Genomic DNA, 136151 nt, shown 5'->3' on the forward strand with positions numbered 1-136151 from the left:
TCTCAGTGAAAGCTGATGAGCGTCAACAGGATGGCACCTCCGGGCATTCCTGCTGTGCCTGAGAAAAGTGGGAGCCTGACCTGCAGTTGGGATGTTTAGCAAATTTGTCAGATCTTAAAGGCAACCTTGGAAGTGCTTTGTCCTCCAGCTAGGAGTGTCATGGTCCTTTCTTCCCATGAATGTGCAGCTTTTGAGGCGAGGAAGGTGATTTTGAGGTTAGGAAAGCTGTTGCTGTGCTTGCACAGGGTGATCTGGTGGGGATTTTGAGCTGAGAGAACAGCCACAACCTCTCCTAGATGGGAACAGTCGCTGGTCCCCTTGTGAGCAGCGTCCTTCCCATCGGTGCTGCTCCTCTGCCTGTTCTGCCATTACTCTTTATTTTTGGACGTGGAGTTGAGCTTGCTGGGCCACAATAGATACAGGTGTGTTGGCTTTCCTCTCCCAGGCACTTCTCCTTTGGGTGCCAGCACGTCGGCTTCCCCGCTCGCCTCATCTCAACCCTGCAATTTGCAGGGGATGCATTTTAAAGGCTTATGGAGGGTGCGCAGGGGGAAGGCGGCGCCGCCATGGGTTAGGACATCCTGTCAAAAACCAGCCATGGGGACCAGCAACTGCTTGTGTATCTCAGGGAAAAAAAGGTTTGTCCAGGGCGGATGAACGGTTTCTTCAACCGAGCTGCTCTTCGCCCTTAAGGTTTCTGATAAAACAGATCTGTTGTCCCATGCAAATATATTTACTTGCTTTAACAGAAAAGGAAGCATCCTCCTGCCAAGTCACAGGTTCCGAAGCACTTTGGCATCTCCAGAAAACAAACAACCCTGACTTTGCTTTTTATTTTCCAGGCCAAAGCACAGTTTGCAGCATGGCATGCAAATCAATGCTGCTGGTTGGGTCTGGGCCGTGTTTGGGCTGAACAGGTTCGATTTTGAAGCTGTGGATAGTTCTGCAGAAGAGGTAGAGGTAAAACAGCACCCGAGAATTTTGGTGTAGATTGAAGTTGGATACGGATTACACCTTGCAAAATGAACTAGTGGATAAAGACTTAATGAAAAAAATAATCAGAAACCCCTCATTTTTTGCCTAGCACTTGACAAACCTTCAGCCACGAGGGTCCTTCCTTCCCACAACCCCTCCCCAGCTTTAGTTTTCCTCCCCTGCAAGAGCCAGCTAGGGTTGCACTCAAATAACTTGATTTACAGGTGCATTATTTTATTGTCTTTTCTACAAATGACGTAGCAAGTGGCATTTGAGCAGCCTAAGGGGATTCGGCTCTCGGCTTCTGAGCAGAGCAGCAAGCGGCGCTGGGCGCTTCGCGGTTTATAGCCGTGCGTCAGCTTTCCGTAGGGAAATATTCGAGCTCATGTATATGGGGGCTTTGATGGAAGGGGGTTCTGCCTCAAGTCTTCATCAGTTGCCTTGAAAAGTGTTCTTTTCCCTGTAGGATTGCTGTAAAAAAATAATAATTCAAAAAAATCAATCAAACAAACACCAAATCCAAAAGCTCCGAACAAGCAATCAGAAATAAAGAAAAGCAGCGATCTGGCTTGGCTTCTCTATAGTATTTTTATAAGTGATTTCATGGGTGGTTTTGGGTTTATGCCAAACTTCATATTTTAAATGGGTCTGATATTTCAGGGAGCCCCAAGAACAGAAAACTAGAAAAATGTGAGTCAGAGGGGAGTTCTTGGAATCAACCTCCCGCTCAGCTTAACAGGTGAGTTACCTTGGGCTTCAGCCCAAACCAGACACCTAGAAACAAAAGACACAATTAACAACTTCTGGTTTTCATTCTCGTTTTTAGAAGGGTTTAACAGATTGTTTATTCTCTATTTTCAAGGTTTTTTGGAGGTGCAATTCTTTCTTTTCATTCTTTGCATTTAGGACAGCATGAACCCTTCGTACAGCTTCAGCAAGGAAACTTGTACAGTTTTAGTGAGTTGAATTACTCTCCATAAAATATTCTAGATTTCAACCTTATGTGCCTTGGTTTTTAAGCCATTCTCTAGGCTTCTTTTGACATCTACGGTATATTCTGTGAATAGCTTTGAAAAACGGGATATCTGTATATCCGTATTCTTCTTCTGGTCAAGTCAATGGATGTTTCAAATAGGGAAAGAAACACAAATGTACATGCAGTAGCATGCACAGAGGTGGCAGCTCGTTCCAGAGGGTCCAAATCCTCACGATCACTTATTTCCTTCTGCAACAATCTGGCTTTAAAATATTATCACCTGCTTATATGATCAGAGAGCTTGGATCTACGTGCGTTGTAATGAGACTATGAAGTGCCATCACCGAATTTTTGAATGTTATTACACCATTTGATTTTTTTTTTAATGAAGAAGAGTGCTTTTCACTGATATGAATTTCCACAAATTGGATATACTTTAAAATATTTGCTCAGCTGTTTTTTACAAGTTTCTCTCTGAAGAGCGTTGGTATTCCAAGACAGGCCCACTGTTCTTATATTTTGCCAGAAGACATAGACTCTTACATATAAATCGGTCATCCTGAATCTTCCAAGGATAGCATAGATTATCCTGCACAAAAAAAAAAGAGTGATATGATTGCAACACAGTGAACAAGAATTCTCTGTAATATTGCAAGAGGTCGGAAGTAATCAGACTTTATTGAAACAAGCAACCAGGAAGAGTGATAACGTGTTTACTGTGCGTAAGCAAAAATTATGATCAACCCTATAATAAATTTACAAACCTCATAGGGGATTTAATCTAAGTCTTTTGAAATCTGTGGCTCAACGTCTCTTGGTAAGGAATAAAGGCAATAGTTTGGCATCAGAACATAAATCCTGGACTGTGAGATCCTAACTCCTGGACTGCAAATCTGTTGTCCATTTTGTAGAGGTATTTTATAAATTAAGCTGTAAATACTCTGCTTAAAGTGTTTTTATTCTCTTGTACCAAGGGAGATGACGCTTGCAGTGCCAGCTCCAGAAACACCCACCTACATTTGCCAGATTCGGTCCTGCATTCCTGCACTTTTTCTGGCCTCGGGGTTTCCTCCATCGTTTGCTCTTTCACAGGGTTTGGATCAGACCGAATCGGAGCTGCCTCCAGGTCTCCCATGGCACTTCTTTCTCCTCCTTAAAAACCAGAAAATATGCGGGCAATGGAGGGAACACCTTCTCTAATGCCTATTTAAACAGACAAGCATGTCTTAACCAACCCCGATTAGGTTCATTATTCCCCAGTCTCACTGCTGTGAAAAATATACATTTCCATTCACCGCTGTCCTCACTGAAGGTTTTTGCCCTTAAATTTATCTCTGGGGACTCAGTGTGTTATAGAATAATATGTGTGTGTATTTTTTTAAAATCACTTGTTAGCAGGGATTTTTGGGGCAAGTTTTTGTCAGCTGGGTGGATTCAGCCCCAAGGAGCCGCCTGGCACGGAGCCACTGGTCCCTGCCCTTTACACTTCAGGATGTCCGAGCACTCATGGAGCTGTTAATCTTCTATACACAAAACCTTAACCCTGCTTTCAGCAGGACTTCGGAATTGCCATTTCCTTCATTTGCTTTTTGTTTAAACATGTATATACATATATATAAGGCAACTTCTCTAGGACTTCGCAGCCAGTACAGTTGCGCTTTCAGGCCGCACTGGTTGCAAACTGGTTGTGTGTGTCTAGAGATGGGAATCTTCAGTGGGTCAGACTCCAGCTCTTGGAAATCACAGGTAAAACCATTGCAAAACAACAACCACAACCCAAAAGGTGTTGCCTGGCCAACTTACCCATCTCCTTTTGAAGCTTTATTTTGATCAGGACAAGAACAGTGACAGTGATGAAAATCAGTATAATGAGAGCTGGTAACACAACTGGGAGCAGATGTGATTCACTCGATGAGCTGGAAAGATAAACCACCAGAATTAGATTAGATTTTATTCTGATATAGAGTGGTTGAAGTACCTTGATGCAGTCTGTCCTTTTTACATCAAAGAGCATAAAGGAGTTATAAACTTGGACTGAATCAAAGGAGAACAGTCAACAAAGTAAAGATGAAATCATTTGATCTGGAGTTTGGCTTATGAGGAAGTAAATTCTACATGTATAAATTCTACATGTATTATCCCCTACAAAATGAAAACAAGCTATTTTCATGATATACATTTACAAGGGAGGTTCAGACCCTTTCTTTACAACTTCTCATAGAATCATGTCATAGACATCCTCCAAAAGCATGAGGGTCTATGTAGTCTCCTTGTAAAGAGCGAGCTTTGCCAGAAACTATGCAAAATCTGGTCCTTTCTACAAGAACTTGGTTTATGATTGGGAACGTGCTCTCCCCTCCTCTTTCTGGCTGGATGGTGAGGAGATACACCCAGGGACGATGGAAAAGATGGTGCTTCTTTCACCAGTGAAACCACTTGCACTAGGGTGAGCTGTAGGACTTGATGTACATAAGTACCGTGGAATAATTACTGGCCAAAATAGCTCATAGCCTTTTGATTAACCTTGTCCAAAGGTAGCTTGTTATGCAACACAGAGCACCCAAACACTTTCTGAGTTACTGGCCACCTATAAGGACTTGGATAGTGCATGCAGTGAGGTGTGTACAGCTACTGATTCACCAGCATTATTGCTCAAGCCTGATGTTTCCTAATGTCTTGTCTCCATCCCAAGCAAAGGAAAACAGACAGGAGCACACCTATCAGCTCTGGCATCTGATCTCCAGCAGACACCAGCACCAGAAGATTTAGAGATAGGTTCAAAGACATGCCGCAGATGGACAGGGGATAGCCTTGCCTTCTGCTTTTCTAATTACTAATGTCTCCAGTTGGTGTCTTCAGCTTGCAGCCTGTGCACAACCTACACAGTGCCCGGGCAATGGGGCAGATGGGCCATAAACCACCGACTTGGTGCCAATGAGAAGTGCAGCCATGAACTTACCTCTCATAGTTTTCGCCTGGTGAGGTTACAAAGGTGCCAAGGGGGCTAGGGGACAATGGGGTGCTCATGGTCCTGGTTACAAAGGTGTTGGGGGGGTCATTGGACAGCAGGATGCTGATGCTCTCGGTTACAAAGGTGCCAGGGTGGTCAGTGGGCAGCAGAATGCTGGTGCTCTCGGTTACAAAGGTGTCAGGGTCATCATCAGGCAGCAGGATGCTGATGCTCTCGGTGCTGGTACCTGTCACGTACATCAGGCCCGTGATGCTGTTCTCGGTGACAGTGCCCACTGTGTACGTCAGGCCCGTGATGCTCCTCTGCGTGAGCGTCCCGTAGGCGGCTGGAATTGATAAAGTGGGTTTCACCGGAGTAGATGTTTCTGGGTCTTGCAAAGAGCAGGTTTCTACAGAGGAAATTATGTTGAGGCTTAAATATCTACCTTTTTTGCAGAGACAAGGTGTTAGATTTACCAAAGATTTATGCATTTTACCTTGCATCTCAGCATGAAAAAACATGCAGCACAATATGACCAAACCCAAGCATTTCTATTTTCCTTTGAGTCTTATTAGTACGTCCAAGCTGCTTTTTATGAAAACCCATTAAGACTTGGCAAACATTCATACCTTAACCCCACTATTTCTGTCTTTGCCAGCTGACCAGCCACATGGATCTGTGTATTTACACACTGCAGTTCCTAAACTGTAAGATAACCTCCAGCTTTTCTTCAGACCAAAGCACATGTCTCTGCCCACCACTTACTAGGATCAGGATGTCGTATGCGAGGGGTTTGCCTCATAAAGAATCAATAATATAAAGCAAACAAACTAAATTTCTTCTGAAAGCTTAGCTTACACCCCCGCATCTGAAAACCTTTACCATCGTCTCAGTTACTTGCCAATAACTATAAGGCGAAAAGTATAGCTGATGTTTCTCATAATGTTTTAATACTTATGCATAGTACAAAGGAGAATCTATTCCCCCAATGGCCATGAAGGAGAAAAGAGTGACTTAAAAGGGATTTACTGTGTTCCAAGCCACCTCACCACCTACCCTTCTGGATGAGCAGCTTGACAGAGGACGTGTGCTCTGTGTGCCCATTTTTGGCCCCGCACCAGTACCATCCTGCATCCTCCTCTCTCAGGTGGCTCATCACCACCGTGTAAGTCCCATTTTCCTGGGCGCTGCTGGTTATTTGTATTCGCCCTTTGTAGGACTCGTGCACAAACCCGTCTGCATCCACGAGCAGGGCACAGGAAGCCTCCTTCCACCTGCACAAATACTTCTTCTTGTAGTTCCCCTGGGGATCATAGTGGCACTTTAAGGACAGCGAGCCTCCCACTATGCCGCTCAGAAGTTTGGGTCTCTTGGGAAGGGTGGAGGCTGCAGGTTGGAGAGGACTGTGTTAGTATTTTGTGCTCCTCATCCAGGGCTGCAAGAGACCCATGTGGTCCCCAGTGTCCTGTCCTACCTGTGGTTACCTGCAGAGCCACCGCCTGCAGGCTGTCCCCACCGCTCAGCCTTCCCGTCCCGCACATGTACAACCCCGAGTCTTCCTTTCTTAAGTCATTTATCAAGATTTTGAAAGCTCCAGAGCTCTCCTGAGGGGTGATAAAGATTCTTCCTTGGTAACTCTTTCCCACGTAGCCATCGGTGTTGGCTATGAGAGCACAGCCATTTCTCCCCAGTTTGCACCAGAACCTCTTCTCACCACCTCGAGTGTCCCTGGGTGGGCACAGGACTGTGACAGATCCGTGGAGCTTCCCCCAGACAAGCTCAGTCGGCCCCAAAGCAGCAGCATCTGTAGGGAGAGAGCACAGCACGCACCATTCCTTTTACATTTATGGACAGCTGATTTGGCCAAATCTGGGTACTTTTATACCCCATCATTGTAAATATATGGTTAATAGCACAGACTAGGAAAGTCTGATATGCTTGTTGTGTGATGATGCCCGCTGTCCCCCACCAGCATCCTACCTGCCAGCACCGTCAGGTTCAGGCTGACAAACAGGTCCCTGTTGGTGGTGCCGATGCCACATCGGTAGGTCCCCGTGTCATTCTTCTCCAGCTCTGTCATGGTCACGGTGAAGGTACCGTTCTGGGGGATGTCCTCAAGGGACACTCGCCCCACGTGTTGCTTCGAGATGTAGCCGGTTGTAGAAATGACAGTGTGGCAAACTCCACTTCCTGCTATTTTGCACCAATATTTTCGGTCGTGTTTGTTGGCTGGTGTGATGGAGTAGAAACACTGATGGGTGACTGATCCTCCAACCTTGCCTGTCAAAAACCTGAAGCCGTACAAGGTGCTTGAGACCGGTTCTTTGGGGAAAGAAAGAAAGAAACAGAAGCTGTTGGTTACTCAGAGACAGGCAGCTCTTCTCCTGGTAAAAAACCAGGATCCTTTGGGTCAGGGGGATTATTGTTGTGCCTTTTCCAGCTCTCTGCAGAATTCTACTGGGCAGGGGAGGTTTCACCTGTTCCCATTTTGCAGGTGGAGGTGTCTGATGTGCAAGTAAGGATTTAGCCAGGGGTTCCCTGTGTCCCCACTTCCAGCTTTCCCTGTTCTCATCAGCGTAAGAAGCTGGAGAGGTGTTTTTTTGGCGACTCACCTTGCAGCAAAGCTGCTAAGAGGAAGAGAATCACCATGTCCAGCCTTCACAAATGTTCACTTGGCAAACTTCGAAGATCTCACGTTGGATACGGGATTTTACTGATGTCTGTGTTAGCAAAAAGAAGAGAGAGATTGTGGCTGGGACCTGCCAAGGTGAACCACCCCGACTGCTCCAATGGCCCCAGCCTGTGACATGGCCTGGCCCAAAGATGAGGGAATTTAGATAAAGGAAAACAAAAGTGCTAAAAGTGCTCTGCAGCTCTCACACCTCTGCGTTACATCCTCTGCTGTGGGGGTGGGATGGTTACTAAAGGTGTTGCTGGTGATGACAGGCCCCTGGCAGCCAAAAGCTGGGGGTCAGTGTGGCTGGAGAGGCACTTGTCACCACCATGAGATGTGGCACTTGGACCTGCGGCATCAAACCATGTCTTTATTTTTCTTCTTTTGTTTTCAGCTTCAGAACCACTAGGAAACACTGCAGATCCCAGGAATGCCAACATCCTTTAACGTCTCCTGTGGCGCCCCGCTTATCTTCCTTTCTTATTTTTCCCCCTTGCAATTTATCTTTGTGCAGATGGTTGTTATCCTTTCTCAGCTCTGAACAGAATTAGTGTTTGGGTGTCTGTGTTTCAGAGAGGAATTGCTTCCTTGTCTGAGTTAAAGATTAACCGTTGATTGCTGCAGTGTTTTATCCTATGGATTCTCTACTAAAATTCTTTGTTGGAGATTTGCCTAGCCCCCCACTGCTTCTCACACCCCATGTTGGGGATGATGTGTATCCCCCCAGCTATGAACTCCCTGCTTGCAAACTCAGTTCTCCCCCCTTCGCTGCTGCTCCACTGATGGGAAGCACAAGCTGGGGCTGCAGAAATGTTCTCTTCCCTTTGCAGCGCAGGCTGAAGCGCTGCGGTGATGCAGCTGGCACAGCATCCCCTTGGGGCAGGTTCCCCTCCATTTATTTCCCCTTGTACGAGGCAGCTCTGCTGTATAGACGTGCGTGCCTGTGCACAGCTGGCTGACCACATCTGCCAGCACAAAACAGCTTCGTGTGTCCCCAGCAAACAGCAAGGAAGACATTCAGGTCACCTCAGCTCTGTGTAGCTTGACATAAGGCGATGGCTCCACCAGAGCCTTCGGAGTTTCCTCATTGCAGCTGGACAGAAAATCTCTCTGTTAGGGGCTGGCCAGTTAAAAAATGTTGAGTTTTATTTAATACCATAACGCCCACCAATCTGGAGGACTTGAAGGAAGCTGACAAGAATACCCTGAAAGAGCTGGAAGTCCTTATTTACATCCAGAAATCGGGAAAAATACTATCCCTATGCTCATTCAATCTTTTCTGATGTAGCCCACTACAGCTGAGCCAGGGCACTCCCTCTTTTCCTCATTTTTGGGTTAGGGACATGGGGCAAAGTCCTGACACTCTGAAAACAGGGAAGCAGCTGCCAGTTTTGCCAACTGGAAGCCAAAACTTCATCCTGTGCTGATGTGATCCTGATGTTCAAGTCAGCAGCTGAACGAGACATTTTTCCTAAGCGGATGTATTCTGGGCTGGTAGTAACATGCTAAATTGTCCCCAGCATCAGCTCGTGAACAACAGAAATGCCATGAACTTGCCTCATTAGGAGGTGGGTGCCACACTCACACAAGCACCCAGCTGCAACCACTTGCAATTATCTCACAACTCTACTTATTCACCCCTTTCCCCACCCTGCAGCAGCATGTTAGCAAAAAGCCTTGTGGAGCACAAACTCAACCTGCTACAACCACCACAAATGGCTTTCAAGCTGCTAATAAGGTGATATCTCACTTTTTCCAGGAGAAAAACTACTGCAGTTCTCTTGGGTGACTTCAGCTGAGCCCCCTCATCCAACCGAAAGCATTAAACCTGCCTTTCCTGGGTCATTCACAGCATCCGCGGCAGCTGAACCATGTGTGGTTTGCAGGTACGTGATAGCTGATGTGCAGGGAAACAAGCAGCTGCAAGTGAGTTATGCATTAAAAGCACGTTCAGCAAATAGGCATTGAGAAAAAGAAAGGCAGAAAGTGGAAAGAGCTAGAATTATAGAATCCCAGAAGTAGTAAACTCTATATAGTTGGTGTTTTGTTTTTTTCCCATTTTCATTTCAGTTTTGTATCGTGAAGATGTTTCTATGGTCGGTTTTCTGTACTTGTCTGATTAAATCAGTGTCCTGGCACCATGCAAAGTGAGTTAGTTGCTGCTATGGAATCGGGCAGAGTCCCTCTGTGTGGCTCTGCATAAGGATTTATCTTGTCCACATAATTTTTGTGTGTGCTCTTTGCAAAAAGAAGTCAGCAGGCTTATCTACAGCTTTAAAAAGGGGAAAAAAAGCACTTTTTTTTTGTTTTTTAAAAAATATTTCAGCATGAGTTATATTGCATTTATTGCTATGACAATAATGATTTTAAATTCCAGACCTGTGAGATATTGTGGGTGAAATCCATTACAGTAGCTCATATAATTGCTGTGGAATAGTATTTTACTCCAAATAGAAGTATTTTAAGGGTAAATTGAGGCTCACCTACCTTAGACTGGGATGCTCCTCTTGCTGCAAGTTTTCTCCTGCTCTGCCTCCAGTTTGGAATTGGTCTAATAAAGCAGTTTTTGCAGGTTGCAGATCAGTTAGTTGTTTTCAAATATATTGATGCCCAGGGTTTAAAAATGGATGCACTAAACATTTTCCTAAGTCCAGATGTGCATTGCTGAGCAAACTGGGGGCAGTCAAAATGCTTCACAGGATAGTAGTGATGCCACCAATATACAGGGTGTGGAACCCAAAAATGGTCATTTTTAGCCACCTAATGATGCAAGTGACATCACAGAAGGGGAAAATTCAAAAAAGCGAAGAGGACAGGAGCAGAAATTGCAAGTTTCAGAGGAATTCCCCTGCTCTATGGACAACTTGCAAAGTTTTAACACAAAGCAACAGTTTCTAAACAACAGTAGTAAATGCCCTTTGCTGCAAACCACTTCCACGCAGAACTTCATATAAAGCAAGAACTTTGTGTGTTTTCCTCAAGCTTCAGCAGTTTGAATGGACCTGGATGCTTAATGTAGCTCACACCTCTTTTCACCCCATCCTCTTTATGAATGCGAGACAAAAAGATCATTTCTGCTTTGAAGGCTTTTAGAAAACAATCCCTGCAATGAGAACAAAACAAGTGATGATGCCGGGCTGGTACAAGTGCTGTTAACCAACAAACACCTTTTTGTAGTCTGGTCTTTCTCCATGAGCAGGATTGTGCCAGGTCATTGCAGCCGGGCTTGGCTGAGCTGAGTTACCAAGCAGCTAAATAGACCCAAGTTGAGAAATCACGCTGGTGTATCACTAAGGTGCAGGGTTTTTACCTGAAAATCTATTTAATGTACTCAATAAGTTGGTGATTAATTTATCTCTAAATTTAGTCCAGCCACATTTTAGCCATTGCGTTCTTCACATTTGTCAGGTTGCCACAGGAAAGGCACCATCACCCGTCACCAAACCCAGAGCTTTGCACAGGTACAACCAAACACCTGGGCATGTTTGGGGCTTGGTTCGTTGTGAGCAATTATGGTTTGTTCTATGACAATGGTCACGCTCATCACCTCACAGGACCTGAAGATACAACTAAAGGCAGTTTGCTCATGCACACACACACAATTCCTCTTTTGCACTAACCAAATAATCTTAATCAAGAGAAGCGTAGATGTGGTGATAGTAATTTCAAAACTATGTAGGCACGGCTACAGTTGTGTTATTGCGAGGGACTTTGGTCTGGTTTTCCTTCTAATAAAAATGATTGATTGAAAATAAACATCTACCCATGGCATTTCTGAGAAGAGCCTGGGCTGGCTCCAGGCTTTACAGGGTGGGAGAAGCGGTGTGTGGTTCAGGGTGTTCACGACAGAGTTGGTAGAAACGACTTTGTTCTGACCCGATGGTGTGCTGGTGGGATCCAAAGGTCTTGCTCTTCCCCTCCTCGAGCGCAGGCACGCTTTGAAGATGGATTATTTTGTGTAAGTCAATCACTGAAGCACTCTTGAATCTCCCTGGGTGAAGATAAATCTCTGTTAAGCAGTTTTGCTTTCTTTATCAAGATATGATTACTTATATTGCGGCAATTGTTTCATACTAAACCTGTGTGATAAACTTCCTGATATTGATTAGGCTTCGGCAGAAATATCTAAGGCCATTTATTATCACATCAATGGCAACGCAATAGGATTGCCCTTGTATTAGCGATAAGATGTGATACACAAAAGTGGTGGTGGGAAACCAGTAAGTTCTGCTCAGTGTGATTTCTCCACACTGCAAATGTGGCTGAAACGTTCATTCTGGATGACCCCACGTGCTGCCATGGGGGTAAAGCTGAGACCCCCAGTGAGGACCAAGCGCTGTGGGGACCTGCAGCTGCCCTTGGGACACCCCAGCTCTGGAGATGCACCAAAGGGGCTGGGGGCAAATTTACATTCCGGATTTGGGAAGTGTTCTGTGCCTTCAAAGGTTCTTGTAGTTGTTTTATTGCTTCTGATAAGGAAAAGCCTCTCTACGTCCGCAGCAATGTTAATAATTCACGTTAACTGTGGTACTAGCTTAATTACCACATACCTGCTTCCTCTTTTCCTAAGTCGTTTGTATGGCCACAGTACTGGGGAAGGCAAATTCCCCTCTGCTGAGCACCCCCATCCCTTCCCCTGGGTATGGGTCTGAGCTGGATGTGCAGGCAGGGAGGGGCACAGGAAGGACTTTGTGCATTATTTCTGATTTACGTTGCGGGTAATGGGGTGTTTGACCCCACGCCCCAAGGCAAAGCACCAGCAGCAAACCCCCTTGCATCCGCAGACCCCTCTTAGCAGCATCCCTTGCAGCATTTATTCCAACCCCTAACCCGCGTGTCCCTCCTGCAAAGGTCCCGGAGCTGCGGTGGCACAGTGCCACCCCGTGTTCGTGTCGCAGCCGGTCACCCGAGGTGGTGTCACAGATCTGCTGTTTGCATCTACCTGTGAAACGCGGGTAAAGAGGCTGTTGAGCTCTGCAGGGCTGCCAAGTTTGCTCCCGGTGCAGGTTGGACCTTCTCCCCTGTATCCCTGGGCATGAGGTTCCATCTGCTGGTTTTCTTGGGGATCTGTGAGCAGGGAGACAGCAAGAAGTCCCCAGGCCACAGCTGGCAAATGGGCACAGCTGGCAAATGGGTCTTCTAGAGAGCTATTTCATTGTGGTTTATTTGGATATGGTTTCCAGACCTCTTTGGGTACAGAGCAGTACCCATCTTTGGCTCCATGTTATCCTTCACCTTATTGAAAGGGGCACAACCCATCGCTTAGGGGAAAATAACAAGCATGTTTGCGGGGGTGTTGAAGGTAATGCAGCAGCATCCCACTGCTGGCTGGTTAAACACAGGCACAAGGAGCGTGCAGTGTCACCGATGGGACTACCCGTCCCCTTCTCCATCATGGGGTCCAGCATCTCTGGGTTCCTTGTAAAAAAAAAAAATGGATGAATTCAGCTCGGGATTGCTGCATCCGCCAGCAAATGCCGTAGCCCACGTTTAGATAGAAAGGAGCAGAATCACTGGAGCATTGGGAGAAACAGGTGACCCACACCAGGCAGTGCGGTGTTTGAGGGTGGAGAGATCAAAAACAGCGACAGGCGCAGTGGGATTGCTGTCAAACCAGCTCTCCCGAGAGGAGCCAGTTGAGCCAGGTATTAAATCCCGAGTTGCTCTGAGGAGCAATGAGGTGGCAAGATGTTTTGGGTGGAGGCCGATCACCTTTGACAGGGGTGATTTGAAGCAATCTTACTCACGGCAGCCCTGCTTCCTCACCCATCTGCAGCAGGAACGCTCATGTTGGGCTCTGCAGGAGGAACCTGGGTGTCCCAAGCCAACCCCAGCTTTTGGAGCAGGGACATCTGGGGACCTGGCCTCCTTTAAAGAGAAAAAGCAAATAAATCCAGCAGGGGCAGCAGCACTGGAAGCAACAAGGGCCATTTTCTCAGCATTTTTTATGAAGAGTTGGGAGCAGGAGGCAGCTGGCAGCGAGGAGGATGGCTCCTGCAGGAAAACAGCGATGGCAGCACAGGGAAAGGTTCAGCACTGCTGCCTTGCACATTTTCTACTGCCAAAGGAGGGTTAACTTGCAGCCAAGTCACAGAATTTGTTCTTCTGGGCTATGCTTGTTAAGGAAATTAATTTTCCTTCCTGTAACAAGCACATACTGGCTGGTGAATCCCTTCCCTATGACCAGCGCGGTGGGCACCATGGAGCACCGAGCATCGCGCCGGGGCTTTGGACCAATGTGTTTTACCAATGTACAGTTGTCGGGGTTGCTGTCAGCATCTCAGCACAGCTTGTCCACTCAGAGTTGATCTGAATAAATCACAACCACCCCTATTTGCCCTGCAGTGCAAGCAGGAGTTAATGATTAAACTCTAGCTGGGGCAGTGTTCTTGGAACAAGAGAGATATGTTATCATTGCACATAGAAGCCTGTGCAAGGAACGACAGTGACCCTTTCTGTCTCTTGCTAGACTTCAAAATAAAGGACATTTGGAAAGAAAGAGCAGCTGAGATCTTTGGCAAGCAGGAGCTCTGCTAAGGGCGGTCTGGTGGCTCACTGAGCCCAAACTGGTGGTTGATGTGGCAGAGGCAGAGCACAGGCTTTAAGAGTAGGAATGAGGAACATTGCATCTAGTTTGGCTTTAAGATACCAGGTAGATTTGCATGGCTGGTAAGTAAAGCAAAACAAACCCAGCCCAGGTTTGATGTTCTCCAGATGGAGACATGTCGGGCCAGCAGTAACCAACCCACCTCCCTGACCTCCTGTGGGACACCAGCCCCAAGGCTGACACCCACACAGGAGCTGCAGCTCCGTGACCAAATCTGTTATTAAGGTGACCAATATCTCCTGGAGACTTTGGCCCAGTGCAGCTGACATTCTTTGATACTGCCAGAATTTAGCAAACTACTTCTCCTGAATTTGATGTTTGTAATGAAAGATGTGCGCAAGAATGATTTTAATTGGGATAGTAGGTCTTGACAGGCTCATGTAGACATGGAAATGATATGTCTGAGCCAGTATGGGACTGATAGTTAAGGAGGAGACAAATACTCGATGCAAAATGCAAAGCTGAGTGTTTTCTTTGGGTCTTCTCTAGCATTGCACTGTGTAAACACAGTCTGTAGAATCCGCATTAAGGCATTGAGGGTGCCTTTATCAGCTCTTCAGATTACTTCTGAAATATTATCATCTCTCTTCAGGGCTGTTTTCTTGGCTGGGATCTGCTGTGATTTTTGCCTTCCAGGAACAAATCAAGCATATTATTCCCAGAATTAAGTAGCATGTGGGCTACTTTCAGAAGTAACTAGAGCCCAGGAGCTCAGCTGGAGTTCGGCTCAACCTGGAGGTAGATTTTATTTCTGTTCTTGCTTTGCTCCTGTCCATCTCCCAGACACCCCCAAATGCCATTAATAGGCAGGAACAGCCTTTCTCTTGCCTCTCTGTGGGAAGAGCAGCATTGCTGCAGCATCTCCTCACATCAGCTGTGTGGGATGGAGGAGCACAGCTGGGGCAACCAGGAACTCATCTGCTTGCCCACCAGCTTTTTTCACTTATAAAAAAGAGTCTGCAAATTGAGGCTCTTTTGGCTGCTCCTCCATCAGATGATGGTGGGATCCCAAGGGGACTTGGCTGAGAAGTTGCTGGAGGCTGCTTATGAGAGATGCGGGCTAGAGCAAAGGTAAATCTCTTTCTTGTAGACTATGGATCATGGGTTTTATCACAGCAGAAGAGTTTTAGTCCCTGTGGTCCTCAGTGCTGGGGGGAGAAATTATCTGGGTGTCTTTAACTGTAAGGCTACTGTGAGTGATGCTGCTTCCCGGCCCTCTCTGCAAACAGAAAGGGGGAATATGTGGTGGTGCCCGGGTGAGCTGGCAGGCTGGAATGGGGCCAAAGAGCAGACAGGCAGCAGGAGACGTTCCCACCCAGCGCTGTGTTCCTCAGGCTGGAGACTTTCAAGTGCAAATGACTGAATTTAAAGGCAGGGAGAGTGCAGTGTAGATGAAAGAGGAGAGGAAAACGCAAGATTAAGCTCTGAGTGAAGGGGTCAGCCCTCAGAAGGCGGCTCTTGCAAGAGATCTGGTAACCCCATCTTTTGTGGACTGGTGCCTTTCCAGAACAAATTTGCTTGTTCCAAGCAGAAGGTGTTTCCTTTAGGGCTCCCAGCTCATCCAGCGAGATCAGAGCTCTCTCATCCCTGTCCCATCCCTGTTGAAATATCATAGACAAAGAAAACTTAGTGGATACCCATGGATAAGTTTGTCAGGACTGAGCTTTCTATTCTCTTCCAAACCTGTGTGGATTTTGCCCTCCCCTTCTTTCCATGCAAAGCCGAAGCTCGGCACATGCCTTTTTGGAGAGGAATTCAAAGCCTGGCTCTGGGTTTTGTCAGTAAAAGCCTGTTTAGTATTCACAACACTGTCTTTAAAAGCTGATTGTACTGCAAGGTCAGCGATGAAAATGCTCAAGCGCAACTTTATCTTAATGCTGCAAGCATTTAATTAACATAAGTAAATTGTTTAGTGTAATTGCCTTCATGGGTCAGGCCCTCTCGCTAAAGGAAACCTACATTACTTTTGAAATTAAATTGCTGTTAGAACCAAAGGCGCTCCCTTTATTAGCAGTGGCGCTCTCTAGATGTCCAAAACTGAAAGCCAGGATTGCATGGAGGATTTGTTTTTGGTGAAGAAATTAAAATGATCCTTTCAAGCTAAGCTGTTAGTGTGGCTTTTCAACCACCACAACTGCTATGGGAGATGGTGCAGGCTGGAAGGGATCGACTGGAGCATTGGCAGATCCCATGTCACCCATCCCAGCCTGGCAATGCAGTAGCAGACTTTGCAGCTGCTTATTGTAGTGGAAGACAAGACAAACTGAAGGTTAAAACTCATTATCTAGCTTTACCAGAGCTTTGATTGGAACAGGAGAGTAAACCTGTATTGCACAGTCATTTTCTCATCATATACAAGTTTATTACAGAAATAAGCCACCTTTGTTCTGAAAGGGGCACAGCATAAATGTTGACAGCATCAGTTGGGTCTGCAAGATGCGAGGAGAGTTTGAGAGGGAATGAAATGATGATGTCTCAGATTTGCATCTCTCTCTTGTTTTGGGCAGCACTTCTGCCACCAACACGCAGTCTGTCACTTCTTCACTGTCACTTCTTGCTGGATGTTTGTGCTATATCCAGGGTGTCGGGGCTGGATGTGAGAGCAGGCAGAGGTGACAGTGAGACTGGGCACTCGAGCATGGGGGGTGTTGCTGAGCGCTCTCCGGTGCCCCTCGGTCTGGCACTTTTCTATTTGGCACTTGTGGCTCTCAGGAGGCACTTGTCTCTGGCACATAAATGCTCAGGCCCCACAGGCTTTTGATAAATTTAACAAAAACCCATCAAATCCTAAAGGAGCAGCAGAGTCCTGCAGTTCTTCCTGGAGAGGCTTTATCCATGGGGAACCTCTTTTAAAATAAGTCAAAACCTCAATTCCATGGCTTCCCTGTTGCGATGAATCCCCAAATGACCCTGTAGGAGAATATGCTGCATCCACATGCTGAGTGATGCTTTATATAAATAGCTCATAGACACTTGCTATATACAAAATACTATGTACATGTGGCATTACTTTATTTGGTGTGAAGCTCTGAATACCTCTCATGGTACTGCTCCCACGATGCTGGGGCAGGAGATCACAGCAGAAGATGCTTATGGTTGTGGTACCCGGATCCAGGACGAAAAGCCCCTTTTCCAGCAGCCCCATCACTTTGTGGAGCTATTCCTTCAGCAGGCCAAGCTTCTTCAGTGCCTCTCGCCGGTTCTCATCCGTCCTGTCCTTGGGGGAAATCTTCACGCTGACGGAGGAGCGGGGTGGCCTGGGGAAGTTCTGCAGCGGGTGGGATCGCCACTTGCTGCTCTTCTCTGGCTCCACCTTCCCCACGGGCTCCTTTAGACCAGCAAAGTCCTTCCCTGCCCCAAGGGAAACTGGCCGGGGGCGGCTGCTCCTGAGGAAGCTCGGGGCGAGCCGCTCGATGAAGGACATCTTGCCCAGGGAGCTGCTGGTCTTGACGTTCTGCTCCTTGGTGCTGCTCATGTAGCTGCTCAGCCCCACGCCAGAGCGTTCCAGGGTGTTGGATTTGAAGTTCATCTGTCGGATGCCCGGTACCGACCTCTCTGCCACGCCGCGTTGTGCCCCGGGCTCTCCAGGAGCGGGGAATGGCATCTCTTTTGTTTGGGCTTGCGTGGTAGGTTGAAGGTGGCTACTGGGCTCCCTCTTGTCCTGGGACAATCCAAGCTTCTCCAAGGCTTCCTGATGGGCTTTCTCCCTCTCCTTGGGGTCAAGGTGCCCGGAATTCACTTTTTCGGCAGCGGTGTTGCTGGCAGAGCCAGACGAGGATGACAGTGGTGCTTTTACCTTCTGGCCAGGCTCTGTGGTGAGTGGCACTTGGTTGGTTTTGCTGCTTTTTAGGATAATATTTGGTGGCAATTTCCGTGGCTTGGGGGCAGTTGGAGGCCCACGCTTGGCGTCTGGGTCCTGAGGGGCCTCTTCCACCACGGATTTCTCTGGCTGGCCCCAGTTAGTCCAAGTCTTGGTCTCCTTGGCTGTTTCCCTCTTGGCATCTGAGCGATTGCTCCGTGACCACTCGAGGCTCATCAGGTCATCCTGGAAGGGATCTGGAGGTTGGATAACCAAAGATCCCAGGGACTTTGTCTGGCTTCTTGTGTTGGCTTGGTCAAGCCTGTTGTCCTTGGCCATCTCCTGTGATTTACCCCCTGGCACTGGGTCCTCCACTGTGCAGACAGTCACTTTGCTCTCAGAAGCTCTGTTTGCTCTTTGTGCATTTGCCACAGTGATGTTCCTTGGAAGACTGTGATAGCCTGGGCTTGGAGCCGCTGGCGGGGTCGAGCTTGAGAATGCAGAGATGTTCTTGGCACTCCTCTGTTCAGCCGCACGCTGCTGAGCTACACTCGGAGCGGGAGCCCCGTTTTCCAAATCTAGGCAAAGAGAAAGATGTGAAGTCATGCAGCACACAGGACATCTTCCAGTCTGCAAAATACATTTCTTCACACCTCCTAAGCCCCTGCGGCCGTAACAGAGTAATTGCACCCAGAGAGTTCACCCTGATCCCAGCTAACACGCTGTCACTAAGCAAGCGGATACTTTGGATTTGTCAAAGCACGTGTTGAGCAAGGAGCCTTGTTAGTCTGTGTGAGCCTGTTCAGAGCACCAGCAAAGATGCTCTGCCCTGCAGTGCTGCTGCCCTTGCTCACTATCTGCCAGCAGCTCCCACGCACCAGAAAATGCAGTTGCTGCCCTCCCCATATCGCTGTATCCAGCCACCGCTCACCAGAGTGACAAAACCAAGCTGCTTTAGCTCCCCCCATGCATGAAATTGGGGCCGTGCTCCCTCCCTGCCCAGGGAACGCAGCCTGGCCTGAAAGCCCCTTTGCAAACAATGCTGGAGCACCAGTTGCCAGCTCACCCTGGGGCAGGGGGTCTCTTTTTGCCTGTATCCCAGGCAGCTTGGAAGGCTCCACGTAGTCGGTCTCATCAGTAGAGACCCCGCTGTCCGCTTCTGCATCCAGTGAGCCGATAGTTTCTTCTAAGAACATCAAGCACTCTTTCTCTTCCACAGATAAGTAGTCATAGCTGTTATCACTCTGAAAAGGAAAAAAGCAGCCCAGGTAGGAGGCAGAGGTGTGTTGTTATTCACAGCCCTGGACTATTCAAAAACTGATACCTACAGCTATAGAAAACTAGACAACTTCCTCTAAATATTTAGATACTTAAAGGCCATTTTTATATTACCCTACTATGAACACCAGAAGATGGATTATTCTTAACTTGGAAACTTGGTCTCTACCTTTTAGTTCTTTAGTTTACTTTGAAATACGAGCAGATTGGTTACGTGGGCAGTCTATACATACAGACAACAATACTGACGAGCAATGCTGTATTTTAGAAGCTTGTATAAATACCAGAAATACTGAAAGCTTATCTGTGGGCGGTGGTCTCCTTGTTCTCCTATTCATACCCCAGCTTTAAAACAAGTATGGTAAGATGCTGTTTAATTTTTGTTGTATTTCAAGTGTCATGAGCTATGGTTGCTGTGGAAGTGCCAAGTTACAAGGTGACACATGCAATATATAATGAAAAAAATGAAGTGCAGCAAAGGATGGAGTGTGGATCAGATCAACAAGCGCAGAGAAGTTGTCCTAGGTGGAGCTGTTTTGCAGAGAGACACCTATCCAAATCTTTTACCATGCACTATTGTAACCAGTTTTTCCATCCCTAATAAATTTCTGAGGGTTTGGTTCTGGTTTGCAATACATCAAATGGGAAACCTGTTCAGGACTGAGTGTTGCACTTACACGTATCAATTATGCTCCAAGTCAGACAGGATGTAATTAGTCCATCAATCTTGGAATCAGTGTTTGGAGACAAACAAGCTCTAATGGACAGAGAAAAATTACACATCTACACCCATGGTCCAAACTCACCTCTGCCTTAACTGGGAAATTAATCTCTTGTCAGCTGGGAGGAGTACGGCCCGCTGGCTTTTCCAGGTGAAATCACCCTGTTGGAACCAGACTAACCCAGTTCTCCAACTGGTCTCACTGGGGAGCTCACCAGGCTCCCCCTGCATTCTCTGTCTCTGCATCTTTGAGCGATGCAGGAGCCGCTGGGCTCTCAGGGTCGATTCCTCGAGGAGACCTCGCAGGAGCGGAGGAGCAGTGGCAGAATGGAAAGTCTGAGGTTGCTTTGGGGCAGGGATTAAGCTGGTCCTTGCACTCCCTTAGCATGGGGCGGCATCAGGACCCCCGGGTCCTTCCAAAGCCCTGATGGAGCGCGGTTTTGAGCAGAGATCAGACCAAACTCCTTCCTCAGCCACTGAAAGGGGTGAGTTGCGCCCCTGCCGTGCCCAGGCTGGGTCCAATGGGGTTACTTACACGCTGCGAGTGGTTGGAGGCTGTGCTGACCATGCTGTCGCAGCTGCCAGAGTTGCAGCTGGCCATCCCCAGCCCCAGCTCCTTCCTAGGCATATCACAGGCTGCGTCTGGTGCAGGGGGCAATAGCCCGGCTGAAGCAGAAGAGAGGAGAAGCGTTAAGCTGTGAGAACCCCCAGAGTGATGCAAGAAAGCTGGCTCAGCCAGAGGGAGGACAGGCGGGCTGGGAAGATAATGGATGGATGGATAGATGGATGGATAGATGGATGGATGGATGGATGGATGGATGAATGGATGGATGCAAATGTCCTCGATCTTAGGCTTTTCTCTTTGGGAGAAGGGGCTTTTGAAAAGCATCCTTGGAACTGAAGGTTTCCCCAAAAGAATTGAGAACAGAGGAAGCTTTGGAGCGCCTGTCCACGGCCATCTCATGCTGGTGGTTTAATCATCTCAGGATAAGGTGGTTCCTGAGTGAAGGAAGAGGTTGAAAGCCCAGCTCAGCAGTCAGCCCAGCCCAGCGCTGCCTGGTGAGATGTTGTCCCTCCACACACCCACTGTCACCAGCTATGAAGCTGAACTTCACTCCAACTTGTGAACATGCTGACGTAAAGTGCCACCATTTGGTCACAGCCTTGCTATGCTTTGAGGACCCTCTTGGGGAAGCACTTCCTCTGCCACCCTGCCAGGGGGTGTCACGGCTTTGGGGAGGTTCCCTGGGACCTCAGGGTGTGTTTGGGGACACCTGGCATGGTTTGCATGGAGCCAGGCTGCAGAGATGTCCCATGTCTGTGGCCAGCCTGGGGTGTCACAAGCAGCACCCCAATGTCCCCTCTACCTATGGCAATGCAGCTTTGCTGCTGTCTGGGTGCAGCCTGTGTCCCCACACCAGTGGGACCCCAATGTGGTCACTGTGGCTGAAAAACAACTGGCGGGGGGTTGAGTTTTGCTCATAGAATGCAGGGCCAAGAGAACTCCACTGCCTGCGGGATAGGCTGAGCAGCCTCCAAAAGGCGTAATTACTTCTGGATGTAAAGCATTAACCTCCCAAAATTTACCGCCACCGCCAATTAGGTGTTTTCTTCACACGCACCGCCCATTCTTTGGGAGAGAACGGGGCTGTGGAGGCTGATGGCAGCAGCAAAACAAATGCCTGCTCCAACACACACGGACCCACGAAGGAAGGTTTGCAGGGCAGAAGACAGAGGAGCTCTTTGTGCTGTGACCTGGCCGCTCCTGCTTTGCTTTTTTTTGTAGCAGGATCAGGGAATTAGATGGAGAGATAAGTGAGCAAAACCGGCTGCTTGTTCAGAGTGTTAGACCCTGAAAGAATTCCTTTGTAATTGGAACATGCCGCAAAAATCAGATTTCAACGCCCACGCCCTGACAGATCCGATCTTTCTACGCAGGAGGAGTTTAATATTTCAGTCTCACTTTTGCATTATTTACTGCTTAAATCATATTTCAGTAAGTGGTGGGTTTGGAACAGCAACACTCTTGATTCTTTGAATTTGGATAACTTTATAGCTAGAGCTTCTACTCGTCAGAAAGCAGACATGCCATCTGAGTTTGGGGGTAGCCTGCAGAGTTTTGCTGTTCACCTGCATATTTGCAATGTGGAATATGAGTCTGTTTCCAAGCAGCTCGGCTGGGATTGCTGCAATGCTCCTCGCTGCCTGCTGCACCAATTCGGGAGAGCAAAAGGCTCCTGGGGATGCCAAAGTCTTGCTCAGACTTGATGCCCACAGCTGGAGCAGCTGTCAGAGCCAAATCCTTGGTGCAAGGCAGCAGCCTGGCCTGGATCTAATTAGGGGTCTCCACAGAGCTGATTTCTCCATGAGGATGAGGATGCCCACCGTTAGCAGCTCATCAGAAGAAATCATTTGCCCTCTTTCTAACAGCATTTTCAGGACCAGAAAGCGGCTGCCCAAGGTTTTGTACACAGCTTGCAGGGAAGCAAAGTCCAGCCCGGAGCTCGTCCCATGCTGGAGAGGATCTACGCAGAAACAACAAGTTCATTTTCCTGCCTTCTCGTTCTCTGATGCGATTATGGCTCTAACGCACTTATCCGACTTGGGAAAGAGGAAAAATCAGTGTTGAAAAAAATCCCAGTGTTTATGATTCAGGAGGATTTTACAGTTCTGCTTGAACAACGTGGCAGTTCAGCCACAAACTAAGCTATGACCGAGCGTTAACATTCAAAGATGTGGTACTTGAAAAGCTCTTTCCCAGTGGTATATATCTTCCCCCACTAAAAAAGCGCTTTTAGAAGCAGCTATTTTTTAAATCTAAAATAAAAGGCCAGCTTGTGCAGCTTTTGTCACAGCTGCCATAACTGTCCTTTACAAAGCTCGCTGAGCCCTCAAACATCAAAGAGGTGCTGGGTAGCAATTAATGCTAATTGCTTTATATGAGGAGGCTACTTTCTTTTAAGCCCAAGACTACTACAAGCAACTCTACCACTGCTCTCCAGCAATGTTAAAGAACCTCGGTCAGTTTTGCTGTGTAAAGCAGAGGAGCTGTAATGCCTCCACCAGCAAAGAGCTTTATCCTGGCCAGCTTGACACAACAAAAACAAAGCAAAACCCCCTTTGCAGGTCCCATCTCAGCAGCTTCTGCTCTGCAGCAGGACGGGTCCCACCCTGGGGTGAAAGGAGACTTTGGCAGCAGATCTGCAGTTCCTCCTATTTAAACAAGTAAATCAAGTGCACGGAGCATTTGCCTGAGCTTTTGGTCTCCCCAGCTTTCCTCCCGCTGCTGTCCCATCCATCTTCGTTGCTGCTGCCTCCTGTGCCACCTCCACCACATTTTCCCCTTGCCAAGCAAAGCCCGTCCGTAGCCCCATGGATGCCCAGAGCCCCGTGTCCCCCCCAGACAGAGACACCCAGCCCCTCACCCACAGCCCGTTCAGCAGGAAAAGGACAGAAAGCAAAAGACAAGAAGGAATAGAGATTATTATTATTATAATATTCTTTTCTTTTTTACCAGTTCGTCTGTCGTTCCACGCTGCCCAAGTCCTTGTCCCAGCCGTGCCTACCCCAGGACTTCTTTACTTTTCCAGGCTAACCAAACAGAGCCGGGTTACACATTAACTCACCTTCCCAGCGGAGATAAGGCTGCGTGGGTGCTGGCAGATCCGTGCTCACAGCTGAGACCCTGGCCCCTCACCTGCAGCACTGAGAGAAACACATCTGCACCCCCGCTCCGGGCTGGGGTCACAGCACGGCCGAGCCCCTAAAACAGCTTCATATTCTGACCTGAAGCAGCTGGGTCTCTGCGTCCCGTGCTCTCCGGCAGCCCTGCCCAAGCAGTTTTGCTCCAAGTTGCAGAGGCGCAGGGTGCTGGGGAGGCTGCGGGCAGCTGGGCTCGGTACCACCCAGCTCGCTCACTTCCCTGCTCAAGCTGATGGCCTCTGATGTCCTCGCACGGGTTTCGCTCCTTAATCCGCCAGCCTGTTCTGCCGCATTGCTGCTCGCTGACACGCCGGGGAGCCCAACGCGCAGCCCTGACCAAAGCGCTTTTGTACGTAGTAATTAAGTCCTTTCGCTGGGTGTTTGCAGCGGGTGCTGCTGAAGGCATCACCCCCACGACAGGTTTATTCTCTTTGGTGGTTTTGTGCACGAGGTCCCTCAGCTCAGGGTAAGACCTGGTTCCTTCTTGGCTCTAAAAGCAGATTGTTGCTGGGACGGGTATATACGTGCATATCACCAAAGTTATCCCAAGAGACTGAAAGTTTGCCACCTGTAAGGAGATTCTTGTAAAGATGGGGAAAAAGCTGTTTTAGAAGCAGCTGGAAGAACTGCAGTGACTTGTTATTGCCCTGACTTTGAGCTCTCCTATTCAAATCAGAGTTTTTCTCTCTGATAATGCTTAGGCCACTGTTCCCCCCTACACCGACCCACAGCATAGACTTGTATCTGCTCTGCAAGGTGTTCCTCACTGGATTACTATAAATATCCCAGCGGAAACCCTGCAGCGAACTTCCAGAACTGATGCAGCCACTAGATTCAGTCAAGTTTTTGTGTTTAAATGATTTCTTTTTTAGGAGAAGAAGGAGGTTGTGTTGCAATGTGTGTTCCCTGTTACACAGAACAGGGAAGTGGAACCAGGGGTTATTTAAAGCCATGGAAGGATGGAAGGAAAGCAGAAGAGCCCCAGCTGTGCCCTGTTACAAAGGGAACATGTGCTGAGGAGTAAATCAAACAACTGGAGGTTCCTGGAGCCCCAACCAGCCTGTGCAGAGCTAAGAGATGTGGCAGCACAAGGGCTTAAATCTCAGCAATAAAGCAGGTAGAATTGTTATCTGCAGGGCTCTGCCTAACTCAGGAAAACGTCATGATTTATTAAGAGAAGTCTTGAGCTTCTGTGAATCACATGCACGGACAGAACCTGTTCTTTTCCCACATTCCTCTTCCTCCAACGAATATAAATAGCGACAACCCAAAATAAAGCGTGATTTCACATAGACGGCATGAAGTATATGCAAGTAGTGGAGTGATGCAGAGAAAACTCCACAATGCCGTGAAAGGACTTTGGCATGTTAACAGACCTGTCGTGCCTCGCCCTGTTCACAAACAAAAGAACAGAAGTGATTCAGTCCTGGCCCCGAAGGAAACGCATCCGTGCGGCGTCACCGATAAGATACCTGTCCAGGTAATGACATTTATTTGACTCTGGGGGGACTGTTGGACACTTTCCTTAGACCAAATTGTGTGTACAGTACGTATGCTGACAAATCACTTATGAAAAATACTAGGGAGTTAATGCCTAGTGTTACACAGCAGTTTAGAGAAATAAATCTTAATATGGCTGGGAGCTAAGCAAGGAAAGCTATTTATTATCCCTGTTTTGTAGAAAAGAGGTAGAGAAGCGCGGTGATGCGTTTCCATAGCTTGGTGAGCATTAACTCCACATCAGCAATGAGGAGGCGGCTCTCAAGGTATAATACAGTTCCCCAACGTTTTCCCCAAGGCTCTAATTAAAAGTAATAGAGAAGGACACTGCAATCTCAGACAACCTGGTTTTGTTGACTCCCCTATCGCGTTCTTTTGTCTCCTCAGACTAAGAGGATGGAAAAATATTGATTTCAGCCCATTCTAAGTGATTTTATTCTGCAAAAGCAGAATAGCAGTTCTACAGCTGGCCACATAGTTTGATTTAAAACACAGACAGGCATTTCATTTGTGTGATTAAGAGCTGTAATTCTCCAAATAGCAAGATGAAAACTTTTTTGTTCCTCTTAGCCAAGAGTTTGTAAAACTCTTTGTAAAATATGGTCATGAAAGGGCAGGCAATTAGTTCATTAGGCTCTTCTTTAATTAAAGGAATTTAGTGAAGCAGCCAGCCTGGAACCAGGAAACCAGAATTCTTTATTTAATTCAAGCTCCAGAACAGAGTTCCCAAAATCTGTTGGTAAACGCAGATTGGTAAAACAATCCCAACAACCCGGCTTTTAATGTGATTTATTTGTAATTGCAGTAGCCAGGGCCTGTTTATTCCCTGCGCTCTGTGCTGAAGCACTCAGCGAGGAAATGAGGGCTCATTTCAAATGGGAATAAGAGGATGGGGATTTACATACAGGCTTTGAGGACTGGGATTGGACAGGTGACACTTCCTGCACCCCCTCTGCTCCAAAATATCTGTAACACCTTGATGTACAATTAATAGCAGTTCAATGTAAGCGCTATTCGTGATGTTCAGTTCATTTTATACCAGGATGCCATTTTTTGATACTTCGGTAATTGTATCAGATGCTGGTAAAAAGTTATGTAAAAGAAAAAGGCAAAACAGAAAAGAAAAACAAAACAAAAACCTAACAGTTACATTTAGGAAAAAAATGGAATCATACTTTAAATGTACCTGTATCTCACATTTTAAATAATGTAGATACTGTTTGGGACAGTTAGGAGAATCCCACAAGGTCTTCCAGCTCACAGGTTACGTGTCCTTTGAATGAGTTTGTCAGCATGTAACAGCACCAGCTTTTACACAGATGAATTACAGCAGGTCAGTTGATGTTATTTAACCAAAGAGATTTTATTTTCTAGGCAACGAAAGAAAACATCCAAGCAGTGATATTGACACATCTCCCTCAAACGGAACTGGTTCTCTGTTAGCAGATTCCCAATGCAAACATGATATGGCAAAGCTAAACACTCTGGATTAAATAAAGCTAAGTTTTAAAATACTGCAACTGAGGAATACCAAAAAAAATACTTCTACACGCTTTCAGAAATCCATCCGGGATACAAAGCTAAAAATCAAAGTGTTGCTCCCCAAAAGGCGATGCGTTTGCAAACGCGGCAGACAATAAATAGGTATCTTCCACTTCACCCGAGGGCAGTCGCCTTGTCCACCTCTCTGAGGTAGCTATTGAGTCCGTTTTACAGATGGCAAAGGGTGAGGAGCAGCTCCTTGTCTGAGGGGTCTCACCATTCAGCGTGAGAGCTGAGAATACAAGGTAGGATTGACAGTTTCTTGGTCTCAGACAGTATTTCATCTCAAGTAGTTCAAACACAGTGTAATCTTCAAGTTCCTTTGACCTGGCAGGTATTTCTTTAGGTTTATAAGCATCGGTTTTAATGGTTTTGTTTGGTTTTTGTCTCTTTTTTTGTTGTTTTTATTCTCTCCTAATGATAGGCTAAAAGTAAGGCGGGGTTTAACACTGGAAGCTAAGTGTCTATTCCTATAGGTAACTCCCAACAGTGCTAACGTGTGTTTTAATACTGAGTTAAAAAGAAACGTGGTCCATAGTGCTCTTAGTGATCCTATTCTTTATACTTAATTATTCACGTCTCAATTCGGCAAAGCACTTCTGTAATTGTGTTCCTTCTTCAGTAAGACCCTCCTGTATTTCAAGGTCCAACTGGGAGCCTCTGTTGAGAACTTCAGTGAAACGCGCTTTTTATAGAAAAGATGATTTTGCTGCACCAGGAGGCCTTTAAAACTAGATCTTGGATGCCACTTGGAACGCAGGTTTATTTCTGCCTCAGTCCAAAGACGCACATTCTTGCTCCCCAGTTGTAAAAGTGCAAGGAAGGTAACTCGAAACAGAGCAACAGAAGAACAGCAGGCTCAGAATATTTTAAAATTCAATTCAACAAATGTGTGGCAGGCATTTCAAAGGAAAATAAACAAAAATCCCTTTCAGTAATATGCACCTTTACAGCACCTTTTAAAAGACCTCAAAAGCACTTGCTGTTAAGCCTCACAACCCCGCTGTGAGGTGTTAAGATTTATTAAACCCATTTCAACTTCCCTTATTCTGAACAGTACCAGAAGTAGGGCAGTTTACGCAGCTTATTCTGTTCTGGAAATTAAGCTGCACCCTTCATTATCAAAATTAAAGTGTTGCTACTGAACAGTCATCGCTGACAAATCCAACACATTAAGGCAGATGAAGAAACTTCAAGCCTCCCTTCCGGGTTAGCGCTCTGTCCTTCTGAAAAGGGCAAAACTTTTAACCAGCAAAGAGTGAGAACTATACCTTAAAGTGCGAATATACAGTATTCGGAATCTGGTACAGCTTAGTAACACTGTGGCTGCGAAATCGGCTATACCCAAGTCAAGTCTGCTTAAATGTATTTAACAGATGCAAATCAAGTCACTTCCCTAACTACTATATTTCCCTCTTGCCAGAATTTCGGACAGTATTATGAAGAAGAATCCCAAGTATTTCAAGAAACATGCCTATGTTCTGATGCAGTGTTAACACGGGGGTTGGATAGTTATTTTTCAAGCAACTAAAAACTACCTACAGAGTATTAATAAGTTTATTCCACACTTCACCATCTACTTGTTAATTTAAAGGCTACCTTAAAGCTTAGAGGCCATTTCTTTCTCTACAGCCACGACTTCACACAAACAATCCACTCTATTTCAGATGGTAACATACTATAGGGCAGCTTTGAGCGACTCTTTCCATTAAAAATTGTGCACTGAGTGAGCAGTTTCCCCTGCAAGAACTGCTTGTATGTGCAGAGTCCAATTCTTAGTGTAAGTAACGCTGACACGTGTGTTTCCCAAACTCTTAGATTAAGTTAATTACCCTGAAAACATAATACAGAGAGATTAATTCAGCAACTTAGAGACTAGAGTTTAAACTAGTGTTGAACGAGCCTAGTTTTAAGTTGGCTCAGATCACATACACAAAGAGATTTTAGAAATCAGGTTTTAGCTGCCAGTGTATACCACTATACTATAAATTAGCATGTGAGACGCTACCCATTTCAAATCCATTGGGAAGGTCGCTAAGTGTAACAAACCTGTGCGTCTTGGCCGTCATGAAGTTAATACGCTTTTCAAGCTTTGTGAACGGAATTTTATGATTACATACAGCTTATCAGGAAATCCAGAATTTTATTCCGGATTGGTGAGGTAGTCGATGTAACCATCCTCATGCAGGTATCACACTTCTCCGAAGTTGGTGTGTCCGGTCTCCTTGGCATGTTCTCTGGCTTCCACTTGGCCGGTTAGTCCCTTCTGGCACACCATGCATCTCAGCGTAAAGTGATTCACATCGGTGAACTGCCTCTTCCGTCTGGCTTCATCCGCCAACTCCAGCGCTTGTGCGAGAACAACATCATCAGTTGTGGAGAAAATGGTCTGGGGAGGAATGTCCGAGTCGAGGATTTTGCGCTCGAGCGGATCGTAATGAATCCCGTCGTAAATTAAAAGCACCCGCTTCGTGTAACCGGCATCTTCCCCAAAACGGTCGATTCTGACTGTCTGCGTGTCCACCACACAGATTTCGCACTGGTAAAATTTGGATAAAATGGACACTTCGATGGCTCCTCCCCAAGTCTCTTCTCTTCTGATCCAGTCACAATACTCCCTGTTTGTTTTCCCTAGAACTGCCTCACAGTAAGATTCAGGATCACTTGCTACTATCTGGGCTATGAGGCTGCGCATCTCTGGAGCGCAGGCTGGGTCGTAAACACCTCCCTCCACCACATAGTAGATGCTGGTGAAGAGACAGGAGTTATCCGCTGGAACAACCCTCCTGGCCAGCACAGGCACGGCTTCCCTCACAGAGTTGGGCATCGTTCTTTTGGCGACTACGGGCGAGTCAGTCTTGGGTTTGGATGTGTCCTCTTCAACTATGAGAGTATCGCCTGGCAAAGAGAGAAGGAGGAAGAATTGTGAGAAATACGGAGATGGGAGTTCACGGAATCCCAGAATGTCAGGGATTGGAAGGGACCTGGAAAGCTCATCCAGTGCAATCCCCCCATGGAGCAGGAACACCCAGATGAGGTTACACAGGAAGGTGTCCAGGCGGGTTGGAATGTCTGCAGAGAAGGAGACTCCACAACCCCCTGGGCAGCCTGGGCCAGGCTCTGCCACCTGCACTGGAAAGAAATTTCTTCTCATATTTAAGTGGAACCTCTTGTGTTCCAGTTTGTATCCATTGCCCCTTGTTAAAGGTGATGCTCCTAAAACAGAACGACGTGGCTGCGTTGTTATTATTAAGGATGGCGTTGTTATTATTAAGGATGGCATTGTTATTATTAAGCATGGCATTGTTATTATTAAGGATCGCATTCGCTTTCCTGATGGAAAATAGAAACTGCCAAAACAGCCGGTAGCACCACAACCCACTGGGTGTAGCCAGTGGGCTCTGCTGTACTCACCTGCTGGGTCCCTGTCCCCATCCAGCCCCCGGGAGCCCCGCCGTTCTGCCTCCGCACCCCGGGATGTGGCCAAACTCCCCACGGGCGAGCAGGAGCCACCCGCAGCCGCCCCGGGAAGAGGAACCGGTTGGGGATGGGCGTGCTTTGCCACAGCGTCTTCTAATTAAGGTACTTACACCCCGCAGGGCAGCGGAGGCTACAAAACGCCGGTGCCCGCCCCCCCGCACCGCGCAGGCCCCGACTCTCACCCGAGTGGATGCCGAGGTCTCCGAGCCGCCGCTCGCCATCGCTGAGGTCCAGGCTCCGCGGCGGGAAGCCGAGCAGGAGGCGCTGGGCCGGGATGGGGACGCCGGTGAGGGCGGCCAGGGCGGTCTGCATGTCGCGGAGGCGGGAGTGTGCGGTGAGGCCGGGCAGCGGGTGCGTCCCGCTCCGGGCCTTGCAGCGCAGCCGCAGCATCCTCGGCGCGGCCGCGGCCGCCGCCGCCGCCTCCCCACCAAACGCCCTCCACTTCCGCTTCCGGCCCGCCGCTCCCGCCCAGCTCTCGCGAGACCACCCGCCGCGACGCATCATTGGCTGCTGAGCGCCGGGGTGTGACCAATCAAAGAGGCGACCGCGGGTCTCGTTTGCATAGCGGGGCCCGCCCGTGACGCAGTCCCGTGTCGCCGGGGTGTGATTTGCATATGATTTGCATGTGATTTGCATGTGGCGCGGCGGCGTGGAGCCATGTCGGCGGCGCCCCGGCACGGCGGCCCCGGCTGGGGCAGGGCCGGAGCCCTGCGCGGCGGCGAGAAGAAATGCTGTGAGTACCCCCGGCACGGGGAGGGAGGCGGGAATGCGCATTTAATACTTAAGATTTTTTTTTGTTTAAATTATATAGATTTCGGGGGATAACGCTGCTCGTGCCGCTTAAAAACACGCGCGTCTTCCTCAACGCGTGTTTCCATCCCGCGCGAGGACGCGCTGTCCGTGCCCGTCGCGGTGCCGTCCCGAGTGGACGCGCCGCTTCTCCCGTTCCGCCCGTGCCCGGCGCCGCTCCCCCCGTCGTTCTCATTTTTGTAACTTTTGGACGCTGCACTCACCCCCCTGGCTCCTTTGTCCCCCAAATCTGCCTTTTCCCGGGCATTTTCCAAGCTCCCTTTAACAGCTTTTTGAGCGAACGTGACCGTTTTGTTAAAAACATCTTTCTTGTGCCCTTGACAGCTCCTGCCCCATCGGTAAATATTTTTACCGCTAAAAGATGCACATTAGTCCCATTAGGCAGAGCGGGTGCACCGTTGCTAATCTGCCTCATTAGCTAGCACCCAGGAGATGGGCCAGCCAGAGGTTAATTAGCTGCGAGGACATGATAGCAAGCCCGTTATGAGATGCATGGTGGCCGTCTGTCCGTCCGGGACAAGAGGCAGCTCTGCAGCAGGGATGGTTTTGCGTGGGGGCTTGTGAGTTGCTCTGTGATGCTGCTGATGCTCCTGGGTTGCTGGGTTTTTTGTTTCTTTTATTTTCCCTTTTCAGCATGGGCTTCCTACATGACCAACTCCCCGACACTGATCGTGATGATCGGCTTGCCCGCGCGCGGCAAGACCTACGTGTCCAAGAAGCTCACCCGCTACCTCAACTGGATTGGGGTGCCCACCAAAGGTACATGCGGGGGGATCCCCGGTATGGGGACAGCTCAGCCCTTTGCAGAAAACACTGTGAGATCTCCCTGCAAAATGCCACGAGTCTCACACCCATGCTTTTCTGTGTGCAAAGTGTTTAATTTAGGAGTATATCGCCGGGAAGCGGTGAAGTCGTACAAGTCCTATGACTTCTTCAGGCACGATAACAAAGAAGCCATGGAAATCCGCAAGTAAGTCGGCATCCGGGGGCTGAACCGATCCGCGGTGGTCTGGTTAGTCTCGGGTCTTGGCAGGCTCCTGTGTTTGAATGCAAAATAACATTTAATGCCTGTGAAACCAGGGGAGGAGGTAGCGCAGCCCGTGTGGGGATCCTGCCAGAGGGGCTGTACGTGGGAGTTTTGTCATTGACTTTGGGCTGACACAAAGAATAGGGGCTGCAAACACTTATCAGTGAATAAGATACAAAGTAGGTTGTAGATACAGATGTCTTATAGCCTCCACAGAGCCTCTGTGGCTCCTGGAAAGATGCAGGGCTGGGTGCTCCATGGGCAGAGAGAGGGTGTTTAAATCTCTGCCTGGTGATTCTGAAGCTTTGCAGTCTGAACACTTTACATCCGCTCTAATACACATTTCTCTCCACAGACGATGTGCCTTAGTGGCTCTAGAAGATGTGAAGGCTTATCTCTTGGAGGAATGCGGGCAAATAGCTGTAAGACTTTTCTGGCCTAAATGTGGTTTTATTACACATCAGGGTAGTTCAGAGCTTCCCAGGGTGTTTGGGCACCCGATGATAATCCCAAGTGATTTGGGGCTGGTTTAAAAGCTTTAGATAAACTTGCTCATTGCTACTTACTCTCTTCTTGTAGGTGTTTGATGCGACCAACACAACTCGAGAAAGGCGGGACCTGATCTTAAATTTTGCTAAAGAAAATGCTTTCAAGGTAGCGCTTCTACGTTTAACATGTAGTTGGAGTTGCTGCACCAAGGGGCTTTATTGCTCCCTTGGGCGGGAGTTCTTGACTCTCTGAAACATCCTCCCTTGCCTTCTTTGTAGGTGTTTTTTGTGGAGTCCGTCTGTGACGATCCAGAAGTCATCGCTGCCAATATCCTGGTGCGTTTTCCAGGCTGGGCTGCCAGCGCTGGCTGCTCGGTGCAAGGTCACCCGCGGCGATAGCTCACAGGAATGCCTGCAAATGCCTGGCTCTTGGGTTTCACCTTGGAAATGAGCAGCTAAGGCTTGCAGGTTTATAAAAGCTAAAGGCACGGTTAGTTATTTGAGAACGTGGAAACCAAATGGAGCTGAGAAGTGTTTGACCTTGAAGCGCATTCTCTTTGTCAAGGGAAGACAGGCAGCGAGTGGCTTGCGGGGACAGCTAAAAGCAGCCAGCTGTGTCTGTCGCGGGGCCAAGGACTTCAGAGCCTTCAGAGTTGCCCTTTGTTTCCTCTCCAGGAGCAGGTTTTTCCACAGGGCAGCGTTAAACAATGCACGTTTGTTTCAGAAGGGCAGAATAATGTTATTCAGTGTTGCTTTTGCTCCCTGTCGAGTTTGCTTAACTCTCACAAAGCGCCGCTGTCTGTTGCGCAGGAGGTGAAAGTTTCCAGCCCCGACTACCCAGAGAGAAACAGGGAGAACGTGATGGATGATTTTCTGAAGAGGATAGAGTGCTACAAGGTCACTTACCAGCCTCTTGATCCCGACGCGTATGACAAGTAAGCAAAGCCCTGGGGTACGTTTTGTCCTTGCACACATGAGCTGCTTTGCTTTGTCACTTCTGTTCTCCGGCTCAGGATGCTGCAACGCGTCAGCTGCAGCCTCTGCTCCCCCAAAGCCCAATTTGCTCGTGTGAAGGTGATATCCTCACGTCCCAAGTGAAAGAAAGGATTTTTCTGTAGTGTAATGCAGCTCCTTGTTTAAGCACAGCAGTATGGGGTCTGTTCTGTCTACTGGAGCGACCCTGTGGTAGTGCCGATGCCTTTACTAGAGGATAAATAGCTAGATTACACCCGCAGATGCACATGCTTCATGTTTAAAACCAGTCGTGTGGGTGTTCTTATTTTATGTTGACTCCAGAGATCTTTCCTTCATTAAAGTGATCAATGTGGGACAGCGGTTCCTAGTAAACAGAGTCCAGGATTACATCCAGAGTAAAATCGTCTATTACCTAATGAACATTCATGTCCAGCCGCGTACCATCTACCTTTGCCGACACGGTGAGAGTGAATATAACCTTGTTGGCAAGATTGGTGGGGATTCTGGTCTGTCGCCGCGCGGGAAGCAGGTACGTGTTTGGCAGCACCCCGGTTGCTGTATTTGTCCCGTGTCGTGCGAGCAGCGGCAGAGCCGGGTTCTGCATCCGACCCCTGCCCGGGGCAGCTGGATCTTGCTGCGACAGCCTTTGAAATGATGCTTTGAACGGTGGCGGCAGCTCCTGCTCCCTCCCGACCTCCCCCCGGTTTGTTTTGCAGTTTGCTCAGGCGCTGAAGAAGTTCATCGAGGAGCAGGAGATTGTTGACCTGAAGGTGTGGACGAGCCAGCTGAAGAGGACGATCCAGACGGCCGAGTCCCTGGGGGTCACGTATGAGCAATGGAAGATTCTCAACGAGATCGACGCGGTGAGTGGAACACTGATTGGAGCTTTTAGCTTTCCTAGACGGAAAAATCATGTTTAAAGACAGATTCACCGTGATAAATCTGATTATTTCCTGTTGATTTATATCTATGTCTACACGTAATATACCCCAGCTGTCATCGTGAGGTTTAGGATGGTTTGGGACAGGGCTGATGAGGACTGGAGCTGTGAGATGTTGCTCTCAGCTGGTGTTGAGAAAGAAAATACCACTGAACATCCCTGTTGTTTGTCACTCTGTCTGTAACACCAGCCTGGGTGGACACGGGTTGCTGCTCCTGCTCTAATTCAAAAGAAATTGTGGAGTTGTTGCTGTGGAAATGATCGCTTGTTTTTACCCTGGCAAAGGGGTTTGAAACAAAACCAAAAGCCTATTTTTCAAACCATCCTGGACGTGTGGTGCACAAGTGCTGAGTACGTGACTGTGTCAGATACACCTCAAATTTGTGTCACATAAAGGGATTTCTGATTTTCTTTTTGTTTTTCGCATTGTTGTGCCTCTGTCGAAACAAAGTGGAGTGTAACAGGTTCTTTTTCTCTCAGGGGGTGTGTGAAGAAATGACCTACGCGGAAATTGAAGCCAAGTACCCAGATGAGTTTGCCCTGAGGGATCAAGAGAAATATCTTTATCGCTATCCCGGAGGAGAGGTGAAGGCCCTTAAGAGATAACAATAAGATACAGTAAACATAAATACATATATGCAGAATGGAAGCACTTAAGTTTAACTTTTTCTGCCAGTACTTGTATGAGAAACTGAAAATACTAGGATACTCAGTTCTACCTTAAATTAAAGGTTGATTTCCTTTATTGTGGTGTGCAAATTATGCCTTTTGGTCATTAATTGGGTCATTTGCTGAGTTCCTTGATGCTCTGATACAGGGGGTTTGTGCATTGTGCTGCTTTGACCAAGGCCTGAACTGTCACTATGAAAAAACATCTTGGAAAGGAAACAGTTGGGGGTGTGAGATGAAGTCATTTCTGGTTTTACTTCACAACCTTCTTGAAATACATCATTTACTATTTTATTTGTTTTTCTGACTGCACTTGTTAAGAGTTACCAGTAACCTGGATCCTCCTGCAATCTGAGTGTTGCTGACATTAAATTTCACCTTCTGTTTTTCACCTTTTTTTTCCCCCCTGTATTTACCAGATTTTTCCGTAACTTGTGCATTTTCATACTTTAACTGATATTTTCCTGTGCTAATTACTACTTCTGCTTTAAGCCTCTGTTTACAAATCCCCTTGTAAAAGTCCTGTCTTGTTTTTCAGTCCTACCAGGACTTGGTCCAGCGCTTGGAACCGGTAATTATGGAGCTAGAACGTCAAGGCAACGTCCTCGTTATCTCCCACCAGGCGGTTATGAGGTGCCTGTTGGCTTATTTTCTCGACAAGAGTGCAGGTACAAAAATAAACACCTGATGTTAAGGGCTGGCTTCTCTCTCTGCTTCCTTTGCAGAGTATTTGGGAGAGTGGCTTGTAATTGCTGTTTTGATTTTTCCACAATGGAAGAACTGTGTAAAATAAGGAAAAATAAAGAAAACGTTTCTGAAACGCTTTAACCATTGCAGCAGTGCAGGGAGCTTCGCGAGGAGCTTGCTTTGTGAGAAATGCACATGCGTGTGCTGCTGGGTTTCTGCTCAGCTCTTGTTTCTGGAGCTGTTTCCACCAGTAGCAATGACATAATATCGAGGAGATGATATTTTTAACATAAAGTAGTAGTTTTCCGCTGCATCGGTTCCCTACGGAGGATTTGCAGTAGTGCTGCATCTCAGTGAGATGCTGATCCCTTGCATGGCAGGCTGGTCCAAGTCTGCTGCATTATTGAACTCCAGTTTAAACTCAAGTTTAAAGCTACTTTATTAAACTCTAAAAGTTCATCAGACTCCAGTACCACTCACTAGTCAAGCTAGTGAGCTCTTAGTCAAGCTAGTGAGCTCTTAGTCAAGTAAGCTAGTGAACTCTTAGTCAAGCTAGTGAACTCAGTCAAGTTGATGTCAAATTTCTAGTACAGTCAATAAACTTGATTTCAAGGTAATAAACTTTCAGTCAAGTTAATGTCAAACTTCTAGCACAGTCAAACTTTATTTCAAGATAATAAGCTTGAAATAAAGTTGATAAACTTCAAAGTTAAGAAACTTTTAACAAAGTTTGAAGTAAAACTCGCTGGGCTGTTGCTGCGCTGCTTTCCCTCTATGGGGGTTTCTGCCTTGGCAATGCTGGGGACTGTCCCAGTTGGGGGGTCTGGGGGTCCGGGGTGGGGGGCACAAGCATCCAGTGTTTGATGTGAAAGGTCCTATTTTTGTAGCCTGGGGGGTTGGGATGGGTGGTCGTGGCCATAACCCCCAACTGACACCCCTGTCTGCCCCAGACGAGCTGCCCTACCTGCGCTGCCCCCTCCACACCATGCTCAAGCTCACGCCTGTTGCATACGGTAAATATTGCCTTTTATTCTTTCTATTTCCTCCTCTGGATTGTGTTGGTGTGTGGCACCAGCCGGACTTGCTGTAAATATCTTTAATTTATATTAAAATCCAGCTCTGGAGAGTGGGAAAGTTTTGGGGAGGCATGTGTGGGCGCAGGGGGGTTCTGCTGTGGTCTCTCTTAAATAAGCGATGATTGTGGATTTGCCCTATTGCTGAAGCCCATTTGTGCCTCCAAACTTGGATTCAGCTCTGGGGTGCAGCAAGTTTAATATAGTTTTTCTATATAAACCTGTAGTTGGCATAATACACGGCTGCAATTTTGCCATGAAGGTCAAAGCCAGAAAGTAGCTAAAGTGTCAAATTCTGCTAGTAGGGTGAGCTGTTTATTTATGAGCTATTTTATTTAAAAAAAAAAAAATATAACACATTTATTCCTGCTCGCTTTCCATGCTGTTTTCAGTATTTAAAAAAGAAGATTTTCAATATATTAACTTCCCTTATATAAACTTTTCTTCCTTTTGGGTAAAGGTTGTAAAGTGGAGACGATTACCCTGGACGTGGAAGCCGTGAACACTCACCGTGACAAACCCTCTCTCAACTCAGTAAGTACTGCTGTGCAGCTTTTTCCTTGTTCAGAAAGAAGTGGCTAAACTGAAACACGCTTAAATACCTGCTAGAAATAGCCATTTGCTTCCAGTGACCAGACAGACTTCAGAAGTAATCCCCAAAAGCACAATTAATTATAGACTGAATTAATGTGCTTCCCAAGCCAGAGGGGAGAAGGAGAATGGGCACATTTAGGATCTATATGTTTTAAATTCCAGGTCTCAGTTTTGCAGTGAAGTTTTGGTCGGCGATGCTCATTTGCGTTAATTGCCATCATTTCAACAAGGCTTGCTAAAAATGTTGGAGGTGAATTTTTCTCGGTGTCTTAGTGAGGTTTCTCTTTCTAAAGCTGCAATCAGGGGCTGGTTCTTGAAGGCTCATGCTGAGTTTTCTGCCCTTTGGGAGGAATGGAGGATTTTTCCTTTTCTCTGCAGATTTCACGTGCCTTTTCCAAGTATTTGGTGCAGGGCAAGACTGTGGTTTCCCTAAACTTTGTATATATCGGAGCGAAAGGAGATGGCTCCAATTGACCCCTTTTGCTGTGGGTATTTTCTGAGCACAGTAGTGGGAATGCTGCAGATTTTGGCTTTATATATGAAATCCCATCTCTGCCATGACTTAAATAACAAGCCACCTACCTTGTTCAGCAAAGCACTTACCTACATGCTACATCTGCAGAAGCTGCTGCCTTTTTAGGTGTTTGCTTTTGCAGACGCTGTTGTGCAGAAGGACTGAGCTGTCAGAGGATGCCATTAGTGATCACCTGCAATTAACTCCCCCAATTAAAGAGCACAAAGCAACTCTCCACTTTCCCGGCTCATGGCAAATCTAAGTGTATTGCATTTTAATTTTTGGGGCGTACATTTAGGCTTTTAGCTGCCTCTCATCGCTATATTGGCTGATTGCCTGGGATAAGGGTTATTTTTGTGTCCCTGTGCCGAGGGACCATAAACAAGGGTTGGAGAACTTGGAACCTGCATCTTGTGGCCGGAGGGTTTGCGGAACTAAATCCAGCTTGACTGCGAAATGCTAAACTTGAGGAGATTGGGCAAGATTTTGGGGGCTGGTCCCATTCTGGTGGTTTCCAGTCGGGTATCTATCTATTTATTGTGACCTCTGTGCGATGTCCGCGTTGGGATGGTTGTTGCCCACTCTGCGAAGCTGGAGGTTCTTTGTGTTCTGTGCTTTCCATGGGCAACACGTCCACTTTGCAGGAGATGAAACACAAAGACGGGAAGGTTTTCTATTTGATTATTTTCCTGTAAATTGCTTGCAGGGAGGAAAAATAAAGGAAAATAAATTAAAAATAAAAAACCAAAGCCACCTAAGCCAAAAAAAATCCCAGAGGGAAGTAAAAGTGCTGAAAAAGCAGAATTTTTCCGCAGACTCTGTGCTAGACGAGCTGACGGAGCGGGTCATTTCCCACCCCCAGAAAGGCACGGAGTGATGTGGGGATGCCTGAGGTGTGTGTGATGTGGTTTTAAACTCTGGTTCACCTTTCCATTCCTTGCGATAACGCTGCGCCTGGGATCAGAGCAACCCCCGCACCAGCCAAAGCCCCGTAAGGATGAGAAGAAACAGCTTTACGCCGCGGGCCAGCGCAGACGCGGTCGAGCGCCCGCGACATCACAGCGTTGGGAGCCAACCTCTCGACCCACTGGGGTTTGTCCCATCCCTGGGAGCTCGAGATGGGACCGAGCGGCCGCAGCTGCAAGTTGGTGTCCAGGTGGTACCTTCCCTGTGCTCCCCCGTCCCCACCATCAGCTCTGAAATGCAGATCTCCCCAGGGCCTTGAACAGCGTCTCTGTTCCTGCGTGAAAATCGTTATGGGTTAGATTCCCTTAAAACAAACAAAAAACCAGAACGACAAAAAAACCCCAAAACCTGAAAACAAAACAAAACACCAAAACAAAAAAACAGCAGCAAAAGTCACCCCATTAAACTAGAATTGTGGTACCAGAGGCTTGAAACATCAGGCTCCATGCAGGCGGGTTTTGGTCAGTGTAATAGGGTTAATTCTGGGTGATATCGTGCTTTCTCAATTGCAAAGAGTCACAAACACCCACTTTGTTCAGATTTGATACCCCAGCACAGAGCGACTGGGTTGGGAATCTTTGCGTCCGTGATTTTCTCGGTGCCTGTTTCCCTGCAGATCCCAATGTCAGCAGCTTATGGAACAAAGTTTGGGCTCTTTGGGTACCCAAATTCAAGCAGCTTGGGTGCTTTGTGTTTCTTTTAGCTTAGAAGCGCGTAGGTCCTCAGATGCAAAGCCCCTGTTTGTTTCTTTGCTCATTTGAAATCGTTTCTCTGCTAAACCAGGAGTTTTTCTGCGCCTGCTGCTCAGGGTGTGTGCTGGGCTCTTGTGCAGGGATGGCACCATTAACAGAGCCGTTTAAAAATCAGTTAGCCTTGGAGGAGGCATCTGGGCATCACAGCACATGATGTCCATGTCTTGTGTCATCTGCTGTGATACAAACCTGTCCTGACCTCCCTAACATGACATCTTTTGGGGTTGCTTCACTTCTTTCTTTGTTTTGCTGCTTTTACTATTTTTCAATCTCCTTTAAAATGCGCTACAAGCTATCCTGTGCTGTTTCTCTTTTTCCTTTGCAGCCTCAAGGGGGAAATGCTTGCCTGTGAGTACCACTGACACAGCTTGTGTGTGCTCGCTTTGGGGTTAGTAAGTAGGACTTCTCTTGATTCATGTTGCATGGAAGCTACTTTGAGGGAAGACAAACGTGGAGCAGAAGGAAGTCTTGCTGTAGAAATAACTTGTCGTTAAGGGGGGGGATGGAATATGATACCAGGCTGAGCCCAGAGGCTCCAGCTGGGCTTACTGGTGCCTCCAGCTGGGCTTATTGGTGTCTCGTGGTGGTGCTGGCTGCTTGCAAAAGTGCGTTTCACCCCGAGCTCACTCCATCCCTGGTCCCTCATCCATCTCCTCTCCCAGGATGAGATGTGATGATGTTACTGATTGCAGGGCTTTTGCAGGAGCCATTGGATCGTAGCCTGGATGGGAGCGGTGCTGCCCAGCCCCTGTTCCCAATGATTTGAGGGGTCTGGGTGGGTTTACCAGGTGTTTGGTGAAGGAACCTTGTTGTGGGGGTGGTGGTTGTCACCGCATCCTCACCCTCATGTCCCCTCAGAGGCATCTTTGGGGGCGAAGAGAGCAGGACGCTAAGGGGAGAACATGTCCTTGTCTGTCCCCCCTCTGCAGGGAGCCAGCAGCCAGTGTCACCTGCGAGACCTCGGTGTCCCTCCCGGCCCCCGAGTGACAGGCTGGGCGCAGAGATGCCCTCGCTTTGCCGCGTCCTGCTCTGCCGGTGGCCATGGCAGACCCTGCCGCGACCCCTCGCTTGGCTTCTCGGGTGTTTCGCCTCCTGCGCTACACACAACGCTGGTGTTTTTTGTGTTGTAAAGAGTGTTTTATTTGCAGTTTTGTTGTTCTATCTCTGGGATCAGCTGTATTGCACAGCCATGGGATGGCACCCGTGTCGCATCCTCCGGGAGGTGCCACGTTTGTCCCTGTGTGCCGGGGTGACAGCAGCACTCGACTGCTCCCTTGGGAGCATGGGGACCTCCCTCTGCTGGGGAGCACCCAAGGGCGAGCTCAGAGGTGACATGCGCTGCGTCCTCGGAGGCTTTGCGCTGCTGGGGTTGTTGCTGACCTGCTCTTGCTCTCAGCAAAGCTCTGCTCCCTCCTTACCTCTGCCCTGGGCCTTTGGGCAAATCCCCTCGCTCCTGCTGCTCTGGCATCAAAGGGAGAGCTGGGCTTGGCCTGAAGAAAGTAAAGCGGTGGCTGGTTCTGCTTCCAGGTGACAAGCGTTAGGAGAGGACGTGGGTTTGGGTGGTCCCCGCGGCAATGGGGCGCAGGTCCCACTGCTGGAGGATGCTGCTCATCTCTTCCCGGCAAGGAGGGCACAGCTCCTGCCTCTGCCATTCCTCCAGGCCATGGAAACTCCTGCTTGAATGTATTTGGCCATTCGAATGTGTCGGTTTTGACTTTAATTGCACTTTGTCCTTGAGGTGAAACTCAATGAGACTGCTCTGTCTTTCTCCATCACCGGTATTTACGCACATGTCGTAGGATACAAAGGTATGTGCTTGACCCCGAAGTGACGTGCCTCAGTCTCCTATTCTATAGTTTGTGATTGCATTCTTAATAATGCTGCAGAGTTTTCTTACTGGCAAAGCAGCATGACTGTCCCAAAGCCGCCAAAGCGCACAAAGCACAAATATTGCTGTAGAGCATCTCCCAGTCACGATGGTTGATTGGGGAATGGTCCAGCTGGTAGCAATGCAAAAAGGGGGAGTTTCTCCCCAAATTGCCCATCTCCCTGGGTTTCAGAGGTCTTAATGTTGAAGATGAGGGGAGAAGGATAAAAAATCTGAGCTGGGGAAGCTTGTGATAAATCGTTGTTCCTATACTGATTCATATTTAATTTAGAATCAAATTGGAGGAAGATTATCCATGGGCTAAAAATCAAAGCCTTGCCCCTTTGGATTTGCCTTTACTCTGAGCCAAAAGGAGTTGTGTGTTTAAAAAATGAATGTATATGCCAGCTTTGCAAAATTACTTTTCTAATGCTGTGCTTCAAGTGTTTCTTTTCCCTCTGCATTTAAACAAATAACACAGACTTCCCAGGAGGGTTTGCAGATAAATGAAGGTAACTTGGTCCAATAGCTTCAATTCCAATACAGATCTTGCTTCTTCGTGCTGGCGTTTTGCTTGAGAAAGTCGCATGTGAGCAGTTATTACGGATTATCGCTGTCTGATGATGGTTCCTTTAAGCGTCATTGTCGGGAAAGATGTTTAGAGAGGAAGATGTTTAGACTTTTTATTTGTTTTTTTTAAATTGAAAATAGAAATACATAAGGTCTGGATTTCCTGACTGTTGGATTTTAAGTGTTGGTGCCTACCGTTAATTGTCAGTAAATTGGCTCGTGGAGCCCCGCAGAGAATTTTCTGTGCTCCGAGACTTTGCATGAACAGCAGCTGTAGGAAATCCTGGCTGTCCGCTTTGAACTTGTGTGATTCTGCATTTCTAAATACATATCAATAACCCATTTGTACTGAGCTGAGTGCGTTCATCTCGCCTGTTGGACCCTCGGTGAGGCAGTGGAAGGAGTTTTATCAAACCTAGATGTATTTATTGTGGCTAATATACAACATGATGATTGTAATGTTTTTTATGTTTGTCCTGGAAGTGTATTTTCCTATGGAGAAGATAAATAAAAGCGAGTAACCCTGTATAACCAGCCTGCTTCATTATTGCCATCCTTTGAGACAACCCAGTAAAGCTGAGCTTGCATGGTCTCGGGCTCAGACCGGGAAACCCTTTTGCGTGGAGCTTTGCAAGAGGTTAAAGGATGATGCAAACTTGCCCTGTGTATAACCTGTACTGTTTATCTCTTCTTTGTAGAGGATGGCCGATTTAACGGTGTAGAGGTTTGCGCTCATCTGGGATGCAGCTGGGATTGCCACGGCTGGGGCGAGCATCCCCGGAGCACAGTGACCCGCGCGCCCCTTTGGCCGGTACTTTCCTCCGAAATGTGTTTTTTAGAGTCCGTCTTTCCTTTCTGAACGCTGAACCCTCTGTCGATGAGGTTGGAGAAAGCTTATTATGGAGATTTTTCAACCTGCTTTTTAATACATGTGAGCTAATGTATCCGTGGGCTTTCTGGCTGTTAAAATAGTGCCCTATGTCTTTCCTCTTGGTTAGATGGCAAAATTAACCGCAGTGTATGTGAGGATGAAATGATCACATCCACACTTGCTGCAGCAGCTTTTCTTTGGAAGACATTGTATCAGACCAAATCCTCAAGTTTTTATTTAACTGTTAACCATTTTCAAGTTAAAATGCAGTTGTTGTGTTATTTAACCAGAGCTCCCGGTATCATTTGACTTTACTTTTTGCTCCTGCTGATTTGAATCCCCCGATCGGAGCCTTTTCCTTTGCTCTGGGAAGGCTTTTTGCACAAGGTGCAACACGAGGCACTGGTCAGGTCAGCAAACCCTGCTCAACATCTCCTATGAGAGCCAAAAAGGAATAAAAGCTCCTACGCTGGGAATGATTTTATCTATTATATCAAAGATGAGAGCGCCGCTTTGCTTGGGGTCTGGGAACAGCTGGGCCACATGTGCAGGGTTTGCAAAAAGCTCTTGATTTTTACCAGTTGTCTTTGTAACGTACCAAATTTTAGACCCGCAACGAGTTTTTAAACTTGCCTATAAATAAGCTGTGAACATAACTGAGGTATAATGCTGCCTTTAATATAGAGTTTAAGCTGCTTTGGTATGTAGTGCATAGAGGGTGCAGCTCGTGTGATGGCTGCATGTTACTTAAATCTCCTGCTGAGGTGTGGGGGAAGCAACACCCCAAATTTACAGTTTCCTCCCATGAGTCTTGACTTATATTTTGCCCAACTCCATTTTACCGCACTCCTCCTGTTCTTGCACTAAGGGCAAAAATCCTCAGGCTGGGTAAAGAAAGGAGCGTTTAGGTACAAAGCAGGAGGCTGTTCTGGACCTGCTGTTTCCAGGGACTCCAGCATTTATATGCACAACTTCTGGGGCCCTGGTTGCGTGTTTTAAATGTATAAATGAATGTTGACCATACCCACCATAGGTGTCTGTGCCCTGGCTTTGGCTGCAGAGGAGCTTGAGGTTTACCTGGGGATTTTGAGCTCAAACCCTGTTGTTTTAAACACTCCCAGAGCTTTAATTTAAGCTGAGATAGATAGCCCATGATCAAGGCCCAGGTTCTAATCTTAAACCTTTAGGATTTATGTGGAGCAGAAGCGTGTTGATCCAAAGCAATTGCACCGTGGAGGGAAGGAGGAAATTCAGTGGGTGAGAAACTGAGTTTCATTAGTGTTTTGCTCCTTGGGCTGTTCCCATTGGGGCGGCGGTTTGCTGCAAGAGCACCACTGGCTGCTCTTTGCTTTTACATGTTCCAGTGCTTAGAAATAAGCCAGAAAAAATAATAAAAGGAAGGAAAAACAAAGTTGAAGGAAGATTTATAGCCTGTTGAGTGGTAATTTTCGCTGTCGCTCTCCAGTAATGCTCTAAACGCACAAATTTGCAGCGCATTGGGCTGGCTGCTCCTACCAAGAAACCTGCTCTGCAGGGTAAAAGGAGTAGAAACGTACTGTAGGATGTTTACGCATACTATGCTGTAATTACTTGCTAAAGAGTTAATTATATTTGTATCATTGGGCAGTTAATGGTTGTAGGGAGACAAGAATATGTATTTTTTTACCTGCCAAGATTCATGAATGTAGCTGCTAATATGTTGGCGGTCATAATGTTGTTAATCACTGCTAAAAATCAGGTCTGCGGTTTTGGATCACTGACTGTGGGTCTGTTGTTCCTATCGAGTGGGTCCTTGTTTTTGGGCTGTTGGGTGGTGGGATGGAGCCTCTCAGCCTCGGTGCTTAATTAAAGCCTAACTATTGCCTTTTCCTCCTGTATCTTTAACTTGGCAAAGGTGTAAATACAGACACAAAGGGTGTCTAGAGCAGAGCAGCAGCGGATTTGTGGTCGGCATCATTGCTGCGTGGGTTAATGGGGATGTGGCAGGTCCTGCTGGGCTGGGGTGATGCGAGGGACCCCAAAGGGGCTGGCGGGTCCCTGTGCCAGGCATTTCCTTGAAATCACCTGATTTACTTGGCATCGTGCTTGCAAATACTCCAGAATAAACACCGATTGCACAACGTGCCCATGCTCGTGCTGTCAGAGCAGAGCTGGGTGGGTGGAAGGGGTGAATTTATGGGGTTCGGTGCCTTTGAGTGGGTTTTTTTTCTGTGTTTCCCTAAGTTTGGGTCCATCTGTTGCTAGCACAGAGGTGGTGGTGCCTGCTGTCCCCTCCAGTGAGTGGTGGTCACCCATGGGACCTGCATCACGGTCCAGGGACCCATCTGTGTTATGGGTCATTTTAGAGAAAAATGATTGCTTGGGCAAAATCCCTCCTATCTCTGCTGCCCATGATGGGGAAAATTGGAAAGCGAGGGAAAAGGCTTCAAAGCAGGCTGGGTAGCTTGACTGTGTGTACACTGGCTGTGACGTTGGAGCTGTCACCTCTCTGTAAGGCGTCCCCTTCCCGGAGCTGGGCGGTGGGTGACGGGGAAGCCAAAGAGCATCCTTGGTTGGAGCAACATCGCTGCCAGGAACCGCCTGCCCCGGGGTATGTCCCAAATGTCACCCGTATCCTCTTCTGAAGGTGCCACCTCCACCTTTCCTGCTGCTCCTCTGTCTCTGAACACTCTTTGCAAACCACGTCTCTGTATTTAGTGTTTGCTCGGATGGATGCTGCTTGCCATTTTGCTGTGTTAATGCTTTCTAAGTTTTCATTTTTAGGTTTAAAAAATGCCACGTGGGTAAACTTGTGCTGTATGTTGTGTACTCTGTGAGGTTGAGCCTAAATATCCCATGAGCTTTTATTTACAATAAAAAGATTTTAAAAAATCTAGATCTAGTTTCCTCTGTTATTTTTCCATTATTGTTTGTTGTAACTATCTGTTGTGTGTTGGTTTTGTGAGATGATGGTGAATTCAGGGAGCTCGTGGAAGGTGTTTGGAGGGTCTGCAGGGGAGGGCAGGTGTCCCTGGCTTTTGGGAGTTGGGCTGGAAATGGTGAATCCTGCACCCTGGAGCTGCTGTTCCCCTTCCCTCATCAATTTAAAGGGTGTTCTTCTTGGAGCTTTTGGAATTCAAATTTTCAGGTTTTCTGTGGAGCTGTTATGGTAGGAACAGTTTGGTTTGGTTTTATAGCAAGTCTCTTTTCCTAGGAGGAGAAAAAAGGTCAAGAGGAACAACTGGTGTGACTGGTTTCCAGCATCTGCAGCTGGAAAACAGCTGGTCCCGAAGGGACTCGCCAGCCTCAGCCTGAATAGAAGCGACCTTGGATGTGGTCAAGGAAATCCCCTTTTATCCCATTTATTCTGCTGCAAGCTGTGGGCTGAGGAAGCCTTAGGGATGCTAAATAACCTCTGGGGTGCCTGTGGGGGAGCTGCTGATTTTTCCAGCACATAAATCAACTTGTTCTGAGTCATCTGGGGCAAAAAAAATAATAGAAAGTTTGTGTTTGAGATTAACTGGATTCTTGTAAATATTTAGTAGAGATCAGTGCCTGCTTGGGAGTGATGAGGTTGTTGTGGCAAGCCCCTGCTCGTGGGGCGAGGACAGGCAGCCTTTTACTGTGTGTTACAGGGTAAGAAATAAATCCCTTTCATTGCATTTTGGCATGGACTCAGGTAAGCTTCAGAAAGGTGATATATCCTGCTCAATATTCGAATGTGGTACATTTTTCCGGCAAAAAAAACCCCTCTCAGATTTGGCAGGACAAAGCAGCACCTGCGAGAAGCCCAACCCAGGGTTAAAAGGGCCATTGCCGGGTTCCTGATGGTGATTCGAGCCTGGATGATGCTGCGCAGCCAAAGTGCAAAAGAAGCAAAGAGTCACAACTTCTGCAGAACTCATGTTACTGGAAAATGACCCCAGATTTGGGAAGAGCTTTCTACGAGATGAAAAGCAGCTGGATTTCCATCATGGACCCGGAGCGCTCAGCTCTGTGTGCTGCTCAGCTCCAGCTGGTGCTGCTTGCATGGGATTAAGGTGAAGAAACCAAAGGTTTTGGAGGTCAGAAGAGATGAGTTCGTAGTTGACATGCCCCAGTGTGGAACAGTCCTCTTGAGGAGTCTACCCCGGTGGAATGGGCAGCGTGCTGCTCACCAAGGATTGTTTCAGCAAAGAGTTGGCAGCTCCACACAGAAAGCAAACAATTTCAACATCGGCTTGGGTTGCATTCAGTTTTTCTAGTGTTTCACTTTGTGGGTTGAATAAACTACTTCCTTCTCGCTCAGAGGTGGAGTTAATGATTTATGGGTCAACTGGCACAACTCTGGTTTTCTGCAGAATTCGACTTTTCCGCGTGGAGCCATATGTGAGCGTGTAGGCGGGTGGTGACTCCTCCTTTAGGGCTTTGGTGCTGGAGCTGGGGGGAGTGGACAACGACAATCATCGCTTTATCTTTCAAGAGCCGAACACGTCGGGTCTCCCCATCTGCTGCTGCTGGACCTCCAGGTAAGATGCCTTCGAGCAATACGGTGTTAGGCAATGTTGGTCTTTCTGGAACTTTCTTGCAACTCGAGCAGCTACAAAGATTAGTAAATTAAATCAAATGAAGCCCAGAGCTGTAATAAGGATTGAAGGAAATCCAGAGGAATGAAACAGCAGTGAGGAGAGTAAGGTTTGGGGCAGACAGCATCAAGAAAGATGCTTATTCCCAGGAAGAAGGTGGGTGCTTGGAGCGTTTAGGCTCATAAGTGATGATCTGGGATAACAAAGTCAGGGATCTGATCTCTAGGGGTGCCAGGTTAGTTCAAATCGCACTTAAATTTCATTTTGTAAAGCACATCGGTCTCCTGAATGACTTGTTAGCTTTGTAGTTTTACTCCAGTTGATGTTATTTGCACGAAACCATTGTATCTCTCTGGTTAGATACTTCTCTCTCTCTCTTCATATAATTATTGTTATGGGACATTATTGTTGCTGGCAGAATTTCATCTGGCTATGAATTTGCTTCCAAGAGATTTATTATGCAAACAAAACATTTTACCCATAAGATAAGTTTCAGGGCACTTTATTCCAAAAGACCTAGATAAACTCATGGCCCCGCAGGTATTAACTTGGCTGGTTGGCCAGGAAGAAGGCTATGTTGGCAATGCAGTGTTTTTAAGTCAAACCTGACAAGCTACAAAATATTTCTGCTATGGTCTGAGTGGAGCTGTTAATCTTTCTTTCTTTTCAAACAGGGAGGCTGGAATAAAGGAGGATGCTGGATTTGGAGCTGGGGAGGCAGAGGGACTGCACCGCTGTCCTTGGGTTGTTTCTTGTTGCTGCTCTTGTTGTGGCCGTCCAGAGTAAGTGAGCAAGTCTGTTGGGATGAACTAAGGTTCTTCAAAGGAAAACCTTCTCCTGGGGTTCCCAAGACTTGGATGCTTCTCTATTCCTTGTTGCTTTGTGTTTCAAGAACGTTGTAAATCTTTGTGATCAGAATCCTTCTTCCCCTTGACCCTTCCTCCCCTTGCCCCTTCTTCCTCTGCCTTCAGAGTAAATCAGGTCTGAACCCCCCCTGCTTTTCCTCCTAGTGTTTTTCTGATGGAGTTTCCATTGGTAGGTGCCTGTGATGTTCCACCGCGTCTCCCATCTGCAGAACTCAAAGAGCGATACCAGGGCATGACCGCATTTCCCTATGGTTTAAGGGTGGAATACACCTGCCGTCCAGGTTACATGAGAAATCTTAATGTCCCAAACACCCTCGTTTGTGGACGAAACAGTAGATGGCACGGATCAATGGAGTTCTGTATACGTGAGTATATTTGGGGTTGACTTTTGATTTTGGTTTTTATTCGCCGATGCTGTCAGCTCATTTTGTTGCAGCAACATCCAAAGTGACCCCACGGGATGGCGGGAGATGTATTGCATTCCGCTAAGCACTGGCAATGATGGCAAAAGCTGAAATCTGCTTTGATTCTGGCTGTTTTTGCTGTTTCAAAGGATGTTCTTCTGCTCAGGCTCTTTGTAACTCTTGGTTAAAAACCAAATATCTCAAACTTAAGTAGGAGAATCCTTTATATGTGAAGAAACACTCTGCTTGCCAGGGTTACTGCAAAACCCCGCTAAGAATGCAGAGGCTGCCTGCAGGTCATGATGCACATCTTAACAGCATGGAATAATTTAGGGTTGGAGGGGAAATCTGGAGGTCTCTGGTCCACCCCCTTACTCAATATTGGAGAAGCCTTCTGCTTCCCTGCTGCATTTTCCCCCATTTTTCAAGAAGCTGAGATAAGAACTAACTCCAGTGCTGTGGTCCCCCAGCGAAGCCGTGCAGCTACCCTGGAGAGCCGGCCAACGGCAGACTCGTCCTAACAGAAAGATTCGCTTTTGGTTCATCAGTGAACTTCACCTGCAACACTGGGTAAGCCAGGAGCACTCGGGGCTCAGGTTCTCTTCTTCCCCAGCCATTTCTCAGAAGTTTTTTCCCCTCTAGATTAAAGCGTGTGCTGTCAGAAGCCTTATGAGTGTAGGTGATTGCAGGCTGTGATTGAAATACCTTTCCTTTGAGAGTTTTAAGACTGAGTTTTCTTAATCCCATACTTTGAGGCAGTTCTTTCCAAACTCCAGTTTGCTCTTCTGGCCCTCTCTAAACCGTGTCTAGTATTCCAGTATCTTTTTGAAGAAAAGACATCAATGCCAAGCCCAGAGCTGTAGTGATAGATATTTTTCCTTAGAAACCACCTATTTTTTTAATTAAAAATATATTTTTGTCAAAAGCCAGTATGTCATTGAAAAAACATCATTGATGGCAAATTTCTGATCAGCTGTAATTATGATAACTAAGCCAAAACCATCCTGATGGTGATGCTATACGTAATACTTCAAGGCTGAGCTTGTCAATAATTCCCTCTCCTCTATTTCACACAGGTACAGGCTGATTGGAGATTCTCAAATTCAATGTGTGATTAAAAATGGGGCTATTACATGGGACAGAGATATTCCCATCTGTGAGCGTAAGTAGAGTTCCTTAATTATCTCCTGCTCAAATGTTACTGTGGATGGGTAAAGAGGCCATCGCATTGCCCTGCTGAGGATTTCAGCGGGTCGATGCATGCTGGGGCCTGAAAGATAATTCTTTCTTGGTATTGTTCTTCCTGCATCGTTCTGGTGTGCAGAGCGCTGCCCTTCATTTTCATTTCTGACCCTTCTGGCATCTCATGTTGCCATTTTTTTTCTTACCAGACCTTTGGTTCAGAATGAATTAAGTTCTTTCTCTCTTGTTCTTCCCTCTCCCTACCATTTCTCCTCCTGCTTCCCCAGCAATACCGTGTCCACCCCCTCCAGAAATAGCTAATGGAGAGCACAGCGGAGCTGGCAAAGACCATTTTGAATATGGAGCATCCGTGACTTACCGGTGCCATCCTGTCAAAAGGGGAGAGGCACCTTTCTCGCTGGTGGGAGACGACTCTATTTTCTGTACAACCACAGATAACCTCAATGGTGTCTGGAGCAAGGCAGCCCCGGAGTGCAAAGGTGAGCTGCTCCAAGCACATTTGCACACTCAGCAGGGTTCTGCAGCAGCATCAGCCAACAGCCCAGTCTGCTAAAGCTGTTCTCTTTCTTGGAGCTGTCTATCTCCTTGATGTTGCTGGAATTACCTGTTGCAGATGAGACCTAGTTGGTAGCAGGGACAGGATTTTGGATCTCCCATTGCAGGGACCATGTCTGCTTGTGGTCACCAAGTCACCAGGGACATAGGAGTGGGATTTTATTAGTGGTTGCAGAGCAGACGATGCCTCTTGCCAGCCTGCATAAAACTTAATGCCTGCAAAGAATGTGGAAAGCTGCTGTGATACCTGTTGCCTTTTCTAGGTTCTTTTTATGTTTTGCCTTAATGAAAACTGTGAAACACTTTTGGAACAGGCTGCCCAGGGCAGTGGTGGAGTCACCATCCCTGGAGGGTTGAACAGAGATGAGGTTCTCAGGACATGTGGCAGTGCCAGGGGTGGGGAAACGGTTGGACTCGATGATCTTGAGAGTCTCTCCCAACCAAAATGATTCTGTGATCCTATGAAATAAAAGAACACTATAATAAGGAGTAAGGAGTTCAAAAATATCACATCAGCGTGCTACATCGCCTAGTCCATTTTCAACCTCTTTTTGGTGAACGCATCTTATGCTACAAGTGTGCTTTTAATACCCTCACTCCCCTCTTGAGCATAACCGCTGGTTTCCTAAGCGGTGGCGCTTTCCCTGCACAGTGGTGAACTGTGAGCAGCCGAGCGTGGAGCACGGGGAGCTGCTGAGCGGGTACCGCGCTGCCTACACCTACAGAGACACCGTCGTCTTCGACTGCAATTTTCGCTACGCCATGAACGGCAGCGACACGTCCACCTGCCAAGAAAACGGCCTCTGGGACCCTCCGCTGCCGCGCTGTCAGCTCAGTAAGTGCGGTGGTGGTGGGTTTTGGTTGTGGTTTTTTGGGTTTTGTTTGTTCGTTTTCAGCTAATCCCCCTGTAGCACACAGGTGGCTTTAGGAATTTATCACTTGGGGGCATAGAGAATAAAACCTTGCCCTGTTCAAGCTAGTGAGCATTTCTCAGTAGGATTCAAAGAGCCTAAATTAACCCTTCTATACTTAATATTTCTAAAGCTTGTTGGTAGAGCCTCACGTAGTATAAACTTTATAATGAGATGTAATTTCTAATAACAGCAAAAATTACCATACATTCCAAAATTATTCATAAGTTTTCATTTGTCTCCTTTGCATTCACTCTTTAGCGTTACTGAACTCAGACAATTAACTGGATTCCAGAAAGAACAATGTGAGCCCATGATTCTTCCCCAGATTCTCTCTTATCACTATGGGGCTCACTGATTTATCTCTGGCAATGTCCTTAAATTGCTGTTTCATTCTTAGGTAGCTGTACTGACCCTCCAGATGTTGAAAATGCCGTTAAAGCAAAACTTGCTGGCAATTTGTTTCCTGTGGAAACCATCATTACCTACGAGTGCTGGGAGGGCCACCAGTTCAGCCCTGGAGAAACCACCCGGCACATCAAGTGTCTGCCGGATTTTACATGGACCGAAACTCCACCTCCTTGCGAAAGTAAGTGTATGTTCCTTTGGTTTATTTACCCTTGTAATTTGGCAAAATCATTACCAAATGAAGAGACTGTTTGTGATTTGCTGTTGTGCAGATCACAGGGTGGGCGAGATATGAGGATGCTCTGGGTGCCCAGCTTGGCATGTCCCTGGTCTTTGCTGTGACACTCAAACTCCTTTGATTTGTTTCCCAGCCACAATGTTTTCTGTGCTTTATTTACCACCTATGCCTTCAAGTCCCTTAAACCTGTGGAAAAAATCACTGTGGTGTTGAGAGCCCCTTGCTCCATCCAAGGGGAGGCTGTAGTTGCAGAGACCCTTGCAAATACCCTGTCCCCAGGAGCACCCAGGGAAGATGTTGGGGCACATTTAGCATTGTGATGTGTCTTTGTCTTACAAAGCATTCATCCTCCTGTTTACAATGAATCTGTCATCATCCAGATGGCTTTGCTGCGGTTTCACGCTTGCAAATGTTTGATGTTTCCCAGGAATTCGTTGTGCAAATCCAGGCATCAAGAATGGCAAGCCCTTATATCTGTGGGAAGATAAAGACAGTTATGTGTATGGATACAGACTTGAAATTACATGTAACGATGGCTACGCTTTCAAAGGTCATGGTGGTAACGTTGTGCTTCAATGTACAAGCGATGGTAGATGGGATCCAGCAGCACCAGAGTGTACTGAAAGTACGTAAGAGCTGGTGAAGCATGTTGACTTAGTGACTACCAGTTTTTGACTGCAAAGGTTTGGGTCACTCTGTACGATGTAGTTGTCTGCTGACATTTGCAGAAAAATCTACATGTGGCCTTAGATGATGGTAATAGCAGGATACACCGCCATGTGTCGCCAGATCTAGTCCTGCTGTGTTAACTTGGAAGAAATAAGCAGGAAGAGATCCAGATGGATCATTTTATTGCCTGGGGATTGCTGTGGAAAATGTATGAGGTTTTAGCCTCCTGATTGTAGAAGCAGAAACTCCTTGAGGTACAAAGGAAGCTTTGAGACCTCCATCTGGATGACAAGTCACCTTTTTTCCTAGGGTTCAGGTGTTTTTGATAACTGTCTTCTCCATAGAAAGCATCTTCCCTGGAGTTCTTTCTGAAAACACATGACATCCTTTATTTCCCATTGTTGCTAGCACCTCGTTGCCCAAAGCCAGATACTGCTCATGGAAAAGAGGTTTATAAAAGCAAAGATGACTACACAGTTGGGACCCGAGTGAGGCTGGCGTGTGATGAAGGTTATGCCCTCAGGGGCCAGGACTCCATTGAGTGTCAAGCTGGTGAGAGCTGGAATCCCCCGTTACCGTTCTGTGACAAAGGTACGTGTAACCCAGCGCTGGGAAGAAATCAAGCATCAGTGTTCAGAAGCATCAGTCAGTAGGTGACCTGCCATCAGCAGATGCTTCTGGGGAATGGGATGGTGATCACAGGCTTGTGGGCGGAAGGTGTTCAGGTGTCCTCTCCCTGGAGATGTGACCCAGGTGGGAGCTGAGCAAGCAGTGGGAGACCTGAGCTGGTGTCAGAGGCGAGGAGCCAGGCAGCGACTTGGTGTCAATTTGCCTTGCTGCAAATATGATAACTCTTGTATGGATTTCCCTGATTCTCACTCTTTTCATCTCAATTCTCTTTATTCCCTAGTCTGTGGTCCTCCTCCACAGATTACCAACGGGCAGCACTCTGGCTTGGGACGGGATCAGTTCTCCTATGGCACGGAGGTGAGGTACAGCTGTGCCGAGGGGCTGTCCCTCGTTGGGGACAACCCCATCTACTGCACCTCTGAAGATGGGGTGAACCTGACGTGGAGCGGACCAGCCCCGGAGTGCAGGGGTGAGTCGTTTCTCCTTCCCAGCTCCCCCATCCCATCCCTGCCATGAGCAGGGACATCTTCACCAGCTCAGGTTGCTCAGAGCCCCGTCCAGCCTGGCCTGGGATGTCTCCAGGGATGGTTCATCCACCACCTCTCTGGGAACCTGGGCCAGGCTCTCACCACCCTCAGGAGCAACGATTTCTACCTTGTGTCCTAGTTCCCCTTGGTCCCTGGGGAAGGGCAGCAGCCCAACCCACCGCTGTCCCCTCCGCTCTCTCCCCACAGTGGTCCGGTGCCCCAAGCCCGTGGTGCAAAGGGGCAGGATGACTCCACAGAGGTTCACCTTTCCCTACGGGGTGGCCGTGCGGTTCTCCTGTGACGAAGGCTTTGTGCTGCGGGGCGATGCCGAGAGCTGGTGCCTGGCCGATGGCACCTGGCACCCTCCCCTGCCCACTTGCCAGCCAGGTGGGTACCCGAGCCGGGCAGGTGCCCCGCAGTTGCTTTGCATGGATCAGGGGTTGCTGCTCCTTTCAATGACCAGCAACAGGTGGAATTTGCAGGGGATTTCTTTCTTCCATCTCCTCCCATTATAATATTTGTTGATATGCGTTTTCCTTTCAGTTCGGTGTCCCCAGCCGAGACAGGAGGACCTAACAATTTCCTCTCCTAAATTATGGTACGAGGTGAACGAAAATCTGTCCTTCTACTGCAGACTTGATGGCTATCGATCAGTAGCTACCTGCTCAGCTAACGGCACTTGGATACCACCGCCCACGTGTGTAAGTACCACCCAAGTCCAGACTTTCTGTATCTTGCTCCATTTATAGTCTTGCATAGCCTGGTCTGACTTAATTAATGTGGTGCTTCATTATGGTAGGGCTGGCCTGACTGAGGGGCTGCAGTGGGAGGAGGATGCTCAGCACACAGGTCCCTGCAGCAGAGTCTCATGCCTTCTCTTCTGGTTCTTTTAAAGAAAAACCATGATACATGTGAGAAGATTCTTCAAATTAGGGAAACTTTCCAGTGTGGAGTTCCACTGACAGAACTGAAAACTCTGCTGGAGGTCCAGAAACTCTACCTGGAAATCCGGAAACTGGAAAAGGAGCTAAGAACCATAGCATACGGCTGACCATCGTTACTGGTATCATGAGAACCATCCTCTTTGCATGTTGAATAATCATGCTAAGGATTTTTTTTTTTGTGGCTTTGTAATTTGTACTAAAACTTAAGTAACCAGAACAAAATATATCAATCAGTCAAGGAACAGATTTGGTCATATGGGGAGTCAGAAAGTGACTTCATTTGGCTCATTCTGTTAGAGCTCACTGGGTTAGGTTTAGTACATCACTGTATACATTTTAAAGCTTTACATTTAGACATGTTTGTTCTGATGAGTGCGCAGCTGGAAAGGAACTGAGTGGACAGTAACTTGTTGTTGGAGCTGTGCAGCCGCTGTACAGACGGGCACGTGTGTGGCAAGAGCCACCAGCCCAACTCATCCACATCTGCTGCACCTCTTCAGCTGCAATCCAGTACAGCCCAGCGCCACTGGGTTCACATATGTTGCATTCATTATTGTGAACAAGCAATTAACCACCTAATTCACTGTGACCTTCAGAACAGGCACGATGAAGAAAACTTCAAAGCCTGTTTTCCAGCAAAACAAAAAGCTAGGTTTTCTTCCCAAGCAGAACGGATATATCTGAGGCCATGGCGGTGCCCATCTTTGTGTGTGCACAGGGAGCAGTTGTTGGAAATAAAACTGTAAAGAGAGAAGCAGCTGAATTGTTTCTGCAACGTCCAGCAAAAGGGAAGCGCTCTGCTAGCATGCATCTTGTGATCAGACCAGTACTCCTTCACCATGAGATTATAATAAAGCTGCAACTGTAATGCCAGCTGTGTCTGCCTTTTAATCATTCTGTATGTAGTAAAGGGAAGAGGTGCTTCAATAATTATTGCTTGATTAGGCACAGAGGGCTGCTATTCCCTGAGCGCAGTGTGGGGGTGTTTGTGCAGCAGCCTGTCCTGGGGTGAAGATGCAAAGTGAATGCGCAGCACTGATCAGCAGCTCCTTGTGCTTCAGAAGTGAGGCCGAGATGCTGCAGAGCTGTTCCAGCTGTAAAATAGCTTTATTCCTGCTGTCCCTGCCGGGGATGAAGACAGAGCAGCATTCTTCCCTGTAGCACATCCTCGCCGGAGAGCTCGGGGAGGTCAGAAGGGCTGGGGGGTGGCAGCGTCACTGTGGCTCGTCTGGCCTGTCCCCAACTTCCCACAGCCGCTTCCCCTTCCCCAGCAGCGGGTTCTCGTCGGGGAGAGGCTCTCGCCTTCCCACAGCAGCTCTCGCACCATGCTGGTGTTTCTCCGCCATCCAGGGCAGCTCCTGGCCGTGGCGATGCTGGTGCTGCAGCCGGCTGGGAGTCTCGGTGAGTGTCACTCCTCTGCTCGTTTTCTTCGCTTCTGTCTCTCTGCTTTGCTTGCAGATCAAATATGTAACAAGCAGTAAAACTCAGCGGGTGACCTTCCTCTGGCCAAAGTCGCTGCTACCCTCTTTCAGTGCCTGATGTTCTCGGGATGATCTCAGCTTGGGGATGCTGCTAATTGCCTAGTTCTCTTCACCTGCACCTCTAGGTACTTCCAAAGAGCCTCTCAACATTCCTAATGCTTTTCAAAGTCTTGTGTTGGGTCACAGGTCCCCCTGGCACTGGTGTTAAGTACAGCTGGCTCAGAGGCCACAAGCTTGTCTCCAGGGCCAGGTTACTTGTTTGCAGGACTTCTCCTGATCCAGACTTCAGAACTTGCGTCGCAGGGAATATAAATCACCCTTTGCCTCCGTCATCCGTGCAGTAACTGATAAGTTGTTCCTGGAGTCGGAGAATGTCCTTATGGTCAGGGGCTCAAGATGAGGATGGTGGTAAGATGGGGAAAGTCAATTAGATGGGTAATAGTTTTTACCATTTAATTACAATTTGATTAAAAAGGTCATCATTAGCAATTTGAGCGGTATTGGGTTGATACTGAGGTTGATGCTGAAGCCATGAGGCAAATGATGGACGTGCTGAAAGCAGCTGGTGAACTGTCCTGCATCCCGCAGGCTGGCTTCAGCACAGAACTGGGGGTCTGCTGACTAATGACTGTCTCTAGGAAGGGCAATAACTCTCAGTTTCTGTCTGAAAGTCGATAGTTCCTTTAAAAACTGGCCTTTTGAGAAACTTCTCCCTGCAGAGGCGGCTGCTGCCCCCTGGCTGCCAGCACGGCCTTTGCACACTTTTTATTCTATTTTATTATTTTTTTTTAAATTCACGGTGGTTCTCAGAAGTGCGTTGTCCCAATCGGAAACATAATACTTAATACCCATGATCCAGTACCTACGCTGGGACCTGTGCAAGACATGTGCAAGTCCAAAGATGTTCTTCCCGTGGGTACCAGTATCAAAAGCAGCATCGCCAGTGCTGCCCGAGCACAGTGCAGGTGTGACGATGCCTCCTGGGTTGCTGCTGTACCAGAGTATGAACGAGGAATGTTTTTAAGAGATGCACACTGTACCTCTCTTAAAAACATAAAACATAAGCTCAAGCATGCTTCTTAACTCCTAATCTCTCTGGCTCTCTTGCCGCATTTGCTAAACTGATTCATCTTGTCCTACTTAGCAGATGCAGGTGCAGTGACAGTTGCTCACTGCAGCTGCGCTCAGTTAGAATTGCCCTGAAAAGCCCTGTTTGTTTGGTGATCCACAGAGGGTCAGTGTACCGTCCCAGATATCCCACATGGACAGCTGAAGCCTGCCCAGAACATCACCTACGGCAGCACAGCCACGCTGGAGTGTGATGCTGGCTACATCCCCATGGGTACCAGCTACAGCTCCGTGGGTACCAGCACCCTGCGGTGCATGGCCAACGGCAGATGGTACCCACGGACACCCGCCTGCACCCTAGGTACGCACGCATCCCTTTTCTCCTTTCCTTGTCCCTCATATATAATTACCTGCTTGTATTTAGTCCCTGGCGGGCCTATGGGAGAGCCCTCCCTGCTCTGAGTGCCTGTATTGTCCCCTGCTCTGGCACCAGGTCACTGTCCCTACCCTCCTCCCATCGACTACGCGGACCGAAACCCTCAGCGCGAGTTTCCAGTGGGGACAAATGTGATCTACTTCTGCAGATCTGGATACACTTTGCTCCCCGACGTCTCTCCAATAACTACTTGCCTTAAAAATTTCACATGGTCCACAATCCCAAAGCTTTGCCAGCGTAAGTACAATATTTCCTTCGCTGTAGCAACAAAGCATCAATGTAATGATGTGGAAATAACATAGTTTTCAAAATACCCGCTAGTGGTGCTGTGCCATAGGGACTTCATTGAGCAGCGCTTTGGCTCTCACTAATAATAATTTTGCTGTTCAAAGGGCAGCATGGCTGAAGAGAAATAACTGCCACTCATGCTCATTATTTAGCTGTTCAATGATGCAGTGATGCAGCTCATCACATATCATCCCTTCAGCACAATTTATAGCTAATCACAGGGCTCAGATCATTCTTCCAAAAGAAATGGTTGTTATCACATAATTACCATCCCTAAGCACGGTTAGAGATGTCTGTCAGCATTAACAGGCTGCCTGGCAGGTTCTTTGGGTCAGCAAGGCACCACTGTGGGAAGACACCCCATGTGAATGTGTCCTGTTGTCCTCCCCAACCCAACCCATGGCCATTCTTTCTGATGCTGATGTTCCCCAGAGGTGCGGTGTCCCAGCCCCATTATCCTCCATGGGAGAGAGCTCAGCCCCAGGAAAGCCGAATACACCTTTGGGCAGCAGGTGGAATTTCAGTGTGACTTTGGCTACGTGCTGAGGGGCGGGCAGAGGATCCAGTGCTCGTCTGATGGGATGTGGAGACCCGCCGTGCCGTACTGCGACAAGGGTGAGCGTGAACGGTGTGAGGGCGGTGGGTGTTGGGAATCGCATCTTTGCAGCGGGTGGAAACAGCAGTGAGAAAATCACATAACCCGACCATCGCTTCTCGGAGAAGGTGGCATTAGAAAATGGGGTCTAAGTCACGACATTAAACGGCTTTAATGTGTTAATTTTCTATCAAAACTGTAAGTGATTAAATGTTGAGTAATGGGACTTGCAGCGGTTTTCTCGCAGGACTGTTTAAGGGGTTTATGATAGTCAAGCGTCCCTGACGCAGTTTATGAGCAGGATCATTTCTCGTGGAAAAGAGGAGGGGGTAAGGGAAGGCCAGCTGAAGGGGAAGGTGTGGGGACAATTGCTGTGGTATCGGGGCTGTGCCGTGCTGGGCTGGTTCCCTAAATCAGTCTGGGAATGCTGGTAGAGCCAGGGCCAAAGCAGGTGAGAAGCGATGAGATCTTTGAGTAGAGCAACCCTATAAACCTCGAGAACAGCCTTCTCCTGTTACTTCCCTGCACTTTTGTCTCCCTGACTGAAGGAGGAAAATCTTCATTTTTCCTTTCTCTGTTCTCACATAGTTTGTGGTCCCCCTCCAAAAATTGGCAACGGGCAGCACTCTGGCTTGGGACAGGAGCAGTTCCACTACGGCACAGAGGTGAAGTACAGCTGTGCCACTGGGCTGTCCCTCATTGGCGACGAGTCCATCTACTGCACCTCTGAGGATGGGGTGAACCTGACATGGAGTGGACCAGCTCCAGAGTGCAGGGGTGAGTCATTTCTCCTGCACAGGATCGGACTGAAGCCAGGACCAGGTGCAATGTTAACACCCAGCACAATGGGATTACAAGTGAGCAGGGCTGCCGGGAGATCCTGCTTCTTCTGCAGGCTGCTTTGCAGGCTTGACAGCTCTGGACTGGAGGTGATCCATGTGGAAATAGTAGACTCTGGTCCTCCTACATTGATGACCAGCAGGTGGTTGGGAATTAAGGAATAGTTTTGGTTGGAAGGGAATTTCCAAGCTCATCCAGTGCCACCCCTGCCATGAGCAGGGACATCTTCACCAGCTCAGGTCACTCAGAGCCCCGTCCAGCCTGGCCTGGGATGTCTCCAGGGATGGTTCATCCACCACCTCTCTGGGAACCTGGGCCAGGCTCTCACCACCCTCAGGAGCAACAATTTCTACCTTGTGTCCTAGTTCCCCCTGGTCCCTGGGGAAGGGCAGCAGTCCAACCCACCGCTCTCCTCGCCGCTCTCTCCCCACAGTGGTCCGGTGTCCCAGGCCCGTGGTGCAAAGGGGCAGGATGACTCCACAGAGGTTCACCTTTCCCTACGGGGCGGCCGTGCAGTTCTCCTGTGACGAAGGCTTTGTGCTGCGGGGTGATGCCGAGAGCTGGTGCCTGGCCGATGGCACCTGGCACCCTCCCCTGCCCACTTGCCAGCCAGGTGGGTACCAGTCAGGAGCTGAATCAGCAGCCCGGGTGATGGTGCAGAGATGTTGGGGTGCAACATCGTGTAGCTGTGTCTGTCCTCAGGGCTCCTCTAGTGCCTCCACCTCTTTGCAGAAGAGCCAAACTCCCCAAAGCTGATGCTTACCAGACAATAGCTGAATTTTTCTTGATAGTCCTGTGTAAGGGAGGCACTAAAACAGCTCAGTTTTAAGTTCACCTGCACTGGCTCAGCCTTCACAAATTTCTTAGGTTGTGGGTTTTTTTTCCTACCTGCATTATGATGACCCTCCTGCTGAGTTGCTTTCTGCTGTGGGCTTTGCTTTCAGTTCTGTGTCCACGACCACAAGTGCCCAATGGAAGGCTGAAAAGCACTTTGAATGGTAAAGCGTGGTACCCAACAAATGCGACTGTTACTTTCGAATGCCTTCAGGGATACCACTTTTCAAACGATGGAAACACGTCTTTAGAAGACTCCAGGACAGCCACGTGTTTGCCTGATGGCAACTGGACGCCGTTGCCCACGTGTGTAAGTACCACGGTCTGGCTGAGCTCCTGGATGGATGCTGCCTGGCTTCTAATACAGAAAAATAACTGCTTGAACTTTTTAAAAGCTTTTGCTTTATGGTACTAATGAGTGATGCAGCTCATGGCAAATGGGACGGAGGAGTGGGTGGCTCTTCATTTGCAGTTCAGTCTTAAATGCCTTTTTCTGGGTTTTGTTTGTGTTGTTTTACTTTTTAACAGGAGGAAGATGATGCTGATGTATGTGAAGAGGTTCATTACATTAAGATGACCTTTGAATGCGGTGTGCCTATAGCAGAAGTGAAAACTCTGCTGGAAATACAAAAACTGCTTCTGGAGATTAAAAAACTAAAGGTGCAACTAGGAAACTTGAATTAGTGAGTCCTGTAACACACTGTAATGATCACCTTTCTTTTGATAGTCACAGTATCCATGAGAAGCTCTTGGTGAATTTATGGTTTGTGCTTACACGCCTATAGCCAGAGAAATAATAACCAGTGTGTGGGGAGATTGCTTTTGTCATTCCGGATGCTGCAGCATAGAGGGATTTTTGCTCTTTTCCATAAATCTGATAAGCTTGATTTGCTATTTAACAAATGTGCTATTTCACATTTTATATTAGGAAGAGGGAAAAAAAAAACCCACACAACAACAAATCAAGCAGCAAAGATTGTTCTTATTCTTCAATAAATGATGATTAGTTTGTCATTCTGTGACGCAGCAATTATTCCTGCCCTGCAGGATTACAATAAAGATAGAGGTGTAACTACGGGTGTCTTGTCGTCTGTCACGCTGGCTGTAAATTAGGCAGATTTCCTATGGGGTCCCATCTTTATATAGAAAGATGCTTTGATAATGCAGATTCCAGTGGGGAGATCTGCAATGAGAGGTACTCCCAGACCCGCTCCAGTTCTCCCAGTGTCACAGGGAGATCAGAGCTGCACCCTCTTGGTCTGGCACCACATTGAGCCCACCTGGGACCGCAGACAGAAAGTGTCTGATCTGCCTGTGCAAGGCTCGAAACCCATAAGCACAAATAAGAACTCAGTGTTATGTGTGTTTGAGTAGCCTTGACTGATGTCAGACGGGATATTTCAGAGTGTTAGTCAGTATCCAGATGTCTATGCTCACACCCATTTCTCATTACAAATGGGTCAGGCAATCAGGAAAAAATTAGCAAACAAAGAGGAAAATGCTTTTGTTTTTTTGCCTCACTAACTCTGTTTATGGAAGATCTGTGTTGTGTTACCTGCCAGCAAATAGCTAAGGAGGCATTTTCCTACCCTGGATACAGCTTGAGGCTGGGTGGGGGTTTTTGCTGCTTGAGTATCATTTGGCACTGGTAAAATTGTGCTAATCAGTGCTCATTGCCAGTCTCAGGTCAAATAAAAAGGTTGAGTTATTCTCCCATCCCTTATGGTGAGGCAGGAGGACCAGGAGGCTTTACCCAAGCCTGTGGATGACAGTTGTCCCCCACCCCGACTGCTGTCCCTGTCCTTACCGGAGGGTTTAGCATCGTGGGTGTTCTGTTTCCACTGCTGCAGAGGTTTGGAGTCTGCTGTCTGCATCTCCTCCCAGCTGCAGAATCAGCCCCGTGGAGCTAACGGTGCTCCACAGAGAAGCACAGAAACTGCTGCAATGAAGTGTAGAGCACCAGGACAGGGGAGGCACCCAGGCACCCTGAGCTGCAGGACACCCACCAGGGCACGGGGGTCTGGCCACCCCACGCTGCTCCTGGCCTTGCTGTGGCTCGTGGGCACACCTGTGGCTCGCGGTGAGTACAGGGACATGGGATGTGTGGGGTGGACCAGCAAGACCTGCCCAGCTCCCACTTTGCCGCTCGGCAGCCAGGGTGGTGATGCCACCGTCCCCAAGCCTGGGGACCCATTGCTTGATGCTCTCATGCATGCAGTCCTGCCTGGAGGGGAAGCCTGGAGCAGCCCAGCCACCCTCTTGGGATGCTCACTGGGGACGGGGTCACTGAACAGGGTTCTCACCTGGGGAGGTCTTCTGCTGCTGCAGGTGACTGTGGGCCCCCACCTCGCATGGCCCACGCCAGACCGTCCAGCGACGAGCACGCCAGCAGCTTCCCCGTTGGATCCAGGGTGACGTACACGTGCGTGGAAGGCGCCATCAAAATCCCCGGGAGGTCGGACACGGTGGAGTGCCTGCCCGGCGCACTCTGGTCAAAGCTGCCCGAGCCCTGCGGCCGTAAATACCTCCTTTCTCTGAAACACAGCTCCCTCCCCTGCCTCTCGCTTGGCTGAAAATTGCTGCCCCTCATATACCTGCCCCTCCGGTGGGATACAAACCTGCTTCCCTGAGCTGCTGATGGGCGCAGGACCCGTGCCTGTGATAAAGGGGTTCCATCAGATGGGGCTGGAGCTCAGGATGCTCGTGCACTGCCCCACGGTGCATGCACATAATTTCTTATTTCCTACTAACAGCTCACTGTGCAGCTCACGCATCTTCACCTGCGCTTTGCAAAAGATGCGTTCAGCAGAGCAGCAGCCTGCTATGAAAACAGAAGTAACCTGCCAAGAACATGAGGAGCTTTTTCCAGAAGAGCATTGCTGAGGTTTATTGTGCACGCTTCCCTACGGGTGTCCTTTCAGACTCACTTTCCTTGACCACCAGGGAGCTGTGCTGCCCCGACAAGATTACGGTTTGCTGCCCTGTCCAAGACGGATGAGAGGATTAATTTCTTTCCTGTTGGGACCACTGTGAGCTATGTTTGCCGCCCCGGCTATGAGAACACGTCACAAAGTTCCCCCACCAGCACTTGCCTTGAAAACCTGGTGTGGTCGGAGGCTGCTGAGCTGTGCAGGAGTGAGTATCTCTGTTCCGCTTGCCAAAAAGCAGTGTGGGGTTTGGAGCAGCTTAGGTACCTGCTCCCAAACGGTGGGTTGTTATCCAACAGCTACATGCTTAATACAAAGCGAGGTGCATGTTCCTTGATGTTAATATTTAAGGCTGAACAGCAGGAGTATCAATAGCATTCTTCGTTGTTGTTTTTTCTAATTTTCCTGGCATGAACAGATCTGTTTTGATTTTCATGTTAGGAAATATGTTTGCATCTGGACATGGCATATGCACAGGACAAATGTCCATTTGCAATTCTAGCGTTGACCTTCAGAATTAAGACAAAGCATATTTCTTGATGAAATCCATATCAAAATAAGGCTGATGTGGCCTTAGTACATTTTTTGCACTTGAGTAACTTACCACCCATCTATTGAAATGGAAATATCCCTACAAATACCCTCCTCTGCCCCGCTGTGAGATGCTCACTGCTGCGAGCGTGGAGCACTTTTGGGGATCCTCACCTTCACCTACAGCTGATTCTGGCTCGTGCCAGCTCAGCTGGCACATGTGGGACATAAAACACATTGGTACCTTTGGGTATAACCCTCTAAGTCCCTTTTTTATTCCTCCCTCTCGCAGGGAGATCCTGCGGTGAGCCGGGAGTGCTGCCGGGGGGCAGGACGGTCCCTCTCACGGACCTGCAGTTTGGTGCCAGAGCCACCGTGTTCTGCGATGACGGGTGAGTCGTGGGGTGATGCCCTGAATACAACCTCTGGTTCAGTGCGATGGACCTGTGGACACGGGCTGGGCTGATATTTCACAATATATCACCCATATGGTGTTACTCCAAGTGCTTTTTCCACTTGAATTACAGCTTTGGGCTGAGGAGGAATAAGACACAGCTGAAGGGAAGGGCCTGCGCTCTGAATTTATTGCTGTTTTTTTCTTTCAAGCGTCACCCAGAGGCAATTTAACTGCCTCAGGGTATCCCCGTAGCATCAGTTTGTAACTACAGACTTCAAAACAAGTTACTCAAAGTATTTCAGTGTAACATATTTGAGATATATTGAGTAAAAAAGGGGTTAGGTTGGGATTTTTACAATTCAATGCTGTTCAGCTAGAAAACTGCAATGAAACACACTTTCCATCACTCAGTGAGCTGACTCACGCTTTCTGCCTGCTTTCAATCAGGGCACACATGCACTGGACTGACTTGCAGAATTAAGCTCTTAAGACCCCCGCTGGTATTCCTCAGTCCCTAGAGGAGCCAGCTGGCACCATCTGGCTTGTCCTGCCTGTCTTTGCAGCTGCTTCAAATGTAGCAGAGCTTTTTTCTTCCAGATATTCCCTTAGGATGGACTCTGGGGAAGTGACAGCACATCCCACCCTTCAGGGGTTCGATTCATCTTTGGAAATACACATCAGGGTGGAGGGATAACGTTATCCATCTAGGCAAGGTCAGATAGTAGAATTCTTGTCCAAACAATGATTCTTTTTTGAACAATAAGATGTGATTTGGAGATTGGGAAAGATGTCAAAAGATGTATTAGTTTCCAGCAAGCCAATCCAAAAGCTGCTTTAATGCAAGGTAAATCCCTATTGCCCCGCATCGTCCCTGCAGTACCTACATGTGAATATTTGCAGATACCACCACCAGCCATGACTTCTCCCATCCTTGCGATGGAAGATGCTCTGCAGTGAGTCTAAAAGTAGAATAACAAGGATCCTGACAGAGAGCAAGGTGGAGGGGATCTCCTGTCAACCAGTTTCTATAATATCCGCATGCCTGCTTGCATTAAAACTGCATTTTCTACACCCCTGATCATACTGGTATGGGGGAAAAAAAAAATTGTTCTCTGTTTCTGGATAGTCGCACAAATTTTTCTTCTATTGTGTATTTTCACTTAGGTACAAATTAGTTGGGAGCAATTTCATCCAGTGTCAACTTAAAGGAAACGATGTGGAATGGAGTAAACGTCCAACTTGTGAATGTAAGATTAATCCAGCCTTACTTTTGGCTTCTCTCTGGTACGTCCTGCACACTAATGTCTAGTCTAAGCCTGTCTTCAGACACTGTTTTTGTTGATATTACGTGGCAGATCCGTCACCAACACTGCAGCTGAGATAACAACTCATTTTGCTGCTGACACTGTATTTCAACAGTTTTGTTCCCATGAGATCAACATTGTTTTCTCATGAAGGTGACGGGATGAGATCTCAAGGAACTGCGAGCCGCAGCATGGCAAGTTGCCTCTTTATTTTTGTGACACTTGGAGTGAGAGGGAGAACAGCAGGACAACAGAAACACTTCACAAAGCAAAGGGAAATGATGGAGACAGAAGCCAGTACTAGTTACTCATCTACAGTTGCCCAAATAGTTTATTCTCTTTGAAAATCTCAGGTGAACTCTTAAGAACCATTTTGCATTTTCATGACTACTGAAGTTCTTTGCAATACCTTCTTTCCTGCAGTAATCACCTGCTCTTCACCTCCTCGAATTGCCAATGGAAAGCATGATGGCGAAGGTGTAGAAAAATTCGTGTATAACTCAACAGTGACTTACAGCTGTGACTATGGATTCCAACTCGTTGGGAACGTGAGCATCCACTGTACAAACACGGACAAAATAAACGGGGTCTGGAGTGGAGCGGCGCCTGAATGCAAAAGTGGGTTCAGCTGAGTTTAGTGTTTATTATGAGTTCAGTGCTCAGTTTGCACCAACTTAAAATGTGATTGCTTAGTCCAGGATGTGGCAGGTGTAGGTTATACTGCACTTTTAAAGGGGAAAAAATGCAATGCTGCTAAAGCGAGTAAGGAATTGTCTGTGCAAGAAAAGCGTAGGGCTCCTGGTAATACTTATTCTTTATGCTCTAGAGAAAAGCATAGCTGTCAAACTTGGAGCCAAAGAAATGGAAAAGAGTCCTTCTCCCCAAAGTGAGTTGAAATAATTCTACGCTGAATCAAATCCCACATTTCCCAATCTAATTTGCTCCTTTATTCCATTTCTAGAAAAAGCCATCTGAGGGATTTCACGCCTTGATTTTCATTGTTTCAGTTTCCCATGGAAATGGCATCTGGCTGTCTAAGAAGGCTTTAACCTGGGAAATGAAGCTCAGCCTTTATAAAAAGTCACTCCAAAATACCATCTCCTCCTCCCAGTCTGTGTCTTTCTCCAAGACACCAGGTCAGTCCTGGAGGCCCATTCGGAGTTCAGGGGAGTCCTTGCTTACCCCTCAGTCCTATACCTGTGGTTTTCATGTTTTCACCTGTTTGTCTTCAGTGTCGAGGGGCTGCGCTCCCTCAGCATCCAGATTTGTTGCACCTTTGTACAAAACCCAGAGCTACTATTCTCCTGGGACCAGACAAGGATCCATGTGCCTTCCAAAGTACATGGGGATCTCCGGCATCCTCCTGCAAGCCAACTGCTTTGGAAACTTAAAACGGTCTAAAATTGCATCATTTTGTGGAAGTGAGTGATATTTTTTGTCACCTTCTTCTCTTTCATAAGATTTCTCTGTATAATTTACATTTTTCACCGGTTGGGCATCTGGTTCAAAGCTCAGGTTTGACTGCACCGACCTCCTCTTAAAAAAAGCTTTGCTTCGTATGAAATGTATTTTCATTTATCAGTTGTTTCCTTGTCCTCACGTTATTACAGATTTTACTCTTTCTTTTCCATATTGAAAAGTAAGAGAGAACTTTGTACCGTTTAGCCTTAAGAGTGCTGGGGCTCCTGTCCTTGCCCCGGCAGCGAGAGGTGATGCTCTAACACCAATATTAACCTGTTCCACACCAGCACGGTCATGGGCGGCCAGGAGAAGCCGGACATGGCAGAAATACTGCTACAACAGATTTCCCATCCGTTACAAAGGATTCTTTTACCCATAAAAAGGGTGAGTGTCAGCTGTATCGAAGCGGTTTATTCGTGATGGGGCTGCTCTCCTGTGACAGCAGAAGAAATTTCGGGAGGAGGCATTTGCACTTTCTTGCCATTTGCATTTTCCTTGCGTGGTTGCAAAGACATCTGGTACATGCTGCTTTTCCTCCGGTCTCGCTGCAGATGTAGACAAACCACACAGTTTAATGGGATCCCGCCCATCTAAATATATAGTTGGCTTTCGTGAACACAAATAGCGCTGTAAGCATGAAGCATGCAAACCCTTCCCTGTGTCATTTCTAAGGCCCCCCAGGCAATGCTTGTACTTGTCAGGACTCTTAGTCTTTGTTTTAAAGCAAAGCGTAAGCCAGATCAAGTCTGTCCCACATATCACAATTTTTAAAAACGCATTTTTATGTATATGTTTTGATACTCCAAGAAACTGATTGAAAATCACACAAGAGAGTGCTAATTCTCCTATTCCTTCCCCCATCTGGGTTTTTCTCTCTTTTGGGAATTTCCTAACATCCCAAATCCACTTATCATTCCCTACTGGTCTGCCCAGCCTGTTTTGGGGCTGGGAATCTGCAGGTCCTCGGAAACCCCTCAGGGCTTATGCAGAACTTCTGGTGGAGCTCGGTAATGGCACAACCCCTTCAACTTGGTGTTTCCACAACTGCACATTTCCTTTCTCAGTAGCAACACCAACCTGCTGCCATAACAACCACCGTAAATACACAGACTCACAGGACGGGCTGTAAAAAAAACCCAATCTCTCTGCTGGGCTGAGCTGCTCCTTTAAATCACCAGGAATTTCTGGCTGTAGCGCCGTCTGGTTGCAGCAACACCCATGCAAGCTGTCCGAATGCAAAATACCCACTTCCCTGTCTTGCAAAGTTCTGAGGCCATTTCTCTTAGGAAATTACAGCGCTTCACATGCTACCGTGCATATTGATCTGATTGATCAATATCTTCAGTCCTTTAAGCACTTTCTTTAGCAAAAACTTCTTTTGCATCGGACGTGGGTTTTTCTCACTTTGTTCAGCTACGTGAAAGATAACGGCTACGAGTGGTTTGTGTATCTACTACTCTCATATTGTAAAGGAGCCACTTCTGCTTTCCAGCTGCAGGAGGGCGGCTCCGTCACGCTGCCGCCTCTGAGCACATCGACTACACGCAGATGCACAGAAGTAACTGCTAAATTTACTCCCCGGTGTTGTCACACTGCAAGAGGGAAACTGGAAATGTCAGGTTAATGCTGCTTATCATCTTTGTCCTATACAAGCACTAATTGTGCTATATTTCAGTGCCTTTCTGGGGGTTTGTTTTCATTTAGTAATAAATGGTGATTTTTTTAATAAGGGAAAGCCTGCGAATTCAACTGCCTGCTGTTCCCTTTTCTTATTTTATGCTATTCTGAGGAAAGTAGCCTCTTTTGGAGATATCCCAACGATGGTTGGATTTGCTGTTCAATCAGTTCTTTATCAGCACTCCTGTTTATTCGCTGGTTTTGCTGGAAACCTCCCGCTGTTCCAGCCGGAGCCTGGTGGGTGCACAGAGCAGCACAGGTCCCGCTCCCCTCTCAATGTTCTTTCATTTCTGCCATTGGTGTCTGCTCGGCCTGATCTGTGCAGCACGGGGAAGGGATGTCAGAGCGAGATAAAGCGAAGTCGCCCTGGGCAGCCACAGACCTGCTATCGCAGGGCTCAGCTGCTGGGCCAGCTCCTGCCCGCAGCGTTTTGGTGCTTGGTTGGGTTTTGGGGCAATACGGGGCAAAATGGGGAGTGAAGGTGGGCAGCAGAGGGACAGGATGGGCTGAGCCTGGTGGTCTTGGCAGGTACAAGGGTCTCCTCTATGGCATCAGGTAGGACAGCAGCCTGGTTTAAGCGGTTAATCTGAGCTCTGTTACAAGGGGATTTCACCAGGTTGGAACTCCAACAGCTGGTTCTGACATGCATACAAATGAAGCTGTTCCCTGAGGAGGCTCAACATCACAAGAAGCCTTTGCCAACTACTTCTCAACATCTCGCTATCCCATGCTGAGGTCACTGCTATAAGCTATTACAAGAGAATTCCACAGTATTTAAAGCATTGTATTTTTCCTGTTAGCAACTTCATTTTGCACTGTGCAGCCACCATCCCAATTCAGATCTCACGTGACCAGTGACCTGTAAAGATATGTGGCCAAGACACCTCTGTGTAACTTGTCTATATGTTCATAAGTATTTTAAAGGAATGCATTATCCAGGCTGCTTGACCCCTCCCTTAAGAGAACACCCCTCGGCCTCATTGCAAGTGCTTTTGTTACATATGCTTGGAGCTTAAACTGTATTGGGAAGGGAAATAAAGTACAAAAAACTATCTGTAACTTTGAGTTTCTGGGTGGAAATATTGCTGTTTCCTAGATAACAAAGGCAGACAGAGGGAGGTGGGAAGGTGCGGGCAGGCTGCTGCTGGCTGCCCTTTGTGTCTAACTGGGAGAATTACAGTGGAAATGCTGGTGTCCTTACTGTGTTATTCTGTGTGTAGGTGTCAGCAGAAGCAGCTCAATTAGCAGCTTCAAAGCAGGGCTGATTTGTAGCCCGCTGGTCTCCCATGCACCTCTTGAGCTGGAGGAAAGCTCTCTCTTCTTGCAGAAAAACTCCTTTTCAGAGGCAACTGTTCCTAGGGATGGGCAAGCGATGTTTGAAGGTGGTTTGAGGGGTCTTGTGCCCCTGAGCTGTGCTGGATTCTCTGGGCCAGATGCTGTCAGAGAGAGCAGGAGGCACCGATGAAGACACAGTTCTCATCCCTGCAGGCAGCAGAGCCAGTGCCAAGGGGTGAACGGGACCTTCTCTGCGCCTCCCAGCTTTGGGAAGTCCTGCAGATTCACAGCTGGAGCTGCCATGTGCTGCCCTTTGTGTTGATTTTTGTTTCTTTTCCTTTGGGACTTGGTGAGAGGGTTGTCTTTAGCAGGAGGTGCAGATAAATGATTTGAAGGAGAGGCTGAGGCAGCGGTGCTTGGAGAGCCCCACCGCATTCCTCTGGATGCCAAGAACGTCTCTTGGAGCAGATAAGACTTTCATTAGAAAATTTCCCGGGGGTGAGATGGCAGGGAGGGGACGGGCAGCAGGCAGGAGTTGGGCCATGGGAGCGGCACCGCTTTTGGCTGCGTGTCCCATAGCGGAGGGTGCTGCTGGCAGCCGCCTCCTCCCGCTGCCCGCGCCTGGCAACAGCTCCCACGCGTGTTCTGGAGCAAATCCCCGACCCCTCCCCGGAGCTCCGGGAGTGGCCGCGCTGTCCGGCAGCCCCCGGCTTGACACCCGGCTTGGGCGGGCGCTGCTCGGCTGCCGGTCCCGCTCTGGGTTCCTCTCCGGTTCCTCTCCGGTTCCTCTCCGGCTCCCGGTGCCGCTGCCGCTCCGGGTCCCGCTCCTGGTTCTGCTCCGGTTCCGCTCCGGGTCCCGGTGCTGCTGCCGCTCCGGCCGACCCGAGGCAGCGATGGGCTCCGGGTGCCGCCGCTCGTTCCTGCCCGCCCTGCTGCTGCTGCTGCTGCCGCTGCTGCCCGCGGCATGGGGTGAGCCCACGGGGAAGGACGGGGAACCGTAGGGTGAGCCCGGGGGTGGAGGGCTGGGGGGGTGTACGGTGAGCCCTGTCACCCTGGGGTGCACTCTGGGGGGTGTGAGAGGGGGTTGCTTCACGCGTGGGTTGGTTCCATGAGTGGGTGGGCTGCGTGTACTCCACCCATTCCCTGCTCTGTGCGTGCGCTGTGCTCTTCTGCAGACTCTCATGTCCATGTGTATTTCTATTCATGGAGCTTTAGCAGAAGCCCCGCTAAATCCAGTTTATTTTCCCACAGGTGACTGTGGGCCATTGCCAAATATAAGCCATGCAGAGCCCCTGGAGGACACTAAACATCGGGAAAGCTTCACAGTGGGTTCCAAAGTCAGGTACAGATGCCTGACGGGTTTTGTTAAGCGCCCCTTGATGTCAGATACCATCCAGTGCCTTGAGAACTCCCAGTGGTCCCACCTCCCGGAGTTCTGTGACCGTAAGTATTTCACTTTCTCTAAAATTAGTTGCTTGGAGCTGTGTGCTGCTTGTGAAAACATTTACCGCTTTAGCAATCGCTGTTTTGAGGGTTTCCTCATCCAAAGTGACGCACCATGAAGTTGTTCATCATAGAATCTCTTCCTGCCTCTTTTTTCCTAATTCTGCCTACTCTGTCGGAGCTGCTGCTTGTGCAGGAATTGGCAGGGGAGGTAAGCGCTGTGCTTGGGAATGACTGAGAGAGCGCAGTTTTTAACGTTTAAAATCTTTTGCCACGAAATGGTCACCTAAGGATATTTTTGAACTGCACAAATTAACAATCACACTCTTAAAAATATTAGTGGTATCCATATTCTTAGGGAGGCTTGGACTTACGTTTATTCATAGTTGAATGCAAAATATTGGGGTTTTTTGCTTTGTAACTGTTATTTTTGCCTTTGTTGTCACCAGGTAGCTGTCCCAGCCCGCCACGTGTGCATTTTGCTAAAGTATCACAGGAACACGAAACACAGAATTTTTACCCTGTTGCAGTCACGGTGAAGTACATTTGTCGCCCAGGCTATGAGAGTTCCACGGACCAGCTCCCCACCAGCACTTGTCTTGAAGATTTAACATGGTCAGAAGTTCCTGAGCTGTGTCAGAGTGAGTGTCTCCCTATCATTTCATTTTCTCCAACATCCTTCAGCTGCTGCATCCTCAGTGCTGCGTTTTGAGTGCATTTTGAAGTGATGTTGCCTGGTTTGACATTGCTATATTGTCATGAAAAGTGGTTTTTTCCCATTGTCCTTCAGGTATCCTTAAGGATAACCTTATTCTCTTTTTAGGGAAATCTTGTGGTATTCCACCAAATCCAGAACACGGTGAAGTTGTTACAAATGATCACCTGCTTGGTGCAAGAGCAACTGTAGTTTGTAACCGTGGGTGAGTGTGAAGTCACCAGTCACCTGGCTGGAGTCACTGGTGGGTGAGCTGGGACAAGGGGCTTTGCCGCTTGAGTCCTCAGCACCTCTCTGGGGTGTCACATCCTTGGCTGGTGACAACAAACAGGTTTGCTGATGTGCCTTTTATCCCTGTAGGTACACATTAAAGGGGGCCTCGCCTCTCATCTCATGTACCCTAAGACGAGGTGAAGTTGCCTGGAGTCAAGTTCCAGCTTGTCAGGGTAAGTGAAGCTGTCCAGTGCTTGACTGGAAATACTAAATATTCCAGCTGGGAAATACTAAATTGTTGTGTTCATTTTACTAAATGGAGTTAGTGGCCAGTGCTCCCATTTCAGCTCCAGCTCCTGGTGCAACGCGAGCCTGTATGCAAGTGGCCCTGGGGTTTTCCTCTCTTCACACTGTGAATCAGAGCATCCCAGGGCTCACCTCCTCAACTCTTTATTTTATTCCCCCAGCTATTTCTTGTCCTCCACCTCCCACTATTCCTAACGGGCAGCACAACGGGAATGATACAGAGGAGTTCGCCTACAACTCGGTCGTGATGTACACGTGTGACCCCTGGCTCCAGCTTGTAGGAAACGAAACTCTTCTTTGTACAACAGAGAACGGCGTTGACGGTGTCTGGAGCAGGTCTCCTCCTGAATGCAGGGGTGAGCGTTGCTGGATAATCATCCTGTTCTCACGTAGTTTTTCGTACTGTGTGGTTAATTAGTCCTAATTGCTTCTCTTGGAAAGCGAAGGACCCCAGCCTGGGCAGGCGTTCCCATAGGGTTTGTTTCCAGGGGAGCAGCACCTGCGTCCAGCAGCGATGGTCAGCAAGTGCTTTGCGAGGTGCTGAGCTGTGCTGAAGAATAAACGCGCACAGTCCCACACAGATTTACATGTCTCCACGACTTTAACAAACAATGTGTGAAGCGTGTCAGCAACTGCAAAGCTGGTGGACTAAACCTGAGAATGGAGTTATATCTTCTATATCTTCTGTCCAACAACCCCTGGGCAGCACAACTGGGGGACAGCAGGTTTGTAGTGTCACCAAGAGGTCCCTGTGTGACTCTTCCACAGATCTCACTGTCATAGCCACAGATGCACAGGTCAGAGTTCACCTGGCCACGCTATTTACTCCTCGCTGAAGTATTTTATATATTATATATAAACGGAGAATTATCTAAAATAAAATGCTGACTCGTTTTCCTTATTTTTTTTTCTCTCTATAGTTATCGCTACAGCAGCAACAAACCAAACTGAACCCTTGGAAGAGAGGACAGCAAATAATTTGCACTGGCTAGGTAAGAGTTCAAAAGAGGCCACTTTAATTGCTGTAACTGCCGCCACATCAGTCACCTGTAACTCCACAAAACTGTTGGTTTTCTGCCCTCCTTGTCCCTCCTTCATTTCTTTTGTTGGGTCCATCTTCCAGTTTCTAAGGGGTTCACACAGGCTTATTCTCTGGTCTAATCCCCTTTTCTCTCTGCTCCAAAAGAGCAGGATGATGTGTGTAATAGTTAATGACAGATTGTTCTACAGCACTTTGTCTTCTCAGCAGTGTTATGATTATCTGGGTTTAAATAATGTTGTTCTGTGGGTATAGATTAACTTCCCTGTTGACTTATCAGCTTTGTTAGCTTTATTTTTCCTAACATCAATTTCATTGTTTTCTTCTCTAGTGGGTGTCATCCTTATGTGCATTGGTGAGTCGCTTAAAATTTCAAATATACTTCCCTAATGTGAAGCTGTTATTTGCCATTAAATACCTGGAGTCTGTGTTTTGGTTAATTCATTTGACTGCCCCTCATACTGAGCATCTCCAGCCAGGATTCAGGGGGTTTCTGTTGTTGCAAGCAACTGGGTGGATTGTCCAGGTCTCAGTATAGAACATTCCATCAGTTTGGGATGAAATGAAAGGAGCCAAAGAAGCCAGTGTAAGAAGCCAGCCAAAAATTGTACACCCTGTCACTCTTTAATTGACAAAATTGCTTTAAAAGGCCTTGGCAGGCATTAAAAGATGAGAGATCAAGTACTAACGCTGGTCTGTTTAAAATACAAAATAAACAGGTGGGGTCTATAACAGCATTAACCAAATGAGGATCCCACCCTTAAGAAGATGAGCATCCACCATACCTGGTGGTACTTTCTGTGCTGTGTTCAGGGACCAGGAGGGGGTTTGCTGCCAGCGTTTTACTAAACTGCAGTATTTCACTTAAATTACATACTGATTTTGTTGTTTATTTTTAAATCATTTTTGCTTCTTTGCTTGTTGTATTTGCAGCTGTGATTGTTGGTGTGATTGCAGTTCTTCTCATCAACAGATGGAAAGACAATAAAAAATGGTAAGTGAGCCTGAGCTGCCCCTCATCAGTCATAACTTTCCCTAATGATAACTGGATATTTCCTTTTAAGCTCTGAGTAATATAAATAGTAATAACCTTCAGTATATATTTGCACATTTAATGCTATCATTCCACATTGCTAAGTTGCTTTTTGTTCTATGAACTTTCTCCTTCCTGTCTCTTCAGCTCGAATAATGCATGTTTACCAGAGCACGAAGTGAATGGAAGGGATCTACCAATGCACCCGAAGATAACGGATGATGGGAAGCAGCCCGTGCCGTGGCATTCCTATTTTTGGTAGGATTGCTTGTTTGTCTGCCCAAAACCTCGTGTTGACTGTACCCACAGATCTCATCGGTGCTATTTCTGGCTACAAACCTCGCCGTACCCGACCACACCATTTTGGTGCCTCCTTATGCCTCTAAATTCTAACACCACTCACCGAAGAGGCAACGGCTGTTTTGGGGGAGGGTTTGGTGTTCACCAGCTGCTTTTGGGGTTCAGCGGGAGGGATTTCCAACCCGTCTCTCTCACCCGCAGCCACACAACGAGTTGCCACGTGTGCCCGAGCTGCGAAGAGCGGCTGCACGCTGCCCTGGCCCCCCGCACCGTGCCCGGGCACCACGGCTGTGCCGCCTGCGAGCGCTGGCTGCGCGCCCAGCCCGGGACACCGCGCACCTACTGCGTCCCCAGCATCGAGGAGACCCACAGCCCAGCAGAGACAAGGTATCTGCGCTGGTTTGCCTGGAAATGGGTTCATTTCCTTCATATAGTTAGAAACCTTTCTTTTTCACAGCTAGCATGCTCATCATTTGGACTTAGTTTGAGAACAAGCAGATAAACACCCCAGCACGGAGCTGATGTTTTTAGTTGCTCTGGTCTGAGGGCCAAGGACATTCTGAGCGCTCTGCCCACAGGGGTGAGGCAGCGAGATAGGGGGGCAGAGCTTGCCTGACATCCACGTTGATCAATAAGAGGGTAGGCCTTATTTTTGAGGAAAAAAGGGTATTTAGGGAAAAAAAAGCAGTAGTTCCATAGGGCAGTGGTTATTCTCAGAAAGCCACGTGTTCAGATGGATTCAGATTGGCTTTTCTTTCTCTACATTCAGCTCTCCGGCCGAAGCTGCAGATGCACTGAGGGCTGAGGGTGCAGGAGAAGCTGTGAGTGATGCAGAGCAGCTCACGGACCGTGAAAGGTTTGTCTTCCACTTAAAAATAGACAGGTGCCAAGGTGGGATTGAATAAACATCACGTCAGAGTAGAGTAGAACTGTATTCAGTAGAAAATAAGGGTATTCTGCACCTCCTTGTTTATTCCCACTTCTTTCCTGTCTTGATACTATGCTGACTGTTGTAGTGTTTAATTACTATTAAAATGCTAATCTCTGTTTTTTTTCCCCTAAAACAAAGGCACTCTGGACAATTTTCGTGCTTTGCTCTTTCAGTGCTTTTCAAAAGCATTCAGCAGGCACATGTATTTCTCCCATTTCCTCACTTGTGTCGCTCTGTGCCAGTCGCACCGTACGCTGCGATGGTTGGGAACTGGAGATCTAGATAATAAAGAGGCACAGAAACACCTCCTACATTTTAGCCAAGTGAGGGAGGTTGGTTATAGAGCCAACTCCAGGTTTTCATCGTGCCTACGACAGTTCCTCAGTCCCGGAGAAGCTGAAGGTGCCCAATTTCAGGGGGATTTTTGAGTTTCCATAGAGACTCCATGTGCATCCTCACCCATTCTTCTCCACAGCAGCCACCACATCTGTCCCATCTGCGAGGACTGGCTGCGCGCCCATGATGACCAGCATGGGACCCATCATGTGGCACCCACCAGGGAACAGCAGGACCGGGGGTGAGTGCAGGGCACCCGCTTAACTTGAAATAAAATGTAAAAAATGATGAGGGTATGCGAACATCGGTTCCGCTTGCTTATAGCTCGGTATGAGGATAAAAGCGTGGTGCGTGCTTGCGAGCAAAGAGAGGTGAAACTGGTGTGAGGTTTATTTGGATAACGCAACAGGGCTCTGAGCAACTTAATCTAGTTAAAGATATCCCTGCTCATTGTAGGGGGTTGGACTAGATGAGCTCGATGAGCAACGAGGTGACCAAAGTGATGCTGTGTACTCAGTTTATTTTTTTATGCTTGCCCGTCTTGTGCTCTCTCAGGCCAACAGCGTCACCATTGACAGAGGCAAATTCAAATAAATATTTGGTTAAAATAAACATGGTTTAATGTGTGCATCCGCCTACTTTAGCTTTTGTAAGTACAAACTTCTTTTTAGCAATCATTTATTTCAAGCTGTTCCTTGCTATTCACCCTAATCCTGGAGGCGCTGTTTCAGCTCCGCACTCACGAGTTGCTGCTAGTTTGAGTTTAAAGTGTTAATACATTTGAAATTGTTAAAGAAACGAGGTTTTGTGGGTGCCACAACCTGTGTGCTGTGGCTTGGCAAGGAGCAACTCCTGACACCAACTCGTTGAGGCTCACCCTTGGTTTTCTCTCCACAGCCCCGGGGGTCCCATCTGCCCACCCTGCGCCGACCGGCTGCACCTCTCCCACGTCCACAGTGACATGTCGCGCTGCCCCGTGTGTCCCCTGGCCGGGGAGGGGACCCTGGCTCACCTGGTCGCCCAGCACACCTCCGGTTGCCACGTCTGCCCCGTCTGCACGGTGCCCACCCACGCTCACCTGTGCCAGCCCTGGCACCCCACGGTAGGGACCTGAGCACCCAAAACGCCCCACGGGGGCCACCACGGCTGCAAAGGTCATTCCTGCCAAAGCCCAGGGGTTGCAGAACACCAAACTCACCCTCATTAACTGCTCATTTCCCTGTTGCAGGATAAATGCTGACGGCTGTAGCATCCTCAAGCTGATCAGAGGGAAGGGTGAGTTGCTACACTAACTCCTGACGTTGCCAGGGACGAAGTTTTAAGTGCAATAAGGCAACCTGGGGTCAAGGGTCTGAGTCCGCAATCAAGAATTTCTTCGTAAAGAAGCAGGAAAATCAAACGCGCTTCAACTTCAGCTCCATGTTGGTTCAGTGCCTACTGTTTTATTTTTGCAGCTTTTAAAGTGAAGCTTTTAAAACATCAGTAAACGTTTCTTTCCACTGGGAAAACAATTTCATAGTGAATTCCCTCTTTGCACAGTCTTACAAGATTTACTTGTATTTTTTTAAACTACTTGTTTACTCTGGTTCCTTTACTAATGTGCAGATATGAGTGCGAAACTTGCAGTATTTATAGTAAAACTGTTTTGTAAATAAATGGAATATAAAATAAGAAATACTAGTATCCTGTCTAGGGTTTGTGGTGGGTTTTTTTAAATTTTATTTACTAATCAAACCTTGTCATAAAGTGCTTTTGCAGTCTCACTCTTTGCAGGGTGTAATCAGCTGCTAATTGCAGCCGTTGTGTTGAAATGTTGTCCGGAGCGGCTGGTCCGGCCTTTCCTGGGAACTGGGATGACGAAGGCTGTGCTGGAGCAGAGCCCATTTCCACCCTGGGCAGGGCTGGGGCGGTACTGGGGAAGGTGTGCGCTCCTTTCCTGATACGACCTTCCCTTGTCCAACCCCGAGTATTCCTGCACAGGTCATATTCTCTGCCCAAAGAACCAAGCTGCAGCTCCAGCAAGGTGTTCAGAGGATTAAACCAACTGTTCCCCACTTGGTGTGCGTGGGCTTGCACTCGTTTTGTATTGCTTTGACGCGGAGGCAAAATAAGTGATAATAAGAAGATGTAAGAATTGCCTTTCTGGTTTATTGGTGTTTGCCAAGAGGTTAAATTTGTTGGTGTTCTGGCAAGAGACAGGCAACACCGGTAGGACAGGAAGGTGTCGTGCAGTTATCCGACCCTGTTGTATTTGTTGTCGACTGGGACATCCCCCACTGCCCCCTTTTGATCGTGCCCTCGAACATGGGGCTGGGGGCAGCCAGGGCTGTTCTGGAGGTGCCAAGTGACACCCCCAGTACACCCTGAACCTCACCTCGCTGACACAGAGGGAGAGGTGCCATGAAGAGATGTAGGGATGGTGCAACCCAGGTGTGGCAGCAGGACAAGGGCTCTTCAAGGGGGAGCCTGTGGTGGCCTCAGGCTGCTCTTGAGTTGAGGATTAGGGGTGGGCGATGGGCTGGACCAAACTCTTCTCCCAAGTAGCAAGTGATAGGATGAGAGAAAATGGCCTCAGATTGCGCCAGGGAAGGTGTAGATTGGATATTAGGAAAAATTTCTTCACTGAAAGGGTTGTGAAGTGGTGGAACAGGCTGCCCAGGGCAGTGGTGGAGTCACCATCCCTGGAGGGGTTTCAAAGACATGTAGATGAGGTTCTTAGGGACATGGGTTAGTGCTGCATTTAGGTTGTGGTTGGCCTCGTTGATCTTAAGGGTCTCTTCCAACTAAAATGATTTTATGATCCCTCGCCCAGCAGACACTCCCACGCATTTACAGCCTTGCTGAGGGTAAATCCTGCAGGCTGCGTGCTGGGTTACTCAGCCCTCGCGTTTAAACCGGGCGGGAGCGGCCACCGGAGACAAACGGGAAAGAGCGCTGAGCCCAGCGCCAGCCGCCGCTGTCAAACTGTTTCTCGGTTATTAAGCCGCATCATTTCGTACCCGATAAAGGAAAAAGCGCAGGGCAGCCAGCCCGGAGCGCCCATTTCCCCTCCAACAGCCGGAAAAACCCTCCGTCTTGCCGTAGCGGTGATGACATCCCGAGAACAGCCCGGCCTCCTCCCGCCCGCCCCGGAAAAGGCTGGTCCGGTGCGCTCCTTGTCGCTGCGCACCGCTGCGCAAAGCCCCGCGGAGCGCGGAGCGGCCATGGGGCTGCGCTGGCTCTGCGCGGTGCTGCTGGCGCTGCCCGGCGCCTGGGGTGAGTGGGGACACGGGGGGACAGGGGCTGCGTGGGGAAAGGGGGAGGCTGTGCGGCGCGGGGATGGGGCTGCGTGGGAAAAAGGGGAGGACGGTCTGTGGAGCGCGGGGATGGGGCTGCGTGGGAAGCCCCGGCCGTCCTCGGTGACAACCAGTGGTAAGACAAGGGGTTCAAATTGGAACACAAGAGGTTCTGCTTAAATTTGAGAAGAAACTTCCTCTCCATAAGGGTGACAGAACACTGGACCAGGCTGCCCAGGGAGGTTGTGGAGTCTCCTTCTCTGCAGACATTCAAACCTGCCTGGACACCTTCCTGTGTACCCTCATCTGGGTGTTCCTGCTCCGGCGGGGGGATTGGACTGAATGAGTTTTTGAGGTCCCTTCCAATCCCTGACATTCTGTGATCATCCCCCTCGCCATCCTCTCTGTTCCCTGCAGGTGTCTGCCCTCCGCCGCCGAGGTTCATCTTTGCCGAGCCCACCGCCCCCCTGAATGAGTCCTATGCTGTGGGGACCAACCTGACATACAGGTGCCGCCCGGGGTACACGATGGTCAAGTCCCCCGTGGTCACCTGCCTCTCCAGCTCGCACTGGTCGTCGAACCCCGACTTCTGCATCGGTGGGTTCTCCCCCTTTGCAGGCTCTTGGGATTGGGGTGGGGGATACAGCCCTTGCTGCACCCTTGCTGCTCATGGCTCAGCACAGCCGAGGAGGAAGAGGATGATGCTCCCCAGGTCACTGCCCTTAGGAGAGCTGAGAACAAGCGTCCACCCTGTGTACCTGCCTGGAGTTAGCCTTTCCACTTAGAAAAGTTAATCTCTGCCCTTAATTACTTTACTATCTGGTGCTATAGTGTAAAAGCTATAATATATTCACACAGAAACAAGGTACGGTGTGGAAAAGGCTGTGGGAGTCTGTTGTAATGCAGATGTACTGGCCCTAAGGTGGTCAGGGGGTCCCTCCCGGTCCCCTTTTCCTTCTCATTGTTGCCTTTCCCTACTGACTAAGACCTCTGCCTCTGACTAAGGACTCTTTATCAGTTTCCTATCTCAGTGAGTGTATAAACTTTGTCCTTTTTTATTTCTCCTTAGCTTTATCTGCACTTTCATTTGCTTTTTATTTGTGTTTTTCAGTTTCTCAGAAGTTAATGTGGATTTTTTATCTTTTCTGAAAGTGCTGGTACTTACTCGTGAGGGAAGTGCCTGATAAATGGTCAAGTAGCCTATAATGACCCTGAACAGCACTGTCACCCTAATAGCTATCATGCTATTAAATAACGCTGACGCTGATCATTTGCCCTTCCAGGGAAGTCATGCGGTCCACCGAACATCATGAATGGCAACTTCGAATACACGACCAACCTCTCGCTTGGAGCGACAATAAACGTCACCTGCAACGTCGGGTAAGCATCAGCGCAGGCTCCTGCTGAGTCCATGGAGCCGGGGCCATGGGTGACCTGAAGGGCTGAGGTGTTCTGGGGGTGCCGGGAGGGGTGCGAGAGGGGAAATGTGGTTACGGTGCATCAGTCGCACCCAGCTCTGCCCAGGAAATAAGCTGCTATTTGGAGCTACCACTGCACAGCGCAGGGCTGAACCTACTTGGGTGGGGATGCCGTCTTGCTCGCGCTCCTGTGAGTTTGTATCCACCCACAGCACACATCAAATTTCCTCTAGCTGCATCATATATTGCATTTCTTTAGATATTGAGTGATGTTATAGGAGGGCTAGGGCGTACCATTAGAAACTAAAACTTCCTGGATTACCCAAGGTTCTCTTTGTACTTTTTTCAAAGGGATTCAACCTTTTGTTTTCTTAGGTACCGATTAATCGGGAAGCCATCTGTGCAATGTATACTTAGAGACAATGAAGTTTTTTGGGATGACATTCCACACTGTGCCAGTAAGCAGATCTGAAATGTTTGAAACGATTACAGTCTATCTGATAGTTCGGGGAATGGCAGGTGGATACTCTCTTCTTGGCTCCTAATGCAAATTAAATTAACTTGTCCAAAAATCTCCATTTTCAAAGGGGAAATAAATTCTAAGAAGTTTGTTAGTGCTGTGTGGGATTTTTTGTTTGTGTTTTTTAGTAGCTAGACCTCGGTTTCATATTTGATATTTGCATATTCTTGCTGTTGCTTTCCCGTGCAGTTATTCCCTGTTTACCACCTCCCGCGATTGAGAACGGGCAGCTGAACAGTGGGAACAGAGACTTCACCTACGGCATGGCTGCAATTTACAGCTGTAACAATGGTTTTGATCTTATTGGAAATAACACGATTCACTGTACAGCAGATAATAACCTTATTGGAATATGGAGCGGTCCAGCCCCTGAGTGCAAAGGTAAGTGTTTTCTTTCTCTCTTTATTCTTTTGACTTTGCTTCTCATCCTCCTCCTGCTCTGTGCTTTCCTGATGGGCTGCCAAACATGAGAAAGTTGATTTGAGTCTAAAATGGTTTACAGAAAGCTCAGTGCAGTGATTTCCCAGGTTGTGGTCAGACGCAAGGCTCGGTTTAATGGATTATTCAGCCCACAGAAATCCTCCCTCTCCCCGCCTACGCCTCGGGCTTCCCGCAAATGAAAAATCAAACTCACATGCGTGCAATTTCTTAATATGACGTCTCTGTTCACGGGGTGCAGGTCCCTTAGTAACCTTCTCACCTAATGCCTCTGGTGTCACGGCACGGCTTTTCCTTCTTGTAGTAAATACTCTTATTGTCTCATCTTCACTTGCAGTGGTCAGGTGTGAAAATCCAGCCGTGAAAAATGGGAAGAAGTTGTCTGGCTTTGGCCTGGAGCACAAGTATAAAAGTACAGTGACTTTTGAGTGCAACCCTGGTCATTTCCTGAATGGCAGTAGCGTAGTTACTTGTGAAGCTGACAATACCTGGAAGCCACCACTGCCAACATGTGACCCAGGTGAGTAAAACCAGATTTATTTCCTGGAGAAGTGGCACTGAATTAAGGGCTGTTGGGCACATTAGCTCCTGAACCTCATGCACTTGTAGTTGTGCCCTTGCAGAGCATCCTGCCTTGGGTCGATTAGGCAGAGATGCTTTCAAGTCTCCATCTTTTCTCTGGTTAAGCAAACTGCTGCTGTTTGCTAAACAGATTGCATGCAAACTGTGTTACAGACACTGACTCAAACAGGTTAAAATGTTATGCGCTCCAAAACGTGCATTTTGCTATTGTCACGCAGATCCTTTGGGTAATCTTCTGCACTAACCTTGCTGTTGTCTCCAATCGTTAGTCTGTGGTCCTGCTCCACAATTCCCTTTCGCTGAGTTAAGCAGCGCTGTGGGTGACAGTTCTCCTGCCGGGACTGAGCTGAGCTATCGGTGTAAACCGGGTTACACCGCGGCACAGGGAAAATCCTCCGTTGTCACTTGTCTGAGCGATACAACGTGGTCTGCAGACCCAGACTTCTGTATACGTGAGTATCTCTGTTCCTCCCCTGTCGTTGACCGTATGAGCGATCTGTTCACGCTTGGGATGTTACTTATTCTGGGATGTGGGTCATGCCCATCTCTGGGTTTGAAGTAATTCCCGCGCTGTTGGTTTTCCTCTAGGACAGCAATGTGCCCATCCAAACATAGAGAACGGGGATGTGAATGCAGACAGTTTCCCGTTTGAGACAGTTGTGACGTTCACTTGTCATCCTGGGTGAGTGGATATTCTCATTTAAGCAAACGAGACTGACACGGGGGTCAGAAAACAGGGGTCATGGGCAGGAATATCCATCACCCCCCTCCCTCCCCAGTTTCTCAGTGCAAGTCTGCAGTGAAACCATACATATTATGTCTTCAGTGGGATGAGCATGTGGCAATGTGTGTGCTTGGTAATGCAGTGAGCTGCTTCAGTTTGGCTCTTATTAGTGCCCTTATTTAGTGGCTTTGATGTGGCCAAATCCCATTTCACAGCAGAGGCAACTTCTGCTTAATAACTTGCCTGTGTGCAGTGGTAGGAGATGGGGGATCCCTCTCTGTGTTGTCTTCTGGAAAGTACTAAACTACTTCTTTTTCTTTAGGTATGAATTAAAGGTGCCATCTGCCAAATGCGTGGTATCGGGAAATGGAGTTGATTGGGATCCAGCATCTCCATACTGTGAAAGTAAGAGGGAAAACCCTGCACAGAGCCATTCGGATAACAGTTGGGACTGTGCCGGTGTAGCTGCCTTGCTGGTGGGCTTGGGCTGCTCTTACTTGTGCTTCTTAATTAAATCAACTGTAAAATTCAAGATTTCAATACTAACTCCTGCTGTGAGACCTTATGTGCAATATTCTTGTACAATTCAGAAATTATGCTGATAAAGGGGAAGGAGCAAGGGAAGAGCAGAAATAATAGAAAAAAACACAGAAGGAAAGTTTTCTTTCTCCAGTTACCATGGAAGTACAAAGATAACTGGATGTTAGAACTCTGTCCACTCAGTCTGGTATAATGTTGGTATTGAGTGTTATGAAGTCAGTGTTCAGTGTTATGTGAAGCTAGAAATGGCTGAAACATTTCTTCTAGCCTGATTAGTCACTTCAGCAGCTTATTTCATGGCCTGAGATCCTGGAGTTGTGGTTAACAGGCAGTAACCAATGTCTGGTACCAAGCAAGAGAGCTCAAAGTGTTTTCAATTGCTGCAAGATGTGTGACATTCGGCTGCACCTCCTTTTCCCTGTACACTTTGTCACCTTTTCAGTTAGGAGAAGTTCTCAGATGTTCTTGCTGATGTTCCTCTCCTAGAACGGCTCCAAGATGTTCTCTGTGAAGAGCCCCCCACGATTGCCAATGGGATGCACAATGGCACAAAGGGCACGGACTTTGTCCAAGGCTCCACCATAGCGTATAAATGCAATCATGGTTTCACCCTTGCCGGAGAACCCTTTCTTCGGTGCATTGCGAGAGATCAATACCAGGGAGCCTGGAGCAACCCTGCTCCTGAATGCAGAGGTGACTGTCTCCTGAGTTTTTTCTCCTTCCTCTGTGAATTCTCAATTCTGATAGTTCTGCTAAGGAGTGAGCCTTCCATGCTTCTTGAAACAGCTTCAGTTAAAATCTATTGCTGAAAGAGCATGATTATGTTGCGCTGTGGACTCGCAGGCTAATGGGAATGTCTCCTGGTAAATGCAGCTGTCGGGCTGTGCAGGGGTCCCGTTCTGCGTGTTGCTTGAATTGTGCATTGGTTCTGATTTGTGTTGTGTAGTCTGATGAATTACCATGCTGAGCTTCACATTTTGCCTCGCTTCCTTTCCAGGTGGAGCGAACATGATCATTATTGGTAAGTAATACATGTTCCTGAACCCCTGTACCGCACTCTTGCGTGTTCTTATGTTATTATCTACTGTGTGTTCTGCTTGAAATAAGCTTCAAAGCCTTCCACTACAGTCTGTTGTCAGATTTATATCGTTGTTGCTTTAAGATCATGCTCTGAAAAGGGGAGGGGGAAGGTAAAGGGGACCAGGGAGGGAAAAAATAGTTGAGTATGTTTAAACACTGAAGCTTCTTATTTGTCTCTTGTAGGAATCTTCCCCCTCCTCCTGGCAATGCTGGTTATGAATGTCTAGAGAAGCAGGGAGGCACCCGTAGATGTGGTGGATGCGATCACGCTCATCCCAATGCTTTGCTTTTCCATCCTGTGAAATTGGCCTTGAATCCTCAACCAACCAACCTTGGATCACGAAGCCAAGACGCTCCTGCCCAGGTGACACTCGTGTTTTTGGCTGCAGCACCCACATGTTGCGTTGGACCCAACAGCTCATGCTCTGGGATGGGGTGAGAACCTGGTTATCCCCATGTTAAGTCACAATGATGCCAAAGACCTTCATACTGTAATAAGACTCCAGGAGAATCATGCACTTTGAGTACCTCCAGATATTCAGTTTTTCAGCCGCTCTAAGGTCATGTTGTGCCTGGTCCTGAGCAGGAATCACGAGTTTGTAAGTGTCCTGAGTTGAGAAGCGCTGCCGCTTCTAAGAGGATTAATGGTGAATGTCTTCATGGGAGTGATATATGCTTGAAAAAATTAAGTTTGATACAAATAGGATGCATAAGTCACGTATTACCTGTGGATACTGAAAGCATTGGAAGTCTTCATATACAAGCGCTGTTGTAGCTGTTACTTCAAGGCAAGTCTGAATGACTGTACAAATACCAATCCTTACAGGCCAGTAATTTTACTGGAGAGAAAAAAATTGAAATGCCTTAGTACAAAGAGCTACTATTGTGCCTCTTCCTGTATGTATGAAAATGAGTTTTAAACCTCAGCCAAAGGTCTCTCTCTGCCCTGGCACTGTCTTTGTATCACGTTGGGATTTGCGGAAACACCTTTCCTGTCTGTGCAGTGAGTCAACGCTTCTCTGCGAGCCGTGAAGCTTTGGGTGGAACCGATGCGGGTGGACGCTCAGGGCAGCAGAGCTCATGGGCACGTGGTGTCCGGGCCGAATGCTCAACATGCAGATGTCCCAGCAGATGCCACCAAACATCAGGAACCTTTTCACTTTCTGCTCAAATGCCGCCTGCCCGGGGCGACTGATGCAGGGAATCGCTGTCTGAATTTGCACTTTTTCGGATGGTGCTGTGCACCCCAAGCCCAGCTCAGCCCCAGGATGCCTCAAGGTGATGCTGAGGGAGGACAAGCAGGATTTTGGCCTCTCGTACCAGGCAACTGTTGCTGTGATGCTGCACCCAAAGCAGATGCTCATCAAGCCACAGCCTTAATTGACTCCATTGTGGGGATCGGGACACAAGCCCCACGTCTTTTGTGCACTTTGTTTTCCTCCTGTCTAACCTGACCTAGTTGATTGTTGTGTCGAGGACGGTTTGCAAGGGTGGTTGTAGGGGAGCGAGGCAGCGTGCTGTCCCCAGCTCAATTCAGGCTTTGGTCATGCAACAAGGACAGCTCAGGTGATGGGGTCTCGCCTTGTCTGAACCCAAAGACAAAGGTGAAAGTGCCCTTGGTATGCTTGGCTGATAGAAAACCCACATGGTGATGTTAGTGTCCCTCCCTTGCTTTAATTCCGCCTTGCTAAATGATCATTTAATAAGCAAAAGGGCTATGTAGCATCTTGTAAAATTAAGTGAAGAACTGAAGGTTTTCTGGGAATCTTATTTATAAGGGAAACAAAACTGTGATGGGATTTAAACTTGTATGCAGCTATTGCCTGAACCTGTCTTGAGAAACTAGGACTTTTAGCTGCTGGTAAAGGAAGATACTAAGGTTCAGGGTTTTGCTTGATGCAGAGGTGACGCATATGTGAGCTTCTCATGACGTGCACTTGGGAACAAGAAGTATTTGAAATGTGTCTAGTACATGTTTTTGTTTCTGCATTTTCACCAGCGCTTTCCTGTTAACAGGAACATGCGTCTAATTAGAGGGCAAAAACACAAAGAGCCATTTCTATCAACACGTTAGCCGTGTTCCAAATAACCCCACAAAGTTCTCCCTTCCCGGCAGAGCATTATCCTGTTCAGCTGTCGCTGGGGCGCCACACGATACTGTTTTCGGAAGCCAGTCTTGCAGAACAAGCACTTGCAGATTGCTGGTTATTTTTATTTCTCTCTTCCCATAAGCCATGTGAGTGACTAGATGAACAAAACACAACTGTAGAGCCTCCTAGCTTAGTGTTCTGTTCTGTTTTATTTTAATCCAAATACAGTTGTTCCTATTGCATAGTCCAGAGTGGTTTTTCCCAAATGATTTAACACCTGGTTTGGGGATAAGCTTGAAATGATCTCTCCTCGCAACCAAATGGAAGGAACTGTAAATGCTGTGACGTAGTTTATGGCTGCGGTGACCAAAGTTTACCATTGAAGAGCGTTTGTCTACTGTGTTTGTTATCGAGTTGTACATAATTTTACTTCATTAGTGAGTGTAACCAATCAAGTGCAATTCTGAAATCTAAATCTTGGATATGTGAATATTGGAGGCTCTCTGCCAATAAAAGGGATAAAAAGACTTGAGTAACGCACGTCTCGCTGCCTGTTTTAGGCTCAGGAAGCCGCGATGTGAGGTGGGGAGCTGGAGGTCATTGCGGCTGCTCCTACATCAAAAAGTCCCATCTGTGGATTTTTATTCATGCAGCCAGTGGTGAGGGATGATGGTGGGTTGAATGAGTCCTGGAGCAGCCCAGACTGGGAGGATTCGAGTCCTGACCTGAGCATTCCGACCCGAGCATCCACAACCCTGAGTGACAGATGTGTCCCCAGATGTCACTGGTCCCGCATCTGCAGGAGGAGGGAATGTCCTGCTCAGCCCTTCGGTTCTATATCCTGCTCAGCCCTTCCCATCCATGTCCCTTCAGCCAGCACCATCTGGGACCTGGGCCACCTCCCTTAACCAAGGATGCTCTTCACTGGGGGCACCTCTGTGCCTGTGCCCTCCCCTCTGTCACAGGTGCCTGTGGGCCACACAGGAGGTTCCAGGGGCCTGTTGTTCCCTGCACCGGGAGCCAAAAATAGCAGCAGAAGCAGCATGTGTGACCTTCAGCATCCCCGGGGGTGGTGGCCGTGCCCGCCCTGTGCTGGGGAGCCCACGGGTTCCGGTCCTGTGGCCTCGGGAAGCCCCGGCAGCTGTGGCTCCTTCTGCATGTGGGGCAGCAGGGGGAACCAGGGGAGTAGCAGAAGGAACCGCGGTGCCTATATCTTCCCACAGCCCCCTAGAAGCTGCAGTCTGCGCCGGGGACCGGAGCATGGTGCTCGCCTTCGCCCTCCGTCTCCTGGGCAGCTCCGCTTTGCTCCTGGCCACAGCGGCTGGGGCTCAAGGTAAGGGAGAGCGGTGGGTCTGAGCCCCTGGGGCCCTTCCTTCCACTGCTCTCTTCTTCCTCATTGCTGCTTCCCTCCTGACTGATCCTTTTGCTTCTCCCTGTCGGGCAGATAAGAGCCCTGTGCTGGTCCCAGGTGGAGCTGGGGATGCCAGCCCTTGAGCATCACTGAGCCTTAAAGCTCCCTGGGCAAAAACAACCCCCTGGGATAGCACCAGGGTCCCCCGAGCCCTTCAACAGCCAGGGAAATGGAGTTATAACCTCACTACGAGAGGCTGTGGAGAGTCTTTCACAACCTGCCCAGCTTCTCGTAACAAGGGGCTTGACCTATGTGTTTAAACTGCCAAAGTAAAGCTGGTTATGGAGATGGCATTCTAGGTCAGTGAGATGAGGAGCCTGTTGCAATAACAGTTTGTGTTTGAGCTTTGTTAAGCTGAAACCTGAGATAAATAGAAATGTGCTGGGATGAGGTAGGAGAGTAAAATGGCAAACAAGACTGCACTGTTTGGCATGTTCGGTTTGAAAGCCCACGAGGCTGTGGTCCTCCAGTAAAGCCAACCTGCAAAGTGGTACAAAGAGCTCAGCCAAGATAGGCTGCACCCCAACAGTCCTTCATCAGTATCCCAAAGGGTAACCTGAGCAAGGTGTTTCTTTTACCTTCTTTCTACATTCCCGCATCTACTGCAAATATTTGCCGAATGAACAAAAAGCTGCATCGCTGTGGTTTTGATTCTGAATGTCTGCCTGTCTGTCTCTCTCGCTGCCTCTCCGTCTCCATGCAAACAAGCCACAGTTCCCCTGGAAGCACAACCAGCAAGTTCATGGCCAAGTTCACCTACGGGTCCCTTGTAAGGCGCAGCAGAGCCTTCACCTTTGCTGCCAAAACCAACGTTTTATTTCTCTCTCTTTTCCAGCCGCCCGATGCTTGCTCCCACACATCTCGTATGGGAAGATTGTACCCGCTGCTCGCCCTCCCTACAAGAGTGGGGACACCGTGAGCTTTGTGTGCAACACGGGGTACACCTTGCAAGGCTCCCACACAAGCACCTGCCAAGATAACTCCAGATGGAGCCCACCTCTGCCAGTCTGCAAAAAGGGCAAGTGTCCCAGCGTGGGGGGAAAGCTCCCTCTTGTGTCCTCTCAAGTTTGGTGGGAAAGCAAAGCCAGGATGCATCTGTCCTCCTCACTTCTCTTCTCAAACCAAAGTGCTGCTAGTTTGGCTCTCAGAGAGGCAGAAACAGAAAGGATTTGGGGTTGGACATGGGTCCTGGTGCTGCCTGCCCTGTCTTGGGCTCCGAGAGAGATGGGAAGGGGTTAACCCTGGGCTGAGCTGCTGTCCCTGGGGATTTTTGTGACTCTGCTTCTGCTCAGATGTGGGATGTTTTCATCTTCCACCTGGAACGGGAAGCAATCGCAACTTCTCGCTGCTCTCACTGCTTCCATGTCCATGTGTGTTTTCTGCGAAACCCCGCGATGTGCCTGTGCGCTCTCCTGTCGGGACCGTCCTTATTATGAGTAATTTCCTCCGGCCACAGCGCCATTAGAATCTTGGTGTTGCTCTACCTTCTTTTAACTAATAGTTTGGCTCAGCAAATGGAACAAAGACTGAGCAGAATTCAGGATATTCCCCTGATATTACCCAAACAGTCCTAGTAGCAAACACAATGGCAAATGACTGACCCACGGGGCAATTTCTTTTCCTTCTTCAGAGGTGACGTGTCCTCGGCCACCAAACATCGCCAACGGGCTGCACAGCGGACAGTCCTCGGGCAAGTTTTCCCGGGGAGTGACGGTGTATTACAGCTGCAAGGATGGATTTGAGCTGGTCGGGAACGCGTCCATCCGCTGCAGCGAGAGCGGGGTGTGGAGCAGACCCCTGCCCCGCTGCGAAGGTGCGTGGATGCTTCATTGCTACATTTGAGGGGTCAGCAGAGAGGATGCTGGATGTCCTGGTTGCAGGAACAGCACTGACAGGTTTATGGCAGCGATGAGAAGGGGTGTGTGTGCAGGATCTGGTCCATGCATTGAAGTTCATTTAAAGGATGCTGTCCATGTTCCCTGCAGCAATCGGCTGTGAGATACCTGAGGTGCAGAACGGGAAGGTCTACAAGCCACAGAGCACCTACAAAGCTGGAGAGACTCTTCAGTTTGGCTGTGATGCCGGTTATGATGCAGACACCTATGAGAGTCAGTGCCAGCCCGGTGGGACCTGGGACCCGGTGCTCATGTGCGAGAGGGGTGAGTACAGGAGCTGCTGTGTCCCCGAGGGCAGCCCTGCCCATGGGTGCTTTTGCAGGCAGGAACAGCGTGTGCAGGCAGAGCCATTTCTGCCATGGGCTTTAACCCAGCAACACAGCATCACGCCGACTCCCTTCCCCTTGTTCTCTCGCTGAGTTAGACTTTCCATCTCTCTCTTGCAGTCCGACCATGCCCCATGCCTCCAGAGGTCACCAATGGAAATCACAACGGCCAGGGCAAAGCGTTTTTTACCATGAGGATGTCTGTAACGTACACCTGTGATCCTGGCTACTACCTGGTTGGAAACGCTGTTGTGTTTTGCAGAGCATCTGGGAACTGGAGCCGGCCCGTCCCTCAGTGTGAAGGTGGGTCTGTGGTTGATGCCCTTGGAGGAGAAGCTCCAAGTGTGGCTCTGAGCACAGGGAGACCCTGACTGTTGTCACTGCGCCTTTAAGTGAGGGATTACATTCTCTTTTAATGAAATACACAGTTTTATAATATGTAAAGAATAAGCTTACACTTGTGAATGTGGAGCTGGGTATTTCTATCCCTGTGGCTGCACGTTCTGTATCTCTCGCACTGGGGCTGGGTGCTGGTGACCTCGCAGTGTGTGTCCAGAAACTGGCACATCACTTGATGTGACATCGAGGGCAAAGGGGTCTCCAGAGCCAGCACCCTCCTCATGGAGCTCCGGCTGCAGCGCACCCATGGAGAGCTGGCTGGGGATGATGCTGGGTACCAGGCAAGGGGCACGACACAGCTTTGGTGGGAGACTGGATGGATCCTTATGAACCAACTCAACCCTCCCTGTCCAGAAAAGTCAGAGGAGAGACGGGGCACCCAAGGGCTGGCTGTCAGGATGGATCTGCCAGCAGCTGGGGTGCGAGCCCTCTGCCATCCCCTGTCACCTTTCCCCATGTGTGACATGCAGATGTTTGAGCTGAGCTGTCTCTCAGGCATCACCTCTCCCAGACTCTCTCATGTGCTTTTCCCCTCCCTCTCCAGAGGTGACGTGTCCTCGGCCACCAAACATCGCCAACGGGCTGCACAACGGACAGTCTTCCCACAAGTTTTCCCGGGGAGTGACGGTGTATTACAGCTGCGAGGATGGATTCGAGCTAGTCGGGAACGCGTCCATCCTCTGCAATGAGAGTGGGGTGTGGAGCAGACCCCTGCCCCGCTGCGAAGGTGCGTGGATGCTTCATTGCTGGGTGTGGAGCTGGCAGAGAGGATGCTGGTTGTAAGAACAGTGCTGACAGGTTTATGGCAGCGACGAGAAGTGAGATGGTTGTGTGTGCAGAACCTGGCCCATGCATTGAAGTTCATTTAAAGGATGCTGTCCATGTTCCCTGCAGCAATCGGCTGTGAGATACCTGAGGTGCAGAACGGGAAGGTCTACAAGCCACAGAGCACCTACAAAGCTGGAGAGACTCTTCAGTTTGGCTGTGATGCCGGTTATGCCACAAACACCTATGAGAGTCAGTGCCAGCCCGGTGGGACCTGGGACCCGGTGCTCACATGCGAGAGGGGTGAGTGCGGGAGCTGCTGTGTCCCCGAGGGCAGCCCTGCCCATGGGTGCTTTTGCAGGCAGGAACAGCGTGTGCAGGCAGAGCCATTCCTGCCATGGGCTTTAACCCAGCAACACAGCATCACACAACTCCCTCCCCCTTGTTCTCTCGCTGAGTTAGACTTTCCATCTCTCTCTTGCAGTCCGACCATGCCCCATGCCTCCGGGGGTCCGCAATGGAAATCACAACGGCCAGGGCAAAGCGTTTTTTACCATGGGGATGTCTGTAACGTACACCTGTGATCCTGGCTACTACCTGGTTGGAAACGCCGTTGTGTTTTGCAGAGCATCTGGGAACTGGAGCCGGCCTGTCCCTCAGTGTGAAGGTGGGTCTGTGGCTGGTGCCCTTAGGGGAGAAGCTCCAAGTGCGGCTCTGAGCACAGGGGAGACCCTGATCATTACAAACAGATCCTCCGGGAAGGTTAATCCCATGTACGAGTGTTGCATGGTTTAAATTACTATAATTTCAAGCCCTTCTCTTGTGAAGGTGGAGCTGGGGAGGTTTATGCAGATGTTACGTAGTTTTTTTTTGGTTGCGACATTAACACGCTGTGCGCTTTATTTCCTTTTTGTTCCGACTCCTTTTGCACGTCACTTTGGCACACATCACCATTTCCAGTGACCGTGTGCGTAAACCCCGATATAGAGAACGGAAGGCAAGTTGATGTTCGAGGACTTATCTCTGCGCCTGGGCAAACGGTGACATTTCAGTGTCACAAAGGTTACAGCCTGCAAGGCAGTGCTCAGATCTCCTGCCAGGAGGACGGCAGCTGGCACCCTCCTGTCCCCGTCTGCGAGAGACCCCACCGTGACCAGGAGGTCCCAAACAGCCTTAAACCTCGAGGTAAATAACAACACAGCTGCTTTGAGGTACGCTGCTATTTTATGTGCTTTAACCCCATTAAAACAATGAGATTAAACCCTGCGAGTGGAAGATTTAAATATATCCTGGGCATAAGAACGTGATCCTCTGGAATCCCTTGGGAAAACATGTTGTGTTTGGTTAAGAATGGCTATATTAATCAAAATAAACGATTTTGCAAGGCAAACTAAACACCTTTCTTTGTAACAGTGTTCTTTCTACGCTTGCACCCAGCATGCCTGTCCTGCCTGATTCTCACATGTGTTTTCTTTCTCAATAGGTGGTTGTGGTGCTCCTACAAGGTTACACTTTGCTGAGCTAAAGGAGGAGCATAAAAATGAGATTGATTTTTCTGTTGGGAAGACTGTGCAATACACTTGCCGACCTGGATATGCTAAACACCCAGGGATGTCACCTACTATTACCTGCCTTGAGAGCGGAGTGTGGTCAGAAGCACTAGAGTTCTGTAAAAGTGAATAGCTCCTTGATTTGGTGTCCGTTGTTCAAGAAGGAATAGGTGCTAGGTTCTGTCCATGCTGCAAAAACCTTGACCTTATTCTGGTGTTCAAATAGTATGTGACTAGTAAAGCCATGTAACTTCATGCTGTTCAAAACCCCTTTGGGGAGTAACTGGGAGTGGGGGCAGATTACTGAATTAATAGTTGCATCTGTTGTGCTGTGGTATAGATATGTAGAAGCCTAAAATGAAGTTTCTTTCCTTCACCAGAGAAAAAATGCAATCATCCCGGTGAACCTGTGAATGGAAAAATCAGTTTCCCAACAGATGTCCTGTTTGGGTCAACAGTGCAGTACAGCTGTGAAGAAGGGTAAGTCCTGGGTTTGGCCACTGCTTTACACAGCAAGGAGAGATGTATTAGGTAAGTCTCCCTTTTTTCCTTCTATTCATTCAGTCCCAATAAATGGATTCTATACAGAAGCCGCTGAATAGAGTTCTGTGCCTATATAACATATATGGTGTTCCCTATCTTATGTATACATGTATATACTATGAAATGGTTGGGCAGAGTGAGGAAGGGAACTTCTCCACGGCCAGTTTTGCTGATCACAGCATCCGAGACGGTTGGGAGGAGACAGTAACTCAAACTGCAATGACTTGGGATGAACGTTCACCCCTTTTAACACCAGGTACAGGCTAATCGGACAATCCAGCAGACGATGTGAGATTTCGGGTGGACGCGTTGAGTGGAGCGGCGACGTTCCCATTTGTCAGCGTAAGTATCTTATAGGTCCACGGGTATGCATGGATTTAGTAAATATTTCCTATGACAAATGTTTCCAAGCAAAGCTTTCATGGGGAATTTCCCTGCTCTGTGGGCGTGAAAAATATCAGAAGGTTTTGATGCTACAAGAAAATGTGTTGGCAAAAGGTACAAGATCTCAAGTGGGTTGTAAGAAGCAATGTCTCACCTGGAGCTTCTTCAGCAGGACTTAGATCTCCTGTCTCTAACATCACAAGCCTATTACAAGAGAGGAAGGGAAAATATTATTGTTAGACAGATGGAGACCAAGGCACAACCCTAAGGAGAGGCAGAGAGCCCTGGGAGGGCCAGAAGCAGAATCCCAAAGTCCCAAACCACCGGCTCTCTGAGTGCAGATAACTGATGTTGTACACAAAGAGATGCTGTGCCGCACCTCAGCAATTACACCCGCGTGTTTCTCTGCTCATTAAGTACTGTTGCTGATTAGGTGATTAGGACTCTCTCCAGCAGTTCCCTGTTCTTCTTGAACTGAGGGGCCCAGAACTGGACGCAATGCTCCAGGTGTGGATGGAGAGATTTAAAGCACTTTGGTGCTCTCATTGAATTTGGAAGCCTTGTTGTGCACCCCTGCAGGGATCCCTTGTGCGCCACCTCCGGACATCCCCAACGGGAAGCACACGGGCAGGCTGCTGGACGAATTCCACTACGGCACGTCGGTGACGTACACCTGCAACGCCGGGTTCCCGCTGCACGGAGAGCCCAACATCCACTGCACCACCCACGACGGCAAAACCGGCGTGTGGAGCGGCCCCCCGCCGCAGTGCGGAGGTAGGGTTGTGTGTGTGCATCCCAAAATTCAGGTGCAATCCTCCCGGCGCTGCTGCTCTATGTTCGGAAAGCTCAGGAAACCTCCCAAGAGTTGCACTTCTTGCCTAGGCACCTGCCAGGGCAGGATTTGCAGGAGTTGATCTGCAGCCATGGCTGGACCAGCCTCGAGCATCCCCGGCCTCATCTTACCATTCAGGTCTCTCAGTTTTTGGCATCACTGGATGCAGGCAGCACATCATCTGTGGGAATATTATTAGTGTCTAACGCTGTTTCCCCCCAAAATAATTCTTCTATTAATTTTTGCTCCAAAAGGTGTGTTAGGGCTTATTTTCAGGGGATGACTTATTTTTTCCAGGAATGACAATCTACATTTATTCTTGAACAAAAATTTATTCAAATACAGACATGTCATCATATTCTGGAACATCATCGTAAGTCTCCAAACCCTGAATTCCATAGTGAATTTCTGGCAACTCTGTTTCCTTTTTCCATGTACAACAATCTACATTTACTGATATTCACAAACAAAAATCAACATTTATTCAAATACATTCTATCGCCAAATAATTTTACTATTTTACATGTATAGCTGCCTGGACATTATTTAAATTGACCTTTTTAATGAACTGTAACTAGAGCTTGTTTTTGGAGTAGGGCTTATATTTCAAGCATCCTCAAATATCCTGAAAAATCCCGGTAGGTCTTATTTTTGGGGTAGGTCTTATTTTTGGGGAAACAGGGTAAAAGGCATTGCAGATGTTACATGGCTTTGCAGCTGCACAGCTCTGCACTGTGCAAGCGCCTTCTCTGAGTATGTGTGCTTCTTTTCCAGAGGCGAGATGTCCTGTGCCACAGGTCCAGAATGGGAGAATAGTGTCTCCTAGGACTGCCTACACACACAAGGACACTGTCACTTTTGAGTGCGAGCCAGGCTACATTCTACACGGCCAGAGAGTGGTACAATGCCAACTAAATAACACCTGGGAGCCGCCTGTGCCAGTCTGCGAGCAGGGCAAGTGTTCAAACAGTGTTTGTTCGTGTTAACCTTCCCCTTGGTCCTCCAAATCTGCGTTTTCTTGACTCCTTTGACAATGGGGCTGGCTCACCTTTCTTAGCAGCTAGTTGCAAAGCACCTCCCAACCTGGCGTTTGCTGAGCCAAAGGAGCCGTATGACAACCAGAGCATCTTTCCCGTGGGGAGGACGGTGAATTATGTCTGCCGGCCCGGGTACACCCAGCATCTGGGGATGCCACCAGCCATCACGTGCCTTGAGAATCAGACATGGTCTGTGGCGCTGGAGTTCTGCAAAAGTACGTCCTGCAAGTGCTGAAAAAAACCCTAAAGTGTCAGGCTTGGCTGGATTTCTGCTTTTATTTTTCTGCCTTTATGGGGTTTTTTATGCCGTCTGCTCTCTGTCAGCACCCCCGGGTGGGATGCGAGAGAGCAGCTGATGGTGGCTGACGTTCCTTTCCAGGGAAACAATGTGCTAACCCAGGCGACCCGGAGAATGGCAGAGCTGTTGTCCTGACCGACCTCCTCTTCGGATCCAAAGTGAACTACACTTGCAACAAAGGGTGAGTCTCACTGAACTCAGCTGCCAAGTGAGAGCGAAGCAGATTTCCAGCTTCACATGAAGCTGCCAAGTCAAAAGCCTTGGCTGTCATTTACAAGCGTTGCAAAGGAATCTCAGGTCTCTTAATGTAAGTTAATAAATCCTTCTGTGTGGCTCCAGGTACAAGTTGGTGGGAAGCTCTCAGAGAACATGCGAGGTCTCCGCCACACATGTCTCGTGGAGTGGAGATGCTCCTGTCTGCCAGCGTGAGTATGCCATAACAAAAAGCCCTTGGAGATGGCTTGCAAGAGAAAGTGGCACATCTTCCAGGCCAAAGATTTTATGGCAAAAGATTTCTCAAGTTGCTCTGTGTGTCAAATCTTTCATGTTTCTTTTCATTTTGGTTTGATTTGGATGTTTCTGAAAATGCTTCCTGGTCCAAACTGGGAAAAACATTCATATTTCAAACTCCTTGCTGCTGGGGTAAGTGTTACATGTAGGAATGGTGTGGCCAGTGTCTCTCTGCATGTGTTATGGATGGTTATGGAAAAGGGGGTAAGAATTGTCCCACAGCCTTCAGACACAGGCGGCAAAGAAGTGACTCTCAGGAGAGTGTGGGTTTTCCTTCCCACGTGTGGTTCTTCCCATCAAAGGTTTGTCTCAGGATAATTTGGGTCACAATATGCAGAAAGCATTACTGATGAAATGGTGTCATCCCCATCCCTTCCCGTCCTGGGAAGCGCATGTCCTACAAACCCCAGGCGCTTCTGCAGAACCGATGCTAAAATCCACCTTGCACCCACCGACAGGAGGGCAGCTCATGTGATAAGCACTTATTCAAACGAGTTAATGGAATTAATTGTCTCCCTCCTTTGGTTTTTGAAGGTTGGATTTTTAATTTTTCTTTTCTTGCCCTGTCCCATATTTCTTATGGGCCTTTCCTTCGCAGAGGTGAAGTGTCCTCCTCCTCCGGGCATCGCCAACGGGAAGGCCAGTGGCCAACCCTCGGCCACCCACCTGCCGGGCTCGGCCGTGCTCTACACCTGCAGGGACGGCTACTCCCTGGTGGGGAACGGCTCCATCACCTGCACCGCCGCGGGCACGTGGAGCCGGCCCCGGCCCCGCTGTGAAGGTGTGTTGCTGTTGGCTCCTTTCCATAGAATCACAGATCAGTGTGGGTTGGAAGGGACCTTAAAGCTCCCCCAGTGCCCCCCCTGCCATGAGCAGGGACATCTTCACCAGCTCAGGTTGCTCAGAGCCCCGTCCAGCCTGGCCTGGGATGTCTCCAGGGATGGTTCATCCACCACCTCTCTGGCCAACCTGGGCCAGGCTCTCACCACCCTCAGGGCCAACAATTCCTTCCTCATGTCCAGCCTGAATCTCCCTCCTTTAGTTTAAAACCATCACCCCTTGTCCTGTCATAACACACCTTGCTTTCTTTCCCCGGCCCCTTCTTGCTTCTTGTCTCTTGGTCTTATTGCTGCCTTGTGCTCTTCACTTCCAGCAATTGGCTGCAAAAGACCAGAGATCCAGAACGGAAGAACAATGGGGCTGGAGACCGTGTACAGAGTCACAGACATTGTTGTCTTCGAATGTGATTTTGGTTATGCCTTGAAGGGCTCTCAAGAGTCTCAGTGCCAGTTCGGGGGCACATGGGACCCTCCTGTCCCCATCTGTGAGAAGAGTAAGTGTCGGTGAGGTGGAGGGTGGGAGCTGATTTCTTCTGAACTGCTGTGTGATCATAATCCCCTTGTAACAAAGAGCTCTCACCTCCTTAAACGAATCCACAAAGAGAGCAAGCCAGGCTGGTGTCCTATCTTGTTCACGACCACAGAAAGGCCAGAGCAAGCTGTCTGGGCCACAGATGGAAACTAACCACTGTAAATACCTAAACAGCAAGACATTTTCTTCCCTGATGTCAATAAGCTAGAAAAAAATGAAGGCAGGAAGATGGGTGAGGGTAGGATGGAAACATAATTCATACATTGATGTCTCTAGCTGCTTGGTAAAAGTTAATGGGAAAGAAAGAAGTTAGAAGGCTGCTTTACCCTACAGTGGGTGTTTGTCGTACCAGCTCTTCACCAGTTACGACTTTTTCCCCTCCTTGTAGTGCTACAGTGTCCTTCCCCTCCAAGCATCAAAAATGGCCAGCACGCGAGTAAGGATGTGAAAGTGTTCATCCCTGGAGTATCAGTGAGGTACTACTGTGACCCGGGGTATGTCCTTACCGGGAAAACAACAGTTTCCTGTTTGACATCTGGAGCCTGGAGCATCCCTTATCCCCATTGTGAAGGTGAGCTGTGAATGCTGTCACCCATCCTGAAAAGGGAGACCATTGTGCTCACGCCGCTTTATTGAATTTTAACCTTGCAAAAAGAAAAGGGGAACCCCCAGCTCTGGCAGCCGCCTCCCCAGCCCACGCTTTGCTGCTTTTTGCCTCCAGTGATCACCTGTGCAAGCCCCATTGTCCAGAATGGAGATGTGGTTGAAGGACAGAGTGCTGTGTACCCTCCTGGGGCCAACATCACCTTCCAGTGTCACCCAGGCTTTGTGCTTCACGGTAGCAATGAGGCCAAGTGCCAGCTCGGTGGCCGCTGGGCACCTGCTGTCCCCACCTGTGAGCCAGGTGAGCACCAACACACGGGGCTTTAGAAGGAGGATGCTCAGGGCCACCCTTGTGCTGGAGAGGCCCTGAGGTCCTGCTCTCTGCCTCACTCGCACTGCTTCAGGTGTGATGGTGTTTTGTTGTGTTACAAACACTGGGCAAAATCACCAATCTCTGCTCCTGCCCTGTTAGCGCTGCCTTGTCCTCCTCCTCCCGTCATCGCCCACGCCACGCACAGCACGGAGCTGGGGACGAACTTCACCAGCGGCATGTCCGTGAGCTACAGCTGTGATCCCGGCTACATTCTTGTTGGGGAGGCACAGCTTAATTGCACTTCTTCTGGAGCTTGGAGTGTGCCTGCCCCGCGATGTGAAGGTGCCTCTTTCACTTGTGGATATGCTGGTGATGCAAAGAGGGAGGGAAGAAGGGGAGAAAAGCAAAAATCCGCATACTTGTGCTTACAGTCCTCTAGCGCTAAACAGGAAAATGAAACAGAAAACTCAAAGCTCGTCCCATTCTCAGTGCAGATTTCCCTCCCCATAGGACGGGTGTGTCCCTCACCATCAGCAATTGACCATGGCCAGCATGATGGTGAGGATGTGAAACTGTTCGTGCCTGGAAAGTCTGTAAACTACAGCTGTGACCCTGGCTATTCTCTTATTGGAAAAACAACTCTGTACTGCACGGTCAATGGAAGCTGGAGCATCCCTTACCCCTGGTGTGAAGGTGAGCTGTGAATGCTGTACCTATGGAGAAAAGGGAGAACATGGTGCTAATGCCACTTTATTGAATTTTAACCTCACAAAAACAAAGGGGGAACCCCCAGCTCTGGCAGCCGCCTCCCCAGCCCACGCTCTGCTGCTTTTCACTTCCAGTGATCAACTGCACAAACCCCAACATCCAGAATGGAGATGTGGTTGAAGGACAGAGTGCTGTGTACCCTCCTGGGGCCAACGTCACCTTCCAGTGTCGCCCGGGCTTTGTGCTGCGGGGTAGCAATGAGACCGAGTGCCAGCTCGGTGGCCACTGGGCACCTGCTGTCCCCACCTGCGAGCCAGGTGAGCATCTCTCCTGTGCTCAGCTAATCCTGGAGCCGTCAAACTTCCCAACCTGCAGAACTGGCAGGGGGAGGGTCTCAATGTGCTTCCAGCACACGCAGGAGCTGTGTCACTTTGGCTTTGTGCGCGCATCCTTCCTGCATATCACTCTGTCCGTGACCTCTTTGCATTTTGTTTTGTCCTCTTTAGTGCTGCTGCAATGTCCTTCACCTCCGAATATTGACAAAGGAAATCACAACAGCCAGGGCTTGGAAGTTTTCACTGCTGGGATGGTGGTCAACTACAGCTGTGACCCTGGCTACAGCCTCCAGGGAGAGGCATCGATTTACTGCACCAACTCTGGAAACTGGAGCCTCCCTCTTCCCCGGTGTGCAGGTACATGGTGGTTCCGAGGTAGGAGTTACGGATAATCTGGGAATTTCTGTCACTGAAAGCCTGTAGGATGTTTCCTTTCCCTTACTCTTTCCAAAATTGTGAATCCTTCAGTCCTTCCCCTTTGTTTTCAGTTTTGCTTGCAAACTTTCAACTACATATACATTTTAAACCAACTTTACATAGCGGACATCCCTATTTTTCTCTGTGTTTTCTTTCCCGATAGGTGGCTGTGGGGCACCTCCAAACTTAACCTTTGCTAAGCTGACTGAGGAATATAAAAACCTGACCGAGTTTCTTGTTGGGGACACGGTGCGATACAGCTGCCAGCTGGGATACATGAGACACCCCGGAGTATCCCCAACCCTGACATGCCTCAAAAACCACACGTGGTCTGAAGCGCTAGCGTTTTGTAAAAGTGAATAGCTCCATCAGTTTGGTCATTGGAAATTGTTTAAGTTACATTTGTGGGTTTCTGAAAGCAATTATTTTTAAAAATGGTTCATACATGGCTTTACTAGTCACATAGTTTGGGCAACTATTGGCCTTTTAAAAATCGCATTCTTTATTGGTGTCTCAATGTGGACAGATCCTTAAGATACCTTCTCATAGTGCATCACACAACTGCAAGGGAGGAGTTTAAACTCAGCCTTGTTCTTTCCCAGGGAAACAGTGTAAATACCCAGAAACACCAAAGAATGGCAGAGTTGTTGTTCTGACAGATCTTCTTTTCGGGTCAACCGTGAGCCATACGTGTGAAGACGGGTGAGTCCCACGCTGCCTTTGCTGAGTCTGTTTTCTGAGCTCCATGTTGGGCAACTTCTAGTAAATTTCAGAGCCCCGCGCAGGCCGTTCTTCCCCAAAATTAGTATTTTGCTTCCAGTTGTGCCATAGTTGCCTGCTCAGTAAAGGGACAAGCGTCTCTCATTTTTTCCCCTGCCTATGCTCAATATATTATTTTGCGAACTTCAGTTTCAGTTGCCTTCTCAGACGGCCACTCTCATGGCAAACGAGCATCTGCTGCGAGGAGGCTCCAGCGGTTTGGAAATCACTTGGGGCTGAGTCCTGATTTAGCGCCTGCCCGACCTCACCCACAGGGATTTGGGATTATTGTTGTTCCTCTGCAATCTGGGAAGAACCAGCTTGGGGATCCTTTCATTCCCATGTGTCAAACCAACAGAAAAACCTCAGTGACCGGCCAGAATCAAGAGGCTGCAGAAGGAAATTTTGGGGGGTACTGTAAGAGCATAATCCAAGCTCAATGACTCGGTGTCAACTGCTGGTTTTTGTGTGTAACTCCAGGCACCGGCTGGTTGGACACTCTCACAGGCGATGTGAGATTTTCGGAGCAGACGTCGCATGGAGTGGTGTTCTCCCTCTTTGTCAGAGTAAGTAGGTCACCGCTAGATCCAGCCCAGAGCTGCCAAATGAAGTCCTTCAAATTAAAAAGTGGCATTTCCTTAAAATAAATAGAACCTGGAGGAATAAGACTTTTTTTTAAAGCATAATATTCCTCTAGGATTGCTTTGTTTTGCTTGCTTGGTTGGTTTCTTCTAAAAATATTCCAGCTTTTGATCTTTCAGAGTTACATAGAATGAAGAGTTGTGAGATGCCTACAGGGATTTGTCTCTTTTGTTTCACAAACATAAATAATAAATTAAAGAAGAAATGTGTCTTGCAGTAGAAAGTGGGATATTGAGTAAAACTCAACTGAGATCTTCCAAATACTGTACGGTTATTCAAACTACAAGACTGTTTTACAGGGTTTGATCATTGCAATTAGTCTTTCCTTCAGTTGAAATTGCTTTGGAAGGCACGAGGATGGTATAGTAAAGCAGTCACGAGACTGACTAACAGTGCTTATGAATTTCTACACCATTTAATGTATTTACTTGGATTGTGTTTGCATAATTCTGTTTACAGGCACAAAACGATGTTTATCTATACGATAATGTGGTAAACCTAGGGTACCTAAAGGAACTAAAAAGCCCACAATTATTGAAATTATTCTTCTGATTACTACCCGTGAAACTCTTCTGAACAGCAGCACGTTATGAGTGGACTTTATATGTGCATATACAGCATCCATATGGCTCCCCCTTTGAGATAACCAATTTGTTTTTCAGAGGTGGTATGTCCGGTCCCACGGATCCAGAATGGGAGAGTATCTGCTCTTAAATATCGCTACACATACAACGACACTGTGAGCTTTAAGTGCCGCAAAGGTTTCACCTTGCGAGGCCACCGCACGGCTCGGTGCCAGGCGGATAAAACGTGGGATCCTCCGGTACCCGTTTGTGAGCGGGGTAAGTGTCTGCACTTGTTACCATTGCACATCCCTCCCCGACTGCTCCTACCACTCACCAAAGCCAAACTTGACTTTATTCATCCTGTTTGCTCCAACTGCTTTAAGGAGAAATCAGAAATTGTTCCTTTTATTTATGACTCTCTCCTCATACAGGAGATAAACTGGGTTTGGGTAATGCTGAGAGCAATTTGCACTTTTCCCACCCTGCTTGTTGCAAACCATAATCCACATTCTCTTTGTTTCTTGAAAGTGAGAAACATTTTAACTTCATGGTAGGACATTGACTGCCAGAGAGGAGTGACAATTTTTTTTGCTAGAAATATAAAGGTGGGATGATGGGAAACAAAGGTAAATTGTGTTGTATTTGCTCAACCAAATGTGTATTTTAAACTCTTAATGCTGCATCTAGATGGAATAGCAGAACACTATCATCATCCTGATACCACAATGAAGCCAGGTAGGTCTAGTATAAGAAGATATACTAAACACTAACTCTTCCTCCCAACCTGTCCTGCTTTCTGCAGTGCAGGTTATTTGCACTCTTCTTACTCTCTTGCTATCACCTTTTTTATAACTGAACATCACCTTCTCACCCTTTCCTCTTTCGGTAGTGAAGTGTCAGCCTCCTCCAAGCACTGAAGGGCAACGTTCCTTTTTGTAGGAAGAAATGTGGGTGATGCTTTAGAGATGATTTGGGGTGAAGTGAGTGCAGAGGGTTGGGCAGGGCTGGCTCTAGGGGTCGGACTCAGCGAGCATATAGATGCTCAAAAGTTTCCCCTCTTGCCTGTATGAACTCTGTTTTGATCTACATTTCTCTTTCTTTAAGTGCTGCGCTGTTCCAAGCCTGCAGATATCACCCATGGGTCTCTCAGTGGCCCAGCAAAAGCATTTTTTACTCCTGGAGCATCTGTAAGATACACCTGTGAGCCCGGGTTCTCTCTCGTTGGGCCAGCATCCATTTCTTGCACAGAGTCTGGAGCCTGGAGCCATCCTCCCCCGGTCTGCCAAGGTGAGTTTCTGTTGCAGAGAGCTAGGAAGAAAAGATATTTAACATATAACTTGCCTTAGGGAAAGGCTTGTATAAGGATTCAATCTGCGCCCTCTACTACAGAATGAGCGATAAGAATAAGATCAAGTTTATACCCATTTCCAGGGTTACAAAATCAGTTATTCAGCCTAGGTGAAGAAATTAAAAGGGCACAATCAAGGCTGCAAAGGTGCCTTAGCTTCTCTCTGGTGGTCCACCAGGATCCTCATGTCAACGCTGTTGTTTGTCTCTCCTCGACTTCACAGTTGTCAGGTGTTTCCACCCGCCAAACATCACCAACGGGAAGCTGAACGGCAACATCTCCGACACTTTTTCCTATGGAGCATCCGTATCCTACAGCTGCGACCCTGGTTATTCGCTTGTTGGGAACGCTTCCATCAAGTGCACGGTGTCGGGAACCTGGAGCCGGCCTCCTCCTCGGTGCAAAGGTGTGTTAGTGCTTACTCTGCTCACATTTGGAATTCTTGTGGGCAGAACCACGAATTCTGGAAGACAATTTTAATTCTTGCACTTTTTTTTAATCTCTGATCTCATTGCTACGAATGAGTTGTGTAGTAACTTTCCTCTATTAGAACCTTTTTAGTAGAAGAGCAGAAACCTTTTCCCTTCCCTTTCCTCCCCTTTTCGTGTGTCTCACTCTGCAGTAATCACTACCAGCAAACAAAGGACATGATTACATCAGAGAAATTGCCTCTGATGGGCAATCTGTCGGGTCCACATGAGCCTGACTATTTCCTTTTCGGCAAATGCCTCTGTATCCATGACTTGACTCACTGGGAAGCTCCGTCATCAGGTAAACTTGACTAAAGGCAAATTCATTCCTATGTTCCTGCAGGGAAAACTGGACTTTCACTGGAATAAATTCATTACCCACCCAGGGTGCTTCCTTGGTGGAGCTGCACCCACCTCGGTGACACAAGGATTGAAACACGCTTTGATAACAATGAGAGGAAATAATGAACCAAGCGCTTATGTAAATGAGTCAGAGGCTTTAAAGGAAGTGGTCTCACAGAAAAATTCTCCACATTCTCGTGGGTTTGAAGTGTCCTTAGTAACGATTACGTGTGAAAGTAAAAACAAATATTAAAAAAAAAAGACAGGAAACAAAGGTTAAAAGTTACACTTTGATGTTACTCCTTCGGTCTCCACTGAGAAGCTGCTTCAGAATTCTTGGGGTTGGACTGTCAAAGGTGATTAGACATGTAAATCGAAGCCATTAGCTCACTTCAGTGAAATCAGTGGTATAAACAGTTAAGGTGGCTGGACTAATTAATTATTGGTAAATAATATGGCTGGTGATACTTTTTAAGAGCAAGGGACTTGTACAGACTAGAAGTGGGGTATAGGCAGTTGGCTCTAAAGAGCTCTTCTGCAGCAATTACCCTGTGGAATAAGAATTACCTTGTAGAATAAGAATTAATTCCTGGTTCAATTCAGAAAGAATTCAACAACAATGTCTTAAATAACCCTCAGTTTCATTCCTCCTATTTTATAGAATCACAGAATCACTTATGTTCCTTCTCATTAAATGTCCTTTCTTAATTTCTTTTTACTTCTAATTTCAGAGCTCAGATGTGTATTCCCAGAAGTTCAAGGTGTTAAGAAAGCTGTACAAGGAAATACTTATCGCTCTGGGACTAATGTCACCCTTGAATGTGACGATGGTTACACGTTGGAAGGCATCAGTCAGATTCAGTGCCAAGAGGACTTGAGCTGGGACCCTCCTGTCCCAGCCTGTAAACTGAGTGAGTGAAATGCAAATGAAGCAACGACCAAACAGTAACATCCAAATGCAGTTTAAACACGCAAATGTCTGTTTTAAATAGGCATATACATACAATTATATGATTTTTAAGAAATACTGTACTGGAGGCCTTAGCAGCAAAAGCTTTGTGTGATTCAAAATGATTAACCACAGCTGAGAAACACTGTGTTTTAGTTTGTTGATTTTTCTCTTTCTCTTCCCTTCAGCATCACACAAGTCTGGCTCAGCAGGCCTAGGTAAGAAATGTTTCCATGGCCGATCTTTAGCAGTGGCCTTGGTGGCACCGTTTCTCTCTGTTTCCTTTGAAGATACACCTGGTTATGTCTTTTGTGCCAATGGGCTTTAATACATAAAACAAGAATAACATGTGCTCTCATCTCCAGGAGTGGCAGCCGCAGGAGTCCTGCTCCTCCTGGGGGCAGCCGTTGTCTGGAAAATCATTTCTAAGCAGAAGGAAGGGTAAGGCAGCCTTTAAGATGTTCATGTGTCCTTTGTTGCCAAGTCCCAAGTTTTAAACACTTTATGGACTGGAAATATTTGCCTGAGCCTGCCTGGGTCTGGTGATTTTGTATCTTCAGCTTATTCTTGCAATCTGTACAATGGAGCTGGAATTGATGGTGTGGTTATGCTGTTTTATTTCTTTTCCTAAGAGGAAACCAACCTGAGTGTTCTTTATAAACCAATGCAGTTCACTGTTTTCTTCTTCTTCACTTAGCTATTATAATACACATGAAAACTGCAGTTACCAAACCCCTCTGAGTGAGACAACTGAGCAAAAACCTTCATGTCTTCCACAGAAGGTATAGATTTCTATTCCTCAACATAAAATATCACTTATAGCTGCGAACTTCTGTTATTCCAGCAGAAAATTCTTTCCACTCAGTTCTGGTAAACGCTTTCTTTTGTTGAATAAAAGAGGCTATTTTAAACATCCTGGGGTTTTTAAACATCCTATTTTTCTTTCTACCACCACCCTCTGTGTGTGTTTCCTTTTCCATAATCTGAATAGATGACATTCCTGGGTCAGACTTTCAGGCTTCTGATATAAATTTGCTTTTGTGTGTTAGGATTACAATGCTGGAGAGCTTGCTCCCCAAAAAACTACCTTAAACAGTTTTAGCGTAAGAAAATGACACTGACCTGGGCCCTTAGGGTTTTTCGTGTGCTTTTACACTTGCTGCAATGCCATTTTTACTTACAGACGATCTACTTTCTATACTGAATCTATCACAGGTAACAATGAATTTTCACTGTTAGCAGCACTCTGAACATAATCAGCTTTGACTACAAAGTGGTCTCCATAAACGCTAACACTTTGTATTTTTTTAGGGCTAATTTGAGATAATTCCCCCTCCGAAACAATGCATTTCCCAGAAATTATGACGTAATCTCTAGACATGAGTGTGAACACAGGAAAAGTCTAATTTTAACACCAGCATGTCATTTTTTTCCTAGGCTGGGCACCTGTGCTGCTTCTAACCAGGCATTGGAGTTGTTCTCCATACGGAGAGCGGCTGCAGGGAAACGTTGCTCATGTTGAGACTGGAATTCTGTGGCAAAAAAAGAGGCACTTTACTGCAGAATCAGATCATTTTCCCTGTGTTCCCGTTAATTACTGCAGAGATCTAACGAAGTTCAAACATAGATGCTGCTTCAGAGGGATTTCTGGGTCCTGCTGCCACCTGAGGAGCATTTCTCTATCTGCACACCCTGCGATAAGCAAGATCCTCAGAAGCTTCTTGCGCCTGGGTGGGACTCATCATTTCTTAAACCCAATATTGTCTTAATTAGCAACCGTATTCACATCTGCAGCTCTCTGATTGCATCCAGAAACACTTATTTGCACCATTTCCCTACGAGTGCTTCACCTACTCAAAGCTGAAGGTGGGAAAATGATCGCTTTAGGTTTTGTCTCTTGTAAGGAATATTTAATGAAGAACCGTTGTTTTTACATAACAGAGGACGTGGCACCTGACCCCAGCAGGGGGAAGGACTGAGAGACACGGGACTACGAATCCTTAATGTATAACACAGTCTCTTCCCAGAATATATACTGATAACTGCACACATACTGATACCTGTATTTACAAGTTAATTTAGGGGGAAGGGTAGCCGAAGTACCAGGAATCCATATCTTAAATAGATTGATAAGGGGAATGGTATTGTGTGTAAACTGAGGCAGGTTGGGTAGTCTGTAAACCCTGAAGTACAATGGGAAACAGGGGAGGGAAATCGCGGCTGGAATTTTGGGGGATACAAACAGGGGCTTTTTGCCCTATTATGTGTGCCTGCCATTAGGTACAACACCCGGTGTTGCAATATTGTTATTAAAAGAATTGCTTTGCCCAAGAGATCCTGCCTGAGCCTATTATATTTACAAAACAATTGTTTCCTACAATTAGCAACTGTATTCACATCTGCAGCTCTGCGATTGACCCCAGGAACGCTTATTTGCACCGTTCCCCTACGAATGCTTCACCTAATAAAAGCTGAAGGTGGGAAAACGATCGCTTTAGGTTTTGTCTCTCCTTTTGCATGTTATTTTCTTTTAGTACAGCTCGGCAACACAGGCGCTTTGCCTTTCAAAGGAGAAGGGTTATTCACCCTGGGCTGTCACACAGGCGCGTTTATTTTTAGCGTGCCTTTGTTGCCTTTCAAAGCGCAACGAAATGCGCTTTGAAACCTTTTCCCCTTCGCGGGCGGCTCCTGGGGATCCCTCCCCAGGAAAGGGCCCGGCGCCCTCAGGCCGGGGAGAGGCCGCCGCCATGTGAGGGCGGGAAGAAGCCGCCATGTAACGGCCGCCCCGGGGGCGGGAAAGCCCCGCCATGGCGGCCGCCGCGCTGAGGGGCGGACGGACCGCGCATGCGCCCGGGCCCCGCGCTGCGCCGCCGCTGAAGCGAACGGGGAGCGGAACGGAGCGGAGCGGGGGGTTCTGCCGGGCTCATGGGGTCGCCGCCCGCCCGCGCCTCGGGCCTCCTGTTGGCGCTGCTGCTGTGGATCGGCGGAGCGTGGGCTCAGGGTGAGGAACGGGCGCTCGCTCCCGCCCGCCATGGCGGGGGTGAGGCCGCGGGGGACACACGCCGAGTCCCCGGGCCCGGAGAGCAACCGGAGCTGGTTCTCCCGCTTCCCCAGCACCCAGGGTGCTGCTGGGGCCCTTGCAGGGCCTGCTCGGAGGGCGGCCGGAGGGAGAAGGAAATGGATTTAAGCGCTGATGGAAACAATGAGCTTTCCAGGCGGGTTCTGTGCGATTTGGGGGCGAAACGGTGGAATATTAAATTGTGTTATAAAATGGGTGTGCTAGTGGGTGCTGGTCTGACCCCTGAGTTTGGGGTTGGAATTTCTTCCATGGTTTATTTCTAAACAATAATATGAACTGATTAGAAAGGAAATCAGTAGGTGTCTCGAAGATGCGATGGTCTCTGTTCTAAGCCTTGCAAAGACTGGGCGGATCTGACATTTCTATCTGGGTTGCAAGATCTCCAATGTGTTTGAGTTGTTTTCAGCATTAACAATTCACCGTCACCTGGAAATGTCCCCGGGTCTGCAGGTTGTGTGGCTGGTTTTAAACTCTCCGTTATGATCTTAGGAAAGGAGATGAACTGCAAGCTAAATAGGCATTTTACTGCGGGTACAGTGAATTAAGTCGTGTTTAACTACAAGAATAAGTCGAAGAGACAAAGCAAAAAAGAGCTGGGAGGAAATGCATTGTCTGGGTAGAATGCTAAAGAACTTGAGAACACAATAAGTAACCTGTACTAGAGTTAGACATTGAATGCAGTTGAAATATAAATTAAAAAATGAAAGTATAGTTAAATATAAAGACAGCTCTGGCTTTTAAGAATGCGATCTCTTTTGATTTACCAATGAGTCCTTAAAACCTATTGAATTAGCCTGGATTCTGTGCCATGATGCCTCAACGTGTATCTGCTCTCGGTGAGAATATTGTGCGTTCCTTTTTCCATCCTCTTACTCTGATAGACGGGTGTTTGCCTCCGGATAGGCTGCAATATGCCGAGCCCGAGGAGAATTCCAGCAAAATGCAGAGCTTTCCCATTGGAACGAAGGTGTCGTACGTCTGTCGGCCGGGGTATATGAAAATCCCCGGGAAATCAGCAACTCGAACATGTGAGGAAGGCTTTCAGTGGTCACCCATAGAGCAGTTCTGTACAGGTAACGTGCGCATAGGCTCTTTTACTTTTCCCCGTTGTTATTAAACCATTTTAGTTGTTTTTCAAGTGAGAATTAGTATTCTGTAATATTTTAAAGCTTGAAAAACGTTAATGACTATAAGGGCAATATATGCCAAAAACTTAGTCTTTGTATATAACTGCAAATATGTAGATTTTTTTTTTTCTTTCCCCCTCCCCCTAGAAAGAAAATGTAACCATCCCGGAGACTTAGCACATGGTTTTATTAATGTGACAGATCTTACATTTGGTTCAAAAGCTACTTTTTCTTGTCAAAAAGGGTAAGTATTTTGGTGAAGTGAATGAATCCTCTCTTATTTTTTTTCAGTTTAGACCAGATTTGAACAAGCCCAAATTCTCTTACTCAGGTTCCATTCCAGTTCTGGCTTGAAATGTCTCCCGAATTCTACCTGGAGCAAATGACATTACAGTTATTTTCTGTTTGATTCCCTGGTTTTACTTGCTGTTTGCATCAACCAAGGCTTAAGCTCTTTAGTGAGATTCCATGGAGTGAAAACTGAAGTGGTACCTCTGTTGATTTCTTTGAATGCTCCAGCGGCAGAGGGAATAAATTTATATATTCATCACCCTTCATTATTATATTGAATAATCACCCATCTGTCTTGTGTATAGTAAATTACATCAAAAGCACTAACCTCTGGTGAGGTTTTTTTCCTCCCTTTTATCAGCTTATTTTTTCTAGTATTAGTAACTTTAGGGCTTTATTATTAGAGGGAACACATCTTAAAATGACGAGACACATCTATGGGTTCCTTTATTGATGTCCCATTTGCTTCTCTTTGTTTTCATAGTTGAGACTGTTAGCAACATGAAAAAAATTAAGATTCTTATTACAACAAAACCTCAGTATGTCATGTCCCCGTAATCACAGAATAGAATTGTATAAAGAAAGTTTCTCTGTTGGAGAACTGAGAGGTGTCTTAAGTTTCACCTCTTTAAAAATTTTTACCTCTCTAGGTTCAGATTACGTGGAAATGCTGAAATTTCCTGTGTAATTAAGAATAAAGGTGTTGACTGGACTAGTGATCCTCCTTTCTGTGAACGTAAGTAAATTACTGTTGTGTTTAAGCTGATATTCGGATGGTGGTTCACTTAAAACCAGCTGTGCAGTAAACTTTCCAGTGTAGGAAATAGCAGCATAGGGGAAAGGGACCTGGGGGTCCTGGGGACAGCAGGATGACCATGAGCCAGCACTGGGCCCTTGTGGCCAGGAAGCCAATGGGACCTGGGGTGGGTTAGAAGGGGGTGGTCAGTAGGTCAGAGAGGTTCTCCTGCCCCTCTGCTCTGCCCTGGGGAGACCACACCTGGAATCTTGTGTCCAGTTGTGGCCCCTCAGTTCCAGCAGGACAGGGAACTGCTGCAGAGAGTCCAGCGCAGCCACCAAGATGCTGAAGGGAGTGGAGCATCTCCCGTGTGAGGAAAGGCTGAGGGAGCTGGGGCTCTGGAGCTGGACAAGAGGAGACTGAGGGGTGACCTCATTCATGTTTACAGATATCTAAAGGGTGAGTGTCAGGAGGATGGAGCCAGGCTCTTCTCGGTGACAACCAGTGATAGGACAAGGGGTAATGGGTTCAAACTGGAACACAAAAGGTTCCACTTGAATATGAGAAGAAACTTCTCCATGGTGAGGGTGTCAGAGCCTGGCCCAGGCTGCCCAGGGGGGTTGTGGAGTCTCCTTCTGTGCAGACATTCCAACCCGCCTGGACACCTTCCTGTGTAACCTCATCTGGGTGTTCCTGCTCCATGGGGGGATTGCACTGGATGAGCTTTCCAGGTCCCTTCCAATCCCTGACATTCTGGGATTCTGTGATGGTAAAATAGGACTGATTTTAATTTTATTTTTTTGGAACTAATGGGGATGTGCCTGAGGAACAACCACAGAAAAATATCAGTTATTGTGGTACTTAAATTAGTTGAAGTCAACCTGTTCTTAAAATTGAGACTTCCTATAATAAGGGACCATTGGTGAGTATTGGTGATAACTGAAGCTTGTCTTAGAAATAGCTACGTGTCAGATTTTAAATGAAATTACTTGCAAATCAAGGCTCGTTATGTCTGAGATGAACAGGGTGACAGCAAAAATCTGTCGACTGATTTGTGTGATTGATTTCTAGGAATTCCTTGCGAACCGCCTCCCAGAATAGCCAATGGGCACTACACTGAAGCACAGAGCTACGCGTACCAAAGCACAGTCACCTACACGTGTGACGAGGTCCCGAAAGGCGCAGATCCCTTCTCTCTCATTGGCCCAGCTACTATTTACTGCACGTTTGATACGGACCTGAATGGAGTTTGGAGTGGACCAGCTCCAGAATGTAGAGGTTGTTGGGATTTTTTTTATATGCTACTTTATTATAGCCTGTGTGACTCCAAAAATTGAAGATCTGTCCCTTTATTGGAAGGGGGTGGAATGGACTCGCCTATAGAAACGAAGAAACAGATCCTCTATTACTAAATTTGGGATAGTTCCAGTGGAGATGACATCGGCTGCATAATGGATATTAATCGATAATGACACAGGATATGACTAAAATTTAAATTTTACCTCTTTCAGTGGTCAAATGTGATAACCCGAAAGTTGAAAATGGGAGAAAACAGGCTGGATTCGGATCTTCCTATAGCTATGGGGACTCAGTCGTGTTTGAGTGTGATCCGGGCTATTTCATGATCGGACCAGAAGTGATTACCTGTCAAGAAGATAACACCTGGTCTCAAAAACCAACTTGTGAAAAAAGTAAGCCTTTAAATAAGAATCCACCTTCTCTTTTATGTCGAGAATGTTTTAAGTTGTCTTTGTGCTAGAAGGAATGTTGTAGAGCACAGTGAATGTTTTACATGCCCAAGAATTGAGAACCACTTCTGCAGAGAGCGTGTTTGGCTGTTCCATTATGAATGAGTCTGATAAGGCACCTGGAAATTAATCTAGAGCTTACAAAATTAACCAACAAATATGTATTTCTTAGCTGCCACATCATAAGATCGTATTACCTTAATGAGTACCCGCAGTGATGTTTCTTTTAAAGGAAACATTTATACTTAAAATTGTGGTAAACTATTCAGATATGCTTATCTATTCTTCTTATACAAAGGCAATGAATTATGAAATATTTAAAGTTTAATATCGCTGCACTTACTTTTAAATTCCTGTCTTGTTTACTGAAGGTGTGTGTGGTGCCCCAGCGATCGCACATGGAGTGGTGATTCCACTGAAATCTGGATACGGAGCAGGAGAGTCCGTTCAGATCCGGTGCAACGCTGACTGTACGTTTCGTGACGGCACCAAAGAGATGGCGGTGACTTGCCAAGGAGAGAATACGTGGAGTTCTTTGCAAGACTGTGAATGTGAGTAAAACTCAGAATTGGTAAAATCGAGGGCAGAGCGACAAGTTCCAAAGGTCTTAAAAGTTTGACTGAGCTTCTGATATTGACACAAATGTAGGGACTTTTTGATGGCAGTTTCTTGAATCTGCTTCATGAACCAGTTTTGTTCTTGGACTTTATTTCCTTTTCCTTTTCTTTTTTCCCCCTCTCTCTTTCCAGGTGGCCCTAAAAGTTCTGGTTTCACTCCAGTAATAAATCATGGTAGAGTAATTGATGGACAAAAACCTTCATATTCTGAGGGGGATTTTGTTACGATTGAGTGTTATGCAGGCTACACGTTACATGGTGAAGCTCGTATTCAGTATACTGGAGAAAACCGATGGGTTCCTGGAGTGCCAACTTGCCAGTTAAGTAAGTATGAACTGCAAGAATTTCCACTAGAACGAAAATACATGTAACAAGCTTTACTTCTTGGGGATATACTTTTGTATTCAGGAGAAATCACTTCATGCAAATATCCTTCTTTCTGTTGACATAAGAAAAACAGGTTTTTGGTCAAGTCCATTTAAAAATAGGAATGTTTTAAGTTTAATAAGTGTTATGGTAGAAACTGTCCTGCTGCATGGACTGTGTTGGCAGAAGTCCTTGATAGATTTGAAATAAATGTGTGAATATTTTTGTAATAATGTTCAAATGAAAAGCACGTGCTTTCCTCTTGTGACACTAACTCCCTCTGGTTCTAGGTGCGTATATCACAGCCATCATTTGTGGTAAGTATCTTGTAAAACCTCAACAAGACACGATGTAGATTTTATTTTTTATGTTGAATTGATATTCTGTTCATCACCCATGACTGCAGTAATATAACATGATTTTGGAGTTTTGGTGATTTGAAAATGCTTGTCTGCTTCTAAAGAGGCATAGTTCAAGAAAAGTTAAGTAGTCTTAGCAATTATCAATTAATTTCATGTCAAATGTTTCATGTCAGATGGTTAAACAGGGAACTGCTGGGTATGCTTAAGTGGAAGAAGAGAGTTTATAGATCATGGAAGGAGAGGCTGGCCACTTGGGAAGAATATCAGGCTGTTGTCAGAGGGTGTAGGGAGGCAACTGGGAAAGCTAAGGCCTCCTTAGAATTCAACCTGGTGAGAGGGGTCAAGGACAACAGGAAAAGCTTCTTCCAATACGTGGCAGATAACAGCAGAGGCAATGTAGGCCCATTGATGAACGAGGTGGGTGCCCTGATGACAGAAGATACTGAGAAGGCAGAGTTACTGAATGCCTTCTCTGTCTCTGTCTGCTCTGCCGGGGGCTGTCCTGAGGAGCCCCGTACCCCTGAGGCCCCAGAGGAAGGCAGGACAGTGGAGGAGTTTGCCTCGGTTGATGAGGACGGGGTTAGGGAGCAGTTGGGCAATCTGGACATCCATAAATCCATGGGTCTGGATGGAATGCACCTGCAGGTGCTGAGGGAGCTGGCTGAGGTCATTGCTGGACCGCTCTCCATCATCTTTGCCAAGTCTTGGGAAGTGGGAGAGGTGCCTGAGGACTGGAGGAAAGCAAATGTCACTCCAGTCTTCAAAACGGGCAAGAAGGAGGACCCGGGTAACTATAGACCAGTCAGCCTCACCTCCATCCCTGGGAAACTGATGGAACGACTTCTCCTTGGTGCCATCTCAAGGCATATCGGGGAGAAGAGGGTCATTAGGGACAGTCAACATGGCTTCACCAAGGGGGAGTCGTGCTTGACCAACCTCATTGACTTTTATGAGGATGTAACAAGATGGATGGATGATGGCAGAGCAGTGGATGTGATCTACCTTGACTTGAGTAAGGCATTTGACACAGTCTCCCACAGCATCCTTATAGCTAAGGGGGCTTTTTTTTTCTTTGTGAGCTCAAGATGATCTTTATGACTCTAAGACTTTTCTTTTTTAATTCTTCCTAAAGTGATTGTGGCCGTTGTGGTGTTCCTGGCCGCCTTCTGGGTCTATAAGAGACACTGCTCACAAAATGGGTGAGTCAGCCTACTTTATTATTATTGTATTATTATTATTATTGCAAGTTTCTAAATGACTAAGCAAAAGCAGCGCTAACGCATATGCAAATTTCTTGAGCTTTATCTGCCCTTTCTTTTTCAAATGCTGATGATTACACTGAGCTTATCACAGCAGTTGATGGGATGCCAAAGTGCCTAACAGTATATTTCGCTTTGTTTTTGTATCTGCTCTTCAGATAAGCTGCTAATTAACACTTGCACTAATTTCAAGGAAGGAAAAACCCTCTTCTTAGGCTTGTATTTACCTTAGGTACACTTACTGAGGAAAGTACTGTTCGCATCTGCTCTAAAACATGTCAGTGTACCTCTTAAACCAGTGGGAGTATTGGTACCCTGTTTCCCTGAAAATAAGACCTACCCCAGAAATAAAACCTACCCCCAAAATAAGCCCTAGTGTGATTTTTCACGATTTCTGAGGATGCTCAAAATATAATCCCTACTCTAAAAATAAGCCCTAGTTACAGTTCCTAAAAAAAAAAAGTCAATTTAAATAGCGTCCCGGCAGCTAAACATGTAAAAAAGTAAGCATTTTCTGGAGCAAAAATTGTATAAGACCATGTCTTATTTTTGGGGAAACAGGGTGGGTGTGGAGTTGTGTTATTTTATTGCTGAAATACCCTCTGACCTCGCTGGTTCTCTCCGGCTTTAAGTGCCAGAAGGGTTTAGTGAGGTGAACTAAGGAGCTTCCTCTGACATGCCAATGGTAGTGGAGGGTTAACCAGAGAACCACTGTGGTTTGTGGTTTTGCCCAGGAGCAGCTTGAATAAAATCATATGGGCTTAGTTACAAGGGAAACACGAAGACAAATTTGGTCTAAACTGGTGCTCCTGTGCTGTTTGAAAAAGCAAATATGAATTTTTGGGAATGTAGCGTTGCCACTGGCATGTTTAATGTGTGGATCCGCTTCAGTTTTTTTCTCCTGGAGCAGCAATGATTGATGTGCTGATGTTAAAGACTTGCAAAACCAACTGTAAAATCTATAATACATGTAATAGCAGTAGCGTTCTGTTTTTAATGAGACATATAGGGCCCTTTGAACTTTATCTTCAAAAGAACTGATTGCTATGGATGATTTTATTGGAGGGGTGGCAGGAGATTTAAATGCCTCTTTGTGCATCGCTTCTTGCAGAAGCGTCTTATTTTATCTTCTTGAAAAAAAGCCTGTTTTGGTGGAGAAATAGTTTGTAACGTGCAAAATACTGAGAATTCAGAGCAAATTAGGTGGTATGCTTAGGATATTATGATAAGCATCTCATCAAAACTGTCTTAAATTCCAACAGATTTTGTTAAAAGGCATCTGGGGTACGTGAAGCAAAGGAAGGGATGCTTTAAATAAAGTAAACCAGGGGAAATATTCCTGCAGTTCGTATTTGTAATGAGGTGCACCCAGTAATACTTGAGAGAGCTCTGAAGCTTCTGTCCAGTGAGGTTTTCGTTATATTATCTTCCACGTAGCAGGACAGTATCATCATAGTGCTTTTGAGCAGCTGATTTTCATCCATCGCTTGGACAATCTGCAATCTGGATGGTCAAAATAAGAGTACGTGGAAGTTCATAGTGTTAGGGCAGCATTTTCTGCCTTCGTTTGTGGAAAGGCTTCTCAGGGCAGGGAAAGAACGTTATATACCTGAAAATATTACAACGTGAATAGTCCTATTGCGCCCAATGCTTTCCTTAAGCTTCCTCGCTGTGAACATCTGGCTACTCAGCTTCTTTCTTGTCTGAAAACACTGATCTAATTTCCTTTTATTAAGACCTAGATCTCCCCATTCAGTTTTCTGAATTCCTGATGTAGCTGAGCCTTTGTGAACCGTTGTGCTTTCCGTGCCTCATATATGCTGGCTTGTTGTCTGCAAATTAGAGCAGAAGTCTTTTTTTGCCCTCTCTTTCTTCTGTGTTAAATCTGCCAGTTTTATAGGACATTCAATTAGACCTTTTTCCCCTTCTGCTGTTCAGCTCGTATACAGTTGATGAGAGTTGCAAGGAAGCGTGTATTTTAAAAACTAATGTACCAGCTGAGATGGAAGAAACTGCACAAATGAATTAATCTTAAAAAGGTATACACTTTCCACTTAATTTGGACTTTTGCAGTGTAGCTTAAGTATCTTTTTTTAATTATGGTTTACTTAGAATTCCAGAAGTGTGGCATTGAGCTCGCTGTGAAGCTCAGGTTCCTATAGGAAAGACTGTAATTAATTCCTTCATTTTGGGTGGATAGGATGTATTACATAAATAATTATCATTCATTGTCATGAATGATATCATCCCATGATTGTTTATGACATATCGTAGTTTTGGATTGTCCTTAAAAAGCATGTTTTTCTGCAAGACAGAAGCTCCGTATATACTTAGTAGAATGTTTGCACCTCCTTCAGTGATGTGAAATGGATTACAGGGGTGTGTTACTGTTACACAGAATTACAGCTTGTTTGGAACTGATTCCTGTTCTGTTTTTTTAAACTAGTGCTGAGTCCAGCAGTCAAATGCGTTTGGTCATAGTTAAAGTTTCTCCCGCACTTGTCTAAGGTCAAATTAGCTCTTTCAAACACCTGCCTCTTCAAACCTCGTTACAACAGGACAGATTTAAGACGGAACAGCTTAGCTGGGCTGTTCCTTGTCAGTATTTTGTCGTTACTACCTTAACAATCAGAATTTGAACTACAAATACTTTCATAAACGAGTCTCTTCATTCCTGTCGCTTTTCTCCATTGCACGAATTCTGAGGTGGTGATGGCTGAAATGTTCCATCTCTTGTTGTAACTTAATGCAAAGGGCTTTTCAAACGCATAGTCTTGATTTTATTTACTCTTAAAGAACAAGTCACTTCAGTATTTTTGATAAGCTTGAGATGGCGCATATGAAAATTAAGCTTGGCTTTTCTTCCAAAATAATGTAAGGATTAAGGAATATCCTCTTTACCTCTGAAGTAAGACGTTTCTAACTGATATAGGATTAGTTTTCTGGGTTAGTTTGGCTTATTTTTGGAGAGAGAAAAATGAATTGAGGTAGAATAGACCAGAGTTCTTATGTCCAGTCTTACGTTTTGCACATAACAGCAATAAGAGAAATTAATGGGCTGGTATGTGGACACGCTATTAAGCCAGGAGGTTTTTATATGGTATCTAGAGCTCCTTAGAGATGTAGAGTAATAGTGCAGCAGTTTGGCATGGGATTTTTCTATAAAGAAAAACAGGAGTTACTCAAGAACTTGAAACACATATATATGAATTTTAATCCTAATATGTCTCAGTATTGTAAATCTGCTGTTATCTGGCTACAGAATGAAAATCCTCACAAACTAAATTCAGCTTCTGGTTATAAAATCGTTACTAAACAACACACTGTATTTAAAATAAATTATATGGGTGCTCCTGACGTAGCGTCCAAATCGGTGAGGACTCCTGTAACTGTTATGGTTTTGGTTTTTGATGGTCCTCGGGCACGATCCGTTCCGCACTTGGAATGATCCCTTTGAATCAAATGCTCTTCTGCTCCATGGGTCATTCTGAACAGTCCGCTAGGGGAAATGAAGCAAAAAATCTCCTTAGTCTAGTGGTTGCTTAGCAGAAAGAGGACAAATAATGACTTCGTTTCGTGATTTTTACCCGTTGATTTAACGATAAAACTCAGGATATGCTTTCAGAAGAAATGTGGAAACTATTTAAATGTGAAATCTCTGATTTGACTTGTTTTTTTGTTTGTAGGAAACGTGACAGCACTCCATTTACTGCCGAATATAGGAGCTGTAAAGCATGAATGAACTTTTTGGGGGTGGGAGGGAGTTTGCAGTTGAATATACCCATCAGAAATGGAAAACAATTGCACTTGCATTGAGCTTCTATCAATGAATATCTTGTACCATGTCTTATACTACTGATTAACTGTAGTAGGAGGTCATTAATAGGGTCAAAAGAGTGTGTGTATATATCTAAATACCTACTTTTTGTTATGGGCCGCTCATACGGTCTTTTCTATGGATGTGAAATGGTCTTCAAGGCCCATTATTGTGGTGTGAACGAGCGTCTGTGTTGGGAATCCTGTCCCTGTTGTACCAGCTGCTGCTTTCCGTGCTACCTCTTTTCTTACGGAAAACTGCCCAATATTAGTTCTGCTCGCTAAAATCTCAACGTGCTTCTCGTTCCTTTTTTGCGGTTGAGGCGTATAAATGATTATGTTGTCTCTTGCCTTCTGAAATGCTTTATTCTGAATTTCCTCAAGAGATCGGTGCCATTTAAGGCTCTGTCTTTTTGAAACAGTTCAGATCTTATACCCTCTACCTCTTTGTGTGCCAAAGTTGGTTTCTGTATGTCTAATTAATTAAAATGTGCCTTTAAATCAAGGGTTTATAGCTTTTCCATTTTCTTTAAGAAGGCAAAAAGAAGCCATATATATTTCTGGCTCTTTGATATAGTCTCAGAAAAATTTGTTGGGATGGGAAATGGAAGGTTTCTGTAGCAAAAATGTCTCCTACCAGGTTACCTAATGAAAGGAGGGATCAGTAGGAACCATCTCCCATCAGGAACACAGTCTGTACTTCTTCAGCCTTGAGTTTTGGAGATAATTTTGTTGCTTTTCAGGATAGAAAGGGCGCTGTATGGATCCAGCTTCCTTGCTTTTTTTTTCACTTGAAACCATCTATTCCACCTAAAGCATTTTGAAGCTCCGTATATAGACTACGATGCTGAATGTGGCTCTGTGATGCCGTCACAGATGCAGAAACAAAAGCCTTTCCCTGTTGGATTCCCTTCTCTTTTTATGTTGAAGGAAAACCAAACCAGTTTAGTTGTGGGGCTGCTGGAAGTGCTGGTAGATGTGGTTGGTCTCTCTCAGGTGGCTCTTTGTTCCATTAAATGTTTTAATCAAACTCCCATCACGGCATTTACCATGAATTAAGACTCAGACTTGCATTATAGCTGTTCCTTTTAACCCATGCTTACTATTCCCTATTAAAACCAAGCGTTTAATTAGGACAGGCTTTGGGAATCTCTGAGTTTGCCACCAACATCCAGGCACCTTCTAAGAACCAGTTTTCCCAGAAAAAAAGCCCAAATTGCCTCATTTCAGCAGCATTTAAACTGCTCTTGCTTGGCCGTGGTAGGTGGGCGCTGCTATCGGGAACGGGTTGTTTGAATAACATCGCAATATTTGGGACTTTATAGTGTTTTTGGGGACGATCCTGGCAGTTGTATTGTTATAGGCTCTGGTTGTTAAAAGGGGGTTTTGGCTACATTTAATGTTCATTGCTCAGCTGTGATACCTAATTTGATAATTGTAAAACCTATGATAAAATACTGGAAATGAAGCGTCGCGGTCATTATTTAGCTTATTTATGGCGTCTATCAATGTTTTAAAATACACTGAAATGTGCTTAAAGTGAAATGACTGTAAAAAATGGCCTTATTTTTACACGTTTTTTTTTCCAGATGTAAAGACTGGTAATGACTTGTACCGTTACAAATAAAATGTTAAATTATTTAGCAGTAAACGTTTGTCTTTCATTCGTCATGTGGTACGCAGCTATTTCCCTATTACTCTTAAGGTGGTTTTTCAGCGTTAGGTGGTAACTGTTGAGACTGTAGTTTGCAGCGAGCGCCCCGAATTACTTAACGGTAGTGTGGAAAATGTGTTTTAATTTGCTGAGCAGTCTCATAGCCTTTTGGTTTCCTTCTGCAAGTGCAGAGAATTGTCCTCCAAAACCTCCTGAAAACGTTGGTTAAAATGTGATGGAGTGGAGGGAGATCATTGTGTGGCTGTTCTGATGTGACACTTAAGTCTGGAGCAAACCCCAGTGTTTCCTGCACTTGTGTCCAGTGTGCGACAGGTGTAATCCTCAGGGAATATACCTTAAGTATTTTAAGTAAAATGTTAAATAGAATGCGATTATTTTTAATTTTATGTACTTAAATTTCCTTTGCCAAGCACTCTGTGGAGTCGGCTGCCTTATAGAATGAAGTTTTCAGTGTGTGGAATAGAAAAAGCTAATATGCTGTCTTTTGATTTGTGGTTGTGATGCTCCAATTCAGTGTGGATTGCAAATGATGGCAATGTGGGGATGACACAGCCTTACAATCTGCAGTTTGGGGATTGTAGTGAGTGTTGATGGGACGGGCAAGACTTAAACGCTACAAATACCCAATACAAACGATAAAAATACTCAATCTTAAGGGCTTCTTCCAACCAAATCGATTGTATGATTCTATGCCCTAATTGTACTGAATTCTGTGTCTCTTTTTCTAAAGCTCAGTCGCACGTTAATTATTTCATTTTAGAGTGAGAATTGAGTCATGAACACATGAACTTGGAGCTGAGAAAAAGGCTGGATGTACTGAAAATGCGTTGTTGCCATCTACTGGTAAAACGAGCTGCGTTCTCCCAGTAGGAGTCACAAAACTCGGGTCCAGCATTATGTGTGTTCACGTTAAACAGCGTGAAGTGTTGGTGGTTGGTAGGCTGCTCTGTGCGATGCTTAAAATGGGTGTAAACCACTTGCTTTTGGGCGAAACGGTGAAAACGGAGCTGGGGACCGAAATGAAGAGACTTGCAGCCAGGGACACGGGTCACCTCTCTACCTGAGACAGAGCCCAGTACCAGGTATCACACGATTTTATTCAGAAGGAATAATAATTAAATATCTGAGGAAATAACAGGTTAAGGCAAAGAAATAGCAGGTGGATGTCGCTGGTCGGAAGGTTGGGGGGCCCTGGATTGCTGGAGGTGAAGAGTCTTGGGTATGTGTTTGAACAGATGCTTCGTTTTCTTGGGAAGCATCGTCCTTCCCGTTGCCTGTGATGCTGTGTCCTCCTTTAGGGTGGGATGTTCAGCCTAGGGTTGTAACTGGAGGTCAGAGAACAGCCGAGCGCACCGTCCGTGTTTGTGAAGCCAGAGCGGGGGCTTTTTTGCTGGACTTTCTTTATTATAAGGACTTTTTTTTGGGGGGGCGGGGGAATGAAGTTCTCCTTTACTGTTGCTTTTCCCCCTACATCATAACCGATTTCAAATGGTGCTAGACAAAAACTGAGACTCTGAACACCAAGAGAAATCGGTCAGCCTGTGTAAGAGACATTGTCCTGGCTCAGAGAAGGGTCCTCTTGGACGTGGCAGCTACACGTTCTTTAAAGACGACTATTCAGCGGTCTGATCAAACGCTTCGTCCGCACAGCGATCGTCTTGTGTATAATAACGTGATAGACAAGAGCAAGGGCAAGCAAAAATAGTTTAGCTTCATTTTTAGGGACGCGAGAGTATATGAGTCATCTGAAACACTACTAGAAGTTACCAGCGATAAACTTAAAAAATAATTGTAGAAAAAGGTTCTTTGTGCATCAGCATGACGTCGTCGTGATGGCCAAAGGCGCTTTTGTGTTTAACTTGCTGAGGTCGAATTGTTGGAGGGAATTTGCGCGTTTGCAGAGCTGGGAGCTATGGAATGATGATAATTCTCTGGAGATAGAGTCCCCGAGCACAGAGTGGGAATAGATTTAAGTTAGCAAACTAAATGCTGGTGATAGTCTAATAAAGTCAACGCGCTCTGCCTGTCCAGGTGCAAGAAGGACCACGTTGGTTTTTGTGCAGCTTTCGGATCACTTCACTCTGGACAACTTTAACTCAATATCCATTGTTTATTAAGTAGATATACATTGGAAAGCAGCTGTTCCTGCGGTGGCCCTGGCGTGAGGGGGTGCAGACAGTGCTTGGAGGAGTGTCTAGAAATCAGATGATGTTACAAAGCGGATGGCTAGCAAAAAAGAAAGGAAAAACATTGGAAAAAGGGCTGGTTTAAGGAGTAGAGGCCGTCGGTGAAGTTAGTGGCTGCTTGGGCTCCTCCCACGCTGTAATTCTTGCTCCTAGAACACTGATTTCAAATGGTGCTAGATACAAAGTGGGAAAATCTAAGCCACCATGTGAAACCAGCTTCCAGAGGAAGATACGTCTTGTGTGCGGCTGCGGGCTGAGGGAGAGTTCTTCATCTCCACCATTCCTAGAGAAAAATCCATGTATTTCATTTTATTAGCAAGTAAGACCGTTATCTTGGGGTTGGTTACTTTATTCACAGGGTAGCTCTGACTTTCCATCACTTACTGATCTCAGCAGCATCAGAGGGGACAGGACAAGTCATGTACTTTTTGTGACGGGGAAAGGAAACGTGACTGTCGTGATGGACCTTCCTCGGTCTGCTGGATCCCACGCTCTGTAAAGAGGTTTTTGTAATCACAGATCTTTGCGAGACAAGTTTTGAATTGTGTAGGGACAATGAAAACAAATGGCGCAGAACCTACTTTGAGTGTGGGTCGGAACAAAACCCAGAAAGGGAGCGTTTGCAAATCGAACTGTAAATTGTTCAACACAAGTTGGGGAAGGAAGAGAGTGTGAAAACGAGTGGCTGGTGGTTATTGGAAATGGAAATGGTGGTTAACCGGCACTTGATGTGTCTTAGTACAGTGGGAATAGATGGAGTGAAGCCTGTGAATGACCACACGTGGATAATTTAGGAGCTATTGAACAGTGTCTGGTGCAGGAGCTGGTATAAAATGGCCCAAAGTGAGGCAGAAGTGGAGTTGGGAGTTTTGCTTCTCGATGGCCTGTTTTTTTTGGCAACTCTTTGCGTTTAGTTTTGTAACCAGATCCAAGAATCTGCCTGGGTGCCTACACCCTAATGCACACCCACAGGCAGCAGAGGAAAAGCTCTGAGGAAAAAAAGAGCACGTCCTTCCAGAAAAGGGCTGGAGGAAGAGAACTGCACTAGATTACGGCGGCTGGGGCTTTACTGGAGTTTCTATATCCATTATCTGGGGCAATAGGATGAAAGACAAGCAGAAAGCAGGTTCCCTCCCCAGTGCCTGTCTCGCTGGCACAGTTATTTGCGAGGCACCCGCTATCATCAGCGTGAGATTTACTACTGAAGAGCTGGACCAAGAGTTGCTGCACAGATAAAGGCACCACCGCAGCATCTTTCAGAAACAGGCTCAAAGTGAGGGTTGCTTTGATTTTTACTTTTTCTAGTCTCGGTAGTAAGCATGCGCCTAAAAATGAAGGTTTTTCAGTAACAGTTGGTGGAAATGTCACTAGTGTTTGTGCTGCAGAGTCTGAATACCTCTGTGTACCTTCCCCTCTCGCAAGGACACTAACCTTTCCAGAAACACCATGCAGTGGGTGAAGACGGATGGCTCATTTGCTTTAGCGTAATTAAGATGCTGCTGCTCCTCCTCCAGGCTCCCTAAAGGTTGTCCCATCGCCTTGATGCATTCTGAGCAGCCGAAAGGTATTTTTCCTCTTTTTGCTAAGCTGTAGGTGCATCTTTTATGAAGGATACATCCCTGATAGTGGATGCTGTGCTTTCCAAACCTTAGGAAGGCAGCATGAAGAGGGGAGAAGAGGAAAGAGAACAGTTCGAGGGGCTGTGAAACACAGCGTGCAACTGCTAATAAGCACACACGCAGAAAAATAAAGCAGTGCTCATCTCGAGCATTTGCTGGGTGTGCTTTGAGTGTGGACATATGGACACACACATATGTGTGGAGACAAGCAAGTACTATCAGCTTTAGTTGGCTTTGTCAAAGTGTTCTGGAGTTTTCACTAAATAATAGCAGAAAAAGTACAATATTATCATTCTGGGGTTTTTTTCCTCCTTTCACAGCCATGTTTTAGTAGCAGTACTGCCCTGTAGCTTCTTTCAGAGGAATATCTCAAAGCCTTTCATGGACTTCACAGTGCTTTATACCTTCTACATGGCACAAAGGCAAGAAGGGCAGAAATCCCTGCCTCCCCCATGAAAGGAACCTCCTCCCTCGCCTAAGACCTTTAATCTAGTCTGCAGGAACAAGTCTGCATGTCATAGACCTGATTTTCCACAACCTGCAGCATAAATGAAGGCACTTCTGGGACTTCCACAGTAAGCAAACCAAATCTGTGCATCGTATTATTTTTTTCCCTCCATTTTCAAACCGCAGAGTGAAACTCACGGTTCATCAGCCTCTGGTCTCCCCTGGAGAAAATATTCCCATTTCACACGGAGAAAATCTGAGCTCAATGCATGGTCGGGGAAGGAACAAGTCAGAGCAAGGCCAGGTGTGGGACAGCACAAGTGGTGACCTGCAGGGGGGAATTGAAATGAGGGAACTTCTAAGGTTTCAAATAAAGCCTCCTCGGCCCGGGCGAGCGTGGAACTGCAGCTGTTGTGTTGCTGTGTGGCCCTGCGTGGGTCAGGTATGGACAAATGTGCCCCAGCTTGCGCCCTGAGCCAGCCCTCGGTGTGGGACACCGACTGCGGCTGAGTAAAGGACGAGTAGATGCTGCATCGCTGATGCTCGTGGCTGGAAAATGCCTCTAGTGATGCTACTGCACCCACACAAACATCTACTTATGAGTCTAAAGCATCATGGAGATTTTTCCCCCCCCTCGATTAGGACCAGAATAAAAACTCCAGATTGCATTTCCCAGTGAACATAACCGACTCCATTAGTCCTACTATTGTAGCTTTATAATTGCAGTATAAATAGTAAAAAGTTAAAAGGCAGGAGCTTGGGGTGTGCAACCCTTGTGCTCTCTGGCAAACACGTACCGGTGGTTCATGTGCAGCAAACCTCGTTTTTGAGAGCAAGACCATGAGAGGATGGGCCAAACAAGCCTTCATTTTATGGTTCTGCCACACTGATCCACATTTTGTGTGGTTTAACAAAGTAGGCTAACAAAAAAGAAGTGCAGGAGGCTTTTAGTTTGCAGATTAGATTACAGCTCTTTGGAGAAACCTGGAGATTGTTCGTAACAGGACAACATCACTAAAATAATTAGGATTTATCCACAAGGCCGCTTTTTTGTTGTGGTGGGGGTGGTTTTGCTTGTCCCAAAGCTACTCTGACCTGAAGGGAGTGGTTTTAGCATGGTGATGGATATTAGGGCCACAGTTGAAATTGCTTTGACTTGCCTGCAGTCTCCCCCTTTCCTTCCCCATTTGCTTTCATGAGGACTCCTAAACAAAACCACAGCCTATTTGGAGGGCGCAGGAGCTACCGAACCACTGAATCCTATTGAGGAGTTCAGATTTCACAAGAAACAGTGAGGAGAAACTGGGCAAACTTACACCGGGGAAGAAAAACATCACAATTCCATCACGTAGGTCATGGAAGAGAAACTCATCACATTTAGCCGTGACAGAACAGCACATTACAAAACTAACTATGCTAAAAAAGAAATATCCACCAAAGTAGCTGAAACCAGAAAAGTCATTTTCCGTTCCCAACTTCTGTACCTACTTAGAATATAAATATTGATTGCGAGTCTCCGAGACAGTCGCAGGGAGGGTTGTTGTGATTTGTATAGTCAGCTCAGAACGCCGTGTTCCCCCAACGCCACCGTTCCAGCTGCTTTAGATAATGTCAAGGAAAGTCATATATTGCCTTCTGTCATTTAAGAGACAAAAGAATGTCCTGTGCCAGTAAGGAAACAAATACTGCCAGATGTTCACTGAAGTATAACCTACCCTTAGCCTGGCTGTTTGAACCCCCTGCCACATCTCAATGGCAAAAAAGCCAGAGAAAAGCATTGACCCTATTTGCTTTGTGCCCATTCCCATCACTCTCTCAATCACCAGGATTTCACTGTACATTTGAGAGCTACTGTCAATGCTTAAGAAGCACTCGAGCTATATATCCAAATACAAAAGCAGTGGCTGCTGGCGGCCACCGTTTGCGCTGGGTAGAGAGAGTTTGTGTGGGGAGGCGCAGAGATGCGCTGGACTCAGAAATAGCTCTTCCTTGGAAAGCTGAAGGTCTGAATCACACTGTGTTGGCTCAGTTTTTAGCAGACGAGCTATCACATATGCCTCCCTGTAGGCGAAGAGTCGTCACCGGCATCAGGATTAGCAGCCGGGCTCTTTCCCTTTGAAAACCAGAGAATAATGAGACTGAAGGCCAAGGCTGACGTTAGGCACGGTCAGGGCAGGAAGCTTGGCTAGTAAAACAGGCATTTGGCTAGCAGGGAGGATCCCTGTGCTCCTCGCTGTTCAAAAGCATCTTGATAACGTGCCCCTAAATTGAACTTCGTTGTTGCAAAAATAGCGACAAAATAAGATCAATTAACCGCTTCACTGCTGCCTGTGAAGCTGAGAAGACTCAGGCCAGCCCTAATATACCCATCGCTGATCTTGCTCCGAATCGGCTGAAAATACAGGAGATGTGGACAAATAGGAACAGCAGAGAAAAATTTAGAAACCTGGGAGGGGACAAGACAGTTACTGAGCTAAAGCACCTGAACCAAAAACTCACGAGAGACGCCACCAGCTCCACAGACACTGGTGAACGTGGAGCAGCCTGCGGAGTCCACACAAGAACAACTGCAGAAACACAAATGCAAATATATCCAGACTCTTTTCCTTATTTTTTTCCACTGGAACACAGCGTAAGTTGATGCCTAATCCTTAAATACACACCACTCCAGATTCCCAACAGTCCCAAGGAAGTCTTGGGGGAAAAGGGGATGAGGGAAGTAGTGCGAAGTTTTTGTAGATAGCTCCAGAAACAGATTATAGATGGGGATTTTAGAACACTTTGGAGATGCGGGATTTGGGGGATTACGCTTTTGGACTCACTGCCGCAGTAGCATTAAATTTCAAGCCTCACCTCCAAGTTCAGGACTTGCAAGAATTGCAGCTTGGGGGTTCCTGAACCAATGAGTCAGGGAATGACCTTGCAGCCGGTCCCTCTCTCGGAGCCGTGCCAGGACAAACAGCCCCGCTGAAACCATTTTGTGACATTCCTCTTGCTGCCTTTGCACCAAAACTTTTGGGTGGGTGCAAACAGAACAGAGCACTCTCTCCATATTCTATAACACAGGCAGCTTCGCAACCTGGGCTCGGGACTATCTATATATACAGATATATAGAGGAGATGGGCAGCTCGTATCTCTTGCCGACATCTCTGTCCATTAGCATCAGCGATACAGATACTTAACAGACTTAAATCTTACCCTTCCCCCAGCCATATTAAACTGTAAGAAAACATGGTGAACAAGATTTAGAAAAAATACACGGCAGCAGTTCATTTTTTGGACAGGTCTGGAAGTGATTTGTAAGAAGAGCGAGGGTAAAATTCTTGGCATTGGGACATTTTAATGAATTTTCCCAAATAACAAAGAAAAAAACCCAAACAAACAAAACATAGACTCATAGACTTTTAAGCTTCTCACAGCATCGTTAAAGCTCCTGACACAGAGCCCGATGCTGTTATTTGTACGATGTGGAAATGAACAGCAGCAGCGCTGCAGGCTCAGAGTCGACTCTGCGAGCAACAAAATGGCCAGAGGTGCTACCAGGTTCCTCGGGTTCCCTCCCCGCCCGTGGGTGGTGAAATAGGTGGATGCCGATAGCTCCGGCACTTCGGCTATGGTTGCGAAGTTTAGCATCAATATTAAATTAATAGCGCTAACCGTATTCAAGCTTGTGCCCTCATCAGCTCAGCTCCGTAAAGCACAGACAGGAACCAAGAGCAAAATCGGGCTGCGTCACAGATGTAACATGACCATCGGCAAAACAAGTGCAGAAAGAGATCATGGCTGTCTCGTCAGCCAGAGAGCCTTCCTTCGGTCTCGAAGCAGAATAAGAAGGTAATGCTTTTAAATTTATATCGCGAGCGTTTGCAATCCTTAACTTCCTTCAGCAAATTTTGCAGCCCTTCGGCGGTCAAAACTCCCAAGAAAATTGCGTGTGTTTTGCCAACGGACCAAACGCATTAACGAACACTGCGTCAGAATGCCGCACTAAGGCTGAGAGATGCAATAAACCCCACTTCACAAAGGAAGGAAAGCAAAATACAGAAAAATGAATCAGCTTACACAATGCCACACACACAAGTGTCAGAGGGAGGAAAAAAATCACAGCTTTCCCGAGCCCTTTTGTGGCAATACGCAGAAAACCATTACGGACCAGTTAGCCACGTACAGCAAACATGCAATAGCAACACCGTGCCTATGCGCAAAATTGCTACCGTCCTACGGAAATATGCCGTGTCCCCTTCTTAGCCAGTCCCACAGATTTACCTGCCGACAGTAACCTCAATTCCTGAGTAATGAAATTTACGGACGAAGTTTAACATTGAAATAACTCCTCTGCTTCCTTACTGCCCCTGCACTTAGTCACAACTAAACTGTCACTGTGGCAAAAAGATGGTAGCAAAGGGAATAAAACCAAAAACATCCTTACGGTGAACACAGGTATTCAAAGAGTACGCAGACACCTGAGCAAGTATACCAGTTGCACCTCCTTCCAAAGGACTGAAAAATGCCATTAAGAAGCACTAGCTTTGCACATTAACAAGGTCCCACGCCCCACAACCGCAATGGGGAAAGACGCAAAGGGTTGTCCGCACTCGGTAAAACAGACTCAACCCACCCGTCCTCCATGCAACCGAGCGTCGTCTCTTAGTCCAGCTCCCGGCTGGACAGAATTACCTCCACAGATGCATACTGTTGCTCTAGGTGTGTGTGTTTATGTCTGTCTGTCTGTCTTGCTGCAGGGACCACCGTCATGGCTGCTGTTCCTGTTGTTCCCCTGCTCTGCGGAACTGGCGCTGCAGGAGTTGAGGATGCTCCGAGGGAGCCGGCTCCAGCCAGAGAAGGCTCAGTGAGTCAGGAGGGGTTGTGACGACTGCAGCAAGGCTCTGAAATTCCCTACGGAATCGGGCAGAAAAGGCGGGGAGGGAGGAAAAGTGGAGATGGGCAAGAGGGGGATAAGCGGGGGGTGGCACCTACTGTTTTCTTCTTCCCTCCCTGTTCCTACCAGCCGATGGAGACGGCATCCTCCTCTTTACCGTACTGCGCAAATTAATGGAGTCGGGGATAAAAACCGCAGCGCCTGCGGCCTTTGTAACAGAACAGCCCGAATTCGGTCGGGGTGGGTGGATGGATGTACGTACAGCCCTTGTCTCTCCCTCTCTCTCAGGCTGCTGCCGAAGCCGCGCAGACCGTGGTCACCGTACATTTGAGCTGGTTCTGAACCCAGCGGTTGTTGCTAAACAACCGGACCTGACGCTTGAGATGTCAGCGAGTGAGTAATACAGATTAAATGCTTATGCTACCATATCCTTAAACTTGTTTAAGCCTCAGCATGCTGAAAGGCTACGGGATAATGTTCCCTGCTGTACAAGAAAGCAAAGTTACCGCTCCACTGCATAACCGGGAGACTTCCTCGGCCAGAAGGACCAAGCTCAAAGCTGGTTGTGTCCTCAGCACTTCCAGGCAGAGTTACCATCTTCATTGCTGGTCGCTTTAAGAAGAGAGGTGAAAAAATAGTATAGTAAATGGTTAAGAGAGAAAAATGTTCTCCCCTTTGTTTCCTTGTCCTCTCTCCAGAGCTGCCCTCGGTCTCCCCTTCATCCTCACCCAGTCCTTCCCAATCCTTCAGTCCCTGCTTTCTAACACTTATTTCTTCTGCAAACCTTCACAGAGCCATCCCTTAGGGCTGCCTTCAGCTCTCCCTGATCCTACCCAGCCTGTGGCAAACTCACACTTAATGCAAACGAAAGCTGAATTTGGGCAAGCGTCTTTTTCCCTTCTTTAATTATTCCCACGGCATCATTTCCAGGTGCAATCCCTGCTCTAAGCAGTTTGCAGCCCTGCAGACACTTAACTGCTTACAAGGCAGAAGGGGGAAAGTGAGGAAGCGAGGAGAAAATCGAGGAGAAAAACCCCAAACCCCAGGACTTTTCCCTTAACCCGTGCTTTGCAGCTCTGACACGTCATCGTCACCACCGCACGGCGAAACGAAACCTCGCCGGGCACCCGTGGGTGCGGGGTCCGCACCGAGGGGTTAATGGCTTTGCTGCTGCCTGCTGCCCCTGCCCGAGGGGCGTCCAGCAGGCAGGGAGCAGGCAGGGTGCAGGCAGGGTGCAGGCAGGGAGCTGCCGGCACTTTGAAGCAAGCGAAATCCAAACGTTGAGATTTGACACCCAGCCCTCCGCCAATCAGCGAGAGCTTTTCACCTGCCATCCCCTCCCTCCGCCAATCAGGTGGCGCCGTTGCGGCCGAGAGCCCGCCCCCGGGCCAATGGGGAGGCGGCGCCGCCGCTGGGTTAATGATGCAGCAGTCCAGGGCCGAGTATCACATGGGAGCTGGCCGGCTGCCAGCATGGAGACACGGAGCGAGCAAGGTAAACAACTTTCCAACGCCAAAATGATGACATTTAATCCCGAAATGCTAGCTTCCCCGGCTCGGCTCATCCTTAACCCCTTTCAGCTGCTGTTGGAAGCGTCTGGAAGGCACCGTCTACCTGTCCCTAGTGGGTTTTTTTTTTTTGGTGGGGTTTTTTTTTTGAGCGAACTGGACGACGTGCCCTGCAATGATGACTGCGTCACCGTTTTTACCACTTTGCGAACTACGCAGTGACAAACCTCGGAGCTCTGAAACGCAGGGCGCCTGTTAACCCCTCCACCAAACCCTCGCCAACATGCCAGCCTCTAGAGAGACAGGGGGGGAATAAAAAGCCCAAACAAAACATGCAAACAGCAGTCTTTGCAAAGTTGTCATCTCTCCCCCACGACTACTACCCTCCTCTGCAGTACAGCAATGCCGGCAAGAGTGACATTAGTACAACCTGTGCCATCGTTCCATTGAGAAAACAGCTCTGACGCAGAACAGAGCAATCATACCCAGCCTAAATAATAATAAAGGCACTTCGGGATCCGAACTTAGGGACGCCGGGGAAAAGGGATGCCCTGCAAATAATTAAAATACGTAGCTGCAGCTCAAGCCCCATCCTGATCAAAGGGTACGTACGTGGGAAAGACGAACCGGACCGAAGAGCTGCTGCCCGTGCACCATCTGCGCAGTCCCCAGCCCTCCGCTCGCCGCGGAGCGCCGCAGAATAGAAGGTTCCAGAAATTTCCTTTCCGTTAACCCTTTCGGCGTCTGCCCACTCTCCCTCCCCGCGGGATTAAGCGCGCCGGGTCTCCAGCATCGTCAATGGGTGAAACCTCCTACGCCAACTGAGCCCAAATCCCGTCTTTAAATGACGCTGGATGGTGGCAGGAGCCCAGTCCCCGGTGTTTGGTGGCACTTCTGTTTCTGGAGCCCTCTGTGCCTCTCTTGCTGCCTCTCTCCCCTCTTGCTGCAGCAGCAGGGCTGTTGCTGGTAAGACCTATCGACAGAGCTTGCTCTCTCACTCTCTCGCTGAGCTCTGTGACGCAGCTCTAAATTCTCCAGCCTGCTCCCTGTGTTATAAGAGCGGAACTGCAGCTTTCCAGGGAGCCCGTGCCAGCGGTGCCAGGGCCAGGCAAACCGAGGGGAACGTCGCTCCTGGACTCTGCACCTCTTTTTGGTAATTATTATGTTCCTCACCTCCGTTTCGGCGCTTCCTCCGAGGCTCCCAGCCTCGCATCTCCTTCTCTGCTTCTGAGTCATGCTTGCTGGGTTAACTCTTTTAGGATTGGTAGTCAGCAATACAAATCTCGAACGAGCGCAGCTGAAACCACAGCCAACTTTGTGGTGGTTTCTGCTTTAAAAAAAACACCAAAGCAAATCTTCTTGGCTCTAAAAAACAAAAACACACGCGTGCGCACGCACACACACACGCGTTCCAGTAGAGAGTTAGTGCTTTTTGATTAACTGTTTCGGTGACAGGAACCACTATTCGACTTTCTAAAAGAATATATTTGAGGCCTACGTCTTGCAAATCCTCAGCAGGCAGTTACCCTGGAGCACAAGGCAATTTAAAAGGAGCTGGTACTGTGGACAAACACAGGCCTTCTGGCCATAAAAGCTGCTGCTGGACCCACAAGACGTTGATCTGAGTGTGGTTCAGTGCGGCAGATGCACGGTGCAAGATAAGGTACTGAAAGTGCTAGAAAGCCATAGGCTCCTCTTAATCGGAACAGGGTTAATAAGTGTTATCACACGCACAGATTGAAAATGACCAGGGAAGTAATAACTGCATTCCTGGAGTCACCAGAATCCAGTCAAAGAAAATCCACGAGCGGCTCTGTATTTCAGCCCAGCAGGCGTCACCAGGCAGGTCAGATGTTGCAGATGGACACTGTCTCCTCGTGTCTGCCCCAGCACGCTCTCCACTCTTGTAGCCTCCGAACCGGGCAGCGTGGAGGAGGATCAGGGGCAGATCCAGCATCTGGGAATCAAAGAGGAGCCGGCACAGTGTGCGGGAGTTCACGCGTCGGTCTGCACGGACAAAAGAGCCGGCAGCCCATTTGAAAAACATCAAACCGAGACACAGAGATCACTACAACACAGCTACATCTGCCATTTTCATTCCGGACTTCAGAGCTGGCTGCGAGCTTTGGGTTTTCACTACAACCAAAGCTGAAGTAACCGCTTTTTTTTTCTTTCCCCCTCTTTGCAGCGTCTGAAGAGCCTGAGCTATTTTGGGATTTGTCTGTACTACACTGAAAATGACACCTGTTACGCACAGACACAAATGAGAAGAATTGCAAGCTCCCGGTTTCTCAGATATGATTCTGCAATAAGACACAAGAATCCTATGAGCTGGTGGGGAGCTGGGAGAGCAGCGCAGGCTCTCGGTGTGGGGTGAAGGGGTTGCGAATCGAATAGTATAAAAGATGTAAAAAGGGCTGTTGTAGCTGATGCAAAATGAAATCAAACCTCCGTGTGACCAGGAGAAGTCGTGCTCGGTCAACTAAATGCCACAAGACGTTGGTTTCTTATGCAACCAAACCCATGGGACCTTGAGCCTTACACAGACGCTTTGTGGCCAAAGCTGCATTAACTACTTCGGTTAATGAAGGTACAATTGGCAGAGCGCTCCTGCAATGACTCACCCACGGTGATGCTCGTGTTGGGGCTGCTGCTTTGTGCCATGGGGGTGTCTGGGCTGGTTCCAGTGACCCCCAAGTTCTGTCCAAAGCTCCACCAACACGCAGATTTTCCACATTCCCCATTTTCCCTATTGGGAAGTTCCAAATTGTTTCTTTTTGGTTGCGTTCAGGGGAAAGGCAGCTTTTATTTCATGGTTTACTTTCATTTGACAGTGACCAGCCATGGGACTTTTCTACCTTTACCTGGCTCTGGGTATTCATTTTATGGTGGTATTTGGGCTCTTGGGAAGACTCAAAGCTGTGCTGGGAAACACTCAAGAAAACACGGCACAAGGGAAAGCTCCAGCACTCGGAACTGAACAATGAGATCCCCAAAAAATAAAGTTGTCTTCTCACCCAGTTGAGTCAGTTAAATGTTGGGCAGGCTTTGGCATTTTCTGGGAGCTGAAATAAGGAAACAGAGGCTGCAATTCCATGGTAGAAATCCAGGCTGCTTTTCTAAGTGGAGCCCATATACTTGTTTTGTTGCAGCTTTTTTTCCCCCCTCTCCAGACTCGGTCTAAAAGCAGGAGGCAGAACTTTGGTTTTGTAAGAGCTGACTGCGAGGAGCAAGCTTGGGAAATGGGGATAATCCATGGCCACGATGGGAAGCAGGGAGCTAATGGTAACACAAGTATTAATTCCAAAGCAAGGAGTGACCTAACAGCTGAATACAACTGAGCCCTGGGCTCTTCCGATGCTGTTTAAAACCAAAGTGATAGTGCTAGACAGTGTAATAAGATATCACAACTTAAGCTTGAACAGTTCAGGCTGGATATTAGGAGAAAAATCATATATTTTCAGGAGGGTGGGAGGGGTTGAACCCCCAGCATCGTTACCAAGTCTGCCATCAATTGATAATTTCACTCAGCATCACAAAAGGATCATTAATTAACGGGCAAGCAGAGGAGCTGCGGGAAACTGCACCTAAAGGTGCGTCCTCAGTTCTCTGGCACCTCCTTAATACCAATAACACCCCTGTCCCATGTTACAAAATTCTGACCCTCGTGCGCATTGTTATTGGGGTTGTGGCTGATAAAATAAGCTCAGCCATGCGCTGAGGAAGGTCCTGGGGTGTTTTAACGAGGAACGAAGCCCTGGCGGTACCAGCCGGGGAAGCCTTGGCTCAGGTTTCGGTTTAAATGCCATCGGCCGCTCCTTCCTCCGACTACAGGAAACTGCGATTGTTAAAATCGGGGCATGTTCCTGTTTAACTAAAAGCCTGAGATCAAATAATCCAGCAGCCTCGGTTGTGCCAAACAAAATTCCTGCCCGAGACGCGGCAAGTCTGTGCAGCTGTAAATCTATAGAATAACCCCTGGACGTCGGCGTCCGTGCACGTCACCTCGGGGAGGCGGAAAGAGCAAAGAACGGGGGAAAGGAATGTAAAACTTAACGATAATGCTTAGTGCAGTTTTCTTCAGGTTACCAACCCGAAGTGCTGAGAGTTGCTTTAAAATAGTTTGTTTTTCCAATGCTGACGTGGGGTGAGTCTTTTTCAGAATGCGACGTTTGTCAGCACTGCCTCTTCCTCCCAAAACGCTCACAACCTCAGCAAAATGATGTTTTCCAATAAAAGTCTATTATGGCACAGAATTCCCAGCCAGCTCCATTCAAGGAATACCCACAAAACCAGTAACAGCGCAGCCCATGTGCCGGGATGGTTTCCCCGACCCTCACCAATCAGAGGGTGATTAGTCTTTCTTTTAATCTGAATACTGCAATAGAAAATGATCCCTAAAAAACACCTTACTTAACTCTTTGCTGTAGTAAAACAATTGACTACAAATAAAGAAGTAATGTTAGGTGCTACTTGTGGGAACTAGCAAGTTTTTTATGTTTGCTTGTTTAAAATTACTATATTTTAGATATGGGAAAGCTGAATTAAATCAAAGTTAAATCGTTTGACCCACCTTGGATGTAGAATTACTCATATGGAAATTCAGGAGTTCCTTGCTCCCAGGTTTTATTCAGGTTGTGCCTCTTGCTTAATTAGTCC

The 136151-nt window shown here is 47.4% G+C and overlaps 10 protein-coding genes and 2 long non-coding RNA genes across 16 annotated transcripts; 10 read left to right on the forward strand and 2 right to left on the reverse strand.

Annotated features, from left to right (window-relative positions):
* Positions 1–17339: 17339 nt before the first annotated feature.
* On the reverse strand, positions 17340–20608 carry LOC308049089 (specifically androgen-regulated gene protein; the record flags this gene model as incomplete). The annotated part of the gene is made up of 3 exons (XM_080358515.1): positions 17340–18559; positions 19048–19225; positions 20516–20608. 3 exons carry the CDS (start codon positions 20606–20608, stop codon positions 17340–17342), a joined length of 1491 nt encoding a protein of 496 aa, XP_080214641.1.
* Positions 20609–26136: 5528 nt separating this feature from the next.
* On the reverse strand, positions 26137–30639 carry YOD1 (YOD1 deubiquitinase). Its single transcript, XM_080358181.1, has 2 exons — positions 30387–30639; positions 26137–29622 (listed from the first exon to the last, which is right to left on the reverse strand). The coding sequence occupies exons 1-2, from the start codon at positions 30592–30594 to the stop codon at positions 28916–28918; spliced, it is 915 nt and encodes a 304-aa protein (XP_080214307.1). The 5' UTR covers positions 30595–30639; the 3' UTR covers positions 26137–28915.
* A 219-nt stretch (positions 30640–30858) lies between these two features.
* On the forward strand, positions 30859–45835 carry PFKFB2 (6-phosphofructo-2-kinase/fructose-2,6-biphosphatase 2). 3 transcript variants are annotated; one of them, XM_080358319.1, is made up of 14 exons: positions 30859–30937; positions 31648–31773; positions 31888–31984; positions 32397–32463; positions 32621–32695; positions 32809–32865; positions 33340–33464; positions 33826–34033; positions 34221–34367; positions 34925–35029; positions 35652–35781; positions 36751–36813; positions 37334–37407; positions 38946–39403. In XM_080358319.1, the coding sequence occupies exons 1-14, from the start codon at positions 30862–30864 to the stop codon at positions 39204–39206; spliced, it is 1611 nt and encodes a 536-aa protein (XP_080214445.1). In that variant the 5' UTR covers positions 30859–30861; the 3' UTR covers positions 39207–39403. The 3 variants fall into 3 exon arrangements, with proteins under 3 accessions (XP_080214445.1, XP_080214446.1, XP_080214444.1); XM_080358320.1 differs by lacking the exons at positions 30859–30937; positions 38946–39403 and adding an exon at positions 42835–45835 and having other exon boundaries at positions 31026–31773; XM_080358318.1 differs by lacking the exon at positions 30859–30937 and having other exon boundaries at positions 31026–31773.
* Positions 45836–48245: 2410 nt separating this feature from the next.
* Positions 48246–55425, forward strand: LOC308048882 (complement component receptor 1-like protein; the record flags this gene model as incomplete). Its single annotated transcript, XM_080358211.1, has 13 exons — positions 48246–48333; positions 48591–48782; positions 49292–49391; positions 49898–49983; positions 50291–50503; positions 51232–51414; positions 51891–52079; positions 52564–52761; positions 53214–53396; positions 53716–53904; positions 54170–54349; positions 54506–54663; positions 54858–55425. The coding sequence occupies 13 exons, from the start codon at positions 48246–48248 to the stop codon at positions 55011–55013; spliced, it is 2115 nt and encodes a 704-aa protein (XP_080214337.1). The 3' UTR covers positions 55014–55425.
* An 806-nt stretch (positions 55426–56231) lies between these two features.
* On the forward strand, positions 56232–61132 carry LOC308048883 (membrane cofactor protein-like; the record flags this gene model as incomplete). The annotated part of the gene is made up of 8 exons (XM_080358212.1): positions 56232–56307; positions 57619–57816; positions 57949–58128; positions 58612–58794; positions 59363–59551; positions 60048–60227; positions 60559–60758; positions 60977–61132. 8 exons carry the CDS (start codon positions 56232–56234, stop codon positions 61130–61132), a joined length of 1362 nt encoding a protein of 453 aa, XP_080214338.1.
* Positions 61133–62392: 1260 nt separating this feature from the next.
* On the forward strand, positions 62393–67447 carry LOC308048885 (complement decay-accelerating factor-like; the record flags this gene model as incomplete). The annotated part of the gene is made up of 10 exons (XM_080358214.1): positions 62393–62528; positions 62777–62965; positions 63392–63583; positions 64199–64298; positions 65468–65550; positions 66031–66225; positions 66434–66493; positions 66615–66743; positions 66840–67028; positions 67356–67447. 10 exons carry the CDS (start codon positions 62393–62395, stop codon positions 67445–67447), a joined length of 1365 nt encoding a protein of 454 aa, XP_080214340.1.
* A 3458-nt stretch (positions 67448–70905) lies between these two features.
* On the forward strand, positions 70906–77880 carry LOC308048954 (uncharacterized protein). Its single transcript, XM_080358284.1, has 15 exons — positions 70906–70989; positions 71272–71463; positions 71913–72104; positions 72287–72383; positions 72539–72624; positions 72859–73053; positions 73618–73689; positions 74068–74091; positions 74670–74730; positions 74917–75027; positions 75271–75456; positions 75839–75925; positions 76476–76577; positions 77234–77438; positions 77565–77880. Exons 1-15 carry the CDS (start codon positions 70914–70916, stop codon positions 77574–77576), a joined length of 1698 nt encoding a protein of 565 aa, XP_080214410.1. The 5' UTR covers positions 70906–70913; the 3' UTR covers positions 77577–77880.
* Positions 77881–80974: 3094 nt separating this feature from the next.
* Positions 80975–81789, forward strand: LOC308049044. Its single transcript, XR_013923226.1, has 3 exons — positions 80975–80991; positions 81405–81487; positions 81739–81789. It is a non-coding gene; the product is annotated as an uncharacterized lncRNA (long non-coding RNA).
* A 609-nt stretch (positions 81790–82398) lies between these two features.
* Positions 82399–83171, forward strand: LOC308049024. The gene is made up of 3 exons (XR_013923223.1): positions 82399–82507; positions 82839–83021; positions 83158–83171. It is a non-coding gene; the product is annotated as an uncharacterized lncRNA (long non-coding RNA).
* Positions 83172–83659: 488 nt separating this feature from the next.
* LOC308049023 (complement decay-accelerating factor-like) lies at positions 83660–85155 on the forward strand. Its single transcript, XM_080358414.1, has 4 exons — positions 83660–83698; positions 84320–84526; positions 84831–84854; positions 85097–85155. The coding sequence occupies exons 2-4, from the start codon at positions 84370–84372 to the stop codon at positions 85138–85140; spliced, it is 225 nt and encodes a 74-aa protein (XP_080214540.1). The 5' UTR covers positions 83660–83698; positions 84320–84369; the 3' UTR covers positions 85141–85155.
* Positions 85156–88263: 3108 nt separating this feature from the next.
* CR1 (complement C3b/C4b receptor 1 (Knops blood group)) lies at positions 88264–108529 on the forward strand (the record flags this gene model as incomplete). The annotated part of the gene is made up of 38 exons (XM_080358215.1): positions 88264–88336; positions 89250–89432; positions 90045–90227; positions 90400–90573; positions 90756–90938; positions 91579–91761; positions 91929–92102; positions 92284–92466; positions 92760–92984; positions 93283–93474; positions 93730–93829; positions 94149–94234; positions 94856–95050; positions 95883–96066; positions 96173–96360; positions 96525–96624; positions 96783–96868; positions 97552–97734; positions 98107–98286; positions 98713–98895; positions 99046–99228; positions 99400–99582; positions 99751–99933; positions 100083–100265; positions 100455–100640; positions 100864–101055; positions 101303–101402; positions 101940–102025; positions 102764–102943; positions 103355–103402; positions 103772–103954; positions 104239–104421; positions 105559–105738; positions 105965–105994; positions 106142–106217; positions 106474–106558; positions 107571–107642; positions 108419–108529. 38 exons carry the CDS (start codon positions 88264–88266, stop codon positions 108527–108529), a joined length of 5682 nt encoding a protein of 1893 aa, XP_080214341.1.
* A 139-nt stretch (positions 108530–108668) lies between these two features.
* LOC308048955 (membrane cofactor protein-like) lies at positions 108669–120822 on the forward strand. 3 transcript variants are annotated; one of them, XM_080358285.1, is made up of 12 exons: positions 108669–108777; positions 109737–109928; positions 110130–110226; positions 110924–111009; positions 112081–112287; positions 112521–112700; positions 113129–113308; positions 113507–113698; positions 114031–114057; positions 115235–115301; positions 117300–117400; positions 119048–120038. In XM_080358285.1, the coding sequence occupies exons 1-11, from the start codon at positions 108702–108704 to the stop codon at positions 117388–117390; spliced, it is 1395 nt and encodes a 464-aa protein (XP_080214411.1). In that variant the 5' UTR covers positions 108669–108701; the 3' UTR covers positions 117391–117400; positions 119048–120038. The 3 variants fall into 3 exon arrangements, with proteins under 3 accessions (XP_080214411.1, XP_080214412.1, XP_080214413.1); XM_080358286.1 differs by lacking the exon at positions 117300–117400 and having other exon boundaries at positions 119926–120822; XM_080358287.1 differs by lacking the exon at positions 117300–117400.
* The last annotated feature ends 15329 nt before the right edge of the window (positions 120823–136151 follow it).

Source organism: Nesoenas mayeri (genome assembly GCF_963082525.1).
Source record: "Nesoenas mayeri genome assembly, chromosome: 23".
In the NCBI taxonomy this organism is placed as follows: Eukaryota; Metazoa; Chordata; class Aves; order Columbiformes; family Columbidae; genus Nesoenas; species Nesoenas mayeri.

What these genes read in the sequence shown, in the direction of transcription:
- PFKFB2 (XM_080358318.1), top strand. Translation starts at nt 31,503, where the DNA reads ATGCATGGTGGCCGTCTGTCCGTCCGGGACAAGAGGCAGCTCTGCAGC. An exon ending in TCATCGCTGCCAATATCCTG is followed by an intron (nt 32,866 to 33,339) that starts GTGCGTTTTCCA and finishes TCTGTTGCGCAG; the next exon opens with GAGGTGAAAGTTTCCAGCCC. An exon ending in ACAAACCCTCTCTCAACTCA is followed by an intron (nt 37,408 to 38,945) that starts GTAAGTACTGCT and finishes GCCTGGGATCAG; the next exon opens with AGCAACCCCCGCACCAGCCA.
- YOD1 (XM_080358181.1), bottom strand. Translation starts at nt 30,594, where the DNA reads ATGCTGCGGCTGCGCTGCAAGGCCCGGAGCGGGACGCACCCGCTGCCC. An exon ending in AGACCTCGGCATCCACTCGG is followed by an intron (nt 29,623 to 30,386) that starts GTGAGAGTCGGG and finishes TCTCTTTGCCAG; the next exon opens with GCGATACTCTCATAGTTGAA.
- LOC308049023 (XM_080358414.1), top strand. Translation starts at nt 84,370, where the DNA reads ATGCACAATGGCACAAAGGGCACGGACTTTGTCCAAGGCTCCACCATA. An exon ending in CCCTGCTCCTGAATGCAGAG is followed by an intron (nt 84,527 to 84,830) that starts GTGACTGTCTCC and finishes CTTCCTTTCCAG; the next exon opens with GTGGAGCGAACATGATCATT. An exon ending in AGCGAACATGATCATTATTG is followed by an intron (nt 84,855 to 85,096) that starts GTAAGTAATACA and finishes TGTCTCTTGTAG; the next exon opens with GAATCTTCCCCCTCCTCCTG.
- LOC308048955 (XM_080358285.1), top strand. Translation starts at nt 108,702, where the DNA reads ATGGGGTCGCCGCCCGCCCGCGCCTCGGGCCTCCTGTTGGCGCTGCTG. An exon ending in ACTTTTTCTTGTCAAAAAGG is followed by an intron (nt 110,227 to 110,923) that starts GTAAGTATTTTG and finishes TTACCTCTCTAG; the next exon opens with GTTCAGATTACGTGGAAATG. An exon ending in AAAACCAACTTGTGAAAAAA is followed by an intron (nt 112,701 to 113,128) that starts GTAAGCCTTTAA and finishes TGTTTACTGAAG; the next exon opens with GTGTGTGTGGTGCCCCAGCG.
- LOC308048954 (XM_080358284.1), top strand. Translation starts at nt 70,914, where the DNA reads ATGGGCTCCGGGTGCCGCCGCTCGTTCCTGCCCGCCCTGCTGCTGCTG. An exon ending in TCAAGTTCCAGCTTGTCAGG is followed by an intron (nt 72,625 to 72,858) that starts GTAAGTGAAGCT and finishes TTATTCCCCCAG; the next exon opens with CTATTTCTTGTCCTCCACCT. An exon ending in CAGCTCACGGACCGTGAAAG is followed by an intron (nt 75,926 to 76,475) that starts GTTTGTCTTCCA and finishes TCTTCTCCACAG; the next exon opens with CAGCCACCACATCTGTCCCA.